The sequence below is a fragment of a genome, unplaced genomic scaffold, assembly GCF_019419815.1.
Source record: "Pyrus x bretschneideri cultivar Hongxiangsu unplaced genomic scaffold, Pyrus_bretschneideri_v1 Contig45, whole genome shotgun sequence".
NCBI lineage: Eukaryota > Viridiplantae > Streptophyta > Magnoliopsida > Rosales > Rosaceae > Pyrus > Pyrus x bretschneideri.
The window spans coordinates 3252718-3392986 of record NW_025999779.1 but is presented as its reverse complement, the minus strand read 5'-3'; the positions used below and the strand labels follow the sequence as shown (position 1 = coordinate 3392986).

Genomic DNA, 140269 nt, shown 5'->3' with positions numbered 1-140269 from the left:
ATCCTTTATCAGAAGTTATAAAAATCTTTAGAGGGAAGTCTTGAAATCCACGGAAAGAATAAAAAATAAGACTTGGTAAAAAAGTCATTGCAATTTGTAGTTAAAAAAAATTGATGATTACAATTTTTTTCAACGGTCAAATAGTTTTGAATTTGGATATTTTTTATACAGATGATTTTTAAGAAAAGGCTTAAAAAATGAATGGTTGAATCATTTAAATACAATGTGAAGTGAATCCTACAAATGACTTCTCAATTAAGCTTATTTGAGAGATCCCCTCAACAGAATGGAAGGAGCATTTTCGCAATGGAACTTTTCACGCACATACTAAGGGACGCATGCCACTTTGGTTGTCTAGGATAATACCGTGGAGGAACGTTGGACTCAATTGCCCATGCCCTGGTAGTATATGTACCTTAGGTAAGATCTCTTACTTGGGCACCATGACTAGAAACGAAGCCGACGTAGCACGAAGCTTAAAGGATTACAAAGTAAATCCTTGAAGAATCGAAAATCTGGAATCCACCAGTTTTTTAGAGAAATCCCAATGGTTTTTTATTTTATTAAAGACTGAATTGATGGAAAAGATGATTACAATGGAAACAGCTAATGGATTAGATAATTAGATTACAACTTCCTATGACAACTTAAAAGTCTTCGGTAATTAAATGACATTAACCGGAAGGCAACCGAAAAGTTTGAAATTTACTACAAACTTTATTTTGCGTTTTTGGAAGTGGCAACCAACGTTATACAGTGAGTCTTATTCTGCTCGCGATTCTCTTCAAAACCACCATATTATACGCCTAATCCTGACACAAGAATATTTTTTTGCTGCATTTTCTGTCGCCATATCAATTCAATCCAATATTTTTCAACTTTAATTCTTCTTTTCCATAATTTGAAACATTTTATTTTCTTTATATTTCTTCGTCGGAATTGACCCATATCTTGTTCTACATTAGACTCTTCTGCTTGAAAGGAACTCAGCCTCGACTTTGTCTTAAAATTAACTATGAAGCTAGATAAGCACATATAATCTCTAACATGAGGAGCCAAAACTTCTTCAAAACTAGATGGTACAACCATGTAGTTGATTCCATAAATAAGATTTGAATATGTACGTAGTTGATTCATCTTGTTGTTCGTGCTCACATGCTTGGTAGTTTATGTTCGTGGTTGATAATGGCTTGTATCCTACAACCATATCGACTACAAAAGTTTGAGTTTTATCAATACCTTATTCATCATGGATGCTTACTTGATTATCTTCTTCTATAATAGCTTTCTTCAATCATGACATCACCTTGAATTGGCGATTCAACTTCCTTTTCTTCAAAATTTTCCTCCATCTTTGTTAGGCATAAGGAATTATCAAATAATTTTTCCTTCCCTACTTTTTCTTTGAAAATAACCTTTTTCACTGTTAAAAGAGACAAATCATATTCAAACGAAAACTATAGCTTTACAATAATTTTCTTCATCCTCATCCTACGCCAAGGTTGGATATGATTCTTTCCTTCTTTCTTCCGTGCCTTTTGCAAACTATCCTACCAAAAGCAATTTTTTCCTTTAGACAAAAAACAGCTATCTTGACCATCTTCTCCACTAGAATAATTATTCCTTACAAGAATTCCTCTACAATTGAAACTTTATCAAGAAAATCCTATGCATTCACCACCCTCAAAACGAGGAATCTTCCCAACATCAAGTTGACGAGTTTGGCTTGAGGCAAATCCTCCATCGCATTCCCCATCAACAAGAGATTGTCTACAACCACCATAGAAGATCTTTGGTGTGCCTCAAATAGTCTTCCTCCCACAATCAACGTTGAAGAGACTTTTCCATCTTCCAATATCGATTGCCAATAGAATAGGGAAAATCCCTACTCTAATACCAATTGATGCAGCACGAAGCTTAAAGAATTACAAGCATAAATCCTTGAAGAACCAAAAATTTGAAATCCACCATTTTTTTTAATCCCAAAGTTTGTGCTTGATTAATTGATTGAAGATGAGATTACGATGGGAACAAACAATGGCTTAAATAAATGGATTACAACTCCCTAGAACAACCCAAAGGTTAAACGACATTAATCGGAAAGCAACCGAAAATATTGAAATTTATTAAAAACTTTATTTTGTATTTTTGGAAGCCAAAACCATTGTTTTTTGGCCTTAAACTTGACAGGCTCATGGTATATGATGAGTTTTGTTCTACTCGCAATTCTCTTCATGCAAAGCCAACATATTATACATCCAATTCTGACACTAGAAAATTTTTTGCTGCCTTTTCTGTAACTATATCAATTGAATCCAATATTTTTCAGCTTTACTTCTTCTTTTCCATAATTTAAAACATTTTATAGAGATGCTACCACATATATAGAATCATTGTAAGTTATATAGTTGCACCAACTATGAAAATCACCCCCAATTTTTCCACGAAAAGGTTTCATCTTAATCAAGTAAATTAAACAAACAAAATAAATAAATAAATAAACAGATTCATGCTGATCAAAGAAACCTGTCGCACAGATCATATAATATACCTATGGAATTGGTACGGACTCCACATATCATAGCAATTAGCACGAGTGAATATTATTAGAACCTGGGAATAGGAGCATATGTCAGTAATATATTTATAAAGTTTGAACCATAGTTATATTAAATAAGACATTGATTAGATTAATCTTCAACAGTTTATCACTTCAATTTAATTAGATTAATGCTATAAAACACCCTCATACATGTAAGATGGTCGACTGAAGTATTCGTCCTATTCTTTATAGAAAACATTATCACCACTTTGCCTGTGGAGACAAAGGAGAAATTGAACTCATAACTAGATACATAGATTGTTGAGTTGCAGTTGGATATCTTAATGGCCATGTATCTAATTCAAAGACCTAAGCGATTACTTAAACTAACTACTTATTAGATCATTCTTGCTGTAAAAATGATATTAAAATTAAACCATCTTGTTTGCATCAGAAATTCAGATATATACTATATAATCTATATATATACATACATACATACATACATATATATATGCTATGTGGATATATCACCAGAATTTCCACTGAAGTAGTGCTTCTGTTTGTTGAACTTTTGCTCTCTTATCTTCTGTAAGCCCTTTTGTGACTTGTTTTTTAGCTGTTAGGGTTTCCTACGTTGGTTGTTTGTTGGTGTTGGCTTGCAGTTAATCTCCACTATACATAAGCTCATTGATTAGGTAGTATCAATATTGAATTATGTGATTAATTAATTTTATTCAAACTTCAATATTATTTAGATATAATCTGAAATATATGCTTTTTTCAGTACTAGCAAATACAGCAGTGCGGTGGCCTTCTTTTTCTTTTGGATTTGTTCCAATTGAATGCGACCAGTGAGCAGAATCTTTAAGACATTCCCGGAAGAACGAAACAAAGCAAAGCATATCGTGTTTGTCTCTTGTTTTTTACACATCGTCCACTCAAACAAATCAGAGAAAAATATAAAAATGAAGGTTGAAGTCTACATTTCACCTTATTTCGGAAAAACTCTTAAATGTATGCTAAAATCGATAAATACCGTCGATGTTTTTGACACATTTGTTAAATATCGAAAAAATTCTTATATTTCTTCCAAACTAATGTTTGACACTACCTAAAGTTTCATTTTAAATTTTATCATTTTCATCAAAAGCAACCGAAATCGATATCAATATTCGATATATTTGTCAATATTTTCACAAATTTGCATATCGATATTTCCACCAATATTGATACGAGATGAAATTTAGATTTCACCCCCCATTTTCATATCTTTCTCTGATTCTTTGAATATTTCCATGAAAATTTCTATTGTATCAAAGAAATTTTAAACACTGGCAACAGAGGATTAGGAGGTTGTTTCTTTTCCATTTTTTTACTTCGCACTTTTGGGTACAGTTGGAGCCCAAGGGCCGAAACACAAAAATTCTAAGCAGAGTCAAACCTGGGCCCAACCCATATCCTGACTCCTCCATCTCCAAAATGTACCAACACACCAAAAAAATAAAAGCAAATATTTGTTTTTTTCCCTTAAGAACCTCTTACCGCCTGCATTTTAAAAGAAAGAGAAGTGATTTCGGCACTTTTTTTAATCTTCGCTAATTAGAGCGCACGAGATGAAAAAGAGAATGCAGAAATCACAGGTTTGTGAGTAATCTCATAATTCTCGTCCTAATGTTTTATCAATTCCGATTTTAACATAATAATTTCCATTGGTTCACGTAATCTGCGCATGTATACATTGGTAAAGAAATAGCGTTTTTCCTTTAACTACTCTACCGAAGAGAGAAATTTGAACTCAAATGCAAATGGCAGGCAAACTGCCTTGGCAAACCGGCCTGCAGTAAAGAGACATACCAGAACTCACATTATTCTGCGGTGAAAACCACCTTACCTCAAGCGAAATGTTGGCCGGCTCACGGCCTAACACCGAGAGACCAGAAGTCTAGAGAAGGAAATGAAAAAGCTTTTTTCTTTAACATGAAAACAAAAATTGCTAATTATTGGCAGGCAATAAAATAACACCAGATCAAATAAAGACACTGAAAGCATAAAGCTGATGGCCTCTCATCTAAAAGAAGCAATTTGAAATCCACGTTAATCGAATGCAGTTTCAAGGTGTGGTCTGTCTGGAGTTCTCACGTCCTACACCTCCAAATGTCTCCACACAAATATTTACGTAGCACCTTGCTTGTAAGAGTTGCAAGAAAATGTACATATGCATTTAACTGATAACAGCTCACAAGTACTCACCAAATTTCAACCCTATGTTACTGGAAGTGTCGAGTTAGATATCTGTTGTCCTGCTCATGTTCTCGCTCACTGTATGCCGCACAAACTGTCCTCGAATGCGAGGCCGTTGATCTGCCAGTTTCTTTCTGTTTTGATACCGAACCTGAAAAACCAAACGAAAATTAAATTCAACAAGCTGTCTATATTTTCTCCTATTTTCTGTTTTGATGAATTCGGCTCAAACATGCAATGCAAGAAAGGGTGAATTTAACAGATTGAAGTTAATCATTTAATATAAATGTTGCAAATATAGGAGGAAAGCGCAAATTTTTCATAAGCACTTATTAAGATCTACTATATGCAAACAACTGAATGTTAGTTACCTTTTTCCGGAAGCATCTCTCTTTTCTTTTCTCACGGAACTTGGTCAAGGCAGCTTCTCTCTGCTTCTTGTTTTCATCTACTCTATTTCCACTCTGGTTTCCGCTACCATCACCACTTCCACTTTTCCCAGCAACTCCATAATCACTTTCTAGGTTTGTACCTCCAACATTATGTCCACCACTGCCTCCGTTTTGCCCATTGCTCCCATGGTTACTGCCTGAACCACTCCCATTGATGCTGTAATTTCCAGGATTGCCCTCAACAGGCCCAGTCCCATTGGATGATCCGCAATGTGGGGCAGCTGCAGCCAATTTCTTCAAAGATGAATCATTATTGTTATGAAGCTGTTGCTCTTGCATATTGTAGACAACATGGTGATGGACCCGATGCTGATCATAATCATGATGGAGGTTCTGAATTTGCAGTTGCTTCTGGGTGTCTCTTGATTGAACTCGTATTGCTGTTTCCACATCATTAGCATTATCTACTACAACATGTTCGGTAGCACTCTTAAGGTCCTTCACAGGATGGAAAGCAGATGATGGATGCAAAAGTTGGACTGTGGATGCTGCTGCTGCTGCTGACTTGTTTGCAACTTGAGATTTCGGAACGTCGTTATTAGTAGTGGACCCCATATCGTTGATATTTCTGCCTCCGATCGAGCATTGATTGGGAAGGTTATCTCTTGAATGAGATCGAATGTCACAAAAGAATTCCATTTTTGTAACTTCTCCACTATTATCATGCGGAGAGTTGCTTCCGACATGCCCAGAAGGACCCTTGTTAGCATTTGAGGCTGCGTTATACCTGCAGAGGAAGTAATATGCTAAAGGAAAATATAGAAAGTTCAAGTGAACGCAGATTCAAACTTACGCAGATAATAATAATTTCTAAGTCTTTCTGTTCCTAATACCTTGAAAAGGCTGAAGAGTCTGAACGTCTCCATACATTGCGGTCATCTTGTACTGTTGTCTCAGTGCCTTTGACTCCTCTAAGCCTTTTCAAACTGGGCTCCACGGATGGTAGTTCATGAGTATCACTATTCGCCTTATTGTTAACATCTAAGGCGTTATAATGTCTGTTAGAAGCTTCAAATTGTGTGTTGTCCATCTGGGAATCAGTGGGATTAGTAACAACACCTGTTACAGTAGCACCATCATACTTCAGCATGCTCGAAGGACTCTCACGATTCAAATTCAGCTTGCCCTTATCAATTTTCTCGTCACGTTTACAGGAACCTGTCTCAAGCAGATTATTCTGTCTTGTTCCTGCTAGTTTTGTTGAAAAATCATTACGTTGCCCATGCTGTAAATCTTTAGTACTGGTCAGGCATATCTCCAGATCTTTTCCCATTGCAAAGTTGTCTGGAAATAGAAAATACAGCCTAATCACGAAGAAAGTAAAACAAGTACATATGCACACACTTAGGTGCGCCACGCGCACACACATCTATATATAGCAAAATTGCATAATAACATTTGAATTTAGGACACGCAGAACCACACAGGTTTCAATAATTCCAGGAATACCATTTTGTTCCTTCTGTTGCTGGCACTCCCTAGTTGCAGCTGCAGGAAGCAATTTGTTACCAAGTGATTCAGCATTTGAGTGAACTACTTGGGCACAAGTACTATCAGGATGGGGCCATGAATATGCATGTCGAGGACTGTCAACTTCTACAGCCTTTTTTGTCCAAGAACTCTACAAAATGAAACGCATTGACACAGTGAGACTGCAGTGTACATTTCTATGATTCCAGGTCATTCTATGAATTTATTGTTTGATATTTCTTTACGGAGATGATCATAAAATTGGTAATGGGATCCTGTAACAAAAAAGGTATCAAGGTACAAAAAGAATCCCTTGTCCTAAGTGTCCAAGAGGTACGTACCATCCAAGATCTTTAGTATCCAATAACAACCATACCTGAGTGCCACTTCCATTGTCACTTCCATCTCCAACATTCAAATCAGTGCTCACATTATCTTCCTCATCATTGCTTCCGATATTGTTCCCGGACTTTTCAACACTTTTTGATCTTATGGACCTTTGAGTTTGTGTGCCACTTTCACTTCCAGTACCACTGCCACTAGACTGAAAAAAAAAAAAAAAAAAAAAAAAGGTTAAGATACTAGTCATACAAAAAAAAAAAGGCAACGTAATATAAATTGCAATATCAAACAAGCATTGAATCACCATTTAGACAAACATATTAAATATCATCATACAATTATAAAGCTCTTCTCATAAAAATCTGCGCTGTTCAATACCAATCTCAAGAGAGGATATTACTCTATATTTCAGGAGAAATATTATATATCAGGAAGCGAGGTAAAAAAAACCACAAAAGAAAGAACTGAACAGCACTATACACGCTTGTGGGCAAATATTTGAATACCAGATCAGAAAATCTTAAGGACTTACACTATGGCATCTCCTCCAAATGTGCTGCCAGAGGTTCTTAAGCTCATTCTTTCGAATAGGCTTCACCAAAAAGTCAACAGCACCCCTTGACAAACATTTAAAGACGAGACCCATTGAATCATGAGATGACATCACTGCACACACATCTCAACAGAAGGCATAGTTAAGCGTCTACTTTCTAAACTGCCTCAAACTCAACATAGATGACTGCTCACTACAGCTGTTAACGAGATGGTCATGGGGAAAATAACTTACTAATCACAGGAACATTTTTCCGCGTCTTATGGCGCATAATCTTGCTTAAAAGACCAACGCCTGATACGCACGGCATGACTACCTCAGTTAAAACTAGATCAACATGATTAGTCAAATCTTCAAGAATCTTCCATGCTTGCACTCCATTTGCTACTGGAATCACTGAAATTATGAAGATTTTAAATGTCAAATCCTCAATTCAAAAAATAAATAAAATATATAAAGAAGATGTGATTAATGCACAAAAGTAGTACTTGTCTGCCGACACTGACAATGTATTTGCAATGACAAAAACTCGACTAACATTATTGATTTTCAAATGCAACAATATACACATTTATGCTATTCAGTAATAAAAGACATGGTAGCATACAGATGATAGCATCCGCATTAATCGTGAAGAAAATACTCAACTCCATAAAGTTGAAAATGCATCCGTTCAATTCTTTCATAAACAGCAGTGCCTAGACATTGTCATGCATAAGTAAGCATTAGGAGTCTCAGTAGTACGGTCACTAACCTTCATAACTGCAATTGCGAAGCAGTGCGGTGACAACATGGCGAGTGCAATCATCATATTCCACCAGCAAAACCTTAAGAGATCTTAGTGGTAGAAACCTCTCCCAGCATACCGTTGACCCTTGAGGCTGTTGTGTAACAGTCTGGGCTTGAACAGCCCCTCCTTGCCGACCTTTTACATCTCCAGCTCTTCCATTACTTTTCGACTCATCTTCCTCCACTAACCTCCTTTCCTCATCCTCCACTCCATTGTTACCCCTCTTCCCCTCACCCTCCCATGAGCGGTGGTCCAGTTCCAACAGTTGTTTGTCCTCATCACTATTAACACTCATCAGGACACTCCCTGTCAGTCACACAAAACACTAGTAGTAACACGGCCCAAGTTCAGAACGAAAAAAATATCTTCTTGAATCGGGGAAAAGAATAGCGCACAGCGCTGATTTCAAAACAAAACATCTGCAATTACAGACCCTTCTAAACCTAACACAAAGTGTATTCACCGGTTACAGAGTGATGCCGACAGCAAATTCATAACCAAATATATACACAATTGATGCGGAATTAACGCCAATCGTTGTTAGCTGGCTAAAAACGGCTTGAAACCCAACAAATTGCTTTCACCCTGTAATACCAGAACATCATATCAGTCAAAAAATCCACCGCAAAACATTGACAGCATCAATTGTTCTTAAAGAAAACAAACACTTCTCCAGAAATGAAACTTATCAGTATGCAAAAAATTTAAAAATTTCCGAAAAAGGAGAATTTGGTACTCCAAGAACTTGCAACTGTATACAACTATTAGATTAATCAACAAATTATTCAAATATACACAAAATCAACAGAAAATTGTGATTTTAGATTACTAACATCTCAATTAACAATTCTTCAACAACTGAAAATAATAAAGAGCTTCCAATTAACTAATTCAAAGTAGCTAAAAATAAATAAATAAACGGGGAAGTAAAAAATCAAAGAAGCGAAACATGGAAGAAATCACCTGCAAAGCTTCATTAATCGCCATAAGTGAGCTAGATCCAAGCTGAAATTACCAAGATAATCATTGTCACTAAAAATTAATAACAACGTCAGAGAATAATCCTGAAAATCTTAGTTTGGATCTTCAAAAATGTCTTGGTTCGATACTTGCAGATAACTTTGGGTTTCCGACAACCTTGACCGGAACAAGAAACATAAGACTCTGTCAACAGCTACAGATGAGAGAGAGAGGGACAGATAATCGCCGATCCTTTCGTCAGGGAAAGAGAAAAAAGAGGTGGGAGAGAGAGAGAGAGAGAGAGAGAGAAGGGGAGAGAGAGAGAGGGAAACATATGAGCTCCGAGATGAGCTGAACGATTGATGACGTGGACAAAACAAGGGCTGGAGATGCAGTAGAAGTAGAAAGACGCCACGCTGGATGGAAGATATTTCCAGCTTGGCGGAAAATGGGGCCGAGGGGATGCTGAGGTGGACGAAATCTAAAGCAGTGAGCGCAAGGACTCGCTTGGCGGGTCTGAAGATTTCTGAGATCGGATTTCTGACACGTGTGTGAACTGGATGGCGAGTACAGCGGAGGGGAAACGTCGTTGTCCTTAGGGATTGTGTACTCGCCAATTTATCAACCATGGTTGGTACCGATTGAAGTGGAATGGTGACGTGTTACTTTTTTGAGTTGACAAAAATGTCCCCCCACACGCGCTGTGTAAATTTTCTTCTCTTTTTTTATTTTATTATTTTATTTATTTTTAAAGAAGATAGCTTAGATTTTAGATATTAGATTAGAGAGCTGACACCTTCGAACCTACACCGAGATGTAATGATATAACTATTTTCTACCATTGTGTTAAAGGGCTACTTGCCTCTTTTGGGTTTGAATATTAACAGGTTGTAACAACACGTCCCTAATTTTAGGATTTTATAAATTTTAAAAGTGTGAATTGACCAAAATGCTCTTAGAAGAGAGATTGTTGACTTTCATTGACTATCTTTTCGTGACGCGTATGAGCTATTAAGCATAAATTCGAGAGAAATCCACTATGAATCTGCTCGCTAAGACGTTGTGAACTACATTGTTCGGTTACATGGTATGCTTGTCACTATTGTATCTCATAGTGATGCGTGTTTTGCTTCCAAGTATTGGGAAGCCTTCTGAAGGCCATGTGTATTAAGTTTTGTCACTTACCGCATTTCTTTCTCAAACTAACGCCCAGTCTGAATGAATTATCTTAATCTTAGAGAACATGTTGCTTTTGTTGTTTTACAGTTTTGGTCGGTTATGATAGACACCTATCTTTATTTATGTTGAGTACAATGATAGCTATTATTCTGGTTTGGTTATGGTACCATTTGAGTCGTGGTATAGAGATTTTACTCACGGAACATGATTAATAGAAGAGTATTGCGAACAAGTATTCAAATGATCGAGATTACGATGTAGTAAAATTGTGTGCTATTGATGTTTTCACCCGAAAGGGTAGTGCGTGAGCGCGATGCAGGCTTTCATTAGATGATTTAGGTGTATTTCCCAATGAAGGGCAAGATGGTAATATTACACCCTTAGGAATCTATTACTTACTTGTCGGGACAACAATGAGTTGTCGGTATTACAAGCTGCAAACCGTAGTATCAATAACTTATTCGTTGGATTCATTAAGTAAGTGGACAATTAGGCTTGTCTACGTTAGTATTTATATTTGTTTAGTTAATTACTTATTTATTATTTGGGCTTGACCCAAGGGTACTACACATTCTTGGAATACGTGACACCACGAGTGCGTAGGTGAAATTTTTCTAAGCTTAGTCTTGATTTCAGTACAACTAAGTTAATCCTATGTTATTGTATATATACATTTTGACGTTATGTTATTATTTATCTATTTTTGACCTCATGTTTTCATAAAGGTATTATTTTATACTATTGTACTAATGGAGAACAAAAGTCAAGTTTGGAGGCATGAAAAAGGAATCATTACAATAAAGATGGAATGACATCCTGTTTTATGCAACCACTCTAACTTGACATCTTCTTGTTATATATATTTTTCTTCTATCTTTCACTATTTTATGTATAACAAGTTATTTCAAATTTTGGGGACAAAATTTTTAAGTTGGGTAGATTGTAACAACCCGTCCCTAATTTTACGATTTTATAAATTTTAAAAGCGTGAATTAACCAAAATGCCCTTAGAAGAGAGATTGTTGACTTTCGTTGACCGTTTTTCGTGATGCGTATGAGCTATTATTTTACAGTATTCTTGAAGTACTCAACGGTACGAACGCATAAGCGTAAGCGGAATTGAATTTGGAGTTATGATGAGGATTTTACAAACTATGTAGCGTGATATGCGTTTTGGTAAATTCACGTTATGGGAGATATTTTTCTGTTTCTTCATTGGTGACTTTGAACTGTGTGCCAAGTGGGGCCCACACCACTCCTTCCTTCATTCCCGTGTCTCATCTCAGTTTCTCTTCTACTCTTTCAAACCTCTATCCCTCTAGCTCTTTCATCTTTCTCACTCTCTCATTATTTTCATTCTCTGTTCCCTATCACTCATAGACTCTCCATTCCTCTCAAACTTTCCTTTATCTGTGTACAACACTGAGAGGCCGAGATGCACACCCCCGCCATACACCACCTGCCATCAACCCAGGCGAGTTTGACATCTGCAACCTCACTCTTCATTTTTCTCTGCAAACCCTGATTAAGTGGTTCAGCAATACCATCACCACCACTAACTTTATTGCCTTGACAAGATCTACGAGCTTCTCAGCCAAAAAACTAGGACTTTAAGCTATGAACGCAACCCAAACATGGAATCTACACTGTACAGCGGCCGTATCATTGTTCATTCTTTTTCCCGACCATGGTGAACCTTAAGACCTTCACATCCTTCTTATTTCAAAGCCTTATATTGTTCTTTTAACCTTAAAATTATGATTGGGGTGATTTAGTGTAGAAAACAAGTCGGGGGAGATTTCCCTAGATTTTTGGAAGGAAGGAACTGTGGCCATCGAGCCACTTTCAGACCGTTTTTTCGGCGAACTCTGATTATGGCACAGCCTCAAATGGGTATAGATTGATTCCTATATTCCTAACTTTAAATGGGTACTTGATTCACTGAATTTGGTTGAGAATCAAGCTTGAAATGAGCTCGGGAAGTTGGCTGTTCAACCTGCAAAACACAGGTCTTCGCGAGGAAGGTGAGAACTGTGGTACTCACGATGCATGGGCGCGTATGGGTGGCGCCACTGTGCTCGGCACGTGGAGGAGCCCGAGGTCCCTCCTTAGATTTCTCGATGTGCCGAACCCGAATCAACCATCCATTTTTTGAAATTCGACCGTTTTAAAATGGTGTCTTTATTAGTCGTACTTTGTACAAAAAAACACGTTAATACATTATATATTAACGTAAGTGATTTCGTTTCTAGGTGAAACGCATTGCAAGGATCATCAATGCCCGTGAAGCGGGTTCGACCCGACAACATGATTTATGAGTGGATCTTTACTTTTAAATATTATATATTTATTTAGTTTCCACTTATATATCTTATAACGAATTTCTTATGCACATCTAGATTAGATTAACACTTATAAAAACTAATGCATCAACGGAATTCATGAAATTGTTCTACGTTTTATGGGATGCACTAGTAAGCGTACTATAATGGGATGCCTTAAATATCATGAATAGTATTATCTTGACTAGAATTATTGAATTACTATGGCATGCCTATATTTATGTTATTTGTTCATCGTGTGCTACACTGATGTCAGTATTCCCCCAAGCCAGGGCTAGGCTTTCCGTGTATGTTCACATCGCACCGTACGCTCACTTGGATCCATTGTAGGTGCCAGTCCTATCTTTGATTGCGATAGGCAATTATGACTCGTATGTGATGCGCATAGCGTCAGTCTTCACGTGACTATAGTACTAAAGCGTAACTCATTATTACACCCAGTCATGTTCATGTCAGAAAATCTCTGCATGAACTCGTGTCAATATATGTTGATGAGTACTCGATATGATATGTTTATTTCTGCGAGATATTGTGATTACCAGAAGTATTATGCTTATTTATGAATTACTATGAAGTATTGCATTTTCAAGGTATTGCTGGCCACGGTAAGTATTTTCATACTATATGTAGTATGTTATGTAGAAACTATACTTGTTTTACGGTAAGGGGTTATTATGTTTTTGAAAATGTTTCATAAAGCTTTATTTTCAGGTTCACTCACCCTTATTTGTTCACCCCTCCAGGTTTTAGTGGCTGAGCTTTCGTGTCGACGAGGATTCTTGGCAAATCTTTGTATATGTAGTTACCTTCAATGGTATAATTCTCATCCTACTTGACTGTACTTTATTTATGCTCTGACATCACTTGTGAAATGAGTTCATTCACACTCACAAGCGCACTCTTATATTTAGGCACTTTTATATTTAAATTTATTCACATTTTCCACATCACCACACTTTATGGCTTCGTCACCCTCCTGGTGTCGGTCATCACAACTCGATTTGGAGTTCAAGTGAACATCCCGGGTCGGGGTGTTTCAAGGTCAAATGACTAAAAATGCCCTGAAACATCTAAATGTTGCAGTTCTAAATTGGTTAGGAATGTGATCGTATTACCAAATAAATCTTTATAGAATTCTATAATATTATTTAGATAGGTTTGTAGTTGTAATGTATTACTTGAAAGATAAAGATTCTCACTTCCTTTCTACTACAGATAAAGGCATAATGGTGTCAAAAAACACTCAACATACTTCACCAAATTCTTTCTTTTCTCTCTTCTTGCCGCCATTCTCCATTTCTCCATAATTCTTCAGTAAAATAAACTTATAACATGTTATCAGTACGCTCTTGACGTTGCACTAAAAGAGTTTGTCTATCTTCAATTGGGGGAGTATTATGTTTCAATCATTCTTCTTATAATTAACCTTTTATTCTTCTTATAATTAACTTTTTATTTTATTGAATTATTATACTTGTTATTGATTCAATTTCTTCTTTTATGTTAAAGGAGGTAAAACACCTTAAAGATGGAAATCCAACATTGGAGAATGATCTTCTACAACTAGCATTCAAAGACTTTCTTTCGTTTCTAGCAAATTAAGTTCTTTTAAAACACGAAATCAATATTTTATAGGACTCTGTTAGCATGAAAACATTCACCATGATCCATGAACCCCCAGTCTTCCTATTATATATATATATATATATATATATATATATATTGTATATTGCATATATTATTCAATATATATAAGCATGCACACACGCAACTAATATTTTCATATTTTAATTATTCGAATTATCTTATATGATGATTGAAACATGTGAGTAAAAAAAAAAAAAAAAACAAAAGAACTAAAAACAAGGGTTAGATTGTATATTGTATATTGTTGAACTATGTCGAACTGTTGACACATTTCGTTGTTCCGAAGCTACTCACACTTGGGCTCCTGAAGTAACCTCAAATTTACTACACATGAATTGTATTATGTTTTTTTTTTTCTAGGTACCCCCTTTAGGAACTGGAAGTTCATCTAAATTGAACTTGAAGTTTTGAATTTAGTGCTTTGAAACCTAAAGTTTTCATAAAACATAAACCCATGTATTTAACCTGAAGTTTTTCATGCAAATTAACTAAACCATGTCTTAGAACCCGAATGTCCTAACTTTGATGCATATTGAGGTTTTATTTCTCATAGCACCAACTACAATCATGTTCCTTCATTCTTTGGATTGTCGAACAGTCACAAGTTCGATTTCACTGATTTGGACGTTTATGATGGAAACTACTTTAGGTGGGTACAAGACGTGAAGGTTCACTTGACTATCGAAAAGCTGAGAAACCATTAAAGTCATCAAGGGGCGTGAATAAAGCTGAATAAGCCTCCGACATGATCTTCATTCAAAGACTTATGCCTGAAGCATTACAAACGGAAGTACCTCGCTAAAGAGGATTCCATGGCTATTTGGCTAGCTCTACGGACCGTTTAATCATAATAGTTGATCTTGCGTGAAGCAAAACATGATTAAAACCTTTATGTCCATGAATAGGTACCATTTTGACGTTTATAAAATCCGATCAAATCAAAGTTGTGCTAACCAAATCATATGCTTATCTAAGGTCGTGCGCCCCTTTTATTGTGTAGAAAGGAATCCTTCATTTATAAGCTCACATAGGACAAATAAGAGAGAAAGCAGGGATGAGCATTACCAAAGATGGACACATTGTGTGGGACTTGGTCTAGGAAAAGAGAAACTTTGGGCAGTGTGCTCAAACATGAATTATTAGGCTCCTAGCCTCTACAGTGTTATACCAAAAAGGAAACTTGTAGCTATAGCCATGGAAAGATGAAGGAAAACTTAGCTGATTTAGAAAAGGAAAAGAAACCAAGAGATTCTCCAGCTGGAGTCTAGAAGGATCCCTGCTTCTATAAATACAATGCACTAGTACACTGTAAAGGGGGGGGAGAGAGAACCACGCAAGGGAAGAAGAACGACAAGGGCAAGTATGCATTACGCAGACCAAGCTTCCTCTAAGTGCAGGAAACCTAGTTCTTTAGAGATAAGCCTTCTTTTCATCCTGAGCCTTCCAATAATCTTCCTTAACTCCTGCAAAACCACCAAACCATTAGAAATCCTATATTAGCTACTTTGAAGCCACACGGCCAAGAACAACCCCTATCTCATGTTAAACTTCCACACTACACGTCATTCATGCAAGTCATAGCTTATTGTGACTACTCAGTCGTTTCCAGTGTTTGTTAGTTTAACAAATACTCCTTAAAGCTTTCAGCATTAGCGCCAAGGAAAACACTTCATCAACACTTAGGGAAACACTCCATCAACGCCCAAGGAAACACTTTATTGGCGCCTAGGGAAACACTCATCAGCACTTAGAGAAACACTCCATCAAGTAGGGCTGGAAAAAAAATTCCAAATTACCCGAACATGATCGAAAAATCCCGAAAAGTTCGGTAACCCATACCAAAAAAATTCCAATATTTCGGTACGAGAATTGGGACATGGTCGCCAAAGTGTTCAGTAATCCCCAACTAATATATATATATATATATATATGTATGTATGTATATGTGTGTGTGTGTGTGTGTATTATATTTATTAGCATAAATTGTAAGCGTTGGATTTTGTTGATTAAATCTCAACCGTTGGGGTCAAAAACTCACTCTCTCTCATCTCTTAAATCAAGCATGCACTCTCTCTCACTCATACCTCTTGAATCTCTATGCACCCACTCCTTTCCTCCTCCGCTCTGTCAACACTCAACGGACTCAACACATGATGGAAATTATGGAAATTTGCTCAAAAACATGAAAAATTAAAATTATTTTTTAGGGAATGTCATATGAAGCCACAACACATGTATGAATTAAAAATTAATGATTAGTTACTGTGTAAACAATAAGTATGTGATATGTGAGAAGAAAAACTTCCTTCTAATGACAAGTAATAAGATAAAGCATTTCACTAGAAAAAATAAATTTTACATAAGTTAATTGAAATTTTCGTCATGAAAGCAGTACAAGTTTTATTGAAGTAAACTAATACCATAAAGAAAAAAAATTTAAAAATAAAGAATACACATGCTCATGGATATTTCCTGCAAACTTTTTACAAATTATCTGGAAACATTGAATATTTCTTAAAAATATCAAGGAAATTGACTGATTTTCGAAAATATTGCAAATATGGGGTGAAGTTCCCCTCTTTCCATAACGTTCCCTAAATTTGGATATTTCCGTGGAAATATCAAGCATGTCTAGGATATTTCAAACAATGGACTCAACACATCGGCCGTCGAGTCACTGACCACCACACCTCTACGGACTACGACTCCTCCATATTCCAGATCTAGACTTCTACAGTTCCACTTCCATCTCCCACCACGATATCCAATCGAAGCTTCTTTGATCTGAACGGTACCAAGATTCATGAAATTATTGTACCATGATATCGATTTGGATTCTGAAATTGTGAATTATGGTTTTGAGCTTTCAATTTGGGGATTTAGGATTAAAGTTAGGATTTCTGTTTTGAAAACACCTAATTTCAATTACTGCTTGATGTCTTTGTATTTGGTTCAATTTTTCTACTTTTGAATTTTGATTGAGGGCTTTCTTCGAATTGTGTAAATTTGGAATTTGGGGATTGCAAACTTGTGATTTGTGGATGCATTCATACGATCTTTCTAAATTATGTTAATATATGCTTTTCCTAATCTCAAACTGAAAAATCAAAACAACTTAGAAATACCGAAATTTCGGTTTGGTTTCGAGTTTTGAAATTCCATCTCGAAAAGGATCAATTTGGGAATCGAGACTTGGGTTTTGGTTTGGGATCCTGACCTGAACAAGCCTCATCATCAGCGCGTAGGGAAACACACGTCAGCGCCCAGCGAAACACTCTGTCAGCGTCGAGGGAAACACTCCATTAGTGTCTAAGGAAACACTCCATTAGTGCTTAAGAAAACACTCCATCAGCGCCGAAGGAAACACTCCATCAGCAGTGAGGTAAGCATCTCATTAGCGCTGGAAGCACTCAACATAACACCAAACCAATCATCTAGGAGCTGCTGGAAGATCAACAAAGCATTCCCTCAAACTTGCTTTTTCTTTAAAGATGTTTTGGGTCTAGTACTTGCTAACTCAGAAATGAGAAACGTGAGAGTTTTAGCTCATCTCTTTATAACACAAGCCCATCAAAACCCTTCAACACGAAAACCCCCCAACACTCCGATTCTATTATTCTCAAATTTTTAACTCATTCTCAAATTTTTAATAATTATTATCTTGTTATCTTGGCCCCTCATGAAAATGTCATGACAAAGCCTACACATTGACTTGTGCGCTTTGGTAGGCAGCATGATCCAATTCCGTAGTGCTTACTTTTAATAAAATATATTTTTTGCAAACCTCACATATCTTCTTTTGGTAGATTTTGGGGCCCTACTACCCTTCAAGCCTTATCCAACACTGGAGAATTGAAGCTGCCAAAACCCTAAAAAAGATGAGAAATAAGAGGTGCAAGATTACGTGGAGGCAAAGAAAGCTGTTGCAGAGCTTGCTCATATTCTTCAGGAGATGCTTGTTAGTGCTAAACCATGATATGAATGATTAGGTTGAGGCGTTTCTCAGTCTTCATCGTCCCTAAACCGACCTCAGCGATTTCGGCCAGGCGGAGTAGAAGTGGATAAAGCACTCCAGAACTGGTGAGTTATTGCGTGGATTTAAGATGATGAGCAACATACTTAAGACGACTGAAAAACATAATCACAGTTAACCCTGATACAAAAACTGAAAGTCTGAAACCATCTGATGAACGAGTCAGGCGTTTGGCACCGAAATGGACGCCGGGGTTGCCAAGGTTGCAGATTTTAAGCTGTAGGCATAAAAATTAAGACTTCTACATGATATCCAGAAGGTCAGGAAAAATAAATTGGATTACGAGGGAGGGAGGGAGGCTGGAAAACATTTGGAATGAGAGGAGCAAAGACGATCTAACATCCACATCTCGTAAATAGTTCACAGATGTGACTCCAACGACATTTACAATCTTTGTCACGGACTCACGGGCACATTCGCAACGTTCAAGAACTACAACGTGCATGCGACATAGCTATCACCGCCATAACCAAAAAAAAAACAAAGAATCGAACATGAATCTTCTCTACAATCTGGTTTTCATTTTCAAAGTTTCAGCTGTGATTGAAAGAGACAGGACATGACCCACTAAATAGTTCAAAAACACACAATCATTTATGAGGCATAAAAACCCCATAAAGTCTAAGCACTAGGATTATAACTACGATCTAATTCTAAGGGAAGTGTAAAAAGATTTTTTACGTAAAATGTACGGCACATTCTATCTTGAAACCGCTTCAACTTATGCAGTCAAGAGCTGGTATTGTGCCGATTCAATATCTGCAGCTGATAACTTGATGATTGGCAGTACTAGTGCCAATCAACTCGGCCAGTGCAAGAAAAATCTGTAAAAAAAAAGGTCGAACGCAGCCATATAACAGCCAACGACCCTATCAGAATGAGCATGTATCATAACATCAGATATCTTAGCATAACTCATTCATCTGAAACTAAACTATGGCACAGAAAGTGTCATTGTCCAAAGAAGAAAATATAAACGATAAGTAAGAATATGATCACGTCCCAGAGAACAAATGGAAAACTCATAAGAACAGGTTTTACTTGAGGGTTATGAAAACCATTTATTGAGCCCCACAGGACGCAATGTCCTACATTAATCTCTTATACGTTACAAGAATACAGTATGCTCATCCTCCTTTACCGGGGCTTATTGCTGCCAAAATTGTTAGTAAATAAATCGTCCCCTCAACTAAACAATAATAATGGAAAGCTTCGCTCCCAATGCAATATAACTGAATTCTCTCCATGAGAAACACAGTCCAAAAAATTGAAATTGTCCAAAACCCTAGCTAGCACCTTAGGCGTCAAGAGAATGGCGTGTTCACCTTTTAAAGGTGCAATATAATAATTTATGCAGCAGCAGACTGCTTCTCCTTGTAATCATCGAGATTAAGAGCTTCAAGCAACTTGGGCCAAGACTCTGGGATCCCTCCTGGCAAATCAAACTCCAACAGTTTCCCTCGACTGCGGTAAAACTCCTCTACAGGCCGACTCTGGGAGAACCATTAAAAATAAAATCATCAAAATGAAGTGAAGATAACATTGAAAAGAAATGTTCTATTTTCATCCCTCATTGACTCTTTAGCATTTAAAAATGTTATTCAAATGTGCCCCTGACTAATCATCAGGAAAATAAAGCAATACCTTCTCATTGTAAACGTGAATCCGATGTTTAATCACTTCTTCGGTATCATCCGCTCGAGTAACAAGCTTTGACATACAATGTGCAGGGGGGAGAAGTGGAGCCATGCTAATTGCAGGATGTCCATTTGCGCCCTTGACATTAATGGACGCCAAATTAAAATTTCCCCCGCACTGACTACAAGTTCTCCTCCCAAGGCATTTCTCGAGCAGCACATCTTCCCGGAGCTTCAGATTGAGCACCAAATCAATCTCTGTCACCCCTTCCAATATTTCCTACACATACATTGTTACAAACAATCAATCCTCAAGCACATTGCCACCAATTCAATACAACGTAACATTCGCAATTCCAAGATATCAGCTTTCATTCAGTCAATTGCTCATCGAGATCAATCAAATTCGTTTAACTTGGATCGCGACCACATTCAATTATAAATTTAAGATCTTTTATACTACTTTGAATCACATTATACCATTCGAATGCGGAAACACTTACTGCTTGTCGAATCGTTCGAGGAAAGCCATCGAGAATAAAACCCAGTTCCCCTTTAGCTCCCCCAGCCTCCAATCTTTTCGACAACAAGTTTATTATGATCTCATCAGACACCAACTTCCCCTGGTTCACGATCTCCGATAACTGCAACCCACAATAAAACAAACACAGAAAATCAAAACCCAAAAAAAAAAAAAAAATGCAGATCTGACGAAAAAAGTAAGCAATCAGAAGAATAAAAAACCTCTTGGGAGAAAGGGCCGGAGGAAGCGAGCTCTTCGCGGACGAGATCTCCGGTGGCGATGTGAGGAACGCCGAGGAGATTCGAGAGCCGACTGGCGTACGTGCCTTTTCCGACGCCCGGCGAGCCCAGGAAGACCCACTGCACGCTGCGGTCCTTGGTGTCCTTCACCGCGAGATTGGGCGTGGACCCCAAGCGCGCGTTGTAAGACGAGGCGCCGTAAGAGGAGGTATCCGGCGCGACGCCTGAGTACAGGAACCGGCTTATGCGGGAGACGGAGGAGAGGGAGGAGAGGGAGGAGAAGGAGGGTTTTGATAGGCGGGTAAGGGCCGCCATTGAATTGGCGAAGTTTGCAGGGTGTGATGGGAGGGGACTGGGAAAGTTAGTTGGCTGTTGGGAAAGCGTTCGGTTTTATGCCCGCTCAACAGTCAACCCTAATGACTGATGTCGTTTTTTAACCAACTTGTTAGGCTAAACGACTTGTCGTTCCTACACCCATGGTAGGACGGAATGCTCAGGAATCGCCACGTGTGTTCTCATTTCCCACAAATAAAACCAACGGTCGAAAGGTCGCCACTTTCCTGGACTGCTTCTTCTCTGAGAAACTATGGCGGTTACTTTCTCTGCAACGCTCTTCTCCAGCACCCTCCAGCTTAATCGGACCACCAATCGCAGTTCTCCACGTGTATTCCCCGCGCAATCTTCGAATTTGAAGTCCGGCTTCGTCCTCAATGTCAACAGCTGCAACGGAATCGTCAAGTTCTCACCGCGCCAATCCGCCGTCGTAGCATCCGCCGTCTCTGGCTCCCCCGGCAAGTGTTCCTTTTCAATAATCTGTTTGGTTTCCAAGAAATCTAGAAGTAGAAAACTATTATAATCCTGTGCGGACGTGAGCAGGGATTGACTCTTCTTTGAGCGGTGAAGATGCGGCGAGTTTAATGGAAACGGTGAAAGTAGTTTGATTTGAACGGGAACGGGATTCCGATATCGGATTTGTGGAAGGACAGGACAGCTGTCGTCGCGTTTGCGCGCCATTTCGGGTGAGTTTCTATTACCAATTGAACTATTTCTTTTCGTACTGAGGTTTGATTAGCAATCGTTAATCTGTATTAGTTGAGAATTAAAGTGTTGTTTAATTTTCAGATGTGTCTTTTGCCGAAAGCGGGCTGACTATCTTGCATCAAAGAAGGTATTTACTCATTGATCATTATATATAATTTGCAGCTTCCTTGCCATCAAAGATTAGTACGTGTTAAATTTAATTGTTGAATGCGAACTTTGCCATTTCCACAAGGCATACACTGAAGCCTCCCTGAGGAGGAGGATGTGCGTAATTACCTTTGGGTAGCGATTTTCGCACTCCTTAGTTTTTCGTCAATTGAATATTAGACGATTGTTTCTGCACTTGCATTGAAATCTCTTTGGTCGCAACACAATTTTGACATTTCTTTTCATGTTGACAGGATATAATGGATGCATCTGGTGTGGCGCTTGTTTTAATCGGACCTGGTAGCACTGATCAGGTTTGCCCTTAGAAACTGTATTTGATTCATCTGCCATTGGTTGAGAGTTAATTTTTTCTGAGGTTTCGTTATCTATTCCTTGTTTTGATTTGTTAAGTGAAATGACCGTTTATAACCATGAGTGCTAATTCGTGTAGGCAACAGCATTTTCTGAGCAAACAAAATTCAAAGGAGGTAAATCCAAGAGAGCTTGTGTTATCTACCTTGAAGGGTTCATTTTTTCTCCTCCTTAGGGCATCTGAGTCACAAAATTTTATTTTGTTTTATTGTATTTCAGAAGTTTACGCTGATCCCACTCACTCATCGTATGAGGCGTTAAGATTTGTTTCTGGGGTCACAACTACATTCACTCCCAAAGTAAGAAACCCTTCATGTTTTTTATAAAGGTAGCTAGTGGGACTTCTCATCTAAGTTGCTTCCACCACATTCTAGGCTGGTCTTAAGATAATAGAGTTGTACATGGAAGGTTATCGACAAGACTGGAAGCTTTCATTTGAACAAGACACTGTGGCCAGAGGCGGCTGGTATATCTGTATATCCATATCTTACTACAAGTTATATATATATATATCATGGGAGGATTCACCTTTTATTACGTTCTTGTTTATCTGGCAGGCAGCAAGGTGGAATAATAGTTGCAGGCCCTGGTAAAAGTAACATTTTGTACATTCACAAGGTTAGTCTTTCCGTCCTTCTGTCTGAATGGGAGTTAATCACGTGGTAGTAATCGGTTCAGATTGAAACTTCACCAGGAAATCTGGCAGTATTTGCTGATAAAACACTCCACTTTGATTAGGAGAACAGAAACGAGGGGATTTTCAAATGTTCTTCAGAGTAAAAATGAATCAATATTTACAATTAGATCCGTTAAAAGATTTCCTCTTTCCTTTCCCTTTAAGACAGGAACTCTTGCTCATGGCATTTTCGGACTTCTAGATTCTCATGCTAGCGACTTGTGCTACTTAGGAATTTCATGTTAATAAACACCCTTTTTTCTCCTCCCCACTTGATAATATCACACTCTAGGCAAAAACACTGCAAACTCAATTGTTTAGAGAACACCAAACTTTGTAACACGAAAAGAATTTCACAATTAAGAATGAATTAGAGCATGATAATGAGCTCTTAAACGTTTTCTTATAAAAGTTATAGTTGTCAGGTCGTTTTTCCTAATTTGTTATTTCTTTTTCCGGTTGGAGTAGGATAAAGAAGCTGGGGATGATCCAGATATCAAAGATATTCTCAAAGCATGTTGTGGTTCGTGAATTCTAGTTGTCTTTACCTTTGTTGAGTGATCGTGGATCCTATGTCAAGTCATTTCAAATTCCTCATCGAATCAGTGCATTCCTAACTAATTATTCTAAATCTCGTGATACTTGCAAACCTCTTGTCCAAACATACGCTGGAAAATCGTGTTATAGCGAATATTGTAATGTTGTACCGATCAGTCCATGAAGTAGGGATCTAATTCTAGAAAGATGAAATTGTTCTTCTGGAACACAAATTAGAAAACAAAAACTTTAATGATGAACAAATAACGGAGCAATGTGGAATCAAGAACCCGGTCTCCTGATCGAAGGATTAATTTTCTTGAAGAATGCTCTTCTTTTGTTGGGAGAAAAAAGATGGGTGATACGTGTGAAGAGGAATGTTAGTTCTGAGCTTAGGTTAGGGTTTTTGGTGGGTGTAGAGCTTTTTTCACACAAATAGGTTTTATTTTTCTTCGAAGTGGGTGAATTCAATGTTTAAATAGAATTTTATGTTACATTTTTGTAAGTTTAGGTTGACCATTTAAACAAAGCTTATTAAAGGTTCGAGTTTGGGTACCTGTTAAAAATGCCAACTAGGTGAACTTTAGCACAATAATATTGAGTTTGGCTCAGCTTGTTTACAACGATATTGCTCGTTGGCCATATGATCGTCATAGTCAAAATCTGAACTTAAAAAGCATCTTCCCTGAAGATTACCTTCTCTAATGTTGACTTTGGAAAAATATGTCGTGTAATTATTGTATGTCACCGGAGCGCGGCCAAGTGCTATACTTGTATACATGTTATAATATGTGTTGATGTTCTACATTTTGAGGTAGTTATTTACAATAAAATAACAAATCACAAATTACAGGGAAGCTTCCTGGATGTTTTCTTTATAATATGGTTCGAGAAAGTTTGGTAAGCTTTGAAAAAGAATATATACAGACAAACACTGCTCCTGAGCAATGTGACATGAAAGCAATGACAAATATTGCCAGAGAAATCTATCTGCAATTATTCCAAAGTTTCTAACTTAGACTAGTTCTCTATGCATATTTTTAATTTACTACCTATTTTTATCACTGTCTATTTTCATCGTGGGTAAGGAAAAAGGTCGTGGAAAGCACCAACCTTAGCACTATAACGTGTCTCACATTAAAGAAAATAAGGGGACTCGATTCTCTGCTGGAAGGGGTGTTAAAAAACAACAAGAATCTTGCATGTTTGGAGATAGAGGATTGTCCAGAGTTATCTTGTATTGCTACGGATGTATATGGGTGTTGCGCCTCTCTTGATTCGTTGCGTATTTCTACATGTGATAATCTTAGATGTTTGCCTGATGAGCTTCACACTCTTCTATCTCTTAAGAAGATAGCTATAGAGCGTTGCGATAGTCTAGAGTTCATTCCAGTTATACACGGTCTCACTTGTCTTTGCAAATTGTCCATTGTTGACTGTCCTCAGTTATCCAGTCTACCTAATGGGCTAGATTGCTGCACCTCTCTTCAAACATTGGAAATACAAAACTGCTCCAAAATAACCACAATTCCAATCACACAAGGCCTCCCATCTCTCGGTGCGTTGCATATTAGATATTGTCCTGAATTATCAAGCCTACCCAGGGGGTTGGAATTTTGTACCTCTCTTCAAAAGCTGACAATATCGTCTTGCTATAAACTCACCTTGATTCAAATTTATAGCCTCCCATCTCTCCGGAAGTTGTCGATAAAGTATTGCAGGAGTCTAGAGTCGATTCCAAGTTCTTTACAAGGCTGCACATCCCTCCGTGAACTGCATATCAGTTGTTGTAACAGTTTGAAGCATTTTCCAGATGGGCTACAACCGTTTGCCTCTCTTGAGAATCTCACAATACGCAGTTGCTCAAATCTAGAAACTACTCCAAGTTTAGAAAGCCTCACGCACCTCCGTGAGTTGGTTATATATGATTGTGATGGACTAAAAAGTTTACCTGGTGGGTTAGCAACATCTTCACAATGCAGCCTCGCCCACTTGAATGTATTGAAAATTGGTGGGTTCGGGAAGGAGCTCGATTCATTCCCTCCTTTTCAGGTTATGTCACAACTTGAAAGATTAAGCTTGTGGGGCTGGCCTAAGCTCAAGTCTCTACCTGAACAAGTTCAACACTTCACTTCTTTAACACATTTGGTTATATATTCCTTTGACGGCTTGGAGGCTCTTCCTGAGTGGTTGGGTAACCTTGCATCTCTTAAGTTCCTGAGTACAGAGAGTTGCAAGAATCTGATGTATCTACCTGTCGCTGAAGCTAACGTCTCACCAAATTAAATGAGATACAAATTTTTGGTTGTCCCCTTCTAAAAGAGAGATGCAACAAGGAGAGCGGCCCAGAATGGCCCAAGATTTCACATATCGCAAAGATCACCGGTAGTTTTTTCTTTCCTCTTGCATTCTACTTTTTTCTCTCGCATTTCAGTTTAGTTTTCTCTTGCATTCTACGATTTACTGCCTTGTCATATTTATAAATCATATGATAACCTGATAATTAAGATATGCTCTCTTTGCTCATTTTAGTTGACTACCAACCATACTAGCCAGACACAAGACTTGTCCCCAAATACTTCAAAGTCGTGTGCATGGTTGATGTAAATCTTATTCAATTCAGCCACTCGTTTAAAGGTACGACTTCTATTTTAAACTTTCAAGCATCTCCAAAATGGACAAAACATGATCTTTTTTTCCGCCTCTGATATTGATCAAAGTTGTTTGTTGTTTCCCGAGACAGGTGCTGTTGGAGTTGAAGTACTGTTTATGGAAAATTATGTTCATTTTAATTATAAGCGTACGAGCACTTCCCAATTGCTTAAAGTTTACGGGTTTCATAGTTTATAGCTTCGCTCATAATGTCGTTTCTGCAGAGGCATCGTTTATTCTGTTAGCATAATTCGGAGGTGGCTTTCTAGGATGGATTTCACTCAACTGGAGGAACTGTTGTGCAATCGGTCCAAACAAGCTCGGATTTCAGGGGATCAGAATGTAATCTTAATTGTTGAATTTATAAGGTGGGTGATGATGCCATGTCCTCAGATTTTTTATTAGCCTATGCATTCAATCTGCCATCTGTGGACTAGCAGGGTAACTGTAAAAAATTGTTTGCCTTCTGTGACATGTAATAATTAAGGTCTGCCAAAGGAAAAGTACTGAAGAACATTTCTTATCATTTTGATTTATGTAGCTTGTACCAGATTGTGAAGTAAGCCTGGTTGATTAAGGCTCAGTAGCAAATCCCAGGCGACTCGTATGAGGCATTAAGATTTGTTTATCTGGGTCTCGACCACACTTACTCCAAAAGTATGTAAGAAACATTGTATGTTCTCTTTTATTAATTTGACAGTGCATACAGAAAGTAGGACTTCTCATATAAGTTGCTTCCACCACATCCCAGGCAGGTCTACAGATAATGCAATTTTACATGGAGGGTTATGGACAAGACTGGAAGCTTTCTTTCGAACAGGATTACAGGACACTCTGGCCAGAGGCGGCTGGTATATATTTTCGTTTAACAATCTTATAACTACGAGTATCATGTATGTACAATATTGGGATGTCCACAATTGTGACATTGTTTCTTTGGCCGGCAGCAAGGTGAAATTATAGTTGTGGGGTGCGGGAAAAGTAATATCTTGTACATTCACAAGGTAAGTCTCCTGGGTATCTGTCTGAATGGGAATTAATAACCTTGTTCCGATTGATCATCATCTAGGAATAACTAGTTCCAGTTGAAGAGAATCCATTTTGATTAGGAAAATAGAATAGAGGGAAGTACATATAGTTTTTCAAATCACAAATGACTTGATGTGTCGTAGAGAATGAAAGATTTCTTCTTTCTCAATACAAGTCAGGAACTTACTCGTGACTTAGTGCCGGCCCTGAGGAGGTGCAATAGATGCCACCGCATAAGGCCTCAAATCGGAAAGGCTCTCGATTTTTCAAATTTGCATACATTTACGTATATATAATAGTATGTGTAGAATATTACAAACTTGAGTCTTAGCACAAGTGGTATTATTGCTTCTTTACAGCAGCCTAGGAAATGCGTTCAAAACTCGTCTCCATCATCTTTTCAGTTTATTTTTATTAAATGCATAAGCTTCCACAAAATAATATAAAAATTCCACACAATAACATGAAAATTTGAACCTTGACCCTCGAAATAATTAAAAAAAAACAATACGCCACCTTTCCACTTGTTGATTTGTTAAATTTGTTTGTGTTGTTAGAATTTATAGAAGTTCAATTGAAAACTAAAATTATTTTTTTTGAACAAAAAAAATAAAATTCTTAATGTTTTTTAGGGCCTCCAATTCACTTTCGCACAGGACCCTCAAATCTCAGGGCTAGACTTGTAACATGTTGTTTTGGTTATCATTTGAAAATGACAAAGATGCCGGAGATGATCCAGGTATCGATGGCATCCTGAAAGCAGCATGGATTTTGAATTCTGTTTAGTCTTCGTTTATATAGCTAAATGTGGATTCATACGAACGCCCCGGTGCTTGTTTGAAGAGATATCCTTTTGAAGATGTGAAAAAAGGAGGGTCTGAGAACCTAGGATAATGTATACGAACACGTAACTTTTTACCAAAAAATATAAAATAAAAACATAACAAGTAGCTCTTGGAGTTTGAAGACATTTTTTTAGGGCATAGGTTTTTAATGTTTTCTTTTAACTTATTAAAGAAACCAAATGTGTTATTTTAAGAACCGAATTCGCTCAAGCAACTGATAGCATAGCATGTTTACTAAAGGGGAAATGGCGTCTTCCGGCTACCAAAATACAAAAAAAAAAAAAGAAAAATGGAATTAGCTCAAGCAACTTATAGCATAGCATGTTTACTAAAGGAGAAATGGTGTCTTCCGGCTCTCAAAATACGAAAAAAAAAGAGGTCTCGGTTCGCGGTTCCAAATTAGCGAGTTTGCTTGATTGTGGTTAGGGAGGGGCTGAAATGCCTCTGTGAGTCTTCTGGATCTCGGAATGGATGGATAACTATAGCTTGCCACCCGTTGTCTTTTTTTTTTTTAAATAAAAAAGGGGAAATGGCGTCAAATGATATATTTAACTGCTATTAATCATCGAATTACATAATCACTTAACGTTTTTTTTTTTTTTGAATAAGTGATATTATTTACATTAAGGAGGTGGGGGAGTGTAAGATTTGGTTCATTTTATGCCTTTAGTATGTCAGAACTTAAGCAATTTTCTTACTCCAAGCAATTAAACCTTGATAAACAAGAACAACGGATTTCCCTTGTAAAAGAATATTTTGAGGAGGAGAAATCACAGAGCATTTTTAATTAAAAATTACAGGGGGAAATGCTTTTTCTTTAACTTTAGCTTTAGCTTTATCTCGATTTATTTCCTTTGGCTTTAACTTTAGCTTTAGCTTTATTCATTACCCTTTCAAAGAGCATCTTTGAAATAGACAGAGTGGAATGCTTTTCCTTTAGACTTAACTTTAGCTTTAGCTTTATTTATTACCCTTTCAAAGAGCATCCTTGAATTAGGCAGAGTGGAATGCTTTTCCTTTAGACTTAACTTTAGCTTTAGCTTTTTATTTTTATTTTGGAGATTATGAACATCTTTCAATGATAAGAAAAGGAAATGATTGAGTCATCTTTAGCTTTTTCTTTTTCTGTATAGTTGATGTGCTGGTATTTATATGATTCAAAATTTTTGTGCTTGCGCTTTGAAAAAAAATATTCTACAAACCAAAAACCATTGCTTAAGGCTAAGACTCACCACAACCAAAAAATGTATCATGAGAAGGAAGGAAATATTTTTTTGCATGTATCATTGTTGGGAGATTACAAAAAATTTAGTGAAGTGGCCGAACAAGGAAAGTTTCCATCATCTCCATTTCAAGCGCGTCCGTATAACGTCGGGGATGATGATGAATCAAATGAAACCATTATAATTACGTTTAAAAAAAAATTTGGTGTCAAAATTTAAATTTTTTTTTGTCGAAATGTTTTATGTTATGACAAAGGTGTCCCGAGGGTCTAAACATATCATCTTTTTGCCAGAAACCTTCTTTGTAGGACTTTCTCACACCAAAGATAAAATCATAGCCCAACGCCTCTGAACAGCGCCTCTGCTCTCTTAGCTCGGCGCCTCTGAGCCGGGCCCTGCACCACACCGTCCTGACGTCAGCCCAGCTGACAGGCCCTGGACCTCCTGTGCTGACAACCCACGTGCTGGGGCCAACCCACAATTATTCAATGCAATAATTTCATGTTGTAATAATTCAGTGGACCAAGTACTCTAGCCTGTGGGGCCGATGAAGCATGTGAGTTCACATGGTTGGCCAAGACTCGCTCACAACCAAAAAGCAGAGACTACTGAAATTTTAAACCACCTTCATGACCATGGGACGTTCGGATTTATTTGAAACGCATGCAGTCTTTGGTTCTGGGCAGAAGGCGAACAAAGAAAAGTCTCAGATTTTCATTGGGAATGTTACATCCTCTTGCGGCAGTTTGAAGAACTACGATGGACTCAGACCAACTCTTCCTTATTCCTTTGCAGTAAGATTATGGGACAGAAGTTTTTCGTAACATGTAGATTGCTTTTAAAACTGATTTTATAAAAAATGGAGTTTAGTCTTTAATGAATATTTTCAATTTATATAATACTCTCAGGAGTTTTTTTAAAATTACATTACTTATCATTCTCCACACATTTTATCTCTTAGGAGAACAAAATAACTGTAACTACCTATCACTATATACATTAACATTACACCATCACTGCCACCATCATTGTTGCCACCACCGCTGTGAGAACAAATTTCACAGCTAATTGAATTGAAAAAAAAAAAAAAACAAAAAAAAAACGACGCTCACAAAGAAAAGAGACAAACAGAGTTAAGATGTAATAAGAGTGTCCGGAGAGTTATTGAGTGCTAAAATAAGTGTTAGAATAGTTATTGATTACAAAGCAAATTTTAGCCATCAAAAGTAAGCTATCGGATAGCAATAGTCTGTAATATCTATAGGACAATATGAGATTCGACGGATTAGGTCAGTGTTGAACGGAATCTTCAAGGTAGTCCAAGAGAATGTTTATGATTATTAACTTTTTCAAATATTTATGATTATTTTGAGTAATAAAAATAGGATTTATAATTTTTTAATAATGTTAAATTTTTTGATGGGCTAAAGGGCTGTCATGTTATTATATAACAGAGAACCTAATAGATAGGCTAATGGAAGCATGATTTTGAAAGCACATCGTAATTTTAGGTATAAAAGCAAGACAAAAAAAAATTAAAATGATAAAGTGCAAATTTTCGTTATATTTGAGAACAATAAAGTGAGAAGTACCGCAATTGTTTTGATTTTATATAAAGTAAAAGTTATCCTATATTTATCACTTTTGGGCGTGTAGTCCAAGTGGGTATGAACAGACTTGGCTTTATATATAAAGATTCTACTTACTTTGTTCTTTTTGGTTCAGCTCGTGCCTCTGAACTGCGCCCTGAGCCACAACTGCCTGACGTCAGCTCTGCCGACAGCCCCTGATAAATTTTTTCAGGTTCTCGGTACTCCACGTCATATATGTACCAACCAATAAAAATAAAACTCGTGGCTACAATTATTCAATGCAATAATTCCATGTTGTAATAATTCTGTGGACCTGGTGCTCAAGCCTGTGGGGCCGATGAAGCATGTGCGTTCACATGGTAGGCTAAGACTCGCCCGCAGATATTCAATTCAATAATTCCATGTTGTAAACAACCTTCAAGACTCAGGGGCCATACTTCTTGTTGGTTTTTCTCAACTGAGATTATTCAGTCTTCTTTGAGTTCAACAGTTTGTTAGGAAAGATGGCAGAGCTTGTTACTTTTGCTGCCGAGGGAATACTGGCTAGGGTGGCTTCACTAGCCAAGCAAGAATTCAGTCTCCTCTGGGGATTCAAAGGAGAAGTAGCAAAGCTGAAGCGATCATTGTCCGATATTCAAGCTATGCTGCGAGAGGCAGCCCAGCATTCGCAGTTTCGGGGCGAAGCGGTGCAAATGTGGGTGAAGGATCTTGAAGATGTAGCTCAAGATGCTGATGAAGTGCTGGACGAATACGGATACGAAGTTCTTCGGCGTCAGGTGGAACTTGGAAACCGAATGGAGAAAAAGGTGCTCAACTTCTTTTCACACCACAATCCCATTGCGTTTCGTCACAATATGGGACGCAAAATCAAGAAAATCAATGCATCTTTGGCGAATCTGATGACTAAGGCAGCTGGTTTTGAGCTAGTTAGGCCGACATTCTCAACACTCGTGGATGCAACGCCTCATGGTGACAGGGAAACCGTCTCCGTCTTTAATGGAGATGAGAAGTACATTGTTGGAAGGGAGGAGGCTGTGTCGGAGATAGTTACAACCCTGATAAATTCCAGCAACAATAAGGAGAATTCTATTTCGGTTATGGCGATTGTGGGAATGGGAGGCCTGGGCAAGACAACTTTGGCTAAATCAGTTTATCATCATCCCGAGATAGAAAGACGGTTCGATACAAAAATATGGATATGTGTATCTACTCCTTTCGAAGTCAAGGCGATTTTAAGCGGGATCTTAGAAAAGATTAAACCGGAAAAGGCTGGGATTAAGGGTAAAGCAACAATATGTGAAAATCTCCAAGAAGATTTGAAAGGAAAGCGATATCTTCTCATTCTCGATGATGTTTGGAATGATGATTCTGATCAATGGAATGATTTGATGAGTTGTTTGTCAAGTGTTGAAGATACCCAAGGAAGCAGCATCCTTGTCACTACCCGCAGTGCTGGTGTTGCATCAATTGTGGAAACACTTCCCGGGCGTGATTTGGAAAAATTATCGGATGACGAATGTTGGCGCATATTAAAGGATAAGGCATTTCCGAATGGGAGTGCTTCCGTGACCCAAGATCAAGAGCGAATGGGAAGGGAAATTGCCAAAAAATGTGCAGGTGTACCATTGATGGCAAAGGTATTTACGTTTATTAGTTTTTTTAAAGTTGCATGTTTTCTATTCTTATTCTAATTGTTTGTTCATGAAATGAACGAAATGAAAGCATAATACATATGAGCACTATCGAAACCAATAAAATCATTCAACCATGCTTCACTAGTCAGGATTAAACCCTAATTGATACCAGTTCGTACCTATAGAATTGAGTTCCAACTTTGGTATTCTCCTCTCTTAATATATGTTCAATTACTTGTATACCAAAATACATATACCCCAAACATAGTTTGGTCTCATTCACATTAGAAGTAGAACACTTACATGGAGCTCCCACGAATCATATCTAAGACCTCATTGGATGATATTTCTATTTGTTTTTTCAGAATATGCCAGTGATCAGTTAAAATACTTATTGCATGTCGTTAATTTTTAGCCTATGAATTCTCAGTTGATAGACATTCAAACTCGTGTTCCAATAGGTATTGGGAAATATGATGCGTTGTAAGCTGAGTGATGGATGGCAGTCAATTCAAGAAAGTACAATATGGAATTTGCCAGAAGGAGAAAAAAGAATCATTTCAGTTTTGAAGTTGAGCTTTGATGAATTGAGATCACCATCTTTGAAACAATGTTTTGCATACTGTTCAATGTTCGTCAAAGATGATATTATTGAGAAGGAGGATTTAATCCAACTTTGGATGGCTCAAGGATTGCTCCAACCTTTTCCCAACAAAAGCATGGAGGATGTAGGGTATGAATATTTTAATATTCTATTGGAGAACTCCTTTTTTCAAGATGTTGAAATGGAAGGAAATACTGTTTACGGTTGCAAGATGCACGATCTTGTGCACGATCTTGCAGAACATGTGTCAAAATCACAGAGCAAGAACTCCATTGAGAAACACATGGAAAAGCTCTCTACCTCGGCACTGCATGTAATTCCAAACGGAGGTTTGAATGGTGATATACTTGGTGGCATCTTCTCAAGATTTAAAGGTTTGCGCGTCTTAAAAATGTGCAATGTTAAAATCCCTGAGTTGCCAGTTTCAATTGAAAAGTTGAAATGCTTGAGGTATCTCGATGTTTCCCGTACAGGTATCATAAAGCTCCCCAAATCTATTTGCAAGCTTTATAATCTACAGACGTTGAAGATGTCCTCTGTCGAAAGTTTTCCAAAGAAGCTGCAAAATTTGATCAACTTGAGACATTTTGAATTTGGTTCTAAATTCGTTGGTAGTCCTCAAACATATCCAATTGGGATTGGGCGTTTGACTAATCTCCAATATTTACGTTTTTTCAATGTGGGTAAGGAGAGAGGTCGTCGAATAGAGGAGTTGGCTGGCTTAAAGCAATTGAAAGGTCGTTTAAGTATTTATTGTCTAGAGCATGTGAGAGATGGAGAGGAAGCAAAGAAAGCAAAACTAGCAGAGAAGACAAATCTGCGTGGATTAGTCTTTGGATGGGATAAATACAGGTCTATGATCAACATTAATGATGAGGATGTACTAGAAGGCCTTGGACCACCACTCCCTAAATTGGAATTTTTAGGGATTGACAACTTTATGGGTGAGAAATTTGCATCCTGGATGATGGGGAGTCCCTTTCCTTCATTAAAAAGATTACGTATCGTTGAACCTAAGAATCTAATTGAATGGGCGGAAGCAGCAGAAAACATTGTGCTCTTTCCATGCCTCGAGGAGCTGTCTCTGACCAACTGCGATCAATTAAGAAGTGCTCCCAGTCATTTTCCATCTCTGAAAAATTTAGAGATAGAATCCATGGGTAGCGGCATGCCATTAGCAAATATAAGCAGCAACCTGACCACTCTTACTTCTCTCAAAATAAGAAGTATAAAGGGACTTGATTGTCTGCCAGAAGGGGTGTTAAAAAACAACAAGAATCTTGCGTATTTGGAGATAAGAAAATGTAAGGATTTAACTTGTATTACTACGGATGATGTATTTGGTTGTTGTGCTTCTCTTCAGTCCGTGTTTATTTCCAAGTGTGTTAATCTTAGGTGCCTGCCTGATGGGCTGCAAACTCTTGTCTCTCTTGAGGAGTTGACTATAAGGCATTGCAAGAGTCTAGAGCTCATTCCAGACATGCACGGTCTCACTTCCCTTAGTAAGTTAACCATAGATTCTTGCTCCAAGCTGACGTCCATTCCATTTGAACAGGGCCTCCCATCTCTCTGTAAATTGGATATTTGCAATTGTCCCGAATTATCAATCCTATCGAGTGGGTTAGAATATTGTACCTCTCTTCAGGATTTGTCAATATCTTATTGTGAGAAGCTAACATCAACTGGGATTCACAGCCTCCCACCATCCCTCCACTCTCTAGAGATAGAAGCTTGCAAGAGTCTACAGTCCATTCCATTTGAACAGGGCCTCCCATCTCTCTGTAAATTGCATATTCGCGAGTGTCCCGAATTATCAATCCTACCGAGTGGGTTAGAATATTGCACCTCTCTTCAGGATTTGACAATATATGATTGTGAGAAGCTAACGTCAGCTGGGATTCACAGCCTCCCACCATCCCTCCACTCTCTGTTGATATGGGATTGCAAGAGTCTAGAGTCCATTCCATTTGAACAGGGCCTCCCATCTCTCTGTAAATTGGATATTCGCAATTGTCCCGAATTATCAATCCTATCGAGTGGGTTAGAATATTGTACCTCTCTTCAGCATTTGTCAATATCTTATTGTGAGAAGCTAACATCAACTGGGATTCACAGCCTCCCACCATCCCTCCACTCTCTGGAGATAGAAGCTTGCAAGAGTCTACAGTCCATTCCATTTGAACAGGGCCTCCCATCTCTCTGTAAATTGGCTATTCGCAATTGTCCCGAATTATCAATCCTACTGAGTGGGTTAGAATATTGTACCTCTCTTCAGTTTTTGACAATATCTGGTTTTGAGAAGCTAACATCAACTGGGATTCTCAGCCTCCCACCATCCCTCCACTCTCTGGAGATAGAAGCTTGCAAGAGTATACAGTCCATTCCATTTGAACAGGGCCTCCCATCTCTCTGTAAATTGGCGATTCGCAATAGTCCCGAATTATCAATCCTACCGAGTGGGTTAGAATATTGTACCTCTCTTCAGTTTTTGACAATATCTGGTTTTGAGAAGCTAACATCAACTGGGATTCTCAGCCTCCCACCATCCCTCCACTCTCTGTTGATACGGGATTGCAAGAGTCTAGAGTCCATTCCATTTGAACAGGGCCTCCCATCTCTCTGTAAATTGGATATTCGCAATTGTCGCGAATTATCAATCCTACCGAGTGGGTTAGAATATTGTACCTCTCTTCAGGATTTGACAATATCTGATTGTGAGAAGCTAACATTAACTGGGACTCACAGCCTCCCACCATCCCTCCACTCTCTGCATATAGATTTTTGCAAGAGTCTAGGATCTATTCCTGGTTTAGAAAACCTCACACACCTCCGTGAGTTGGAGATAGTTGATTGTCATGGGTACCTGCCCAGTGAGTTAAAAACCCTCACCAGCTTGAAGAAATTGGAAATTGGTGGGTTTTGGAAGGAGCTCGATTCATTCCCTCCTTTTGAGGTTACTCCACAACTTGAATCATTAAAGTTGCGGGGTTGGCCTAAGCTTCGGTCTCTGCCTGAACAAGTTCAACACTTGACTTCTGTACGTGATTTGCAAATAATAAAATTTGATGGAATGGAGGCTCTTCCGGAGTGGTTGGGGAACCTTGCAGCTCTTCAGTTCCTAAGGATACAGACCTGCAAGAATCTGAAGTATCTACCTACAGCTGAAGCTATGAAATGCCTCACCAAATTAAAAGGAGTATACATTACTCGTTGTCCCATTCTAAAAGAGAGATACAACAAGGAGAGCGGCCCAGAATGGCACAAGATTTCTCATATTCCAAATATTGGTATGTTTTTTCTTTTACGGTTCTTAAATCAATTACACACAATGTATTCTATTTTCTTCCCTTACTTTTTCATTAAAGTGAATCACTTGTTATGTGGTATGTATGTTTCTGTTTCGTTTTCCTGAAACTACAATTTAATGTACATGGTAAATTTCAATCCCCAGTACAAAATTGTGATAAGATATATTTACGTTATGATATGCATATGGTTAAGTGCCTATTCCAATCATGTTCTCACATCTCTTTTGACTGTTTTCTTCTTTGCCAACTTTAGTTAATCAGTCAGTTATTGAAATAAAGATATGATATAATTTTTTGCTCAAAAAAAAAAATTAAAAAAAATATTCGTGTATAAGTTTTGAAGTGTTCTTCATATTCATACATGTGTATTTGTAATGTTTTTCAAGGTACCGTTTGTTATAGTCAATTAGTTAGAACTATGAGCAAGTGCTGACATATTATGTTTAAATCTATAGTTTACTAAGTAATGTGAACCCCAATTCAGTAATCTTATAAAGTGTCTCTGAATGAGTTGATTGTTAAATTATTCAGCTCAAGTCAGTCATTTTTTTTTCTTCCTAAACCTTGTAAGAAAAGAACTGATCTTTCTTAACATTTTTTGTGAACTCTGGCATTCACCAAAGTTGTTATTTTTTTATTTGTCCCTTCAGACAGCATTTTGGTTTGGCGCCCATGGTGAGTAACGGCAATTCCCAATTGTTTGAAGTTGCATTGGACCAGATTCATGGTAAGCTTCTCTCTTTTGATTAGATTTATCCAGATGCATACTACTTAAGTCTAAAGTTGGGATTGAAACTCAAGTATTCATATTGCTTATGAAATTGGGATACGAATTTGCATTAATTACGGTTGTGCCATGGTGTGTGGAGAGATTTTTTAGTGTGACCGGAACACGAGATGGTACATCACGTGTCACTATTCAAATAGTGTGATATTTGTGTTAAAAAATTAATAACTTAAAAATAAAAATTTTCACCACTTATATAAAAACACGTGGTATACCACCCGTGTTCCAATCACAATGAAAAATTTCTCGTGTGTGTGGGCTGTGCTTCACCCAAAACAGGCGGGCTGCTGCATTTGGGCCTGGGATCAGCTCTCACGGGTGTTGGGCTCGGTTTTGCATTAATTCCTCTCATCTGTCTCTGTCTCATATCTGCAAAACAGGCGGGTTGGGCTGCTGCAGTCCAGCATTTTTTTTTTCAACGGATTAATGCAATCACAAATTATTTTGTTGATTTTTTACTTACATTGTGGTTTGTGGATGAAGGGTTTCGGTGCTCCGAAAATGCCCGCCCTGATTTTTTACACCAAGTGGAGATGGCAACCCAGACATTGTAACTGGCCCAGGTACTTCAATCTTTTCAGTTTTTGGTAATTTTCGATTGCTGTTTGGTTGCTGAGAAAGAGAGGGAAAATAAGAGAAATCATCAAAGTTGATATATACCATTTGCTTTTAGTCGCATTGATTTTTATTGTGAGAAATTATATGATTATAGTGTATAATTACCTGTGGAATTGAGTAGTATTATCTGAAGCTCTCTCACTACTCAGGTGTATCAATGGTAATAAATTGCTGAGTAGATGAACTACAAACCTCAAATTCCCTCTGTTTGTATATTTGCAGTTGCTTTTCCGTATAACTCTTCAAACCCAGGAACATCTCCGACGCCTGGACCTCGTTGGTAAAGTGGATTCTCCCTTCTTTATTGTTTGTCCCACTTAACTCATTATTTTCTTCCCTTGTTTGTTTGTGATTTTAAAATAATTTGGTGGGTTATGACCGAATCTGAAATTATTAAATTTTCCTGCTTTTGTTTTTGCAGAGTAGTACCCGCCAAAAGCTTGAGGGTTCAGCTGGGAAGGTTTCTGAGTTTTGCAGAGAAGGCAATGACTGATAATCTCTCTCTTCTACACCAGTTTCATGAACTCAAGTACAACACCTTTTCTTCAATTCTTCAATTCTCTAAACTACTGTTCTTTTTGGAACTGAATTTTGATTAATGTGTTATTGAATTTATGGCTCTTTAAGGCCAAATTCTGATATGCATCTGGTTAAGTACCTATTCCAATAATGTCCTCACATCTCTTTTGATTGTTCTCTTCTCTGCCCATTTTAGTTAATCTTTACATATTATGTTTGAATCTGTAGATTGGAGTCCCTGTTAATCTGATTGCTACGTTATTCAACTCAAGTCAGTCATTTTCTAAGGGTACCCTTTTTTTCTTTGTAAACATTCTAAGAACAGAACTGAGCTTTTTATTCCTATCACGTTTTCTCAACTCTGACCGAAGTTGTATTTTTTTATTAGTTCCTGGGGACAGGTGATGGCTGGGAGTCGGAACGTTTCTCTATTTTTATTAGGACAAGCAATTCCCAACTGCTTGAAGTTGCATTAAATCAGATTTTGGGTAAGCTTCTCTCTTTTGATCGGAACATTTCTCCATTACTTTTACTGTTTTACATAGGCTTCTGGTTTATCATCCCACCAACCATAAATTTTTATAACTTTTTGGAAAATACATTCAGGCCTCATATTTTTCCAAATTTTTTCTAAGGTAGCTATGTTTTTGACTGATTTTTTTTCACTTTTAATTGGAGTTTGAAATAAATTCTACGACCAAAATTTGAATGCGAAAACAAATGTGAAAGGGGAAGGAAGGCTGTGTTATTGAACATAATTAGCTCTATTAGGTATGGAACGATTGGATTTATTTTCCACATTAGCACAGCTTCATTGAATCTGTGGCTTGTGACACTTTCTAAACACAAGATGAAAAGTAATCGAGGCAGTTAATTCATTTCAAACGCAGGCAGTCTTGATTCTGCTCTGGAAGTGAACAAAGAAAAGTCTTAGATAATCGCTATGATACTTACAACTGTGGCATCAATTACATTGCATATAAGCTACCAAGCTGAAAAGGGATGCACCTATATATGTATGGCAACACAAACTGCATGCAGTTCATTAAATATGTTTTTATTAGAAAGTTAGTTTTCCACTTCCAGATTTAAGAATTGACGGGGAGCCTCGGACTAACTCTTCCTTATTCTTTTCACATCTTTTCGTGTCAGGGGATTTTGGTGGCTGTATTGAGGACTTGGTTCCGTTGTATACTACAAAGCAACTTTTAGCCATCAAGGGGAACTAATCAAATCGGATTTTAGGGGATTATGAATGGAACCTTCAAGGCAGTCCAAGCGAATGTTGAGGCAGGTAGCTCTTTTTTTTTTTCCTTTTGCAAGTGTAAAAGTTTGGAGAATTGATTACTTCACGTTCTGGGCGGGTATTAAGATGATACAGTTAGACAAGGAGGGTTATTGACAAGACTGAAACTTTCTTTTGAACAGGACACTGTTTATCCGGTTTACTACAAGTACTATATGTTGTATGTAATATGTAACATCACCAGAAATTTTACAAGTAGTAATTAAACTTCTGTTACTGTTTTTTTGTTTTAGCTACAATTATAGCGCCAATTTTACGTATGCGTGTGAAATTGTTTGTCTGACAAGCAGCACGGTGGAATTGTAATCTAGTTGCAGGTCCTTGGTGAAAGGAACATCTTATACGGTCACAAGGTATGTCTCTTATCCGCCTTAGCTAATTTTCAATCATTTTCGAGTATGGTATGTGTTAAATACCTTTTTCATATTATAACATCTGAATTCAAATTGTGACTGCCAACCACCCGATGAGAAGTACTAACTGAGGCAGCTATTTGATTTCAAGGGCATCAGCATGGTCTTAATTTGGGTCAGGAAGCAATTGAATCAAGTCTCAGATTTTCATTGCCAATGTCACAATGCACATGTCATCCTGGAGACATTCATTTGCCGCAGTTTTCCAACGAGTTTGAAGCGTTTCAATGATTTTGGTTGTCCTGAATTTCAAAGGTAAACAATGGTATTCATATATAAATTCTATTGCAGATTAAATTCGGGTTGAGCGATCGAGCTGAAAATCGTCTCCCTTCTTCTATCTATTGCAGACTTGCAGTTGATTAATGAATGGCCAGGGTAACCAATTTTTTATTTGGCCAGGAGTCTGTGGATGTAGAATGATGTGCAGAGTGATGCATTTTTTATATTGTTGGTTGAGAAGGATGCTGCTTTTATTCGATTGTCGGAGGATCAGTTTTACAATAGAATTCCATGTATTATCCTGGATGTAAAGGGGGAGCCAAATGTAGCCACCACTCTTTTTAAGCAAGGTGAAGCTGGAACTGAAGCCACCGGTGCTGGCTCTTGTGGAAAGTGATCCGTACGGGTTGAAGTGGTCGAAGAACATGTCATATGACACTGCGAATTTGACCACACCAGATATAAAATGGTTGGGATATGGCCGAGTGATTTGAACAAGTACAAAATTCCGGAGCAGTGTAGGTTGACGATGACAGATCACGATATTAAAACAGGGAAGGAAATGCTGGAGGAAGATTTTGTGGAGAAGAATCCTAAATGGGTTGAGGAGATCTCATGGTGAAAACCAAGCAAAAGGCAGAAATTCAGGCTCTGAGCGCATTCAGCTTTCAGTATCTGGCTCAGGTTTATTTGCCACTAAAACTGCAGGAGCAGGATTGGATATGAGCCCCGGGTAGCATTTGTTTTATAGCAAGTCATGAATTTACTTTGACATTAGTTTGTAACGGTGTAATATCTTTTGAATTTGTGACTTTGTTTCCCGTGGATATTTTGCTCATTTTTCTTGTGGCCGTGTTGTTGTATCTAAGTGGTTGAGTAACTATACTCTTATTAGTCAACAAGATTTCTTTAGTTCAAGGACACGAAGAAAACTAAAGGAATATAACGGAATGAAGGATAAAAAGCTTATTTCATTGCTTCTGCGGATTACATCTGCCCGTTGTGTATAATTTACATGCGATACCAGTACAATACAGGCTTATTCAGCGGTACCAGTATACACAAGTAAAAAAGAATAATTATTGGTTGTTATAGTAACATGTACAAGTTTGAATTCATAAATTGAAGCAGTCACCTTCTAGGGGCACTTCTTTTCCGCAGCCACTGTAGCAACGATCCCCTGGTTACCTTTAGCCTTTCTAGTGCAACGGGTCGTCTGGTGGAATATATCAAGTCAGTCGTTAATTCGGTCCTACTTGTCATCTCTTCTGACTCTTGATCTGAATCAGTAATGTTCTCCGGTTCTATTGTCGTATCAAGTCCCGTTTTAGGTACTGTTGCAAGAACCTTGAGCCCCAATTCATCCCGCAGAAGTTTCGTTATTGCATCTTTCACCTCTAAATTCTGTGTAGTTGAGCCTCCATCAACATCGTGGACTCCTACAACAATCAGCATGTCTTCTTTTACTGAATGCCCTGCAAATCATAAACAAGTCTTAGCATCAGCATGCTGAAAGTTCGAAACTCTGGATCCTACGTTTCTTCTTCCATTTCTCATTCGCTAATGTAATTCAAGACTGATTTTTACCCTATCCAAAATCAGAAAGAATAAATGAATGCCCAATCCTTTCATACCTGAGCTGTAGTTCTCTTTGATCATTCGTAGAACTGCAAGAAGAACAATCCGAGCTTCAACCTGTCAACAATTATTGCAGCAATTTAAGAACGTATTAGCATGAGAACAAAGAAATGAATCCTATTTAAAAAAATGCACAAACGAAATCACATAATAACATGTTCACCGAGATTGCGAAGAATATAAATTGGCTGGTACATGAGAATACCTTTGTCAGTCCTTGAAGGTCAACTGCTAAGGTTTCGGCAGTACGTTTTTGCAAGTGTTCTGCAACTTTTTCAAGCAGCAGACTTCCAGGTCTCCCTATGTCAGTTTTGTCGTGGGAACTGAACTCTCCTTGTTTGGCATTGCTGTCTTGTATAACTCCTTCACACCACTCCTCAATCAGTTGCTCTAGGAAACGATCATTAGATTTGTAACTGCAAAATAAATCATAATTAGCAAAATGTACTTGTTCATGACAACCCAAACATGTGCTGGTATACCCCGCATTCCGCATGTCCCGGTATATAGCCAGGCATTGTTGCACTTCGCTCACAGAACCGTATCTACTACGAGCCCTCAGAATTGTATTATATGTCACCTGGAAAAAAAGTGCCAAGGATTTACACGGTGGACTTGTGATCATTCTGTTTGCATTGTCATTAGAATTATACGCAGAATCATGTCAAGACATGTATGGAATTTCTTGTATTGTATAAAATAAAGCAAAAAAATGACTTTGGCAACTATGTTTCATACATGTCGGGGCAGTTCCATCCTTATGGCAGGACGAGTCGAACATAACATGCTAAAGGGAAATCCAAAAGTACACCAATGGAATTGTTTGTAAATCATGCTTATTTGTACGAAAACTTTCCTCAGAATGTGTTAGGATATATGATTGGAAATGTTCTTGGTACTCACAAAATTTGGGCGTATCTGATATTTTTTCATTTCTGCAAACAGCGACAATGCTAGCTCCAAATTTCCACTTTCCACACAGACCTATGAACCAAACAGTGACAATTACTATATGTTGTATGTAATATGTAACATCACGAGAAATTACTACAGGTACTATATGTTGTATGTAACATGTAACATCACGAGAAATTTTACAAGTAGTAATTAAACTTCTGTTACTGTTTTTATGTTTTAGCTACAATTGTAGCGCCAATTTTACGTATGCATGTGAAATTGTTTGTCTGACAAGCAGCACGGTGGAATTGTAATCTAGTTGCAGGTCCTTGGTGAAAGGAACATCTTGTATGTTCTCAAGGTATGTCTCTTATCCGCCTTATCTAATTTTCAATCATTTTCGAGTATGGTATATGCTAAATACCTTTTTCATATTATAACATCTGAATTCAAATTGTGACTGCTAACCACCCGATGAGAAGTACTAACTGAGGCAGCGATTTGATTTCAAGGGCATCATCATGGTCTTAATTTGGGTCAGGAAGCGATTGAATCAAGTCTCAGATTTTCATTGCCAATGTCACAGTGCACATGTCATCCTGGAGACATTCATTTGCCGCAGTTTTCCAACGAGTTTGAAGCGTTTCAATGATTTTCGTTGTCCTGAATTTCAAGGGTAAACAATGGTATTCATATATAAATTCTATTGCAGATTAAATTCGGGTTGAGCGATCGAGCTGAAAATCGTCTCCCTTCTTCTATCTATTGCAGACTTGCAGTTGATTAATGATCGATTAATGAATGGCCAGGGTCAATTTTTCATTTGGCCAGGATCTGTGGATGTAGAATGATGTGCAGAGTGATGCATTTTTTATATTGTTGGTTGAGAACGATGCTGCTTTTATTCGATTGTCTGAGGATCGGTTTTACAATAGAATTCCATGTTTATCCTGACTGTAAAGGGGGAGCCAGATGTAGCCACCAGACTCTTTTTAAGCAAGGTGAAGCTGGAACTGAAGCTACCGGTGCTGGCTCTTGTGGACGGTAAGGCCTGAAGTGGTCGAAGAACATGTCATATGACAGTGCGAATTTGACCACACCAGATATAAAATGGTTGGGGATACGGCCGAGTGATTTAGGCATTAGTTTGTAACAGTGTAATATCGTTTGAATTGTTTCAGTTCTAAGGAGAAGGAATGGAATGAATGAACATTCATTTAGGTAACCTTGCATCTCTTAAGTTCCTGCGCACAGAGAGTTGCAAGAATCTGATGTATCTACCTGTTGCTGAAGCTATGAAACGTCTCACCAAATTAAATGAGATACACATTTCTGGTTGTCCCCTTCTAAAAGAGAGATGCAACAAGGAGAGCGGCCCAAAATGGCCCAAGATTTCACCTATTGCAAAGATCACTGGTAGGTTTTTCTTTCCTCTTGCATTCTACTTTTTTATCTCACATTTCAGTTCAGTTAATTACTACTTATTATCCGATATCTTGTCTCTTTTGCTCAATGCCATTATATCTGATGTGCTCAACTCTGTTTTTCATAAAATTTCCTTCCCCTCTACGACTTACTGCTTTTTCATATTTTTTAAATCATATGATAACCTGATAATTAAGATACACTCTCTTTGCTCATTTTAGTTGACTATCAACCTTACTAGCCAGACACAAGACTTGTCCCCAAATACTTCAAAGTCGTGTGCATGGTTGATGTAAATCTTACTCAAGTCAGCTACTCTTTTAAAGGTACGACTTCTATTTTAAACTTTCAAGCATCTCCAAAATGAACAAAACATGATCCTTTTTCGCCTCGGATATTGGTCAAAGTTGTGTAGTTTCCTGAGACAGGTGCTGTTGGAGTTGAAATTCCCAATTGCTTGAAGTTGCATGGCATCAGGGTAATCTTTTCACCTCCTGTACCTCCTCTCCTCTAACTTCTCCCTGTTTAGGGGTTTCATAGTTTATAGCTTCACTCATGATGTCGTTTCTGCAGGGGCATCTTTTCTTCTTTTACCATAATTTGGAGGTGGCTTTCTAGGATGGATTTCACTCAACTGGAGGAACTGGAGGAATGTAATCTTAATCGTTGAATTTATAAGGTGGGTGATGATGCTATGTCCTCAGATTTTTTATTAGCCTATGCATTCAATCTGCCATCTGTGTACTAGCAGGGTAACTGTAAAAAATTGTTTGCCTTCTGTGATATGTAATAATTAAGGTCTGCCAAGGCAAAAGTACTGAAGAACATTTCTTATCATTTTGATTTATGTAGCTAGTACCAGATTGTGAAGTAAGCCTGGTTGGTTAAGGCTCAGTAGCAAATCTGAGGCAGTCACCGTATGAGGCATTAAGATTTGTGTCTCTGGGTCTCAACCACATTTACTCCAAAAGTATGTAAGAAACATTGTATGTTCTTTTTTATTAATGTGACAGTGCATACAGAAAGTAGGACTTCTCATATAAGTTGCTTCCACCACATCCCAGGCAGGTCTACAGATAATGCAATTTTACATGGAGGGTTTTCGACAAGACTGGAAGCTTTCTTTCGAACAGGATTACAGGACACTCTGGCCAGAGGCGGCTGGTATATATTTTCATTTAACCATCTTATAACTACGAGTATCATGTATGAACAATATTGAGATGTCCACAATTGTGACATTGTTTCTTTGGCAGGCAGCAAGGTAAGTCTCCTGGGCATCTGTCTGAATGGGAATTATTAACCTTGTTCCGATTGATCATCATCTAGGAATAACTAGTTCCAGTTGAAGAGAATACATTTTGATTAGGAAAATAGAATGGAGGGAAGTACATATAGTTTTTCAAATCACAAATGACTTGATGTGTCGAAGAGAATGAAAGATTTCTTCTTTCTCAATACGAGTCAGAAACTTACTCGTGACTGTTGCTAACTTGTAACATGTTGTTTTGGTTATCATTTGAAAATGACAAAGAAGCCGGAGATGATCCAGATATCAATGGCATCCTGAAAGCAGCATGGATTTTGAATTCTGTTTAGTCTTGGTTTATCTAGCTAAATGTGGATTCATACGAACACCCTGGTGCTTGTTTGAAGAGATATCCTTTTTGAAGATGTAAAAAAGGAGGGTTTGGGAACCTAGGATAATGTATACGAACATGTATCATTGTTGGGAGATTACAAAAAATTGAGTGAAGTGGCCGAACAAGGAAAGTTTCCATCATCTCTATTTCAAGCGCGTCCATATAACGTCGGGGATGATGATGAATCAAATGAAACCATTATAATTACGTTTTTATGAAGAAAAAAAAAATTTGGTGTCAAAATTAAATTTTTTTTTTTTTTCGAGATGTTTTATGTTATGACAAAGGTGTCCCGAGGGTCTAAACATATCATATTTTTGCCAGAAACCTTCTTTGTAGGACTTTCTCACACCAAAGATAAAATCACAGCCCAACGCCTCTGAACAGTGCCTCAGCTCTCTCAGCTCGGCGCCTCTGAGCCGGGCCCTGCACCACACCATCCTGACGTCAGCCCAGCTGACAGGCCCTGGACCTCCTGTGCTGACAACCCACGTGCTAGGGCCAACCCACAATTATTCAATGCAATAATTCCATGTTGTAATAATTCAGTGGACCAAGTACTCTAGCCTGTGGGGCCGATGAAGCATGTGAGTTCACATGGTTAGCCAAGACTCGCTCACAACCAAAAAGCAGAGACTACTGAAATTTTAAACCACCTTCAAGACTATGGGACGTTTGGATTTATTTGAAACGCATGCAGTCTTTGGTTCTGGGCAGAAGGCGAACAAAGAAAAGTCTCAGATTTTCATTGGGAATGTTACATCCTCTTGCCGCAGTTTGAAGAACTACGATGGACTCAGACCAACTCTTCCTTATCCTCTCCGCACCTCCACCTAAACCCCTGTGGTAAATTTCCCAATATTTCCCCCAATTCTTTTTTCTCTCTGTTTCTGAATAAGAAAGTATGATGCTCAAGTTCTTTCAATTTTTTAAATTTTTTTCTATTTAATTTGAACTGTTAAGATGTTTTACATTGTGGATTCACTTAAAGATGGTGGAGAGGTATGAATCTAGCAACCCACCTTTTTTCTTCAAGATTTGAATCGACTGAGCGATAATGGTGTGTAGAGAACTTGATTGGTACAGACTGCTCTTAGACCATCTACAAGATGTTTTTAGTTAAATGGATTTTTCATTTGAAGGTTATGGCTGAGTTGCAAAGATTAGGCAATAGATAGAACGAGAAGGATGGAGTCAACGGGGGGGATAGAGTTATGGAGTATGATATTACATACTTTTTCTTTTGTTATGATTGTAGGTTTTTGAAAAAAATTCACTTTCGGAGATTGAGTAAAAATATATAAAGGGTGTTGGTGAGGGTATTGATAAAGTGATAAAATATATAGAGGTTGGCAGTTAGTTAGGAAAGAGAGAGAGAGGGACAGAATGAGAGAGGATGAGATGTGAGGGTATTGATAAAGTGATATAATTGTGAGGTCTAAGAAAAAAAAAAATTATTTGTACAAAATTACTTTAATATCCACATCGTTTAAAAATAAAAAAAAATTAATATTTAATGAAAAACTAATTGAATTATATTATTACTAATTTATTATAAAATACTAATTATTAAAAAAAACTATATAAAAAAATTAATTATTAAAAAAATGTTAAAATAACAAAAATACTCCTGTTATATTTGATGCATTATTTTAAATTGCTTTTGAAATTTTTTATTTGAGAAGTATTTTTGTTCAATTACTTTTTGTGAAACTTGTGATATGAAAAAATCCTATTAATTAAGCCTTGGCTTTATGTATAAAGATTCTACTTATTTTGTTCTTTTTGGTTCAGCTCGCACCTTTGAGCTGCGCCCTGAGCCACACCTGCCTGACGTCAGCTCTGCCGACAGCCCCTGATAAATTTCTTCAGGTTCTCGGTACTCCACGTCATATATGTACCAACCAATAAAAATAAAACTCGTGGCTACAATTATTCAATGCAATAATTTCATGTTGTAATAATTCTGTGGACCTGGTGCTCAAGCTTGTGGGACCGCTGAAGCATGTGAGTTCACATGGTAGGCTAAGACTCGCCCGCCAATATTCAATTCAATAATTCCATGTTGTAAACAACCTTCAAGACCCAGGGCCATACTTCTTGTTGGTTTTTCTCAACTGAGATTATTCAGTCTTCTTTGAGTTCAACAGTTTGTTAGGAAATATGGAAGAACTTGTTACTTTTGCTGCCAAGGGGATACTGACTAGGGTGGCTTCACTAGTCGGGCAAGAATTCAGTCTCCTTTGGGGATTCGAAGGAGAAGTAGCACTGCTGCAGCATTCATTGTCCAATATTCAAACTATGCTGCAAGATGCGGCCCAACATTCGCAGAATCGTGGCAACGCGATGCAAATGTGGGTGAAGGATCTTGAAGATGTAGCTGAAGCTGCTGATGAAGTGCTGGAGGAATACGGATACGAAGTTCTCCGGCGTCAGGTGGAGCTTGAAAACCGAATGGTGAAAAAGGTGCTCAACTTCTTTTCACACCACAATTCCATTGCGTTTCGTTACAATATGGGACGCAAAATCAAGAAAATCAATGCATCTTTGGCGAATCTGAAGAATGAGGCAACTTTTTTGGGGCTAGTTTACACGATAACCGTGGATGCAACCCCTCATGGTGGTGTAAGAGTACTTAACAGGGAAACCGTCTCCGACTTTGATCAAGATGAGAAGTACATTGTTGGAAGGGAGGAGGCTGTGTCGGAGATAGCTACAACCCTGATAAATTCCAGCAACAATAAGGAGAATTCTATTTCGGGTATGGCGATTGTGGGAATGGGAGGCCTGGGCAAGACAACTTTGGCTAAATCAGTTTATCATCGTCCCGAGATAGAAAGACGGTTCGATAAAAGAATATGGATATGTGTATCTACCAATTTTAAAGTCACGACGGTTTTAAGCATGATCTTGGAACAGCTTGAACGAAAACAGACTGGACTGCAAACCAAGGAAGCAATACTCAAAAATCTCAAAGAAGATTTGAAAGGAAAGCGATATCTTCTCATTCTCGATGATGTCTGGAATGAGGATTCTCATGAATGGAAAAATTTGATGAGTTGTTTGTCAAGTGTTAAAGATACCCAAGGAAGCAGCATCCTTGTCACTACCCGGAGTGCATGGTGTTGCATCAATTGTGCGAACACTTCCGAGGCGTGATTTGGAAAAATTATCGGATGACGAATGTTGGCGCATATTAAAGGATAGCGCATTTCCGAATGGGAGTGCTTCCGTGACCCAAGATCAAGAGCAAATGGGAAGGGAAATTGCCAAAAAATGTGCAGGTGTACCATTGACGGCAAAGGTATATACTTTTATTAGTTTTTTTAAAGTTGCATGTTTTCTATTCTTATTCTAATTGTTTGTTCATGAAATGAACGAAATGAAAGCATATAATACATATGAGCACTATCGAAACCAATAAAATCATTCAACCATGCTTCACTAGTCAGAAAATCTAGTCAGGATTAAACCCTAATTGATACCAGTTCGTACCTATAGAATTGAGTTCCAACTTTGGTATTCTCCTCTCTTAATATATGTTCAATTACTTGTATACCAAAATACATATACCCCAAACATAGTTTGGTCTCATTCACATTAGAAGTAGAACACTTACATGGAGCTCCCACGAATCATATCTAAGACCTCATTAGATGATATTTCTATTTGTTTTTTCAGAATATGCTAGTGATCAGTTAAAATACTTATTGCATGTCGTTAATTTTTAGCCTATGAATTCTCAGTTGATAGACATTCAAACTCATGTTCCAATAGGTATTGGGAAATATGATGCGTGGTAAGCTGAGTGATGGATGGCAGTCAATTCAAGAAAGTACAATATGGAATTTGCAAGACGGAGAAGAAAAAATCATTTCAGTTTTGAAGTTGAGCTTTGATGAATTAAGATCACCATCTTTGAAACAATGTTTTGCATACTGTTCAATGTTCATCAAAGATGATATTATTGATAAGGAGGATTTAATCCAACTTTGGATGGCTCAAGGATTGCTCCAATCTTTTCCAACAAAAGCATGGAGGATGTAGGGTATGAATATTTTAAAATTCTATTGGAGAACTCCTTTTTTCAAGATGTAGAAATGGAAGGAAATACTGTTTACAGTTGCAAGATGCACGATCTTGTGCACGATCTTGCAGAACATGTGTCAAAATCACAGAGCAAGAACTCCATTGGGAAACACATGGCAAAGCTCTCTACCTCTGCACTGCATGTAATTCCAAACGGAGGTTTGAATGGTGATATACTTGGTGGCATCTTTTCAAGATTTAAAGGTTTGCGCGTCTTAAAAATGCGCAATGTTGAAATCTCTGAGTTGCCAGTTTCAATTGAAAAGTTGAAATGCTTGAGGTATCTCGATGTTTCCTATACATTGATCAAAAAGCTCCCCAAATCTATTTGCAAGCTTTATAATCTACAGACGTTGAAGATGTCCTATGTCGAAAGTTTTCCAAAGAAGCTGCAAAATTTGATCAACTTGAGACATCTTGATTTTGGTTATACATTAAAACCTAGTCGTGAAATATATCCAATTGGGATTGGGCGTTTGACTAATCTCCAATGTTTACGTTATTTCAATGTGGGTAAGGAGAGAGGTCGTCGAATAGAGGAGTTGGCTGGCTTAAAGCAATTGAAAGGTGATTTAAGTATTTATTGTCTAGAGCATGTGAGAGATGGAGAGGAAGCAAAGAAAGCAAAACTAGCAGAGAAGACAAATCTGCGTGCATTAGTCTTTGGATGGGATGAAGACAGGTCTATGATCAACATTAATGATGAGGATGTACTAGAAGGCCTTAGACCACCACACCCTAAATTGGAATTTTTAGGGATTGACAACTTTATGGGTGAGAAATTTGCATCCTGGATGATGGGGAGTCCCTTTCCTTCATTAAAAAGATTAAGTATCGCTAAACCTAAGAATCTAATTGAATGGGCGGAAGCAGCAGAAAACATTGTGCTCTTTCCATGCCTCGAGGAGCTGTCTCTGACCAACTGCGATCAATTGAGAAGTGCTCCCAGTCATTTTCCATCTCTGAAAATTTAAAGATAGAATCCATGGGTAGCGGCATGCCATTAGCAAATATAAGCAGCAACCTGACCACTCTGAGCTATTTAAAATAGATGATATAAAGGGACTTGATTGTCTGCCAGAAGGGATGTTAAAAAACAACAATAATCTTGCGTATTTGGAGATAAGAAATTGTCAGGATTTAACTTGTATTACTACGGATGATGTATTTGGTGTTGTGCTTTCTCAGTCGTGCTTCTTTTCGGTTATATTTAGTGCCGCCTGGGTATTTTTTTCGGGTGTCATTAATCTTAAGGTGCACTGCCTGTTATCCTGACTCATGGGGCTCACAAATCTCTTGTCTCTCTTAAGGAGTTTGACTCTCTATAGAATTTGTGCAAGAGTTCTAAGCTCATCGCAGACATGCAACGGTCTCACTTCCCTAGTGAGTTAACCATATATTATTGCTCAAGCTACGTCCATTCCTTGAACAGGGCCTCCACTCTCTGAAATTGATATTGGCAATGTCCCAATTTCATCCTAGTGGGTTAGAATATTGTACCTCTCTTCAGTATTTGACAATATCTGATTTTGAGAAGCTAACATCAACTGGGATTCTCAGCCTCCCACCATCCCTCCACTCTCTGGAGATACGGAATTGCAAGAGTCTAGAGTCCATTCCATTTGAACAGGGCCTCCCATCTCTCTGTAAATTGGATATTGGCGATTGTCCCGAATTATCAATCCTACCGAGTGGGTTAGAATATTGTACCTCTCTTCAGGATTTGTCAATATCTCATTGTAAGAAGCTAACATTAACTGGGACTCACAGCCTCCCACCATCCCTCCACTCTCTGCATATAGATTATTGCAAGAGTCTAGGATCTATTCCTGGTTTAGAAAACCTCACACACCTCCGTGAGTTGGAGATAGTTTATTGTCATGGGTAAAAAACCCTGCCCAGTGAGTTAAAAACCCTCACCAGCTTGAAGAAATTGGAAATTGGTGGGTTTTGGGGAGGAGCTCGATTCATTCCCTCCTTTTGAGGTTACTCCACAACTTGAATCATTAAAGTTGCGGGGTTGGCCTAAGCTTCGGTCTCTGCCTGAACAAGTTCAACACTTGACTTCTGTACGTGATTTGCAAATAAGAAAATTTCATGGAATGGAGGCTCTTCCGGAGTGGTTGGGGAACCTTGCAGCTCTTCAGTCCCTAGAGATATGGGGCTGCATGAATCTGAAGTATCTACCTACAGCTGAAGCTATGAAATGCCTCACCAAATTAAAAAATGTACTCATTGTTTTTTGTCCCGTTCTAGAAGAGAGATGCAACAAGGAGAGCGGCCCGGAATGGCACAAGATTTCTCATATTCCAAATATTGGTATGTTTTTTCTCTTCCAATTCTTAAATCAATTACGCACAATGTATTCTATTTTCTTCCCTTACTTTTTCATTAAAGTGAATCGCTTGTTATGTGGTATGTATGTTTCTGTTTTGTTTTCCTAAAACTACAATTTAATGTACATAGTAAATTTCAATCCCCAGTACAAAATTGTGACAAGATATATTTACATTATGATATGCATATGGTTAAGTACCTATTCCAATCATGTTCTCACATCTCTGTTGACTGTTTCTTCTTTGCCAACTTTAGTCAATCAGTCAGTTATTGAAATAAAGATATGATATAATTTTTTGCTCAAAAAAAAAAATTAAAAAAAATATTCGTGTATAAGTTTTGAAGTGTTCTTCATATTCATACATGTGTATTTGTAACGTTTTTCAAGGTACCGTTTGTTATAGTCCATTAGTTAGAACTATGAGCAGGTGCTGACATATTATGTTTAAATCTATAGTTTACTAAGTAATGTGAACCCCAATTCAGTAATCTTATAAAGTGTCTCTGAATGAGTTGATTGTTAAATTATTCAGCTCAAGTCAGTCACTTTTTTTCTTCCTAAACCTTGTAAGAAAAGAACTGATCTTTCTTAACATTTTTTGTGAACTCTGGCATTCACCAAAGTTGTTATTTTTTATTTGTCCCTTCAGACAGCATGTTGGGTTGGCGCTAATGGTGAGTAACGGCAATTCCCAATTGTTTGAAGTTGCATTGGACCAAATTCATGGTAAGCTTCTCTCTTTTGATTAGATTTATCCAGATGCATATTACTTAAGTCTAAAGTTGGGATTGAAACTCAAGTATTCATATTGCTTATGAAATTGGGATACGAATTTGCATTAATTACGGTTGTGCCATCGTGTGTGGAGAGATTTTTTAGTGTGTCCGGAACACGGGATGGTACATCACGTGTCACTATTCAAATAGTGTGATATTTGTGTTAAAAAATTAACAACTTAAAAATAAAAATTTTCACCACTTATATAAAAACATGTGTGTTCCAATCATAATGAAAAATTTCTCGTGTGTGTGGGCTCTGCTTCACCCAAAACAGGCGGGCTGCTGCATTTGGGCCTGGGATCAGCTCTCACGGGTGTTGGGCTGGGTTTTGCATTAATTCCTCTCATCTGTCTCTGTCTCATATCTGCAAAACAGGCGGGTTGGGCTGCTGCACTCCAGCATTTTGTTTTTCAACGGATTAATGCAATCACAAATTATTTTGTTGATTTTTTACTTACATTGTGGTTTGTGGATGAAGGTTTTCGGTGCTCCGAAAATGCCCGCCCTGATTTTTTTACACCAAGTGGAGATGGCAACCCAGACATTGTAACTGGCCCAGGTACTTCAATCTTTTCAGTTTTTGGTAATTTTCGATTGCTGTTTGGTTGCTGAGAAAGAGAGGGAAAATAAGAGAAATCATCAAAGTTGATATATACCATTTGCTTTTAGTCGCATTGATTTTTATTGTGAGAAATTATATGATTATAGTGTATAATTACCTGTGGAATTGAGTAGTATTATCTGAAGCTCTCTCACTACTCAGGTGTATCAATGGTAATAAATTGCTGAGTAGATGAACTACAAACCTCAAATTCCCTCTGTTTGTATATTTGCAGTTGCTTTTCCGTATAACTCTTCAAACCCAGGAACATCTCCGACGCCTGGACCTCGTTGGTAAAGTGGATTCTCCCCTCTTTATTGTTTGTCCCACTTAACTCATTATTTTCTTCCTTTTTTTGTTTGTGATTGTAAAATAATTTGGTGGCTTATGACCGAATCTGAAATTATTAAATTTTCCTGCTTTTGATTTTGCAGAGTAGTACCCGCCAAAAGCTTGAGGGTTCAGCTGGGAAGGTTTCTGAGTTTTGCAGAGAAGGCAATGACTGATAATCTCTCTCCTACACCAGTTTCATGAACTCAAGTACAACACCTTTTCTTCAATTCTTCAATTCTCTAAACTACTGTTCTTTTTGGAACTGAATTTTGATTAATGTGTTATTGAATTTATGGCTCTTTAAGGCCAAATTCTGATATGCATCTGGTTAAGTACCTATTCCAATAATGTCCTCACATCTCTTTTGATTGTTCTCTTCTCTGCCCATTTTAGTTAATCTGTACATATTATGTTTGAATCTGTAGATTGGAGTCCCTGTTAATCTGATTGCTACGTTATTCAACTCAAGTCAGTCATTTTCTAAGGGTACCCTTTTTTTCTTTGTAAACATTCTAAGAACAGAACTGAGCTTTTTATTCCTATCACGTTTTCTCAACTCTGACCGAAGTTGTATTTTTTTATTAGTTCCTGGGGACAGGTGATGGCTCGGAGTCAGAACGTTTCTCTATTTTTATTAGGACAAGCAATTCCCAACTGCTTGAAGTTGCATTAAATCAGATTTTGGGTAAGCTTCTCTCTTTTGATCGGAACATTTCTCCATTACTTTTACTGTTTTACATAGGCTTCTGGTTTATCATCCCACCAACCATAAATTTTTATAACTTTTTGGAAAATACATTCAGGCATCATATTTTTCCAAATTTTTTCTAAGGTAGCTATGTTTTTGACTGATTTTTTTTCACTTTTAATTGGAGTTTGAAATAAATTCTACGACCAAAATTTGAATGCGAAAACAAATGTGAAAGGGGAAGGAAGGCTGTGTTATTGAACATAATTAGCTCTATTAGGTATGGAATGATTGGATTTATTTTCCACATTAGCACAGCTTCATTGAATTTGTGGCTTGTGACACTTTCTAAACACAAGATGAAAAGTAATCGAGGCAGTTAATTCATTTCAAACGCAGGCAGTCTTGATTCTGCGTTGGAAGTGAACAAAGAAAAGTCTTAGATAATCTCTATGATACTCTTACAACTGTGGCATCAATTACATTGCATATAAGCTACCAAGCTGAAAAGGGATGCACCTATATATGTATGGCAACACAAACTGCATGCAGATCATTAAATATGTTTTTATTAGAAAGTTAGTTTTCCACTTCCAGATTTAAGAATTGACGGGGAGCCTTGGACTAACTCTTCCTTATTCTTTTCACATCTTTTCGTGTCAGGGGATTTTGGTGGCTGTATTGAGGACTTGGTTCCGTTGTATACTACAAAGCAACTTTTAGCCATCAAGGGGAACTAATCAAATCGGATTTTAGGGGATTATGAATGGAACCTTCAAGGCAGTCCAAGCGAATGTTGAGGCAGGTAGCTCTTTTTTTTTTTCCTTTTGCAAGTGTAAAAGTTTGGAGAATTGATTACTTCCACGTTCTGGGCGGGTATTAAGATGATACAGTTAGACAAGGAGGGTTATTGACAAGACTGAAACTTTCTTTTGAACAGGACACTGTTTATCCGGTTTACTACAAGTACTATATGTTGTATGTAATATGTAACATCACCAGAAATTTTACAAGTAGTAATTAAACTTCTGTTACTGTTTTTTTGTTTTAGCTACAATTATAGCGCCAATTTTACGTATGCGTGTGAAATTGTTTGTCTGACAAGCAGCACGGTGGAATTGTAATCTAGTTGCAGGTCCTTGGTGAAAGGAACATCTTATACGGTCACAAGGTATGTCTCTTATCCGCCTTAGCTAATTTTCAATCATTTTCGAGTATGGTATGTGTTAAATACCTTTTTCATATTATAACATCTGAATTCAAATTGTGACTGCCAACCACCCGATGAGAAGTACTAACTGAGGCAGCTATTTGATTTCAAGGGCATCAGCATGGTCTTAATTTGGGTCAGGAAGCGATTGAATCAAGTCTCAGATTTTCATTGCCAATGTCACAATGCACATGTCATCCTGGAGACATTCATTTGCCGCAGTTTTCCAACGAGTTTGAAGCGTTTCAATGATTTTGGTTGTCCTGAATTTCAAAGGTAAACAATGGTATTCATATATAAATTCTATTGCAGATTAAATTCGGGTTGAGCGATCGAGCTGAAAATCGTCTCCCTTCTTCTATCTATTGCAGACTTGCAGTTGATTAATGAATGGCCAGGGTAACCAATTTTTTATTTGGCCAGGAGTCTCTGGATGTAGAATGATGTGCAGAGTGATGCATTTTTTATATTGTTGGTTGAGAAGGATGCTGCTTTTATTCGATTGTCGGAGGATCAGTTTTACAATAGAATTCCATGTATTATCCTGGATGTAAAGGGGGAGCCAAATGTAGCCACCACTCTTTTTAAGCAAGGTGAAGCTGGAACTGAAGCTACCGGTGCTGGCTCTTGTGGAAAGTGATCCGTACGGGTTGAAGTGGTCGAAGAACATGTCATATGACACTGCGAATTTGACCACACCAGATATAAAATGGTTGGGATATGGCGGAGTGATTTGAACAAGTACAAAATTCCGGAGCAGTGTAGGTTGACGATGACAGATCATGATATTAAAACAGGGAAGGAAATGCTGGAGGAAGATTTTGTGAAGAAGAATCCAAAATGGGTTGAGGAGATCTCATGGTGAAAAGCAAGCAAAAGGCAGAAATTCAGGCTCTGAGCGCATTCAGCTTTCAGTATCTGGCTCAGGTTTATTTGCCACTAAAACTGCAGGAGCAGGATTGGATATGAGCCCCGGGTAGCGTTTGTTTTATAGGAAGTCATGAATTTACTTTGACATTAGTTTGTAACGGTGTAATATCTTTTGAATTGTTTCAGTTGAAAGGAGAAGGAATGGAATGGATGAACAATGATTTTGTGACTTTGTTTCCCGTGGATATTTGCTCATTTTTCTTGTGGCCTTCTTGTTGTATCTAAGTGGTTGAGTAACTATACTCTTATTAGTCAACAAGATTTCTTTAGTTCAAGGACACGAAGAAAACTAAAGGAATATAACGGAAAGAAGGATAAAAAGCTTATTTCATTGCTTCTGCGGATTACATCTGCCCGTTGTGTATAATTTACATGTGATACCAGTACAATACAGGCTTACTCTGCGGTACCAGTATACACAAGTAAAAAAGAATAATTATTGGTTGTTTTAGTAACATGTACAAGTTTGAATTCATAAATTGAAGCAGTCACCTTCTGGAGGCACTTCTTTTCCGCAGCCACTGTAGCAACGATCCCCTGGTTACCTTTAGCCGTTCTAGTGCAACGGGTCGTCTGGTGGAATATATCAAGTCAGTCGTTAATTCGGTCCTACTTGTCATCTCTTCTGACTCTTGATCTGAATCAGTAATGTTCTCCGGTTCTACTGTCGTATCAAGTCCCGTTTTAGGTCCTGTTGCAAGAACCTTGAGCCCCAATTCATCCCGCAGAAGTTTCGTTATTGCATCTTTCACCTCTAAATTCTGTGTAGTTGAGCCTCCATCAACATCGTGGACTCCTACAACAATCAGCATGTCTTCTTTTACTGAATGCCCTGCAAATCATAAACAAGTCTTAGCATCAGCATGCTGAAAGTTCGAAACTCTGGATCCTACGTTTCTTCTTCCATTTCGCATTCGCTAATGTAGTTCAAGACTGATTTTTACCCTATCCAAAATCAGAAAGAATAAATGAATGCCCAATCCTTTCATACCTGAGCTGTAGTTCTCTTTGATCATTCGTAGAACTGCAAGAAGAACAATCCGAGCTTCAACCTGTCAACAATTATTGCAGCAATTTAAGAACGTATTAGCATGGGAACAAAGAAATGAATCCTATTTAAAAAAATGGACAAACGAAATCACATAATAACATGTTCACCGAGATTGCGAAGAATATAAATTGGCTGGTACATGAAAATACCTTTGTCAGTCCTTGAAGGTCAACTGCTAAGGTTTCGGCAGTACGCTTTTGCAAGTGTTCTGCAACTTTTTCAAGCAGCAGACTTCCAGGTCTCCCTATGTCAGTTTTGTCGTGGGAACTGAACTCTCCTTGTTTGGCATTGCTGTCTTGTATAACTCCTTCACACCACTCCTCAATCAGTTGCTCTAGGAAACGATCATTAGATTTGTAACTGCAAAATAAATCATAATTAGCAAAATGTACTTGTTCATGACAACCCAAACATGTGCTGGTATACCCCGCATTCCGCATGTCCCGGTATATAGCCAGGCATTGTTGCACTTCGCTCACAGAACCGTATCTACTACGAGCCCTCAGAATTGTATTATATGTCACCTGGAAAAAAAGTGCCAAGGATTTACACGGTGGACTTGTGATCATTTTGTTTGCATTGTCATTAGAATTATACGCAGAATCATGTCAAGACATGTATGGAATTTCTTGTATGGTATAAAATAAAGCAAAAAAATGACTTTGGCAACTATGTTTCATACATGTCGGAGCAGTTCCATCCTTATGGCAGGACGAGTCGAACATAACATGCTAAAGGGAAATCCAAAACTACACCAATGAAATTATTTGTAAATCATGCTTATTTGTACGAAAACTTTCCTCAGAATGTGTTAGGATATATGATTGGAAATGTTCTTGGTACTCACAAAATTTGGGCGTATCTGATATTTTTTCATTTCTGCAAACAGCGACAATGCTAGCTCCAAATTTCCACTTTCCACACAGACCTATGAACCAAAGCACATGATGCATCAACATTTAGGGTGGAAAAAAAAAAATGCAATTTTGCATCTAATTAATTAAGCACATGTAGGAAGAATAGTGGTTATAAACAAGATAAATCGCGAGACAGGGAAAGCTTCAAACCTTAATAGCTGTTGTATATGCAACAACATCAGGTTTCATCCCACCTGCACGCATATTTGTCAAAATCTGCACTGAACCAAAAATTTGTTATATTCGTGTCCCTGACTTATTTTGTTTCATCGTGACTTTGTACACTGACAATGAAATATTTTGCCTTGAGTTTTGCTTCTAATTAAAAGGAAATTTTTGACAATGACGCAGAAAGAACTATAAAATAATTAAGTTAATCAAATTAATTTATCTATTACCTGCAAAGCACCCTTGACATTTCCTGAGCTTCCGCAGATATCAGCCAAAATCGACCAGCTTATTTGATTAGGATAAAGACCTATTGTTCTCATCTCATCCATTAGTGCTTGTGCATGGTAGTAGTCAGTACCACAGGCCTTCATCATAGTATTGTACGTCGTAGTTGTGGGTTTGAAAGAAAGCCCTTTAGAAAGTTCAGGTGAAATCAAATTAGAGGTGGAAAACCATACTCATGATGATGCAATGTAGATAACTATATGCTCCACGCAAACTGCTATACCTTTGTAGTTTTTGCTCTTCAAAGACTGGAAAAGCCGAAAAGCCCTATCGTACTGGCAAGCCTCGACGCAAGCATGTAGAAGGATGTTAAAACACTGCGAATTAGGTTCAGAGCCAGCCAGAAGCATCTCTTCAAACAATTGAATTGCCTTCTCAACAAGACCTGCATTTGCACAGGCACTGATCAATGACGACCATGTAACTGTATTAGGCGTTACACCTGCAGATAGCATGTCTTCTTTGACTTTTAGAGCCATGTGCCACAATTTTGCATCTGAAAAGACCTAAACGATTGGTCATTAGTTATGGAGATCGTAAACGCCTCTCTATGGAAAATCCATTGATACTAAGAAAAATAGTATTCGTGTACTTGTGCATATTACTATCAACAGTAAGAAAATAATATCTCATAAGCAAATTAATATTTACCTTTACAATAGTGCTGTACGTGAAGACATCCAACTTCAACACTCCCGTTGATTCCAAATGCTGTACTTCTCTGTAAATATCCTGTGCCAAATCAACTCGCCCAGCAAGACAACATATCTTTAAGAGGATATTATAACATGCCATATCTGCTCTGACGCCAAGATTCTGGATAGAGAATAATAGATTTAGATAATTGTAGCTTAATTCACAAGAAACCAATTATTTATTACATAACATTGTCAAATACAAACCAGAAGAACAATTTCTGTATTGAGTAACATTGAAAGAAAAATAGTAGATATCCGCGCTGTGTGCGTATGAAAGAGAGACAGACAGCATTACCTTCATATTCCTGTAAACATGGAATGTGTAGGTCAAATCATGTGCGTTCACATTCATGAGACTGTTGAAAACATAAATATTCGGAGTGACCTTCTGTTTGAGCAAGTCCTGCAGAAAAAAATCACGGGGATGAAGATCCTGATTTGTAATCTCACTGACTGCATTAATGTTATAGACATGTACAAGGATTCGCTTGGCAAATATGGTTATGTTTTGAATGAGATGATGATGAAGAGAAAACAGATAAAAGTATACAAAAACTACATTTTAAAATAAAAACTAAAAGCAATTCAGTAATTTTTAATATTTATTTTTGTTTATTCTCCCTTCAATCTTCATCCACTCTTCCATCCTTGTCTCTGTTCCTTTCTCTTCTTGTTATTAAGGAAAACAAACTAATAACAAACATTATCAAGATTCAAGGTGCTAATTAAACCATCAATTTTCTCAAGAAAAAAGGACCAAGTAAAGAAAATTTGATACTAAATTGTTTCACATGAAATACAAATGCTGAGAGAATTGAAGGAAACATCCCAGTTGGCACATACCACCACACCACGGCTCATAAGGAAAACATAGATATTAAAGGAAAAATCAGTTTTGAGTTATGGAATAAAAAGAGTTAAACAGTTCCAAAAGCAAAACAGTTCCAAATAACGAAGGCAATCACGGCAGTATATACCTCATAGATGTACCTAGATTTCATGTAGTCTTTGCAGAGGCCACATACATCAATTATTGTGCGATAGACATACATATTAGAACCACTCAGGTTTTCCTTGGATGCTTCATATGCTGTCAAAGCAGACTCCAACGCCCTTCTCTTTCCAAATTCATTTATAATGTTGCAGAATAAAATATGCGCATGTGGAAAAATACAAGCATACCTGCAAAATGTAAGGACCAAAGCATAATGAAGAAATAAGTGCTATTGAAAAACAAGCAAAATTTCACATCCTTGGAAAGAGTATGAAGTCTTTCTAATCTAAACTTGCTAAAAGAAAATGTATGAGCAATGCAGAAGACATATGAGAAACCCTCGGACTGACTCATAAGAGAACAGTCAATTATACCTTATTGCCAATTTCGGGCAGCGTTTATCAACACAAACTTTGATAACTTCATATGGCTCCAGCAGTTCTTTGATCGGGAAATGAAAACCTGAACCAAGTATTATCTGTTACCAACCCATACAGTCTCATGTTCTCAACCATGGCTCATCATATGCTCATTCTTCGAAGACTGAAATTCTCATGAAACATTGACTCTTCCCTTCCCATTCACATTACACTAACTCATGACAAGAATTTCAACATTTTCGACCGCCCTTTTTCTAAATCCATCATTTAGAAGCAACCAAACACATTACCAATCCTAATTACACTTCAAAAGTATATGCCAATGAATTCCAAAAGTTGGGTACTTAACCATTTCTCTAACAATTTGAAATCTTTGAACATAAAACCATGATTGGGTTAATTATAAAACCAATGCAGGTTTATACTTCAATAAATTAAACAAATTAATCAAGAAATAATTTGAAAATTACCTTGAAGAACCTCCATGAGCTCAACAAGTTCCTGCACTTGCCTACATTTCAAAAGCCGGCGACACTGTCTCCCCAGCAACTCCATAGCGTAGCCATCAAACAGCTTCAACGGCGGAACCCCGAGCTCATCAACCTTACTCAGCACATCAACAACGCCCCCCACCTTCCCCTCTTTCAAAAACCCGCGAAATGCCCTTCGACACCAGCTCAACCCTGAGCGCCGCCGTGAACTCTGATCCCCTGACGCCCGAAAGCACGACGCTTTCGACAATCATGGCGAAATCCTGGAGCCTTCCATCGCGGGCGAGTTTTGAGGCGAGGTCGGCGAAGTAGCAGAGGTGGGTTTTGTTGGGGTCCCAGCGGATGGCGGAGAGGGGAGGGGGGCGGGAATGGAGGATGGAGATTGGAGGGGAGGATTTGAAGGGAGGGAGGGATAAGTGTTTGTTGGTGTTGTCTTTGTAGGGTCTGGTGGAGTGGTGGTTGTTGGCGGCATGGGGATTCGGAAGAGTGGCAATGGAGGAAGAAGAAGAGAAGTAGCTGAGGATTACGAACTCTCTCATCCCTCTCACAGCAATACAAACCGTTGTGTTACTTTGTGTATGTTTCTAATTTATTTATTTATTTATTTATTAGTTTTTGGGTGTGAGATGTTTGGGGTTTTTATATGGGTTTTTGAGGATTGGATTTGAAAGGCCGGTATTTTCGTGGGAAATTTTATCAACTTTTAAACGGTTTCTTCAAAGATCTATGGAAGACGCTCTGCTGTACCACCTGTTATTTGTATGTTATTAGCAAAATGGTTATCGGACTGTGTTTTGGTGTCTATTTGAAGAGAAATTTTTCTATGTTACTGGAACATGTTTTTATGCTGTTACATCATGTGCCATAATATAAGTGGAGATAAAAAAAATTTTAGTTTTCCTCTGCATGTATTATAACACATGGTACACCAGACCGTATTTTAAAAATACTAAAAAATTTCTCACATTTGAAACATTTAATCATTTAGACTTTGTAAGATATTTTTATGTTTGACTTTGATGAGCGATTTTGATACTTAATTACAAATAACTTTTTTGTAAAAGATTTTATTTTCTATTATCGTGAATAACGAACTTGCAACTTAACAAAAGTCCATCCTAAAATGGACTCTGTTCAAACCATTTAACTTGCTAAGAGCATGTCTATGTGTGAGAAGGACAGTGATGCTCATCTAAGGTCCTTAATTGGAGGACCAATTAGAACCAACTCTATCTCAATCATAGAAATTTATTTAGTTGGATCTAGCGGCTCAAATTCTTTCACAAATTAAAACATTTTATTCACACTTTATTCACACCCCTCTTAATTTAATCCGCCGGTTTTGTGGAAACCCGTTTTTCTCTTGTCCTTGCAAATCTCTTCGATTGCTTCTTTGTCAATGTCCTTGCACGTCTTGTATTACAAGGTTTGCAAGATAAGAATTTTCTTTTTTATTTTGTTTGATTCACAAATATTTCTTCAATCTTTAATTGATTACAATATTCCTTTTTTCAAAACTTTGTCCATGTTTGTGATTTTTATGAGCCAAAATAGTTGTTTCATGTTATGGCGTCTGATGTAAATATTTAAATTCGAATTTAATAATATCTACTATTTGACAAAAAAAAAAAAAAATTGTCCTAAATTGCATAACACAAGAATTGTAGGGCTTATTTGATTTTCTTTTCTTTATTTTATTTTATTTTGATCATCTGGGGTTTCTTTGCAGTACTTCTGTATTTGAAAACATGACCTATTAAATCCATTTTAATAAACGAAATTGGGAAGGAAGTTCAGTGGTGGCTGATTAAACGAAGAGCATAAGATTTTTTTTTTTTGTTGGGATTAGGTTTATAAGCCAAATCCGGAGAAATGAACGACGTTGTCAAGGAATTCTTACATGTTTTTATTTTTTCTGTGAAGGTAAAATAAATGTCGGTTGGTCGAACTTAGATATGGCTGTAAATAGATTGTAAAAGAATATAAACCGTTAGATATTATTGAATAAAATCGTAGAATATGAGCCGTTAGATGTTATTGAATAAAATCATACGGCTGATATAGAGCTGGTCTTCACAATTCCTCAAAATGAGAACTTAAGGTGAGCATGTATCACCGGTCAGAGGGAAGGGGTTAGGGGCTAGAGCCGTTTTAGCCTTCTAAAATGACCATATCCATGAATTAGCATTGGCATCCAATGAGATATAAATCAACATTAAATGGAATAAAATCACTAAATAATGTGGCGTTACAATGTTTTCCCACATCATGTGGTATGAATAGCATTGTTCAATTTTTTCTTGTTTTAGAGGTGAGGAGCTCGGAGTTCAGAATTTTTAAAAGCAACCACTATGTGTCTTTTGTTGGTTGCATGGGCGACTGCAGGGGTTCCCTGGGATCCTATGAAAGTTGAGAAATATGGGGCAAGGGTCGCCGGAGGACTCTACGGCCATCTGGTATGGGTCTTGAAACTCCCCACAAATTATTTGTTGAAATGCCTCTTTGGAAAATTTTGGTAGGGCTTGAGCACTGATGCTCAACAAGCCTCGTCATCAAGCCTTGGAAGTTGTCGACAAATTTAGGCGTAATGACATGCCCGCCAATTGTTCGACTAAATAACTCGCACAGTAAATTAAGTCATTTGGGTGTACTATACATGATATATGCATCTGTGTGAGTTCTATGATGCGAAAATGTTACTGAGTATTCAACCTAATGGATAGGGTGTTAGATTTCTATCAATACGTTTAGGATTTAAAACTTTATGTTCTAAAGTAATGTAATGGTTTTGAACTACCCTCCCTTAATCATACTATTATTAAGAAAAGAGGCATCGTCAACCTTTTTCTCAAAATGACAATCGTATCTCTGTTTTTCTTCTTTTACCCTTACTTTTAACACACACTATTTATAATATGAGGACAAAAAGTAATCATATATTATGTTAAAAAAAATAAAAAATTATGCCCACATTAGAATAAACTGCCTCATCATTATCCCATTTTTCATAACTGAATTTTTCTTTTTTAGAATGTTAAAAGCTAATCAAACTCCTTAATCAAAAACAAAAAAATAAAAAATAAAATGAAATGTCTTTAAAAAATGATTTTAAGTCATAGCATTTCTATTTCTATGAAATGAAATGTTCATGAACTTCTGGACCGTTATTTTATGGTAAAAACTCATGCTTTTTGTGTATATATTATTTTTACAATTGCCTACAGATTTTTAAGATGCCTTCTTCTTCTTTTCTCCTCCAAACATTGAATTTTTTTTATTTTATTTTTTTCAAACAACCATTAAGATATTTGAGTAAACTAAAATATATTTTAAGGTACAGAAATCAAGCTCCATACGTTATTGTTTTACTAAATCTATTTTCCATCAATTTAGTTTTTTTGGATGATTCTTGCATGTAAGAAATGTGTTTTTTGAATTAGTATAAAATTCGAGACTAGTTACCTTCTTTTCCAATGATTTGATTGGTCAGAATCGAGGTGAGAATTAGTTCTAACAGTCATTAATTCAACAATGAAAAAGCCTACAACAAAAGAAACATACAGGTGGAGTCTTAACGATTGTGCTATGTCCAGTGGCGAAGCCACAACAGGGCAAGAAGGGGCGGCCACCCATCCGGTCGTCAAAAATTCACATGCAGAGCAAGGAATCCGTCCCTTCGGTCGTCGAAAAGCCACATAAAGAGCCATGGTGTCGGTGAGCTACTTGTTGCAGAGGAGGGCAACTCCTACTCGAGGAAGAAGAATAGAAAAGAAAAGAAAAGTTGTTGTAAAAAAATCTTGTATCGGACGGTGTCGTTTCAGCATTCCTTTTAAATGAAACGTTGCATTTTGTTACTTTTTTCACATAAAATAAGACTTTCAATACTAAAATTACCTTAATGTTGCTAATACAATATGGAGGAGGTTATTTCATACTCAAACTTGTATGGTTTTTTTTTTTTCCCAGCCATCACTACTTTCAATGACTTTCCGACGTGACTTTGAGGACTTGTTTCATGTTTCAAAAATAATAGGAAAACTAATAAAAAATGCTTGAAAATTTTGAGTTTTAACCAAAAGGTGAATAGTATCATGACTAACTTTTTAGAGTAAAAATGTCTTTAACGTTAAAAGTGAACAATATCATAAGTGTTTCGTTAAGACTCCCTAATTTAAATCCATCTAGGCTCCTGCCTAGATCTCGCCTAGGCACCTAGTTGCTAGGTTCTAGTCCGCTGTTTGACTAGCGCTTAACATGTTTTCTAATCCTAGCCAATATAAGCTTCTTACATTGGCTTTAGTATTATTGCTTACAACCGCCTTGGTAGAGAGACTATTTTCTGTTATGAATATTAAATCAAAATTTTGCACTCTTCAATGTGAAAGCAACCACTTCGATTGAACCTTGCACTCTTTTGAATTTCGCCTCTCCCTTCAACAAATCCTGACTTCGCCACTTACTAAGTCGTACATTTCATGGTCGGGTTCGGGAGTGGTTACGATGCCACGGTTTAGGATCCGTTTTTTTATCACACCATTCCCGTGGTTTTGGCTTTTAGCATTTTTCCAACATATTCCACAAACATTTAAGAGTTTAGAATGAAAATCATTGCTCGTAAGTTTGACTGTTTTTAGTTTCCATGAAAATAATAGTTGAACTAGATATAAACATTCTAAATGATTGAATTTTAGATCGGGAAATTATGCTGCATTGTTAAAAAATGTTTTAAAGGTTCAAATCTCATAACAAGAATTACGTTGATGTTCAGCTCTAAATTATTTAAATTACAAGAGGATAGGGGAATTCAAACTTGAGTTCAGAGGAGAAGAAACATAATAATTTAGCTAAGTTTAACTCGTCATCATTCGAACATTTGACCTCTCCTTTATAAATAAAAAAAAATACCACTAAACCATCATATAAAAGAAATATCCTAGAAATTGAACTTAATCTCATTTTCTCATAAAACATAAATATCACCGCTTACGCTCTAAAAACTCAATTTTTGCCCTACTTTGAAGATTTTCCATTTATTCCGTTAAACTTGCTGATGTGGCATGATATGGCAAAAATGCAGTGGCTATTTCGATCAAATTGTAACACTAACTATTCAATAATTAAAATTAAAAAAACTAAAAACTAAAAAGAAAATTCCCAATTCCCAACATTTATCCGCGCCCTCCCTCTTGGCTTCTCTCTCCCTCCGCATCGCCACCTCCATTTCCTACGGGACTGGCGATCGGCATAGTAATTACTGGATTTTTGTTGGGTTGCAGTTGCACGACCGAGTTTTCAACTTTAAAAATGGATAGCTGAAGACGAAGATTGGCGGGGAAGGACATGAGTTCCTCCGTGAACCAATTTCGAATTTTCTTATCTACATCTTTTAAAAATAGGCTTACTCTATTAACATCTCACATACTTAATATATTTCATATTTGCGTTTTCAATTAAAAAATTATCTTAATACACTCCACGTACTTTCTCATAAGACCCTTACACTCCACATTCTCATCCACCTAATACTTTCCACATACACCCCACATTCTTCAAATCTTATAATATTCATTTTCAATTTTTATAAATTAAATTGACTTAGGATTAAAACCCTAACATTCTCTGAAAAGAGAAGTCTACAATCCGGTATGTTAAGCTTGAATTCCATTGGATCATCACAGCCAATCTCCTTTTCTCTGTCTCTTTAAGCCTTTTGCTAACAAAAAAGGATTTCTGCTAAAAAATGGCAACTGGAAGGAACCTAACAGATCAAAAATAAAACCCAGAAGATGAATAAGAATGAAAAGGGCATTACTGGGTTGGCCTCCTATGAAATTGGGTAGTATGGAAAACAAAAGCATGCTTAAATAATCACCAATGTCTTTGAATAATAAAAACAATGACAAATGTGAAATTGTCATTGCATGGTAGATTACTTAAGCTACTTAATATTAAATTTTAATATAAGATGCATTCAACATTACATACAAAAACTTTAAAAATATTGCAAACTCGAAACTGGTTCACGATGGAACTCAAATGTACATTTGGATTTTGAACTTGCTGTGCTTCTGGGAAAAATGGAATTTAATAGCCATAACTGTGCTTTTGAGAAAAATGGAATTTCAGGCACAATCCCAATTTTCCGCTGCAAGAAAAATTCTGTGGAAATTTCAATTTTCCACTTGTAAGTGGGGATTAAGTTCAATTCCCATAAAAAAAGATAATAGTGTTTGTTAAAATTAAAAATAAAAATGCCTTGTACGCGCCGCCAATTGTGGCAAAGAACGGGAGAATTACGAGGGTAATAAGACCAACCAGCTCCACAACAATCCGCCACGTCGCGTATTTGCAGGGGCAAATCAGGAAATCCACATAGACGTCAAGCTTCTGGAGTGTCCCGTCCCGTTCATATTCCTTATCCAGATTACCAGACGGGTGGCAGCGCATCATTTCGGAAACTCGGACGGAAGATCAAAACCAATCCGGAAATCGTCCGAAATTTCGGAAATCGGAAGCTTTTGATGCCGATAAGGGATGCCGCCGAAGCAGCAATCGAAGGCCGATTTGGCGAAGAAGCAGAAGATCGTAGAGGACAAGACCTTCGGGCTCAAGAACAAGAACAAGAGCAAGAACGTGCAGAAGTATGTTCAGAGCCTCAAGCAATCCGTCGAGCCGAAAGCCGATCCTTCCAAGACTGCCGTTAAGGTCCCATTTTTCTTCATTTTTTTTTAAATTTCTTTGGTTAATCGTTGATTGATCGGTTGATTGATTAACTTATATTTTTTAGAGAAAAAGTGAGAAATTTTGATTTCTTGCACCCAACTTAGATTAGAATAAACATCGCAGACGTGGTTAGTCTAGTTGGGCCAAGACAAGTTATGAGCCCTTTCACCCCTGTTTGAATGCTACTCGTGTGCATAAAATAGTTTAGAATATCGTCTTCTGAAAAACCAAAGAATTGTCAAAAGACTAGGAAATAAAATTTAGAATTTGCATGGTTATGGAAATTTTTAATTTCACGTAGATGAGTTTGAGGAGAAGGACTTACCAACACTCCAGGACCCCACCGTCACCAATAACACGACAACGTGTTATGCTTCACATGATTGGTTTGGGATGTATCCATCTTGGCATTGCCGTTTCATGCTAGTTCTTTTGAGTTTGAGACTTTTTAGGAAATTATCATTTCATTTCTTAACTGAAATAATATCACACATTTTAATCATAGCTCACCTATTCTAACCAAAGCTAACAAACTTAGTAACAAACATAACAAACTCTAAGTATCATCCTTTACAGATACATTTACAATATTAGCCTTAATAGCCCCCCTCAAACTGATCTGAGGCACTCGAAGAGAGAGTTTGTCGCGAAGAAGCAGAAATCTGTGCTTGGATTATGCTTTGGTACAAATGTCTGCAGTCTGGTCCTGTGTGCAGACAAAGTCAACTGAAACCTCTTTAGCTAAAACCTTCTCTCTAATATAATGATAATCTATTTCAACATGCTTAGTTCTAGCACGAAAGAGAGGGGTTTTAGCCAGAGATATAGCAGAAAGGTTATCACACCATAACTGTGGAATACATGGAAGTTTGAATCCAATGTCAACTAAGACTTTGGCTTTTTCAAGTGGTTATCTGTTTGGCTTTTTCAAGTGGTTATCTGTTTGGCTTCATATGGAGCTTCCTTTATAGTAACTAAAATGATTCATATAACAGAAGAAGAAGGAGGAAGAGAAGGCCAAGGACAAGGAGCTGAATGAATTATTTAAGGTTGCTATTAGTCAACCGAAAGTACCAGTTGGTAAGTGATTAATTTCTGTTTTAGTGCCCTGTTGGTTGAAGTTTTTTATGTATATATACGGTCGAAACTTCGATATGATGTAATATTTGATATGTGTTTAGGTGTTGATCCCAAGTCTATACTATGTGAGTTCTATAAGGCAGGGCAGTGCGCAAAAGGTTTCAAGTGCAAGTTCTCACATGATTTGAATGTTCAGAGGAAGGGAGAAAAGATTGACATTTACAGTGATAAGCGTGATAATGGTACCATATAGAATTTTTAGCTTCAGTATGATGCCGATTGTCCAGAATTTTGGGTATTTTTGTGGTTGATGTTGTTCTAAGTTTGCTGTTATATCTTTTATAGAAGAAACAATGGAGGGCTGGGATCAAGAAACTTTGGAGAAGGTGGTGGAGTCAAAAAAAAATGAGTACAAGCAGAACAAACCAACTGATATTGTAAGTTTTCTCTCTCTGAGGCTTTTCGTACAATATGCATTCTAGTTCTCAACTTCTTACATGCTTATTTAATATAGATAGTTCGAACTATCGATGGGCTTGGTAGACTTCAGAATGATCTTTCCTTTGTTGTTTGGAATATATGTGCAGGTCTGTAAATACTTTTTAGAAGCAGTGGAGAAGAAACAATATGGTTGGTTTTGGGTATGTCCCAATGGCGGTAAAAATTGCCATTACAGGCATGCTCTTCCTCCAGGATATGTTTTGAAGTCTCAGATGAAGGCTCTGTTAGAGGAAGAGAGTGAAAAGATACCCATTGAAGAGGAGATTGAAAATCAGGTATTTGACAAGTCTTTACATCAAATTATAGCATTTCCAATTTGAGGATCTAAATGCCTTGAGTTTCATTTCTATCGTTTCCTGATATGTAACCTCGCCAAACATTTGCCTTTTGCTTTTAGCGTGCTAAATTGACAACTTCAACTCCTATGACTCCTGAGTTGTTCATGCAATGGAGGAAGAAAAAGATTGCAGAAAGAGATGCTGGCTTGGCTGTGCAAATGGCAGAGCGGGCTAAGAATGACCGCATGAGGTGTCTATTTTTTCCACTTTCTCCAATATATGTTCACCCCCACCCTTTTGGAGGACGAAGAGTAAATGAAAAAGAAAATGGATACGACTATTAACATTCTCATTTTAGAATGGAGGAAATGACTATATGAATTGAAGTTGTTAACATTTACTAATTGTGTTATTCTCTTCGCTCTTGCAGTGGCCGTGAACTATTTTTGTCAGATTCTAGCTTATTTGTGGATGATGCCGAGGCACACGGGAATTACCAAAGAGAGCAAGAACCTGCAGTTTCCGAAAAGAAGGTTAGTTCTGTTTTTTAATTTTCTTGGCGATGAACAGAAGGGTAGTTTCACTTATTAGCTGCACCCTTTTATATTGGCCATATAAAAACTCTCTATTTTATTGCACTGGAGGTTGGTGTTATGAGATAGAAGTGCTTATGCCTGCTAAAGCTTATGATTATTGTTCTTGCATAGTTGACCGTAGATGCCAGTGCAGGGTCTGGTTAATATGTAGGATGCTAATATTGACTTGTACAGAATTGAATGGACTATGTGTTAATTGTTTCACTCAACTTTTCTTCGGCCTAAATTCAGGCCATTGAAAACTCTAATGGACATGGACCAAGCAACTCAGCAACAGCTGGCGGTGATGCTGAAGTTACCAATTTCAATGATGATGACGAACTGGACATAGATGAGTTGAACGAGTTGGAAGCAAGCTTAGCGAAGGTGACAATTCAAGAACCGGGTGCTCGTGCTTAGTCCAAGAGAGTCAAGCTGAAGTCTGCATACTTCTTTAAGTTGCATTCATCTTACTATCCGTAAGCTCATGGCCCCTCTCAATGATGGCGACCTCTCACGGATGTTCTCCAAAAGCTTATAATGTTCACCCGTGAGTGCTCGTACCATCTTTGGGGGATCATTGTAATTTATTGCCATCTCTATAGCCAATTGTCCCTTGAGAAGGACACGGAAATAATCATTGCATTGTAATTTACCTTAAGCACCGTAAAACGCAAGTAATGTCTCTCCTTCCATTTATGCTAGTTACCAATGGTGAAGAATGTAACCAATGTTTCTCTTGTGAGTTGGAGCAAACAGCATGCGGTGTGGGCTACAATGCCTATAAAGTGACCAACATAGGGACCTATAAATCCAAATGCCCCTGACTAACATAAAAGGATGTTCAATAACCATTAAGGGAACCAACGTGCATTTCTCACTTAGTGTTCCATCGAAGCCTAGCATGGTACATCAAGATAGAGACATCCCTCATAAAAGGACATAAAAATCCAAATAAAACTGCCCAACATAAAAGGATCAATTACCATTGAGGGAACCAACCATACATTTTTTACTGTAGTGTTCCTTCAAAGCCTAGCATGTTACATCAAGATGTGGGGGGCAACTCAGCTCGCAAAACTAACCATTAACAAGATTAGTAGTTAAGTGCATAAGCAATTGTACGCTAGCGAGGACATCTTGACTTAGGCCGTGCATAAGCAAGCATGACGCCATAAAAATATGTCTAACTTGTACTTCTTAACTTCTTACGCATTCATTCTATCACTAATAATATCTTAACCTAATCACTCGAATTCAGCATAGATTGATCAGATCAGGCCTGATATTGATCCAACTTACTTGTGATGTGAAGTTTTATCTCTATCGTAGATCGTTGTCACAATTTTTCAGCGGGAAATTAAGTACATTTGTGACTTGTATCAAACCATACACCCCTATATAACTAAGCGTGGTGCGTCTAGACAGTGTATAATGACAGGCACTAATAGGCATTAATAGGATAAACCTATTTTCTATCTTGATAAGAGAAATTTTGTGTCAAACAGAGAGCTTTTTTGGATGCATGAATTTGGAAAAACCTTTTGCACCTTTGAATTATAATTGCACTCTTGCTGATACAAGTTTCAGAGTTTTGTGGCGGAGGCCATCACTGATAATTGAAGAAAAAATTTACACATCTTTATTTTCCAACATTGGAGAAACCAAAACCAACCATTTCGTGTTTAGCTTTTTAAATTAGTTTAGATTTTGTTTTTACTCATTCTTCTTTATCCTCTTTCTCCGCCCTTCTTTATCTCTCAATTAATTTTGCTCATATACTCTTTTTAAATCTCGAACATAAAAATTGAAAGTTAAAAACGAAGTATCGAACGAGCCCTTAAAAAATTGTAAAACTATGCCCTTTTTAATGATAACTCTCAAGATATATGATTATTCTTTTTTATTTTCTGGTTAAGAGCTACATGATTATTGATTAGTAACAAACCAAATTCGACAAGGAATGGTGCAGCTTCGCTCCCAACAGTTAAAACTTTTTATATTAGAATTGATCAACAACGCAATGATGGCTTTTTCGGGTTCAACTGCAACAAAATTGTCATTCTTTATGGTCACAGATGCTGTCTAGATAAAAGGGCTTCAAATTTGCACGACTGGAGCAACCTTGTTGGCCATATGATTGCACAGTTTACAACTGTACCAAAAAAATTGCAGAAACTTGTTGAGAAAATAAAAAAATGAATAAATGACAAAGAATTTAAAACTCAGGTAAAATTAAGTAAACAAGGTGTGGAGTTTTATACGAAAGGTCTACACTCAAAAGTAGAGGAACCACTCATCATAGAAGTTGTACTTTACTTGGCCTAATGGGATAAATAGTTTTGATAGTGAAAAGGTACTTGAAAAATAGATCCTTAACAAATTTAGTAAAAAATTTTACTTAAATACAAGGGTAAAAAGTATTTTTATTTCAACCATTTTTGTGGGTTTTCTATCCAAACCAAATTAGTAGAACAAAAAAAGGGAAAGTGGGTATAACTGATTTGTTTTTCGCTTCCTCAAATTCCCAGCCTTGATGCATCCAACCTTCTTTTAATATCATGAACAAGGCAAGAAATTTGTATAAATCACACCATTCACTTTCGTAACTACAACCATTAGACTCTTCGTTTTCTAGCGAACCATGAAATAAAGGCATGAAATTTGTATAAATGGTTAAGTATTTTTTGTAAGAAAGAGTGAAATTACAAATTGGAGCGTGGTTGAGATTTCATGTGTCCTGTCACCACAAGAGAGAAGAGAGTGAAATCATTTTTGAATTAAATTTGTTAACGAATTACACAACAATGCTTTAAATCCTCTTTTTTTTTAGCACATGGACTATCTTCCGAATGCCGTATCACCATGAGAACTATTTATAAGATTTACGAATGGGACCTTACATTCTTCAACAAAACTCATCCATTAAGACATCAACATTTTGATAAAGTTGGCATCAGAGAAAACATTTTGACAAATTGAAACAAGGGTCTCTTGAAACAAATTAGGTATCTCTGTTGCATGAATCCAAAAGCACGGTTGAATCTGCAACCGGATAACAGATTGCGCGAAATTCGTGTTCATTAAACACTGTTGAATTCCAAAAGCCATGCAGGACAACAAAGAGTTCATCGCCAAGAAGAACAGAACAATATCCTTCTTCATTAGAATGTAAGAGTAAGAAGAAAAAGAAATGGTTTATTACGAATTTATGATAGGATCAGTACATCAAACCAAAAGCACACCCAATTACAAATTTTCTCATGCATTCTCAAGAGCAGCTGCTCAACTCCTTATATAGATATATAATAATGCAGTACTGCTTCAACATTTGCAGCTACTTAAAGACATCAATGCTCGTATGAACCATACGTTGTTAATTTGATCGCTTTCCGGCTGCATAGGCGCCTGCGCAACCTGTGTCGCCACCTTTATAAGGTGGCTCAGCTCTCTCCCTGGCTTTCGAAACTATTCTCACCACCAACTTGACAAGTCTAGATATTATCTTAACTTTGATCTGGCCTCTCTTTGGAGGAAGCCTAGATAGAGTCATTGGTGTGGACTTTGGAGTACAAAGAAAATGGGAATGAGACCGCTTTTTATAATTTTGGTGTGGGAGCAGAGTGAGTAATGGAGATAGACTGCTAAGTGCTATAAGCTATTTATATTATTTGCTGAAGAAAAAATCATGCAGACGAGGAAAATGCACTATTTGATGGAATTATACTCTTGTGATGGCTGGTTAAAGACGCAAACCGAAGCAGTCAGTCAAGTCAATTATCTGCCAAACCAGACAAGCTCAAAAAATTCTTGAACACAATAGTTAATTGCCCAATATCTTTGAGGGACCTGAAATCTCCACTGTCCCCTTTGAAAAGGACCCGAAGAAGCTCTTGCTGGTGCAACGCAGACAAACCCTAATAGATGTCATCTTCTGGTGAAGGGAACACAAAAATGTGGAAGTACAATAGGATAGGGCAATAATAAGGACACGAGGGTTTGCCTAGGCTAGTGGAAAACTTAGTGAGGACTGCTGGGGTTTTCTGGTTCTGCCTTGGAGCTGATCCTTTAGCCATGATGATTACCAAATCTATATGGTGTACACTGTGCTAACATGAGTTTATCTCTCTCAAAGACCAAACTATCACATCGTTCTCTTCGTCGCCACCAACATTGGTTTTTTCTGTTCACCGCGTACGATATCAGTGGATTCTAACCTGTAATCCTACATGAATGTGTTTGCTAGTTTGTTTTGCACGTGTGCTCATCTCTTTCTGCTTTTTTGGCTGTAAAAACAGTCAATAGCTAAGAGGGAGGCATATTTTGATATAATAGTGACCTTAAATTCTTTTGTAATTGTGAATTACTCAAGGAGAAAATATCGGATCACTAAGCGCATAGGCCTGTGTAATGAGTGAGATACTCATATTAGGTGTGTACATTAGGTGACGAGGCAGAATCTCTCAAAAGCAAAGGTATTGATAAAGTGTTTTTGTGATCTAGTCATCTGCTCAGCGTATACGTACGTACCATATAGTCCTTTGCCTTTGATTTTGAACCGAGTCATTGAAAAACATTGTATAATTACACTGGATTTGTCTTCAATCATACATCATTATTGCAAAAATTTAGACAAATAGGAAACCATTGAGAGATTTTGGTTGCATGAAAAATAAATAAATAGATGAACACATACAATATTTCCAAAAAACACTAAAATGAAACCATTTAATTATAGTGGTTAGATGATTTTGGACTTGAGTACTTTTTCGCAACGATGATCTTTGAGGAAATACCAAAATAGACAGTTCGGATAATAAAAATACACTGCCGAGTGACTCTACATAAGTGTCCCTCTAATAAATTTATTTAAGAATCCTTGAATTGAAGCTCACTCATCAAGTACAATCTGATTCCTTACCAATATCAATGTAAAGTAATGCCAAATTGAAAAACTACACAGATGCAAACCTGAGCTGAAGAAGTAAGAACTTTCATTTATTTATAGTAATCATATTCAGAATTCCTTTTCCAACTAGCCATTTCCTCATAGGAAATCACAATCATATTTACAACATGAGCCCTGTGTTTGTTGTTTTTTTGAAGAAGTAATTACTTAAGTGGATAAAGAATGGTGTATACCAAAAGGATGGTGACAATAACAATGGCTCCTGCTAGGGTAAACCTTGGACTAGTCCATAGCATGAGATTGGACCTTTCTGTCCTCTTGATTGGATCAACCTCCTCAGACAGTGGGTAATTGGACTGCCTAGGGTTCCAGCTCACGTACTTGTTTGGAGAAGAAAACCCTGCGAAGAAGCCACCCTTCTTTTTGTTTTTGCCTTGTTTCCTTATGTTTGCCCATGCCTTGTCCCAATCTGTTGAGAATTTATCACCTGAGGAGGTATTTGGATGATCGACAATCAACCACCATATGGTCGGTTTTATGGTCAGAAGCAGCTAAATCACCTTGAGAATTCAAACTTAAGAGGACTTCTTGTTCGCTAAGAAAGGAAATAGCAACGACTAAGAGCTAGTTGGTAACCACTTAATGGTGGCTAGGAGCATGATATATTACCATTAAGATTGGGCCAAATTAAGAGGGTGGGCGGTTGTATACGCCGCTCTCTCACATCTATCCATCACATATTGCTTTTGAGTGATGAAGCGATTGTGAGAGTTGAATGTATACATACTACCCACTGATGAAACTTTCTTTTAACCCTCTCTCTCCTTTAATTACCTTTTAAAACAAGATCATTATATCATCCATATGCATAATGTTAAGACAGGAATCTCACTACCATCCCTAGTGTATTCTTTGGTTTAATTAGAATAGCATGCAACTCATTGTAACGAAACTGTGAGAATGTGAAGAATTGTCTCGGGGATTTATAACGAATTAAGTCACACTCCAATTCCTGAATTTTTTGGTCGACCTCAACTTCCTTCAGAAACCCGAAAGATGAACAATTAATTAATAAGCTAATAATCTTAATTAAAACTGGTAAATCCAACTCATCCAAATTTCCAAACAGCACCAGCAGTCAAGTGATGACCAAACCAAAACTTGATGGGAAATGCAAAATAATCAGAAGCACATCACACGTGAAGTAATTCTTACATCCAGAAACTGATCATTAACAAATACAAAAGTTAACTAATAGTAATTAAAAGCTAATCATATCAATTAGTAAAGCTGCAGTTAGTAAGCATACCATTGTTGTCACCGTTTTGTTGGGGCTCCTGAGAATCCCTTCTGGAGCACAAGGGCTTCAATGGCGAGTAGCAAGAAGATGGAGAAGAAGATGAAGAGTTATGTTTTCGAGAGGTCCGAAAGTTGTGAGAGGAGGATGATAAGCTTCCTATTCGAGCTTGAATATCCATTTGCAGCAGCACATCCCAGAAACCAAAAGAATAATCCAATCCAATGCAAACCTACTGCAGGTTGATCATCTCATGCCTTAACACTTCCGTACCGTCTTATCACACTGGGAGATTTGCCAGCCTCCACTTCTCCCTTGCCCTCTCTCCCTTTGACACGTGTCCTAATTTTACATTGCTTTAAATTTGAACTTCCCCAAACTTTGGAGCTTTCATCTCTTTGGTCCTTCAAATTTTTCTGTCTCAAATTGGTCCCTAATCCTAAATCCAATCCATACCCTTTTGAATTTGTGTTTAATAAGGACATAAAGTGAATTTTATTACAAAAGTTGACAACATAACACCTGATTACTTTTAAAAGCATTACTGTAAGAAAAAAATACACCATTCATCTATTGGCATGTGAATACTTATATCTAGGAGTAGGTAATATTGTTCGAACTAGAAAAAATATTTTTCACCTTAGGTAATAATCAATTTGATCAAATGATATTTAAATATGTTACACATATCACAATCTAAGTGATCGTTTCGGTGTTACAGGGATGTGATGCCAAAGAGTTTTTTTTTTTGTTGAAATAGTCGGCCGCTAATCTTGGCAAATTATATAATTCACGTATTGTTGACCAAGTTTGCACGGCAAGATTTTTGAGGACCAAAGTGAAATCACCACTAAAGCTTAGGGAATCAAATTAATTTGTAACGAACTCTTGCTATAAAAGTTTCTTCTATTTTGTGGTCACAATGGGTGGAAGCAAATTTTGTAACTACTCTTATCCTAACTCATCCCTCTTTCTTTATACATGCTCTATTCTCATTTCAATGTGTTTTTTTTTTCTTGATAATTTTTTTGGCGTAACTATCATCGAAATAATGTCAAATAATGTTATTAATTTACTCATATCACCGTTATATGACTTATCAATCCACTCATATTATGCGTATAATATTTGTACATTGTTATAATAAGTAAGAGGCAGTCCTACGGTCACAATAATTAAAAATGATAATGAGAATAATATAGGGATGCTTCCAATATTGATTTTTACCATCTTGTTTGGGAGTATTTGTTTGTTCACTTTTGTTGCGATTTTTAACCTAATTGTATTTGTTGTTAAACCTCTGAAATGTTGTGAATCTTGCGATGAGTGAGAGGTAAATCAAATTAAGCGTCTCATTCATAACATGACACTGAGGATAGTCAACCTTTTTCTAGTTATGAAGCTTACTTATTATCTAAATGCTATTGTTGTGGTATCTAAAGGTTAAAACGTATTGTCAGATGAAAAGTTTAAACACATAATAATATAAGATTAACTTGAAATACTTTTACAATATTATACCAAGCTGTTATATCTTTCATGAGGTAAATTTTCTAGTGGGGTTCCTTGGCCTCTCTCTCTCAAACCCCTCGCTTTATCGCAATGACTGAAAACAAATATGTTTATAGGCACTTAAATATTCTTCTCTTCAAAACAACTTGACAAATTCTGAAAAGAAAGCAAGTGGTGAGTGGCAGTCGTACCTGGTGACCTGGCGCGGCTGTCGCCACCAATGACTCTCTCGGAATCATGCAATCATAGTTGTGGACAGGAGAGAGTTGCATGTAGCATCAGCACAAAATCGGCCACGATTAATATTTTTGCTCGATTTGAGGCCAACCAAGAATTCATCTACACAGACGCTGCCAGACAATAGGTTGCCTGCTTATCCTCATCGCACCCCAGATTCAATGAGCCTGCAAGACAAGTTTTCGATTTCTTGTGTAACAAGGGATCATAGGTCCATAGTAATGTTGCACGTGTTTATTTATACTATTTGATGTAAAACAATGTACTTTGTTTGTAGCTAATGTTTTACCATCCAGTTAACTTGAACAACTCTTTCTTTAGAAGCTTTTTTATTTGTTATTTTTTATGTTTTATTACAAGCGGTAATTTACACTAATTGACACTAAAATCGAAAAGGTCATCATTTACAAAAGTATAGAAGACAAATTCCACCTAAGGGTTCTATTATATGGTACCAAAGCAAGACATCATATCAGGTATGACAACGAGCTTAGCATGAGTTATGACTTCACGATTATGGATGGTATCAAGTCTGGGCAAATGGTCAGATGGTTTGAAAACTAATAATAACCAAAGAAAATGGTAGGCTATACAGACTTAGCTTAATCAAGCTAGTTAGAGCATTGTGCTCAATTTCTTTATACTCAAATTCGAATCTTCCTCCCTGTTGATTAGTTAAATTTATTGTAGAGTATCCTTTAAGTATTATTGTACTTCTCCGATATGGAACTCTTTTCACTTCTATCTTAGCTTCTATGGAGCCAACGTTCTACACCAACAATCTTCTCATTGGAGAGAGCAAGCCAAGATAACGCCGTCATTTACAACAACCCGCACATTTCAGAAATGGTATGGTTGCAGCATCGGTCCCCGCAACTCCACCTCCTTCTACGAGCTCTACGAGCTCTTGCTCCACCTAGCTCCTGGCAGACTAAGATTTCCACGAGCCTGGCTTTACTAGCCATGCTCCACCTTTTTCTGTAGGTTCACTAAGTGTAATGAGTTGCCATCGTGTATTAGAGTATTGACCATGTGCCTTCCATTTAAATCTTTGCGCCAAAGCCGAATTCAACTAGAGAAGGGTTTCAAGAGTAGTATTGTCACCTCATTTTTTATATATAATATAACGATATTTAAACACTTAATGGTGGAAGTTTGGATTAAACCATACAATAAGCTAGCTAAAATAATTTAATATGGAACTTGCCATTTGCATGAGTAAACTTATAAGATCTCTTACTTACCACTAGATTATAGTACTAATGGCATTCATGTCAACCTGATTGGATAAAAATAAGAGTTTTGTATACAATTTCATTTGTATAACGCTTGTGGCCATCGCTTGTCGTATTTCTTATAGAAATAAAATCTCTAGTAAAGTTGGAAACTTTTAGTACGTAATTGTCACACACAATCATGCAGTATTATTAAATTTACGTATCATAAATAAAATACGTATGTTATAATGTGTATAGATTAGTAATACGATGTGACAATATTATTGTCTATCAATAGAGAACTAACACGTTATGGTGATAGAGCCGTAACAGATGCGAGGAAGTTTCAGATCAGTGCCATAGACTAGGTCCCCACAGTAAAAACTTGTAAAAGCAAAGACGCGGGACGATTAATTGAGTGGAGGAAGAAGAGAAGCCGGTGACCAAATAATTGGGCGGCCACAATTCATTCGCATGCCACCACCACGCATTTTGTATAACACACTCCCTCAGACCCCCGCGCGCCACAAACTCTCGCTCTCTCTCTCTCTCTCTCTCTCTCTCTCTCTCTCACATACACATTCATTCATTCAGTCACATGAACTCCACTGCCTCCACCAACCCCCAATCGTCAATGGGCACGGCGTCGACGCCGTCCTCAGACGGGTCGGGAAAGAAGGTCCGGAAGCCATACACCATCACCAAGTCCAGAGAAAGCTGGACCGACGAAGAGCACGACAAGTTCCTCGAAGCTCTTCAACTGTCAGTTCTTCCTTTATTCGTTGTCTTTTTACTTTCAAGCATTCAATTCTGTTTTCTTTGTTTTTTTTCAACAAACGGTTGGATAATCTCCACTAAGTTCATCAAAACTTCGGGAAAAGGAGGGTTTGAACCCGGACGCAGTGGGTTGAAGAGGAACGTCTTATCCACCACGGCAGTCCACCGCCTGCCTATTTCTGTTTCAGTTTACTTGACTGCTTATTGGCTTTAATTGCTTTTTGTGTAGCTACTGTTGTGGTGTGTTGTAATTTCTTGTTTTGGGTTGTGGGTTTTATTTGAATCTTCCAAATTTCTGAACTTTAATATTCTTGCGCTCCAATTTAGTTCTCACTTTATTTTTTAGAATCGTGAACAGAGTAATGTAATGGGAGATTTTAATGTGTAAAACTGTAGATTTTGTCATTTGATGTCAGAGTTATTGAAGTTTCGGTGGGATTTTCAGGTTTGATAGAGACTGGAAGAAAATCGAAGATTTTGTAGGTTCAAAAACGGTTATTCAGGTTTGGACCAAGTGTTTTTCTGCTTTTTAGTTTGAAGTTAGTATGAATTGGGGGTTTTTGAGAATTGGGGTTTTGCAGATTAGGAGTCACGCCCAGAAGTACTTCTTGAAAGTTCAAAAGAGCGGGACAACGGCGCACGTGCCTCCTCCACGGCCAAAGCGCAAGGCTGCTCATCCTTACCCTCAAAAGGCCTCCAAAAATGGTTCTCCATTGTTAAAAGATAGTGGCATCGTGTCTTTCTAAAGCTTAAACCTTAATTGTTTTCACTTTTAATTGTTCAATATCGGAATTGGCAGGTTTACTTCCGTTGCAAGCATCCATTGCTTATCCTTCTTCAATGAACGCAATTGCATCTACCTATTCTCCTTGGGATGAAACTTCCTTTTTGACAAACCCTGCATCGGACCAAATTCTGTTGTCACGCGAAGAATTTACTAATCTTCATGGAACTGAAGGTATACATTCTATTTTTCTAGTTGCTTTGCTTGATATGCTTACGGCAGAATAGCTTTATCGAGAACTTTCCAGCACTTATTATGGGGTTCGGCGTTACTGATTCAGCTGATATTGGATCAAAGGGGTTATCAAGGATTAACACATGCAGTCTTAGTGGCCCTCTGCCAAGTTCCGAGATACCAAATCAAGGGAAACAAGCTCCTGGGCATCATGGTGATCATCAGACTGCAAATGCTGACTATATCTGTTCTCGGACTTTGAATTTCAAGAAAATTTATGGTGGAACATTTATGATTTATGTATATGTTCTACTATTTTGCAGGTCTTCCTGATTTTGCCGAAGTTTATAGCTTCATCGGGAGTGTTTTTGATCCAGAAACAAAAGGTCATGCTCAGAAACTCAGGGAAATGAATCCCATTAATTTTGAAACTGTGAGTTGAATGAAATTACATCGCTTTTAACAATTTGTTTCTTGACGGTTTCTAAGATTAACAAGTAACAGTGGGATGAGAATAGTTACTACGAATCAATGTGCCTGTAGTTAAATTTTGTTATTTCTGCAGGTTCTGTTGTTAATGAGGAATCTCAGCATCAACTTGTCCAGTCCGGACTTTGAGCAAATGGTAATTCTTCCTATTTTGTGCTATTACAATTGTAGTGTCGTGTGATGTAACTTTTCTTCGCAGTTAGGCATATGTTTCTATTGTTTCTCAGTTATCCTTGTCAATTCCAATCTCCTTCAAGATTTGGGTATAAAAAGCAATGTGGATATTGTTTTTCTTTCACAAAAATTACCCATTTAACTAGCTGTGTTTACATTACGACTAGAAAAAAAAATCCAGTTTTGCTCGTTTACGCATTTGCTAGCTTTTGGATTGCTGATGTTTTCTCTTTTTTATCGTGACAACAGAGTTTCGATCTCCCTGAACCGGATCTCTTTTCTCATGTTTAAATTTGTCATGAGAATCAAATAGTGCTGCTATCAGCAACGAGTGTAATGACCTTAACTATAAATTTATCTTAAGAGAAAAATGATGCTTAAAATAAGGAGATTGGTGAAAGATGACTCCGAAAAAGCTCAAATTAGAAGTTTCCATAAAACTTTACATGCATGACAAAAAAAATGAAGCTTTTCGTGAGCTGTTCCTCCTGAGAAAACACTTCGAAATCTAGAGAGTTCCATTAACTCTTAATGAGCCTATCAGCATCCTCTCTTTATTTATCAAATGTCCCAACTTCTCATTTGGTTTGCCTTATTCCTTAAGATTTTAGTCTTTCTAAAACTTGTGATTTTCTTTAATTTTGACTAATTAATCATGCGTATATTGGTTCAGAGGAAGGTCCTGTTATCATATGATGTCCTACGAAAACAGTAGCTGCAGGAATTGTCACCACGAAGCTGAATAGGGATCTGTCATGATGAACTTGTTAGTAGTTACACCCGCTGACTGGTGTGTGTTTTGGAGCAAAAGTGTAACTGGTTCTAGAACAGTAAATGCCAAATCCGATGTTAGGAATGTAGTTCTGCAGACACAATGCATACAGCGTTAGAGGATGCTGAAAGGAAGAAACATTTGAACTGGTTTTCAAGCTGTGCAAAAGGATCTAAATTGTCTGGTGGCCTCAATGGATGATTCATTCGTATCCCCGATTTTGTCCAGGCCTTCCAGACAAGTATGCATATCGTGTAACATGTGTTTAGTTGTAGTTTTCGCTTCTTTCTTTCTCCCCTTTCTTTACGTTTTCTGTTAAGGAAACAACATTAGGGTTGCATCTTGTGCCATCAAACAAATTTAACTACGACAACGGAAAGGCTCTTTTTTATGTTAAGGAAACAACATTAGGTTTACTTCCTGCACTTCAGTTGATTGTCAGTTTGGGGTTAACTGTATCAAAGTTACAAAGGAAAGGCTCTTTTTTATGTGACTGTTCAAGAGCGAATTAAGGAGTGAAGTCTGCATGCATACGTGAAAGTTTTTTTTTTTTTTTTTTCACATGAATAACGAAACATTGATAGTTTAGTAACAAAAAGAAAAGATGTTACAATCTACGTTGCATAGCTCAATAATCAATCAGCAATGAGGCCAATTGTATAATTGTAAAGAGTTTGTAACTGAGTTGGTTAATAGCAATTATCAGTCTGGCGTGTTGTCTTGAGTTAAATTCTTTCCTTTCTAATATCCTTGTATGGAAGAAATTGTACCTTCTCATTCTCTTCAAAATCCCTAAAGTATTAGAGCTACTATCATATAAGTCAAAAGTAATTTCAATATTAAGAATGTTTTTGGTTAATTTTTTCAATATTAAGAACTCATCAAGAAAATATCAGGGCTCATTTTTTTAAGGGAACTTTAACGAAAAGCTTCAAGTACTATTTACTTTAACGAAAAATCACATTTTTACACTAAAAAGTCAATCATGGTACTATTTGCTTTACTCTTTATTTTGTTCTTATTGTTAAAACTCAAAGTTTTCAAGCTCTTTTCATTAGTTTTTTTTTTTTTTTTTTTTTTTTTAAATTTCAAATTGTGTTTGTTTCTATTACGATGAACTTCAATATTAAGAATGTCTTTGGTCAAATTTTTCAATATTAAGAACTCATCAATAAAATATTAGGGCTAATTTCATTTTTTTAATTTCAAATTGTGTTTGTTTCTATCATAGTTTCACAAGGCCCACAAACATTGAGGCCCAACTACCCCAGCCTACCTGATATGACCCAATATATGCTTTAACTTCAAAGAAATATTTTTTTCTTGAACAAAATTGATAAAATACTCAACAATTTTTTAGCATTTCGCAAAATAAGATGAATACGGAATTGAATGTAAGAAAATAATTTATGGACCCAAAAAAATATGTAAGAAATTAGAACAAAAAAAAAGAAAAAAGAAAAAAAAGGAAAATGGGGCGTCCAAACCTGAAAAAACCCTACGGCCCAAACAATTTAGGTATAAAATCAACTTTAAACACATTTGTCACAACCCTAAACCCTCACACCGCATCTCTCCCTCTCCATCTCTCACACTCCCCCCACTCTTAGAAATGGCCGCCGCCGCTCGCCCCCTCGTCACTGTCCAAACCCTTGACGGCGACATGGCCACCGATCAGTCCCAGACCGTCGCCTTACCCGACGTCATGAAGGTGCCGATCCGCCCCGACGTCGTCACAGCCGTCCACTCCCAAATGTCGAACAACAGCCGCCAGCCCTATGCGGTTTCCAAGAAGGCCGGTCACCAGACCTCCGCCGAGTCCTGGGGAACTGGACGCGCCGTCTCGCGTATCCCTCGTGTTCCCGGAGGCGGGACCCACCGCGCCGGGCAGGGAGCCTTCGGAAACATGTGCCGTGGCGGGCGCATGTTCGCTCCCACCAAGATCTGGCGCCGCTGGCACCGGAGGATCAACGTGAACCAGAAGCGATACGCCATCGTTTCGGCGATTGCGGCTTCTGCCGTTCCCTCTCTGGTCATGGCCCGCGGTCACAAAATCGAGACCGTTCCGGAGCTTCCTCTTGTTGTCAGCGACTCGGCTGAGGGGGTGGAGAAGACCTCGGCGGCTCTGAAGCTTCTGAAGCAGATTGGGGCTTACGCCGACGCCGAGAAGGCGAAGGACAGCCACGCGATTCGCCCTGGAAAGGGTAAGATGAGGAACAGGAGGTACATTAACCGCAAGGGACCTCTCATTGTGTACGGAACTGAAGGGGCTAAGCTGGTGAAGGCCTTCAGGAACCTTCCCGGTGTCGAGATTATCAATGTGGAGAGGCTCAACCTGCTGAAGCTCGCTCCTGGTGGGCATTTGGGTCGGTTTGTGATCTGGACCAAGTCCGCTTTCGAGAAGCTCGACTCGATTTACGGGTCGTTTGACAAGCTCTCGGAGAAGAAGAAGGGATATGTGCTGCCGAGGTCGAAGATGGTCAATGCTGACTTGGCTAGGATCATAAACTCTGATGAGGTGCAGTCAGTCGTCAGGCCTATCAAGAAGGATGCCAAGAGGGCTCCTATGAAAAAGAACCCTCTCAAAAACCTGAACACTTTGCTAAAGTTGAATCCTTATGCTAAAACTGCAAGGAGAATGTCTCTTTTGGCTGAGGAGCAGCGCGTGAAGGCTAAGAAGGAGAAGCTTGACAAGAAAAGAAAGCCCATTTCTAAGGTAATCGATCCAGCTTGTTTCTATTTGAATTGCTTTTGATGATATGTTAGTTCCTTATAAAATATGATTGTTAAAAATAATTGTTCGTTTCGTTATGAAGGATAATTATGAAATATGATTGATTGATTCACTCAGTTTTGTGTTTTAGAGGATTTTACAGGATGATTTGATTGCAAAATGATGTGCCTGCATTAGTAATTTGTTGTTATCTGGTGTCGAATTATACTTGAAATGAAAGCTAATTCTAATTTAAATAGTAAATGTAATTGTGTTGTAAAGATGTTTAAGTGTGCTACTGTAAGTACGCTGCCTTCCGGAGATGAAGGGGTCTTGGACTCCCAGTGGTGACTTTATAGTAAATGATGCCAGTTTTTTAAAACTCTGGTTCTTAGGCGAAGTGATGCTGCCTGCATTCCCTATCAAAGCTATAGTGAAGCAGAAAATAAGCTTATATTTTGAAAGCAAGTTGTAGAAATACTTGGTAACTTAAATGATCAAATTGTTTTGGTAAACCAAGATTCTGAGCATTTCATTTGGGAAGTCGATATTCTTTACAATACTTTTAGCAGGCAAAAAAGTTGATCTTACATGTTTCCGATATGCGATATTTCTTGATTCAGATTATTTTGGACATAGGAGACGCCTATCCAATGTTTTGTGTATTTGTCGCTCTTATGTGAATCCTATTTCGTAAAAGCAATGTTTGTTCATGTGTGGTTTACGTATACCAAGATTTTGTTTGATCATGTATGCTAACGTAGAATATCTGTTTATTTTGACTAATACTTGTGGGAATCTTGTTTACTTGTATACGATTGTAGGCTTGTGTGCTAATTTACTTGTTTATTTTATCCAGGAGGAGGCTACCGCCATCAAGGCAGCTGGAAAGGCTTGGTACAAAACTATGATCTCTGACAGCGATTACACCGAGTTCGATAACTTCACAAAGTGGCTCGGGGTTGCCCAGTGATTTAGTTTATTGCTTTAAACTCCTATAAGACATTGTTTTTGTTAGTCTATTTTGCTGTGGTGTTTATCCGTGTCTTTTGTTTACTTTTAGTCATGGATGAGAAGTTTATGGGAAATGAGTTTATTGAACAAGCAAGTTTTGATGTGTTATTCCTCCATTTGATCTGGTTGGAGATTTTCTATAACGTGCACTGCATTGTAATATTTTTGTTACTTTTCCGCTATGCTTCGCTCTGATCATGTTGGGGTCATTTGGTTATGTTACTGCTTGTTATGATTTGATTGCTTTTGCCTTGTTGTGATTAGTTGGTTTTGTGACTCCTGGTTGTATAGCCAGTCCGACGAGCATATTTATGGTAGAATAACCGGTTTGCGGGTTGGAACCGTTAATATCCAATGCAATTAAAGTCGCAATGTATTTTTTTATATTTTTATTTTATAAAAGTTCATTGATATTTTTACATTAAGAGAAGGGAGGGTTTAGTTAAGTTACAATGGGTAGTTTAGTTTTGTGTTGAATTTGTCATCTATGAGAATCGAACTTAAGATCTTTCATTTCTAAATGAAGAGGAATGCTATTAGATCACAGTACTGAGTGGCAAGTCACAATGTATTATGATCAAAGCACATCCAATGTGCTCCCTAAATGAGCTTAATTTAGGAGGAATTTAGTGCTCGTTTGGATGTGCTTTTAAAATAACTGGAAGCATTTTTAGTGAAAATGTTTTTAGAATCAATCCTTGGTAAAAATGCAAGTAAATTCTAGAAAAGTACTTAAAATGCGTCCTAGAAGAAACACATAACTGGTGCTTCTTGCAGAAAGTATTATAAGTACTTTTAGAAACAAAAAACATTTTTTCAAAAAGCGTTTTCAATCATTTTAAAAGTACATCTAAATGAATCCTTGAAAATTTTCATCTCCGGTCATGCTTTTGCTCTTAGGGTAGCAAAATTTGCTACGAGTTCATAATCAAGGGAGTGAGAAAGGAAGGGCTCCTCGCATTAATTACTATTGTTTTAATCTGTTAAAGAAAATACTCTATTTCTATTGATTTATATTTATTTTGCCTCACTCATTTAGAAAGTATGGTTGGAGGTGAGATGTTTTAGGGAGCTTCTAGACTTTTTAGCTAAAATTTAACTAAAACAATAGAGGGTATGATTGAAGGTTCCTAACTCTCATAGTTGGCAGAAAAACTGAAAGTTAAAACACAATCATAAAAGGCGATTTTCAAAGCATATGTTAAAGTGAGGCGTTCTTCTTTATTTAGTTTGAAGTTAAAACTTAAAACACAATCATAAACGGCAGTTGCATCCGTATTTTCTTTTATTATTGTTCTTTTTGCGATTTTGTTTTTCAATCTTTTTCAACTTCGAGCATTCCGATCTTTTCAACTTTAACGAATTAAGAGGTAGCTGTGTTATTTAGTATGAGTCACGAAGGCAAAACATTTGTACTATTACTTAAGAGAAGAGCTTTAGCCTGACAACCCGTCTTTAATTTTATATTTATATTCAAGAGAATTGATGAAAATGTCCTAGAGGCAAGGACTTTAACTTTCGTTAATCATCGTTTAGAGAAACATATGACTTATTCTTTTAGCATATTTAAGTAGTACTCGTTGGTATGAACACATAGGCGAAAGTCGTTTGCGAATTTTCATTATAACGGTATAGTTACGAACATTTGAAGTTGGTTATTTAAAGTTAGTTAATTGGTTAAGGGTGACCAATTAGATAAAAGGTAGAAAAGGGGCAGCAGCCCAATTAGAAATCAGAAAAAAAAAAATAAATAAATAAAGGGAAGAAAACTCCCAGCTTTCTCGGGCACGCCACCACCGCAACCACCCAACTTCCAAGGTTGATTCCGGCCAACTCGGGTGGAATTTCTCAACGCCGCCACTGCCATCTTGAAGCTCTTATTCCCCTCTACAAAATCCACCCAAGAACCACCTTGATTAACCTCTGCATGTGGCGGTTTGAGGCCACGAAAGTTGACGGTTCTCACAATGCTCCGGCTACCCTTTTTTATTTTTCCGACAAAATGGCAAAGCGATGGCCGATGCCACCACTTGGGCTTTGTAGCCCATCATCCCAAGAGCAAAACCCAACCAACCTTGGCCCGTTGGACCACCGTAAATGACGAATCAACACTGGGAAGCTTTAAGCACCCGCCGGCTTCGTGGGCAAAATTGACCATCTTCTATCCACTTTTGGATTTCGTGGCAGGTATGAAAGTTGTTTTGCTCATTGAGATCTTCATTTCTATAATTTTTGAAAATTTTTAGAAATAATTGAATTTTCCGGCAAGTCGGGGTGGCCGACCGCCACTCACTGGCGACGCGTGGCCAGAGGACCATCAATTTTATGTTTAGGATAAATGAGATGCCTGGAGTTCAGTCATGAGGATCGTATGACGTAGATTGATCGTCGAAACCTAAATTCTCTACAATACGTTAAAAGGTCATTATATGAATCGACAATCTGACCGTTGGATTATCATCAAACTTTAATACATTATAGTACGTAATATTTGAGAACCATAGAACCTTACGGATCGGGAATCTGATGAACGGATCTTCATGAATTGAATTTGTAAGTTCATAAAATAAAATGTTGACCGTCAATTGGTTTTAGCAATTGGCAGAGATCCGACCGTTGGATCGTAATGAAACCTTAGGACGTTGTTCTAGAAACATAATGTAAATCTTTGAAATAACGGATTGGAGATCCGTGATGCACATCTTACGAATTGTATTACGTAGGGATGTGTTTTATGTAAATTATGTATTCTATCGGTAAGAACTCTGAGACGTGATTTAATAATTGGTCACAGGCGATGATAATTCGTGATGTCTCGATATTCGTGCGAGGGAGTCGTAGAGCAGACCTAAGGTGAATGGGTCTTTTCCCTTCTATCGTGTATATATAAGATTGACATCTCCACAAACATTTATAAATTGAATATTTCATATAATTTATGTGAATGCTTTGGAGGACTAGTGCGAACTACGAATGGCTTGATCCCTATTTAGAGTACGTAGACATTCTAACAAGACGGTAGATGGAATCATACAATAAACGAGACTAATTAATTGGGACAATAGCCTTGTTTGGGGAATTGAGCAATGCAAAGGATATTGGTGGAAAATGTGAGATTTAACCTTATGATTTTGGTGGTTAAATGCTGGTCATAAATCAGTATGTGAGGAATCAAGGAAATGAAGTAAGGAAACGTAAGTATTGATGGTTAATTAAATTAGTGTCTAGTTGGGCTTATCTCCGATAATTATTCCGAAAATAAATAGTTCAAGAGTAGAGCGTTATAGATTGTGCATTTTACGCCATATTGTATATATTTATATATACTTGAAAATGCTATGGTATGGGTGAGTTTTAGATTGCATCATGGCATATCCATATGTATATTACCGGCACATAATTATTGTGAATGCTTTGAAGTGCAAAGGTGAACACAGAACGCACAGGTAAGTTCAGATGAGTATATGTTGTGAAATGTGAGATGCATGGTTATGATTACATTTTATTTGAAATGATGGGGTTATGACATGGCTACATTTATGTTTTAGGCAACTCCAATATTGTCGTACATGTTGTAATAATAGGCAACTCCGACACTATCGTACAGGTTGCCTATGAGTCGTACATGTGGTATTAGATGCATTTAGAGCTCATAACCCTGCACCCCGATGTTAGTACTCTCACCTGTGGTCAGGGCACAATCCTTCACGTGATGTTCACCTCCCGCACCTTACGCTCACCTTGAATTCAAGGTAGGTGCACAGGCCTGTCGTACAGACCACTATAGGTGGTTCCGACTCATAGGTGACCCGCGATTATTCGCACAGTCTTCACATGATCGTAGCACTTAAGCGTACTTATTTACACTCAGTCCTATCATACAGACCACTAGAGGTGGTTCCGACTCGTGTGCAGTGATTATTGATGAGCTATTGATTCAGTTGTACATGTCATTATAGGTGACTTCAATTTATGTGCTAGCATTGATTGATGAGACATGAATAAGTCGTACATGTCACTATAGGTGACTCCGACTTATGTGCTAGTATTAGTTAATGAGCTATTGATTTAGCCGTACAAGTAATGTGAGGTGAGTCCGGCTAGCATGTTGATGAGATATTGATTCAGCTGTACAGGTCACGTGATGTGACTCTGGCTAACATGTTGATGAGCTATTGGTTCAGCAATACAAACCACAATAGGTGGATCTGGTTAACATACCATTTCATATTGATTTATTTCACCTGGGTTACTTATTCTTGTTGAGATATTTGACACGGCATAATTGTGAGACTGTTATTTTGGTTATGGTTTTAAGTTATAGTCACGCCTGTTATTTTTGGGACATTATACAAGTGTTACGACGAGGGGCTACTGCCTTTGGTAATTGAAATTGGTTTGAAAAGTTTTGTTTCACTCACTCACATTTTTCATTTTTGCACCCCTCCAGGTTCTAGCAACGGAGTTTCGTATCGACGATGATTCGTGGCACTTTTCAGTACATATGTCTTCTTATGATGGTATAATCATTATTTTACCTTACTGTACTATACATATGCTCTGTATCACGAGTGAAATGGGTCTAGACCCGCTCATCGCGCACTCGTGTACTTAAGCACTTTTAGATTTTAATTTATTCACATTTTATACATTATCACACTTTATGGCTTCGTCACATTTCAGGTGTCAACCAAATGACCTCGATTCGGAGTCCTAGTGGACATTCCGGATCAGAGTGTGTCACTTAGTTAGCCTCTTTTATAAAATTCCAATTATGTACTCATTTTTCCAATTTTACCCAACAACAATTTTAATCATAAGGGATGTTGATGTACTTTAAATTAAGAGTTGTCGGTTGGTCCCATATCATATGGCTTGGTCTACTAGTTATGGCTTCAAGCAATTTTAGTTACTTCGAGAACGTGTATAAATACTGCCCTACCCAACTTGAAAATGCATAACATATCGACTAGCAAGAATATGCTACATTTATGTATTATGTTTACACCGTTCATTTTGAGTACAATTAAGGTCCGTTAAGGTTAATACTTCTAAGGAGTTTATAACTCAATCCATTCGATATTATTAATAATATTTACAAATTTATAGACGGCATATCCGCATTTAGACAAAATATAGTTAATTGATCTTTGGTGTGGTTGGTAAATAGGGGCAAAATCATTTTATCTTAACATGCTTTGCTTGGTCTGATGGGTTTATTCAATATCTTACCTGTCCTACCTAATTCCTATGTTTGATTCACTCATATGTTGTCACTTCACAAGCAAACATAAAAAAGAAAGAAAAAAGAAGAAATGTGCGATCCACTCATTTTTTTTATCTTTCACAAATTATTCGTTAATTTTTATCATTTGATATTCTTTAATTCATTTGATTTGACAATAAAAAATTAAAAATGTATGCAAAAGATATAAAAAAAAAAATGTAGATAACATCGACTAAAAAGAAAAATGCGTAAGATGTGCCCTCCCCCAATTAGTCCCAACAAATAAGGATGGAGTTTTTAATTATTGTTATATATATATATATGTATATATACAGGCCTTTTAAGAGAAGAGATTTTATTTTTCAAAAAAAAAAAAAAGAATACCCCTCTTGATTGTTAGATTTGACTTTAATGAAATTTTATGGTTGATATTAAATCATAGACCATATAATTTCAACCATAAGATTTCATTAAAATCAAATATAACGGTCAGAAAGGATGTACTTATTTATTTATTTTTTAAAACAAAGATCCATTCTCTTAAAAGCTTCTTTTATATATATATATATATATAAATAAGATGTGACAAATGAAAGGGACGTCTAATTCACGCCCACATAAATAAGATGTGACAACCGTTCCCACTCCTCTTTGAATAAATACAACATTCATCCTTATTAGTGAATGTTCTCTTGAATAATTACAAGTTAATGATTGTTCTCTAATCAAGTATCTTGTACTTGCATTTCGTAGCACAATTCGGTGAATCGTTCCAACGTTCGTAGAATTCTTAATCCTAAAGTATATTAGGTAAATTATATTAGCAGTTAAAAGTGAATGAACGATTGATTGTAGCATTCTTTTTAGCAATTCTAGTAACTTAACGGCAATGTTTCTTTACAAAACACCATTTTCGGTTTGAGCTGTGATGTAGTCAGCCATTTAAACATTATGTAATCTATTTTTAACCGTTGATGTACGTGGAACCCACGCTTCATTAACCTTGTTTCATAAGTTTACCCAAAGGCCAAAGTGTTGTGCATTGTGAAAGAAGCAAAGCTACACGCGCCAAAAATAAAAAGGAGAAAAAATAGACTAGTACACAAGATAGTACATGATATATTATTATATAAATAGTAGAATATGTGTGTAAAAAAATAATAACTTATAAAAATAAAATTTTCTACTATTTATATCACATGGTGCATCGATGTTCCGATTACAATGAAAAATTACTCGTGAGTCTCCTCTTTGTTCTTTCCTTCATCACCAAGCAGTCAATCTAATCTCCCACTCTCCTCTCTCTCTCTAACAGCTTCTTTATTAACTCCTCTGTTTCTTGTGGGTGTGCATGAATGAAAGAGAGATACTCAGTGACTCGCTCAATCACGCAGCCGGCCTCCGCCTCCATATGATCCTCCCCCGCCGGCGCCTCTTCCACAATCTCCTCCTCTAATTCTCTCTCCCTACTTTCATCAAACACGTTCAAAACAAAGCAGCTCCATGACTCCCTCCCTTCTCCTGCTCCTTCTCCTCCTCCCTCATTTTCCCCACCCCACCTCCTTCTCCTCCACCGCCTTCTGAATTAACGTCCCAATCCAAAACCACCAGCAATGCTAGATCTCAACCTCGGGTTCGTCTCCCACGACGTCGTTCCCGATTCCCACCACAAGCTTCTCTCCACCACCCCTATCGAAAGCTCCGAAAGCTTCAACTCCTCCTCCAACCTCACCCTCGCCGGCGAAGACGACGACAACTCCGCTACTCTCAACTTCCTTGCTCCGAACGACGACGTATCCGCTAATCACTACGACGGTCGGAGGACTATCCAGCTCTTTCCGCTCGCCCAATCCGTACGCTCTTCTTCGTCGTCGTCGGCTTCTAAGAAGCAGTGGCTGGGACGATCGTCCGGTTCCAGATTGGAGCCGATTTACTATGCTCCTGCGGAGCAGAGGATTGCGCCACCGCAGCAAGTGAAGAAGAGCCGGAGAGGGCCCCGGTCCCGAAGCTCGCAGTATCGGGGCGTTACGTTTTATCGAAGAACCGGGAGATGGGAATCCCATATTTGGTTAGTGTTTGGTTACGGTGATAATGTTGTCCTATTACTCTGTTTGGATACTCTGTTTCTGCACTGAATTTGACCTCTCTGGCTTTCTATTTTTGTAGGGATTGCGGGAAACAAGTGTACTTGGGTAAGAAAAATGATTCAAAACCCACCATTTAATCGTCTTTATTTTATTTATTTTTTTTGGCTGATTATTTTTAAATTTTTGAAATTTTTTAGGAGGATTTGACACTGCCCATTCTGCTGCTAGGTAAGAACTAAGAAACTGAGAAGGGTTAACAGTAAATATTTCAATGTAAAATTTGGTTCCAATTAGTAACTTGTTTGGGTAATTTTGGGTTTGTGGTAAAATGATGTTAGGGCGTATGATCGAGCTGCGATCAAATTCCGTGGAACTGAGGCTGATATTAACTTCAGTGTCAGTGATTATGAGGATGATATTAAGCAGGTTTGATTTTGGAGTGTATTATGTATGTAATGTGCAGGTTTTTACTTGTTTGTTTCATTTCTTTCGATTTGGGTTTTGATTTCGATTGTAATGCAGATGAGTAATTTTACAAAGGAACAATTTGTGCATATCCTGCGCCGCCAGAGTACCGGGTTCTCTAGAGGAAGCTCGAAATTCAGGGGAGTCACATTGCACAAATGTGGCCGCTGGGAAGCTCGTATGGGCCAGTTTCTGGGCAAGAAGTAAGAAGCCGTTCTTTTTCACTGTTCTTATTTGAAGTATCAGTTTGTCCCTTAAATTTCGTAACATGGATGTTTAGTATTCCTTTATGTATGTGGTCTTAAGTGATTATGCTACATGAACAAGGGAATGACACAAAGAATTGTGTTCATCAAGGACGAATAAATAGTTGGGGCTTGGTTTCATGTATGTTTGTATGTGTTGATAAATTGTTTTTCATTGGGTACGGTATTTCATTGGTTGCCTGCAGGTATATATACCTTGGCCTATTTGATAGCGAGATTGAAGCTGCAAGGTCTTTACGATATTATATAGGCAGCATTTTACTCGATATCTAAACTTTGAGATCTTACTGACCTTGGGATTCATTTAAGTCAGTATAGTGTTGCTCTTTGAAACCAGGGCATATGACAAGGCTGCCATTGAGTGCAATGGAAGAGAAGCAGTTACCAACTTCGATTCAAGCTCATATGATGGGGAGTTAATGTCTGAGGCCAATAACAAGGGTATTATTGTTGGTAGAGAACATCAATTCAAAAGATACCAAATCAAACTGTTCTTTTATTTTTGTCAGTAAATCATGTATCTAAAATTTTCTTGGTGCAGGCAGCCACCAAAATCTTGATCTGAACTTGGGAATTGCTCCCCCTTTCGTTTCTGAAATCCAAAAGGAGAACATCAATTTGAGCAGCTTTCCTTTTCAGCTAGGCTGTGACGGCATTCCTATTCACACAAGAGCAAGGGTAATGTTGCGATCAAATTATGATTACCCCTATCAGTTCAATTTGCCTTTCTATTGTGTAGAAATTCTTGATCTTGTATCTATGTCTACAATGCAACTTAAGCTACTCCGTTTTTAGCAGTTCGTTGTTCTTTTTACAGAATGTGAACTCTGTTCCAGCACCTATGAGGTCTCAACTTTCTCATGGCTCAATGGTGGCGTCTGAGGTGCCTCCTATAATGAGCAACATGAATTCCAGTTTCCTTCCCATTCATATGGTAATTTACCGTCACTTCTAGTCATTATAATTTTTTTTTTTTTTTTCAGATCAGAAACAAAACCTTAGTTCTTGTCGACCTTTGCAATATTTCATTTGATTATGTAACTTGTTGCAGTTAAACTTTTATGTTAAATCTTCAGTGAAATTTTACTATTCGGGTTTACATTTCTTTCTGTTGTTAAACATTATTGGTCCTTTCTACTTGTGGAAGAAGCATCGCAAGCTTCCCTACGCTAATGGGAACAAATTCTTTGAATGCAAAGAGGATTTATTTCCTGTTTAATGCCATTTACTGACAATTCTCGTTTTACTGTGTCTGTTAACAATTCAATGTCTTCGTTGTTTTCAGGAAAGAGCTATGGAGAAGAGTATGGATGTTAACTCATTTCCCAGTCGGGCTTGGCAACTCCAAGACCTGAATGGCCGGCCAACTTCCATGCCACTCTTCTCTGCTGCAGCATCATCAGGATTCCCTTCTTCAACAGCCACTTCATCGTCATCAGCTGTCACTCAACTTCATTTCCCTAACAAGGCGATTCTCCGCCACCATTTTTCACCGCATTCACCACCAACACCCCCCATTTTTATTGCAGAGGCTGAAAACCAGAAGCAGTTCACGATCGGATAGTATTTCAGGGGAGAATGTTGTCTCGGACTATTTTGGGGGCAAAGTAACAAGGAAAGATCAAAAGAAGTTTAGTTATCAACTTTATTTTGCTTGCATTGCATAAAGCTTATGAAATCGAGCATCGCAGTCTTGTGGCATGGAAAAACTGCGGTAGCTTTGCCTTAGGCCGGCGACGATCATAGATTTGCGGTCGCATTGTTCTCCATGCTTCAGTTGAGGGTATAGCAAAAATGTGCTTTCGGCAGCTTACAATAGTTCAATTTCAAATCTTGTTTTACTTATGAAGCGTTTGTACTTTGTAGTAACTTTAGCATGAATGCGAATCCTTTATATATTTTTCTGATATCCCACATTGGGGGCTTCTATTTTTTCCCGCAATATATAGAATGTTAAGCATAGATTATCACTTGTAAAAAAAATATATCGGTACATGGGTTTAATAACATTAAAATTCAAATATAAATTTTATATTAAACTAATTGAAAATAAAGGAAAGAGATTCACACTCGGGAATGAGTTTCCAATGAGAAACTCATTCGCAAGTTGCAATCAATATATAGTATTAGTCACTATTTTAAAAATTCCCGCATAGTGCCAACTAGGTGCTATGTAGCTGGTCATTTTCCTTAATTTCTAGGCGTTCGAAATTTGATACAGGGCGTCTAGATTTGCTTAGGCGTCCGTCTAGCCCGCTTAGATCCACCTAGATCACGACTCTCACTTAGACAGAAAATTGATAACTTTCATTTTCATTTTTAAAAAAATAAATGTAAGAGACTCGTTGAATATTTGGATGAACAGTTATTACAAGCTTGTTTACCATGTTTTCAATATGTTCTAACACTTCATAATCTATGTCTTTTTTTTTTTTTTTTTTTTTTTTTTTTTTTTGTAATTCATGTATTCCAATACCATTATGTATTTTTTTAGGTATAAGAAGACATTTTTTTTATACGATATAAAATAAACTTATTTAAATCGCCTAGGCGCTAGGTCCCTGCCCGTCGTCCAACTAACGCCTAATATCTTTTAAAACCTTGATATTACTACTATTAACATAGATAATTATCATGTATTTAAATCGAGTGCAATTAAATAGTTGTCACATAGTGAGAATCTCTTCTTATGATGATATGGAGGGAGAATTTTTGTTTGTTCATATTGTTTATGCTGCTAAATGAGGTAGACAACTTGGGTTTGCTCCAATCTATGCTGAAAAAATATATTACATATAACAAATTTACCGTCACAATAATATTTCATACCAATAATACAAAAATGTTATTGATATGACACACATCAATGAATTCATGTTATGCATGTTGTTTTCCTGTGCTGGGGTTTCAAAGTTAAAGTAAAAAGTGTCGTCATTCTCGGCTTTAGGGAGCAGGTACAAATCTGCCCGCAGTGCAAAAGTATCGAAGGATAGATAGGATCCTCGTCCAGTCCGTAAAAATGCAAAAAAATTAAAAATAATAATATGGCGTAATTATTTTGAGTAATTACTTTGTGCTTGTGATAAATGAGCAGTATGAAAAGCCTGTTGTTCTTTATACGTCTCAAATAGTAAAACTGTTAAAAACCGTTCATGATAGATAGAGTAGGATTCTCTTTTTTTTTTTTTTCTTTCTCATTCATTCTCCTTTTATTTAAACGATCACGGTTAAGCCACATTAACATCTTATATTATTTTTTTTATAAAAAGAAAAAGAAAAAATAAAGAATGTTAAAAAAAGGGATGAAAGGGAATAGAAAAAGAACGTGAGAAAATCCTAATCCGATTCAGATTCCCCCAAGAGACCAGTAGTCTGAAGGCACCCAGCCCTTCGACGTACCTGCCCATTATATTTATTAATACAATATAATTCACCAACAAAAAAAAATGAAAACGCATTTTATAGAATGTGGCACTCTCATTGTTGAGTGTAGAAAAATTATTAAAAGAGTCAATAATTTTATAGATGGGACGGTGCGATGTCGAACTCGCTGTTGATTTCTTTACTTAGCGGCTACATTCTAGGAACGCTCTTAGCCTAGGGTTATAGAACTTGAAGATAAGGTTACTTAAATCACTACAATGTTCAGGATTTTTTGCACCATGTTCAGCAGCTTTCACTATATTCGTAAAAATATAAGTGCGCCGAATCAATATCAAGTTAAAAGAACAAAGATACTCAAAGGAGATGAGTGTCTTTACCGTGAATTTTGTCCGGCCGTCTAAATGCCTAATTCTGAAATATACTTGTGAAAAACAAATAATAGAATACCTCACGTCGTTAGGAACATAATGAAGTGACCTCTTTTAGAGACTCTTCGCCGGCTGAGACTTAGATAGATAACCAACCGAACTAGAAGTAGTTTTGTTTAACCAAACTGAAGGTACTTCAAGGCCAACTAGTTCTATGACTCCAGTAATGTTTAGCCGAACTTAATATCTTGTCGATTTGCTAACCCAGTGATCTTCAACCGAATTGAATATGTGATGATAGAGGGGTTAGGATAATTTGTATTTTTCTCAGGGTTGACATAAGGTTTTACGCAGAGCGTTTGAGTTGTTTGTGTGTTGAGTTGAAATGGCTCTGTACATTGCAGAATCACTTATATTTACAAGGGTGAGGTTCATGAAGGACAAGTCTGCTAACTTGTAAAATTCTGATAATAGTTCAATTCTTTGAATATACTCAGAATTATTCTGAGACGAAACTCTATCACCACGTTGTCTCTGCCTCTTCCATTGCACTAGGATTCTGAACATGGTCTCATTATGCGATCAATTCATACTCTGTTGATAAACCTTGATCCTTAAACAATTAATCCCAATCATATCAGAAATCAATTTTGATCCTCGAACAGTCTTACTTTGATTAAGACTTGGCCACATCAGAAACTGATCCTTGAGTAGTCATACTCTATCAATAAATTGGCTACTTCATTAGCACGAACACAGATCGTTGCCGGATCTAAAAAAAGGGAGCCTAAGGATCAAATAATCCGAACCATTGAAATTTAATCAAACGACTACAAACAGGGAGCCCATCTACAAGTTATAATAATTGTAACTGTTTGATTAAATTTCAACAGTCCGGATCATTTAATCCTTATGCTCCCTTTTTTTAGATCCGAAGAGGATCTATGTTCCAGCAACACCACTAGGATTGGGCCAAGGACCCAAATTAGCCAAAAATGTTAATTTAGTCTCACAGTAGACTAAAAATAATATGCTTTAAATTTATCTTTATTGATAATTAAATCTAAAACTTATTAATTATAATTAAAAAAAAAATATCACTAGACAACATGTAAAGAAAGAAATAAACAAAAAAATGCGAGAAGTATTTGATACATAGCATCAAAATCTTGTCTTAAGTGGAAGTGCCAAAATTGTTACCCTTTTATACAAATATCTTTTCCTCAGTCACTTTTAAGATCTCTCTGTTTCCTCTCCAGACTGCAAACTTGTAGGGGGTTATATAAAGGGCGGACCAGGAAAGGATAGGCTGTGGGCTATGGACTGAACCTGATGTTGTGTGATAGATAGCTTTATTTGGGACTTCACAGCTGTGTCTGTGCGCGAATGCATGTCATACAAGGTTTTCTATTTATATCCAAAATGCATCACCTCGCGATTTGTGAAGAAATTGAGGTTATATTATAAAATTAATTAAAGAAGTTATCTAATTCACTTATAAATTTATGCAAGATCGATTCTTCATAATGTGATATTCATTCTTAACACGCTTCCTCATATGTGGAGAATTTTCAACCCTAACATATAGATAACATAAAAAGGTGAAGTGGAGCTCGTGTGACCTGTTAGACTTCACACGTGGAACAATCTGTTCTGATACCATGAAGAAAGTTGAGGTTTTACCATAAAATCAATTGGTAATATGAGTAGTAGCCCAACTTGTATATAAGCCCAAGTAAGGTCATTTTTTCCATCGATGTGATATTCATTCTCAACAATTTGCTGTCGCTTTTTTATTTACGTATTATATTATATTAGATTTTATGTTTATAGAATTTGTTGTGTTGCATATATATATATATATATATGGAATCCGAATTCTCATTAAATCATCTTTATGAGAATTCCAGGAATACCTGAATTCGTAAATCATATCCGTTCATTGTATATTGTGCAGTAAAAAATTATTTTAAATATTTTTATTTAAAATTAAATACAAAAAAAACCTAATAAAAACTGATTGCACAATATACGATAAGCTGACACAATTTACAGATCTTCAAGATCTTTACCAAAACAATCCGGAAAGGATCGTGTTGGATACATATGATTAGTTTCCACATCGGGTAATCAACCAAACTCCTAATTCAGTACTGTTCATTGATGTCACTGCAGCTATTTGCTAGCTAGATCTTGAACAACAACTCATCAAAGTAACCCTAGCTGGCTAGCTAGTGCCCTTCTCAATGAACTCGTCTCATCCCTTTTGTTTTGTCTATCATTTTCTGGTGAAGATAAAAAATCAGGAGTGGAGGAGGGGATTTTATGTGTGTCTAAAATCGCATAGACGTGGATGCAAAACAAGATAAAAAAACTTTGGTAATGAAATAGTTACATGGCATATCGAAGAACTTTAGACAATAATTACTTGATTTAATTCGTTAAGAAATATAGTAATGTGATGATACAGATAGAAAATAGGAAATACTGAAACGAATCCAAAAATATATAGAGAACTTTTTCTCAATAACCACTAAAAATCTGCATAAAGATGTAATCATTCTTAATAATTAAGGAATTTTTCTCAATAACTATTGCCTTATGAAAACAATAATTCATAATAATAAAATAAAAAAAAACTAACAAAAAGTTTTCAAAAACTTTAGTTTTAATCACAAAGATAAAATAAAGGTGTAAGTAAATAGTATCAGAAGTAACTTTTTAAGATTAAAATGTCCTTAAAATTTAGGGAGTTTTAACGAAAAACTTGCGGTACTGTTCACTTTAATGAAAAATCACATTTTTACATTAAAAAGTCAAACTTGGTACTATTCACTTTACCCTTGATTTTGTTCTTATTGTTAAAACACAAAATTTTCAAGTCATTTTTATTAGCTTTCCTTAAAATTTAAAGTAAACAGTACTAAAAGTATTTCATTAAGATTCTCAAAAAATAATTCTTGTAAAAAAAGGGGTGTGATATTCATACACCCTATTTTACTTCTCTCACACACCTTTTTAATTTTCAGCTGTCAAATCAGATGAATTGAATAAGAATAAAAATACATCAATTAATAAGAGGTGCGTGAGAAATAAAAATAGATGTGTGGATAACACATCTCATTAAAAAAAAAAAAAACAAAAAGTGTTGCCTAGTAAGCTACCTCTCTGTGCACTGCCCTGCACGCGAAGGGCACTCTTTGCATTTACTGCATGGGCGGTTGGGAGTATTTTACTTTCCAGTGGCACTATTTATGCACATGCATGGCTTGTGCACAACATTGAATCATTACTCAACAGTCTAAATTACATCACGATATTAAGTGCTTGTCTGGATACCCTGAATCGGAACATTTTGAAAATAATTAACTTTTTCAGATTTACAATCTAATAATACGCATTTTAGATTCTAAGATAGTCTAGCCAAACAATAAGAGATTTTCAAACAAAGAAAATGATCCAGTGACTTCAAAAAATTAAATGAAAAGTCGTATGAGGTGAAAATCTCATGTACAATTAAGGGCTAATGTTCAATCTTTTTAAAATTTTCACATAATGAGAAGCCGTATAAGATGAAAATCTTATGTACAATACATAACCTAACACGAGATTTTTTTTTAAATTTAATATTTTTCAGTGGGTAATGTTCAAAAATCCAATTCATAATTTGAAATCACTTTCTAGAAATTAAGGAACGAGAGCTAAACAAATAATTAGCCCAAATCGCCACATAATTTGTTTAGTGTAGCGTTACTTTTCTTTCCGGTCGTGAAACAACGTCACACACCGACAGAGGCACAACACCAGAAAACCCAAGTGCTGGGACGTCTGGAATGCATTAACACACTGTACTTACGTCCTTGCTACTATTTGAAACAGAGTGCGTACATGCAGTAGTAGTACAAACAAGTACTTTCACCACTCAATCTCTAAACCCTAAACCTCTACATCTAGTACGTTCTCCGGATCTCTTTTATCAAGATTATCGGATCAAGTGATTCAGATTTTTGAAATTTCATCTAACGGTCAACTTACTTTGACTCTTTAAACGCTATAATAATTTTTGATCATTAGATAAAATTTTAAAGGTCCCAATTATTTGATCCGTTGATCTTAGTAGAAGAGGGGACGTCTTCTCATATGTTTATATATGTTTGTTTGTAGATGGTGGTGTGGCAGCAGCAGAAGAAGAGATGAGTAGAGTGGTCCAGTCCAGAAGGTCTATCACTAGGGCTTGCATGCAAATAGACCTGGGTTCCTCCTAGGTTTCCTTTCACAATAATGCAAACCCAGAACACGCGACACGTCATCATCCATCTGCATTTTTTCTGCACCGCCTCAGTCCTCAACTGTATGCGATCGAATCTTGAGTGGGATGAAAACATTGACGAGTCACCGTCAGAGCAGCCTATATACCATTACCAACCTAGCATTTTATTTTAGGTAAACTACGATTTGACCATTTGAACTATTATTTTAGTTAAAATTGACCATCTGAATTTTTTTTAGTAAATTAATTTCTTAAACTATTTAAAATCAGCTCGGTAGATTCCATCTATTATTTGGTCAAATTTAAAAGAAAATTAATATTTTCTTCATTAATCTTTACTTGTTAACTATAAACATCAATAAACTTCCGACATTTGAGAACAAAATAATATGTAATGACAATTTGAAATGATCTGTTATGTAAACGTTTGGTTTTTTTATTTTTTATTTTATGTTTTCTCATCATGCTATATGTTTTTGAATTATTTTGTGTCCATGTGTCAAAATTTTATTAGTGGTTATAATTGACAAGTAACAATTGATGATGAAATGACTAATTTGCTTTTGAATTTGACGGAATTGATTCTGCAATCTAACAATAAGGAGTTAATTGGCTGATTATAAATAGTTCAAGAGGCTAATTTACCAAAAAAAACAAGTTAGGAGATCAATTTCAACTGGTGATAGTTTAAGGTCAAACCGCAATTTATCCTTTTATTTTTACTGTGGGTTTATATACCTCCCAGAAAGAATGATGACTGAGATTTATACCCGCTGATCATTCTTCTTCTGCGGATCTGCAAGAGCTTCACTTTTTAAAGGCAAACATATTAAGTCCCCAATGGCGAGTTTTTACTGCACGCCGACCCTTCTGAGTGACCGTTTGAATTATTGGAGTGGCGGTTCATGAGGACCTCCTTTGGACCTTCGAGAGGTGGGGGCTTCGAGGGTTTCAAGATAGCTTCCATGGCTATATGCTTAATTCTCCGTTATCAAGGCTTGGGTTTTCCACTAGGGTTCATTTGGTGGATAAAAATCTGATTTTTGTATCAAATCTAAAGCTTATTTGAGTTTAAATTTTAATGGTACTGTGTGAGATCATAGTTTGAAATCGCATCGCGTTAAGGAAATAGTGAATTTTGTTGTATGGACAATCATTTTCACTTCTATCATGTTAAGGCAATAGTGAGTTTTGTCCGTATAGACAATTATTTTCAACTCGATCATGCTAAGGTAATAGTGAATTTTGCCTCTATGGACAATCATTTTCACTTCGATCATGCTAAGGCAATAGTGAATTTTGTGTGTATGGACAATCATTTTCACTTCGATCATGCTAAGGCAATAGTGAATTTTGTCCGTATAGACAATTATTTTCGCCTCGATCATGCTAAGGCAATAGTGAATTTTAAAGTTGTTGAGATCTTTTGTAATGATCCAGGTGGATGTAATACCTATATATAAAAATCGGGCATTCCGAGTTTAATTTCTTTAACACTATGTCTGAGGTGCTCATGTTTCACTGGGCATCCAGACAAATCTTATGTTAGCAAAAGATGAAACACTAAACAACAATCTTATGTTAGCAAAAGATGAAACACTAAACACGTAGTTACATGAGGCTAGGTGCACGTTGAATCTTCGTTCATGTAGGGTGCCCAAGGGATCGTACCATCCTCCGATCCTCGATTCAACTTCCTTTAGTCAAAGATGACATACTGCTTTTTGTTTTATGCTTTCATTTTTCTATCCCACCCAAGACACCGAGTTAGTTGTTGATGTTAAAGCAGTTTCTTCCTTTTGAAAATTCCTCTTCTGCCTTTTGTAATGTTCATAGAAGATTTTTCTAACCTCTTCTAATTTCATTTACAAACAAATATATATAATATATAATATATATATATATATAGTATTAGTTATTAATTAGTAAAATAATTGTCCCCGATGACCTAGAAAGGCAAATGCTTTTGTACCAACCTATAAAAGCAAACCTAAATTAGATGCGTGCAAGCAAAATGCCTATAAAAAATAAAATAAATAAATAAATAAATAAACTAATGAAAAGAGATTGAAAATTTTAAATTTTAACGACAAGGACAAAATAAAAGGTAAAGTGAATAGTACCAAGTTTGACTTTTTAGTGTAAAAATATGATTTTTCGTTAAAATAAACAGTACCGCGGTCTTTTCGTTAAAATTCCAAAAAATAAAAGGAACGAGGCCTACACGAACTACAAAGAGTAAAATACCGTTTGACCCCCTGAATCACTACTTTAGTTAAATTGACCATTAAAATTATTTTTTTGATAAATTAACCTCTTGAACTATTTGAAATCAGCCAATTAACCCCTTACTATTAGATTCCGTTCACTATTATATCAAATTCAAGAGTAAATTAACCTTTTCATCGTCAATTCTTACTTGTCATCTATAACCAGCAATAAAATTACGACGTGGATGAGAGATTAGAATAAAATAAAAGTTCAAGGGTTAGAAATGGATGAGAGATTAGAAAAACAGGAGAAAAAATGAAAACAAAGATGCACACAAATGATACTTCTAGAGTACTTTACTTAATACAGAACATCTTAACCGGAATCGGGTGTACACGCTCGGGGATAGCCAAGGTTCTCCCCTACTTAACGGTCTGATAGTATATGCCATAACATTCAGCCAAATCAGTACCACCAACACAACTTTCAGTTCAGCATTCATTTGTCATAATTATACACTTGCTCACTAGCGAAAGTAATCAATCTTTAACAAAGGTCGATATTGGGTAACATCAGATTCATCCACCGAGTTGAGTAAACAAAGACGGACGGCCTTGTTTATATCAGTGCCCTCAACTCTGCCTGCAAAAACAAAACAAGACAAATAACTAATTACTATGTTGAGAAGCATTTTTCTGGACATGCCAACTTTAATTTGTTCTCCGCAAACAAAAACAAACCAAATTTACAGGAATAAGGGGAAGACATTTGGACCGTATTTATGATTTTCTCTAATATATTCGGACAGATGTCATACTTGCATACTAAATAATATACAGCCTTAGCATATGCCCGTAGTGCAGTCACTATAGTCTACACTGCAACGTATATCACTTGTCAATCACAAATCTAATTAATGTAAATCCTGAAACAGACGTTTTGATATATGTGATCTACGTGTAATCTAACTCACCTTGCTTTTAGAAGTTGCAGCGGCCCATCTGTGTTCCCTCATACCAATGATAGCATATCCATTTCCTTGCTTAGGTAACATGTGCCTTCGCTATATGGAGACTTTTCACTGCATTGACACTTACCCAGACAGACCAGGAATGTTGATACTCGAGGCCTATTACTACCAAATGAATGCATAAACCTCCTTCCCACTGTGTGTTCCATTCTGTCAATGCAGTAATCCTTAAACCCATTACTGTCTTTTCGGGAAACATCAAATTCCAACAAAAAGAAAGACAAAGGTTGATCCTTACTAGGCAATACTTATTAACTTTGGATAGAACTCAAAACATGAAGCTCCATCACATGGGAAAATTTAACATCAACCGGGTAATCCACTCAGTCACACTTGACCCCAGTCAAGCGTGAAAGAGAAACTCCAGCAACCGAAAATTTCACATTTCAAATGATCTGTTGTTTAGATGACTAAAGTAACTTGTTGGAGACTGCATATTCTCATAACAGGGAATGAGCTTGTTAAATCCCAGTCGATTGTTTCTCAGTAGATCTGATATACCAAGATCGGCAACACTATTGACCCGATTCCATTGCACCCAATCATTATTTGATAAATGCATGTCACTGAAGTGTTGACTGGTGGGTTGCACAAATGAAGAAGATGGATTGGGCTGGAATTGATCTGGCTGCTGTGGAGTAATTCTTTGTGCATCATTTAGGTAAGAGTAACTATTCATGAAGTGGTCTTGACATCCTAAGTTCTGTGGGGCAGAAGTTGTCTGCTGTCTCAGCATATGGAGCCTAGCATCTGGCTCAGAAGAGTTAAACTGAGATAAATTTGCCCTCTTACTCAACCCTCTTGCCAATAGTTCCTCACTGACTTGCAGAATTGCTGGATCATTGATCTCGACATTCCCATTAATACCAGAATAACCAGTTGGTATACATGATGGTTGCAACAAGTGATTCACTGTAAGGCAGAAGCAGGATGGTTAGAATAAATCTTGGAAAGAAAATTCACAAAACATCACAAGAACCAGCCAACCTGAACTGTCAAAAGCCTGATCCACCCTCCTAGGCCTCAAATGAGAAGAAAACCCTGGAGGTGGTGCTCTACTTGGCACTGAAAATCCTGGCGCAATTGAACGAGGAACTTCTGTGACGGTCAGATATGACAGAGAAATGGAAGAAAAAAATATTAAATTTGAATATTCATATATTCTAACATAAAAATGAGGATATTAAACAATGCTGAGGGGAGAGGAGTATTTGAATAAAGCTCCAGAAAATGCTAAGAAATTATAAATTTGAGCTAGAGATTTAAGAGAAATTACAAATCATGACCTACAAATGCAAATTATACCAGCTCTATATGAAAAAACAAATAACCAAGAGAAGGGTAAAAAAGAGTTCATCAGACAGCGCAAACATCATTATACAGAAATATATATAAGGCATATTAACAGATACAAACCTGATACTTTAGAAGACGTAAAAGAAGGAACCCCAAGAAACTTATTAGACTCTACATCTACAAAGTACTCCCTGTTGCCCATCAAACCAGATAAGGCGTAGTCCTTGGATGCGTTCCATATATCATTATCACAAGAATCCTCTTGTTGAGCAAATGAGAACCTGGACTGCTTTTTATCAAGCAGTTTTCGTGAATTTTGTACTCTGAGGAGACTGCACTCTTTATCAGTTTCACTCAACAACTTTACAAGATTGTGAAGAGGAGATAAAGAACCGTCAGGTGCATCCAAGTCCATGGTCAAAATACTTGAGATTATGCCACTCTCTCCAATATCTGGAGAAAGACTGCGGTGAATGCTGGGCTTATTGGTTTCACACCCTCTCGAGTACTTCCCTAATCCCATCTCAGGTAACACACTGGTAGGTTCATATGTTCTATACAATTCAGCAACGCTACTGCCTTGGCTATCAATGGATTTATCTGGTAAGTTTGATGATGAGCAATAACTGTTTTTGTTGCTGATCAAGTTGGTGGATGTTGCTCTGCTACCCCGCTCAATGCCATTGTTTGGTGATGGACAACATAAGTTTTTGTTGGAAGTTACACTGACCGGAGCTCTTTCTGCTAGAGCTCCAGAAGTTGTATTTGATATAGCTGCTTGACCATTTTTGGTGATAACCTGTTCGGTCATTAGCCACTCATGGCTTTCTTCAGATCTTACACTGTGGGTAGAACTTTCATTGCGTACCACTTCTGATGAAAGGGGATGAAGATCACTTGATTTCTCAGGATTTTGATAAAGAGGCCTTTCAGAACCTGGAGAACTTGTTGCTGGGGGCACACTAGGGGTGACTTGCATGACCCTGATAGAGATAACCAGACAAAATTAGTTGTCAAACACAGGATCAAAGTTAAGATGCCACAGATCATGAGATTAGATACCAAGGTGCTATTGCAGGAATAGATGTTCTGGGGTCACCATCTGCACGATAACTCTTAACCTCATTCCCAGTAATCTGTTGAAATGTGATATATCAAAGGTTAAATATAATTGAAGTGCATAACAAAGCATCCAGAACTTAAAAACTCGTAATCATGCCTTTTTTATGATTCTTACGATCCCTTATCTTGATGACATCATACATTTTTTTCACAAGCCTTCTACCTATTCTGGCACTATAATATAACTATTTACCACAAACAAATCAGCAAACCAAAACACATGCAGACTCTTTACATTTGATGGATGATTAGTAGCTGATGATCTTTCGGCTTTGCTATTCTCAGCAGTTGGGGGAGGTAAGCCTTTCACTGAATGCCGATTCAAATTATTTGTAACACCAATATTTTGGTGATCCTTACTCCTGTGAAACAATAGTGTTCGGGTTAAAATATAATATTGACCATTGAGAAAAGAACCATGAAAGCGCAAACAAGGCAAATGCATAATGCACACATTGAAATCTATTGGATATTTCAAATGTACAGAATATATGTGGGATTGCCCTCTCATATACCTTTCAAAGGCTGAAAGCAATTCATCCTTGGTAAAACTATCTTCCTGAGAACCAAAATCATGCAAATACCAACAATCTGGATTGTTGCAAGGCTGAACCAGCAAAAGAATTATTCTCAAAGAAGATAAAACAATGTTTTCCTTTTGCCAAAAAAAAGAAAAAGAAAAACTCACGCAGATGAAATAACTTAGGTAATTACCACACTTTTCAACCATGCATGGCAGTACTTTGTGGTTCCAAAAGATGCCCTGCAAATTCAAAACTCAAAAGAGTCAAACATTGCTATCTAAGCACCATAATCTTAATGCATAACAACACAGGCTTACCTCAAGCATCGACCATCTAACACAAAACTGTGTACTGATTGAATGCACCGAGCTGCTTCATATTCTTTTGAGTATGATACATACCTAGCAGAAGGAATTGAACCACTATTACAAAAGAAAGAGGTATATACCCTTGATAACCAGCCACCATGCCGAATAAAGAAACAAACTTTTACCAAAATGCAATAATTACGTAAAAAAGAGGATCATGACCTATTAATATTTGATTAGAACAAAAGAAAATTTTAACTAAATACTACATTCCACATCAAGCAGGTGAAGTTAAGACATTGAAAGTGGTATGCACACTTACACACAACAACTGTTGTTCGGAGCCTGTTGGATAGCCCCATTTGCTGTACGAGAGACAGAAACCTTCAAAACCCTTCCGTACTGGCCAAAATACTCCCTTCGCTTGAGAAGCTAGTAAAACCGAAGAAAAAAATTGAATATCAGAATTACATTTATGAAAGTACAAGATTATACAAATTCAATAAGACATCAGATTATGTCCACACTAGGTCCCTACTTAAATATTTTGAGGGCAATGAGATAATAGCTACTCACGTCTTCACTCGCTAGGTTAAGAGGTATTCCAATCACATATACTAGGGTCCGTTGGAGAACTCTAACATCAGTAAGATGCTGCTTCTTTACTTCAGATCCCTTGGGTTTCTTCTGTTTCCGCTTCACATTAATTTCAGCCACCAACCTGTTGAAGGGGGAACAGTTTCAATCCTCAACATATCAGTTGTCACATAATAACATCCATTAACCTGAAACTATACCAACTTTTGACAATTTGCCGCCACTCCAACAATTTTTTCTTTGTCATAAGGTGTACGGCATAATGGACAGCGACCCTCCTTTCCATCATTCACTGCCATTTCCATAATGTGATGCCAACACCAAACACATACCTGCGCCCGCAAATGGTGAACAATTAAGGAATTAGAGTAAGTCCACATAGAAGTGCCACATAAATCAGAACACAAAGTTATATACCATGAAAAACTAACCGAAAAATCAAATCTTTCGCCAATTATTCGAATTACAATGTCATCAAATTTACACATTCATCCATCCAGACATTTAACACTAAAAATCGACCAGTAAATAAACACATTGCAACAAGAGAGAATCAAGTTCTTATTTGCAACAAAATAAAAAAATTACAGATAAACAAAACGAGCAAGTGAACAGGGTTAGTGTTTCGTTCAGACCTCATAACCGCATTTGCACGGCTTCAGCTGCTGATCCGTCAAATCCATCTCCTCAGCGCATATCGGACACGTTTTCTCTCCCGATTTCACTCATGATTTTCCTGAGAAACGAACAATGCCTTAAACATTACAAAATCAGTACCAAACAACGCAATTGTTGCACATTGACACTGAAATGGGACTATCCAAATCCAAAACTATCCAAACGACGTCGCTCAGAGGCATTGAAGCGAAGACTTACAGACTCACAGTGTGCGACGGAGAAGGAGAAGGACGAGAAGCAGGAAATGGAGTGCAGGGGAGGAAACCCTGGATAGGATAAAGCACGGAAAAGTAGAGAGAGAGAAAGAGAGAGAGAGGAGAGAGAAGAGGTTTGAGGGTTTGGATTTGTGTTCGTGTAGGCAGAACGAGCGTTTTTTGGTGGCTTTTAGCGCGTTGAGTGACCTGTGTCACTCGATTTATGACGTGTCTTTCTAACGTTTATAAAAGGTATTACCCTAACCGCGAACAGCAAACTATTTTTTGGGCTGGGCTTTGACTGCAAGTTTTAGGATGAGCTTGGGCTTCATGGCGTTTTGGAATGGGCTTCATGGCTTTTTGGGATGGGCTTTTTCTGTAACAAAAGTTTCACTTACAAGAAATTGCACCTGTGTTATTAAAAACAAAGTGAGGACCACAAGAAAGAGGATACCACAACGATGAGAAGTTTTTGGGTAGGGAAATCGGATTCGAGTTAGTGTGAGAGGAGGTGAGGCCGAAGTGGAACACGTACACGTAATCGAGGTGTAGGACCTCAGAATTTCTCTCCAACGTGTCATTGACAGGAAGAATAGAAAAGAAGAAAGAACAAAAAAATAGAATCAGGATTTTCTACATGTTTTTATCTAAGGAAAACTAATGAAAATGACTTGAAAACTTTGAGTTTTAATCCAAAAAAGACAAAAAGGTATTATAAATGAATAGTATCAGAAGTGATTTTTTAAAGTAAAATGTCATTTTCGTTAAAAATGGATAGTACCTGAATGTTTTGATAAAACTCCATTTTATCCATGCATGATTATACAAGGGGCATTGGAGGATCTTTGTATAGAAAAAAAAAATGCAGGCAAAATAAATCAAAGAAGCACAACGACTTTCCCAACAAGTTAAAACTTTACTGAAATATACTAATTGATTTTCTTCACTCAATACTGGTACGTAGACAATTAAACTTTGCTAAAGCCTTTTATATTTTAACATATATTTATGAGTAATGTTACAGTTATCACCTAGTTGTACCATCATTTGTACCACTTCTCTAATAAAAGTAGAACATGCTAACGCATGTGAGCCTCATCTCTATTAGAGAGCTGGTTCAAATAACGATACAAATATATGATAAGAATAATATTTTTGTATATTTATCTGTTTATATATATATTTATTTATTTATTTAAACAAACGAGATGATAATTTACAAGAAACTCAATTAAACCATGAAAAAAGAGATTTTGACACGAAATTTTAGATGTAAAAATGAACGTTTTTTAATTAATTGAGTTATAAACCACTTGTGTTTATATGTTCCACTCGATAGCATGGTTAATTTACATTGTAATGGTCTCTAGAAACTGCTCAAATGATCCAATCATCCATGACTCTGCATCACAACTCAAAAAGTTCTCTCTCGAAACAACTAGTACCCCCTTGACCAACAGAACAAATCTCAGTCCACCTCCACACCACTCTCCATGCGAAAACGTGGCCCAACGAATTCCAAGTTTCTGTTTTCTTTCCCGCCGCTAGAGAACACCTCAGCACTCGCTTACTAGGCATGATCCTGGCCGTTGGTTCAGCACCCGGATACAAAAACGATCTCTAGAGCCTTCGTCCCCCCAAAATACGCTTCCTATATATGCATTTTGTTCTGTGTCTGAAACTCTCTCCTGAGACCTGCGCTGTGCTCAAAGCCTCAAAACCGTGGCAATTGCTTCTTTCTAGCTAGCTAGATACTCTTGATTGTAAGTTGTTTTTTGCTTATTTTTTTTTTATAAATTCCAATTGGTACGTAAAAGATTGTTTTTCAGTATTTGATCACTATATGATCATTATTTACTGGATATGGTTAATATTTGATAGATATATTCGAGAATATTTGATTTTGATCAGTTCGGCGATGAGATTTGGAAAATAATCGTGCTGAGTAATACGATTAGCTTTGTATAATTTTTAGGTGTGAAAAGATTGATTGACAACATGGTGAAACAATACCCGACTGTGAGCGAGGAGTACCAGAAGGCCGTAGAAAAATGCAAGAGAAAACTCCGAGGGCTCATCGCCGAGAAGCACTGTGCTCCGATAGTCCTCCGGTTGGCGTAAGTGCTAAGAAACCTCTGTCTATATTTCTCAAAATTTGACTCTCTGTCATTGGCAACGATCGAGCGGGTGTTTAATGTTGGAACTTTTGAATGATGGGCGCAGATGGCACTCAGCTGGTACGTTTGACATAAACACGAGGACTGGAGGACCGTTTGGGACCATCAGGCACCCGGAGGAGCTCGCTCATGAAGCAAACAACGGTCTTGATATCGCCGTTAGGCTTTTGGAGCCGATCAAGGAGCAGTTTCCGATCCTCTCATATGCAGACTTCTACCAGGTATATATCTATCCGTTAAGAGAATTCGTCTTACTTGTTCAAGCAATAGTCGACGCTAAATTAATCATTGAATCCTAATCTTGTTTTTAATGTGATTAGTTTTGTCGTAATAATGAAATTATGTATGTTTTGCTGTGAATTGAAGCTGGCTGGAGTTGTTGCTGTAGAAGTTACAGGAGGGCCTGAGATTCCTTTCCACCCTGGTAGACCAGTAAGTAAACCCTTGTTTTTTCTCTGCAACTTTATGATTTTTTTATTTTGTTTAATGTCCAATATTGTGAATGGAAAAAATTACATTTTGGTTTATTATAACTTATACGCTATGATTTGGTCACTAATTTTGTCACCCCTTTATAATAATCAGAAGTCTGGTAGGATTTAAGAACTTGGTCTGCTGAAGTTTGGCTCTAATGACATTAACAATGCAATATTTGGTTTACACTCTTCAGCCTCGTTTGGTAGATAGTGTTGGATTAAATTTGATAGCTTGCTAGATTTAATGTAGCAAAAAGTGGATTTGAACTCCCAAACTTTGTTAAAGTTGAGGGTAGAAGATGGATTAGATATGAATGCCTTCCACCTTGGTAGGACTGGAAGGTGAGGAAGGGAGAAGTATTCATCTTCTACCTATGGCTACTTGGATAAGATTTGGGAGTTGGCATCCATTTCTTGTTCTAGCTTAACTAATCGAGTGAGTTATCTTATCCAATCCAATGCAATCCAATCCAAACCACTAAACGAGGCCACACTTAAGGACAGAGTCAAATAATAATCATTGGTCTAACTTGTTTTTATTCCTAGAATCATCTAACCTTGTATGCTAATTTTAGGATAAACAAGAACCACCACCAGAAGGTCGTTTGCCAGATGCCACCAAAGGTTAATAGCTACTAAATCTTGCAATTTCAATTGTATGATTGTAAGATGAATGTCTCTAATTATTTCGTTATGTGTTGGTGCTCTAGGTTCGGATCATCTGAGGGATGTCTTTGGACACATGGGACTTAGTGACAAGGACATTGTTGCATTATCTGGTGGACACACCTTGGTCTGTGCATGAACGTCACATTCTTCTTTCCGTATAATTTAGCGTAGAGTTCACCATTCCTAAGATATCATACATGTACAGCTACTGAATGATTGTGTATTTGGATTTTTTTTTTGCAGGGTAGGTGTCACAAGGAGCGTTCTGGATTCGAGGGACCCTGGACAACCAACCCTCTTATTTTCGACAACTCCTATTTCAAGTAAAGATTCATTCCATTCAGTTGTACTATTATTGAATTAATAGCACTTTGCAGATTAAATGGAATCTTACACTGCAAGTCATCTAATTATCCCGTCTATACTATGTGTATGTTAATGTTGATACTACTAACTATTTGTAAATGTGATAAGGAAAAGATGGTAATCAAGAGTTAAGTAGTAATTGTCAGTCTGATTTACTATCATTTTTCCAAACAGGGAACTTCTTAGTGGAGAGAAAGAGGGTCTTCTTCAGCTGCCATCAGATAAAGCTCTTCTCGAGGATCCAGTCTTTCGCCCTCTTGTCGAGACTTATGCTGCGGTTTGTATCTAATTGTGTATTCTACTTAATATGAGTAAATTATGGCTTGCCATATGCAGTCTATGCATATGCTCTCCTGCAGTGATGATCGTTTGATCCAACTTTTGGTTTCTTTGGTTTTGCTTCAATTAGGACGAAGACGCCTTCTTTGCTGATTATGCTGAAGCACATTTGAAGCTCTCCGAGCTTGGGTGAGTACTGGAAACTTAGAACCGTACTTTCTTTTGTTTTCCATTATTATTCTGATAGTCGTTCAGGTTGTATCTTTGTTTTTCAATTTATTTATAAATCTGAAAATTTGACTCGTGTTACATCTTTCTTTTGCAGATTTGCAGATGCTGAGTAAAAGATTGTAATTTGTAAATTGGTTGGGGGTGCTGGCTTGTGCCATTATTCTAGATTAGAATTAATATTTGACTGTAAAAGATTTGGTATGTTGTTTTCCATGGAAGTTTTTCTGCTTGTGAGTGTGGTAATAATACTATGGCAGCATTTGCTGCTTATTATGCATTGTCACATGTGTACTCATAATGAACAATGCTAGGAAGATTGCATTATAATATCGCATTGTCTACATTTTTAATGGTGGTATAGTTCCCCAATTGAAGTAAGTTTAATGAGGTCTTTAACATTTTTGATACATACTTGATTCGGTTTGCATAACTCCCTTAAGTGATGCAGCAAACACAAATTAGTCATCTCATACTTGTTCATCATGTCAGTTTTGAACCCTTCCATCAATTCAACACTACTCCCATTGTAAATGATGTCAACCACATAGATTGATACTATAAGCATCCCTGCACTTTCTTTTCCCTTTGTACACAGAGTTGCTTCACTATTGCTATCACCCTATTCAAAAATGCAGATTTAACATCCAGTTGAAATAGCTGCCAATTGTTCTTTGCAGCAAGAGCATTCAGTGTCCTTATTATATCTAGCCTTGCAACAAGTGCAAATGTCTCATTATAGTCCACTCCAACCTTTTGTGCATAGCCCTTTGCCACTAATCTTGCTTTATTTTTGTGAACTGACCCATCTAGGTCCAATTTAGTCTTGCTCACCCACTTCACTCCAATTATTGGCTTGTCAAGTGGCGTATTTACCAATTCCGAGGTCTTGTTCTTCTCAATCATGTTCAACTCCTCTTGCATTGCAACTTTCTAAGCATCATCTTGCGCAACATCATCAAAGTTCTTAGGTTTAACCATGCATAAGTTGTAGTGTTTATACACCTCATTGAGATTTCTGAAGGAGTTGAATCAAATGCTTGCGTATCAACAGACCTAATTTACACACTTGCACGGCTACACTTTGAGAACAAGATCCTTCACGGCTGCACTTTGAGAACAAGATCCTTCATAAGAGGTAGGAGATACCGAGCTAGTTGAAACCTCAGGTATTACTTGTCTCACAATAGTTTCATCTTCTTCAACTTCTTCAATTTCTCCAATCTCTCTACACTCAGAAGCAATTAGAGGAACACATCTCTTTCACTTTGTTCTCCTCCCAATTCCATTTTCCATTTTCATCAATTAACACATCTCTGAACACAATCATCTTCATTGTAATGGGATTTAGAATTCTATACCCCTTCTCACATTAACTATATCCAATGAAAATTCATGTTGTACTTGACTCTTCCAGTTTGTGCCTTAGAGTTCTTGATACTAAGGATTAGGACAAAGAACCAAATATTCTGAAATATTTAATCCCAGGTTTTCCTCCACTATACACCTCAATAGATAGACAACAGTGTTAACTATCTCTGTTAAACCCCACCCTTAAAACCTAATGTAATTTCACATTTATATTTAAGTTTGATGAAATTACATGCATCCATTTTCATTGATCTCTCACGCTGAGCATATGAGCTCATACAAGACAAATATAACCGTTAGAAGAAAGAGTGTTACAACTCAAGTTTCAAACTCAGCCATCCATCCTATATTACACTGAGATTAGAACACTTGTCACTCATCAAGCCCTATGAGACTTAACAAACTAATTACATTTAATCACATAAGCTCAGCCTGTGATATGAAGCATTACACTAGTTAAACCTTGTAATCTTCCTCAAATCAGTTCTTCAATTTACACACCAACAATAATGTCGACCTAAGAATGAGGGTGGGTTAGGCTTTCGGGACCTTTATGCTTTTAACTTAGCCTCCTTGCGAAACAAGGGTGGAGGTTGATTCCTAACCTAAACTCTCTAGTTGGTAGAGTTTTGAGAGCGAAATACTTCCCAGATGGTAATTTTTGGAATGCCATTGCCCTACCTATTGCTTCCTATGCATGGAAGAGTATTGTGCAGTCATGTTTATGTTGGAGCATGGTTTAAGGTGGGCTATTGTTAATGGTGAAGTTGTTCGAGTATGGAAGGATAATGGTTACCTAGACCTCTTACGTTAAAATTCTTACACCGGCACCTCTTGCTCTTGGAGAGATGGTGAAGAATCTAATCTCCACTAAGGATATGTGTTGGAAGATCGATTTGTTGCACCAACTGTTTGCGAAGGAAAAGGTTTGTTATATTTGTTCGATCCCGCTTAGTTTTCAAAGGCTGCCTGATAGGTTGATGTGGCATTATGATAAGAAGGGGATGTTCTCTGTCAAAAGTGCTTATAAAGTGGCAATAAGAAGTGATGTTGCTCCAGTTTTATTGGCTTCTTCTTCATCGAATAATGGAGGATCTTAAGGTGGTCTGTGTCAGGCTATTTGGAAGCTAAAAGTTAAATCCTGCGGGTGGAGGGTTTGTACAGATACTCTCCCAACAAGGATCAACCTGGTAATGAAGGGAGTTAGGCTCGAAACTTCGTGCCCGAGGTGTGATGCGGCTGAAGAAATTGCACAGCATGTTCTAAGGGACCATAGCTTCTCTCGTGCGGTGTGGTTCACTGCACCAGTGGGTATGGGGACAGTCGGAAACCATGATGTCTCTTCAAAGAAGTGTGTTGAAGTAAACATCCATACATCCATGTGACTTGCGGTCACATGGCCTAGAGCCACCAAATCCTAGATATGAAGGTGGTCATCATTGTCTCAAAGTGTAAAACCGTCATCTTCCCTTAATTGAAGGGAGTTGACTGATTAGTTTCATAGCCTAGGATTTGGTGTAATTTCCTTGCTTTAAGGATTGGATTAAGCCTAGGTTTATCTGGTCACTAGGGTTTCTCTGTTGGTTGCTTGTAACCTTCCCTCTCTCATCTCTTCTCCTATTTATACTTGTTTCCTTGTACATTGTTACGTATGAAAATATACATTACAATTGAATCAGAAATTCAACAAAGTGGTTGTTCCAGATTTGCGAGAACAAACGGGTGGATTTTGAGGGAGTACTAATGATGATTTGGGCTCGGAAGGAAGGGAATGGTGTGGTATGGGATGGGCGTTTCTCCGAGCCTTTAGAGGTGGTTCAAAGAACGCTCAACTGGCTGTATGGTTTCCAGGTGGCCAACCAACCTAGCCGAGTGGAGGAACCAAAGCAGCTGTGATGGTTATTACTGAGTGATCAGTGGTTTAAACTGAACGTTGATGGCACTATGAAACTGAAGGAGGGAGTTGGTGGGCCTAGAAGGGTGATCCGCGGCGAAGGAGGAGGATTCAGGGCGGTGGGGGTGTGGAGGTTCTAGAGCATTGCATCGATCAAGCAAGTGGAACTCTTTGTTGTTAGGGAGGGCTTGCAACTCACGAAGACACTGGGGTCCACGCATATTGCGGAGGAGACGGATACAATGGAAGCGGTGGCGGCATGTATGGATAGGTATGTGGATCTTTCTAGTCCCAGCTTTATTGCCAGGGATATCCATGAGATGACGGCTCGGCTTGAAGGCCGTACTATTTCGTATGTCCCGAGAGGTTGTAATAAGATGGCCCATTGCCTCTCTAAGTCAAGTTCATATAGTCGTGATTCATTATTTTGATTCGAGGAACCCCATCACGTTATTAGGGATGTACTCAACCTAGTCTTGGTCTCTTGATGAGTTTAGTAATGAATAAAGCTATCGTTTTCCTTTAAAAATTTAATTAGACATCAGATTTTCTGATGTGTCAAAATTAGCAGTACACAATAAATATGTCCATCCACATAGGATTGGCATATCAGTTGAAATTTTTATCTATCTTCAAATTTTATCATGTGACATTTCACTTAGAATTTGACTATCTTCTTTGGAGATGGTCTAAGATACATGTACTACAACATAATGTCATAATTTTAAGAATTAGTTAAATGGGTTTTTGAATTTTAATCCTTCAAGAAGATTAAAATTAAAAAAAAAAAAAAACCTCGTGTTAGATTGATTATTGATTTTAGACCCTTAATGTGTACTTAATTCAAATTCATATTATATTTTTGTTTTTATATTTAATAGAATTTTTTTTTTGTCAAAGTGTTTATATTTAATAGATAACTTATTTAATGTTATTACATTAAAATTTAAATTTATTATTATACAATTTTATTGAACTTTCTCTAATTAGTGTACCTAAACATCCATATTATAATATATTTTACTAAATTAGTGTACCGAAATGCCCGTACCTAAATATATTATAATGAATTAGTGACAAATAAGAAAATATGTAAAAACATAAGTGTACCAAAAAATCCGTACCTAATTATATGATACTAAACTAGTGTACCGAAATGTCTGTATCTAAATATATTATACTAAACTAGTGTATCGAAATGTCCGTACCTAAACATATTATACTAACCCATTGTACCGAAATGTTCGTACCTAAATATATTTTTATGAATTAGTGGCAGATAAGAAAATATGCAAAAACATAAGTGTACCGAAAAATCTCTACGAAAATATTTTCTTATATAAGATGCCTACCATAATGAGAATTCAAATTTATAATATTTTCATAAAATTTAAATTCATAAATTTATAAATAAAAAAAAGAAACACAAAATACATATGCTGACATTAAATAGAGTCTAGAGACTAAAATTAATTTTTAATCTTGTATAAGACATTTTTCTAAACTTCATCTTATTTAGGGATTAAAATCTAGTTTTCTATTAGTTAAATCCACTAGTCTGTCTCACTTATATTTTCTCTCAGTGTATCTTAGTTCAAGTTGAAGGAGATTCAGACTATCTTAGTTCAAGTTGAAGGAGATTCAGTGACACGCCCCGACCCCGATATTCTTCGAATACCAGGATAGGCACGTGCTGGCCGACACCCGAGAGTGACGAAAGCCATTTATTGAGTGCAAATGCTGAAAACAAGGGATATATAAGGCTTATAAATATAAAAGAATAATGAATATGCAAATAAGGACCGTGTTCAGAGCACACCACTAATCTAGAACACTAAAAGAAAATAATATAAAATTGAATGAAACCAAGGAGTGGGTCATACACCAAGAGGACTCAAAGATGCCAATGCGGAAGTGCCTGGACGTCGGGATTGTATGCCTCGATTCTAAGTCCTGAAGGGGGCGCAAAACAAACATGAATGGACCAAGTTGATATATATATATATATATATATATAATAAAACAGTTATTAACATACTAACCCCCAGGTTTTATGAAAACACATATATAATGATAAACATAGGTTTTCCGAAACCTAGCATGTCGTACAATGTCTCAAATCATAACTTGTATATATAATTGAAGGAAGATTTGTGAAAAACAAGTTCATTTGAGCAACATCAACAACATGTAATTAACAATTAAAAGGCGGAATCATGTTTATATGCACTCAAAAACAAAACTTAACCCATGAACTTCAAAGCCTAGTAGATAGGTGAACCAAGACTCAACTCAAAACAAAGTGAGTTGAGAAATCAATACCTTTGTAGATTCCTCTTTGCATAAGCAAAGGCTAATCACCCAAAGAGAGGGCCTTCATTCCTTGCATCTTAGATCCATGGATTTGGATGGATGAAAAGGTTTCTCCAAGTTCCCAAAATTGAGAACCTCTAAGTCTCCACACCAAGGCATATTGTAGAAGAAATGAGTGACCTTGAGGAAGTAAGATTGCTAGATGTTTTCCTCAAGGGTGGCCGACCATTTCTAGAGAGAAAGGAGAATTTATGTTTCTCCAATTTCCCCAAAAAAACCCTTAATGAATTTTGGCTATAAAGTCACACTTATACCTTAATTCATTTGAGTGGCAAACTTGTAAATAAGTTCAAAACCCACTCTTTCTCTAAATGGCCGGCCTTAGGGTATTCATTGGGCTATTTGGGCCTTTGTGAATCATTATTCATTAAGTTGTCACACAACTTAAGCCAATGGACTTGACGTTCGAAGCCCATTGGGCCTTAAGGTCCAAAACTATCCCGAGGTCTTTTAACGAACTTATTCGTTTGATTAATAATCATATTAATTAATCCTTGCCATAAATAATTAAACCATTTAATTATTCTTACTCATCTCCGTTGAATCTTCAATCTCTACCTTACACGATGTACGATCCATTAGGTTCCTTTTAGCGAGGCAGTAGGCGATTCAAACTTTTTCAAATTGATTGTGAATTGAAACTTACTTTCAATTCTCCCGTTAGTGATAATACACTTTTAGGGCTTCCACAAACATTGGTTGACGCCTAGCAGCATGTCATGGTTACCCAAGCTAATCAGAAGAGGTGGAGAACCTATTCAGTTTTAGGATTACAAATGCAATACGGTCTTTCTCTAATACAATACTCTTGACCACATTGTTTGGTTTGATAGTTTATTCATGTCTACTATCCAATGTGAGTCTTGTGCTTATATGATTACCTTGAATGTGATTTGGAACACATTCCTAAATCTCATTCATACTTTGGCCAAAGATTCTTAATCATATCATATAGTATTCTTTCTCAAACAGTTTGAAGGTTAGAGATCCCTTGTTGCGCATTCACTTGCCTCCATGGCTAAGTGGCTTAACCCCAACGATGCCGTGGACACCCTCCTGATGGAGTGACTTTGACATAATCAAAGATTAAGGACCTAACCACAAGACAACTGTGATGCCTCAGGTCAAAAGACTAATTTGCATTATCCCAACCATGAGTTCTAATGTGACATGAATATGAGAACTCTTCGTTGATCGTGTTCAGTGAACTCATTCTCTATTGAGCACCTACGTACTTGTCTTGATGTCACACACACCAATGACTCGAGACTAGTCACTCTCCCGGAGAGAAGACATAGCACGTACTGATCTTAACGGACTGTCAATGCCCAATTGACAATCCTATGATTAGGAACGTTTAGGATGTGTCAACGAAAGAATGGTCTCATGAATCTAACTTCTTTAGATCGCATTCTTCCAATCACATATTCCTTGGACTTATCGTTTAAGCATATAACATTTATATGAGATGGCTCAAACAATAATCTTTGCCCTTTACATTTAAACTACATTAGTTTGAAATGTCCGTAAAGCATCATCATATGATTGGTTTTAGGGCACATTTCCAACAATCTCCCACTTGCACTAGAGCCAATCAGCTTAGTCATCATTGATGATACCTCTTCTGTAATTCATTTCATAAATGGCTGAGTAGTAGGCCTAAACAATGGATATCTATATGTTATCTATAGAAGCAACCTTGAGAATAACGACGTCACCATTATACATGATTCTCAATCATGTGGTTCAGTCTCTCATTTGAGTTCGGACCTTGATGAGACCTTGATTCCCTGGCTTGAGCTATCGCCCCATTAGTGTCATACACTTTCTGGTTGGAACCGAATGGAGAGTTCATGAATGAACTTTCCCATCCAAACAACAATGTTGTAAGCTTCTATATGGCAATATATTTTGCATACATGATGGAACACATTAAAGTCATTTACTTTTAACGTTTCCACCCAAATATCTCTTTAGTCATAATAAAGAGATATCTCATTATCACTTCATTCATAATGAAGAGATATTCTATGATGGATTAGATTCATAATCTAATACATTTACGCTTCCATTACGTTACTCTAATTCTTCCTCATTCTTGAGGAATCCATCCTTAGTATTTCTTAAATACCTAAGGATTCACTTGACAGTTGCCATGGTTCTGATCCTGGGCTTGCACTGATATCATCTTGTACCGTTCTAGGTACAACTTATATCAATGTTTTCATACAATATGAAATACATAAATCACCTTTCTGCGTATGCATAAAGGATTCTATTTACGCATTATTTCTTTGGGAGTCAAAGGGTACATTCCCTTTGAGAAGAACAACTTCCTAGTCTCACTAGAATTGTCATTCTAATTGAAGTTTATCATCATATGAAAAACTTCCTAGCATCTCTTGTCTATTTTAGGGATTGATATAATCCAATTATATCTTGAAATCTATCATTATAGATTTCTATCCCATGTATATAGACTATGTCTCCCATATACATTCTATCATTATAGAATGTTTAAAGTCATAACTTTAACGATGAAGAATTCCTTTCATTTTCAAAATTAATATATATCATGTATATATATTCAAATTTAGGAATATGATCAACTCCCACTAATCTTTTGTAAACCTAGTAAACAAAAGATTCATTTACATCTTTATGAGAAATCAAACAATTGATCTTTTCTCATAAGACGCTTATAGCTCCCACTAGCTTGCTAAGATCCATGATGGATGGATCTCTACAACTAACATGTCTTAGAAGTATATATCATATATATATGGGTAATTGATAATGTCCAACGAACTAAATCTTATTTATGTTCATTCTTCTCCTAATGGAGAAATTCATTATCTTACGATGCTTTCCTTGATATTTTTCAAGGAAATTAATCTAAAGTGTTACTTTTTCCTTGGATCAAATCTAAGGAGGTAAATACTTTAGACGTCTTACTCATCTACTTACATTTCTTGAATTCTTTGAAACCTTTTGCAAAGTATTCGGACTTGTGTTTATTCAAAATAAACTATAGTCCAACCGAGAGTGATCTTCGGTAAATGTCATACAACATGAGTAGTATTATGTTGTGGACAAGTGCCACTAACATCTAAGTGAATTAACCTCAACAACTTTGTGATTCTTTCTTCTTTCCAAAAGAATAAAGATTCGAACATTTCGCCTCTATACAATTTTAACAAGAAGGTATTGGATCCGGATCTAACGATCCAAAGCATCCATCTATGACCAACTCGTAACTTATGTTTTAGAGGTATCACAACTCAGTTGGGATTAGTTACTACCTTGCAACCTTTTGGATTTTAAGTATCGTTATATTCTTAAACAGTTAACACTACCACATCATCTCTACTACAGAGACAATTAATTAGATTACCATAATCTAATCATTCATTAATAAAGAACAATGTTTTGTCAAACAAAACATTCATCCATCTCTACAACTGTGACGGAATTATGTTCCTTTAAAATTGGGACGTAAAGACAATCTTTGGTTTTTCCAATTTCTTTGGTAGTTCATATGAGGAAGTAAGTACAATCCGCTTTCGCAGAGATCTATATTCGATTCACGTTTGGAATGTGAAGTACTTTCTCTTCTCTCATTAATCTTCTACTTCTTATTAGCACACTTTTACAACAATTGTAAAACATAGTTACTAATACAGAATCATGCATTCAAGTAGAAGAACCAACTGTTATGAACTTTTCAAGAACATTTTACAACACCTTCAAAAGGTGTGTTCTTGACACTTGCAAGACATTTCTTGCAAATACCCCTTCCAATGTCCATCCTTTCATAAAGAAAGTTTGTTCCCTTGGAGTTATTTTGCCTTCTTCATTTGACTTCCCTTTTGATTACAATAGTCATGGTCCCTAAACTCCCACTATCTCTCTTGAAACTTATTTCAAATGTGTTATACACATCAAACGATTTGGAGAGCGTGCAGTTATTGTTCACTATATAGTTTACAATAAACTTAGTGAACCATTAGGATAGGGACACAAAGGTGAAGTCCTTGCCTAGTTTTCGTCTCGTTAAGTGGTTTAACACTTCAATACTCAATGATTCAAAATCATCATAAGTCCATATAAATGGACTATTTTTGTCAACCAACCATTATGTTGTAAACATAATAACAAACTTTCAAGAGTTGTTCAAGGCAACTCTCATTTCTTCATACAACAATTTGTAAGTGAAGAATCATGGCACATAAAGTGTCCATGCCCTTGTGCTTACTTCTCAAGTTCCTTGTTCGTGTAACAAAGAGACAAGCACTAGAGTTTGCATTGTCCTCTTCATGGTAGACTTATCTAACATGTTCTTCCATTGATACATTATCAATAGGAAGATTGTGAGGATGAGACTACTTAGGTACTTTTACAATCCATTCAAGACAATCTATGGGATTGTGGTACCAAGTTCGGAAACTAAAGCGTTCGGTTTTTCTTTGTCAAGTTTTGGATAGCGTTTGCAAATATATTGGTAAACAAATACATAGCGAATATAAATTGATTGATTTTAAGTTATTTGATCCGGGTCTTTAAATCAAAATAGCACCACCCACTATTTTTAGCAAATTCCATATCCCTCATCGGAATTCGAGAGTTTTGGAGGAAACTCTTAGTAGGGTATGGGAGGCTCACTATTACCAAGCCCACCTCACGATGATACGATATCGGTTAGCATTAATAATAATGAGAGAGTACGCTTACTCATTTGCATCTCTTGCAAGTACCCATCTTATTTGGCCTCTAGAGAATGTTGCCTCACAATGATATGATATCGGCGCCATTGCACTTAGTTAAGTTATTCCCACCATGCTTAGTTCATGAAGGGGTTCAAGAATAGCCTCACAATGATATGATATTGGCCATCCTCGTTGCCTACACTCACCTCATCATATGCGTATAGACTCCTCCTGAGTGTAAGCATGCACTTTGTACTCCCCCATGATAGGGTGAAGCCGGTGTACAAGTCACAAACGATTGGAGCCTACCACGGTGGAAGGCCACGAAGAGATATTCAAAGCATCTCTCGCTTATCAACTTAATAATGGTTTGGTTGAGGGTTTTTAGGTCTCATCACATAAATATTCATTTTAATCTAATTAAAACAATTTTGGTCCTATAACAACTATTGGTCCATTTGATTGATTTAGTTGTATATAATACTCCCACTAAGCTTTTAAAACGGTTTTTAAAGCAAGAGTATATGATACTACTAACATAAGATTTGCATTCATTGATGGACTATATAGTTGCCTTAGGGCCTTAGGATGACTATGAACCTTTGATTAGATCCAACACGAGCCTTGTGTTGAATCTCGGTCTAGGGATGGTGATTGATTTTAGTTACGCGTTTAATCACATTAAGGTGTGTTGTCTTATTGGGCGTTGGACCCAACTACTCCAATTTCATGCATATCGAATAAAACAAGAAAGGAGTACTTCAAAGTAAATAAGAGCTTATGCTCTTTTACAACAATTGATCAAATCAAATTACTTTAAAGTAAAGAAGAGCTTATGCTCTTTTACAACAATTGATCATATCAAATTACAACCAAAATTTAATCTACACATTCCCATGGTTCAAACAAATTTGAAACGGCCATTCACATAGCTCAATTATCGTAGGCTAAGGTTCATAATCACCCTTTCTTTAATTAATTAACGCTTTAACTAATTAAACTTGAATGCAACATTTTCATTTGGTTTTTGTATCCATAGAATTGATTTAAATGGAGCTAAATGAAATGAAAATCCAATTCTCATTTAAAGAGACAAAACAATTTTGTTCTCTACCTAATTTGGGCCAAAATGCTATGACCTCAACTTTTGGGCCATTTTGCAAAACTTAAACTTTTAGGGTCACTTTGTAAAAACACAAAAGTCCACTACTTCATGTAATTACAACTAGAACCCAAAAATTTCCACAAAAGCTAAAACTTCATTAAAGGAGCAAAACAATTTGTCCTTTTAGTGATTTTGGACCTTTACGTAAAAACGTAAACTTTTGGGTCAAAGTACAAATACACAAAAGTATCAAAAATTTATGTAATTGCATAAAAGCCCCACAAGGACCCTAATTGAGTAGGGTGGCCGGCCATTGAAGCAAAGTATATAAAAAAAAATTCAAAGTTTTGTAAGTGGGGTGTGTGAAATGGAATAAATCATTACACACACCTACCCACTAAAATTTCTTTAATTTTTCAAAACAAATATCTAAGATATTTAAACATAAGAAATATTTCAAAACAAAAACTTTATGAAATAAATCAAAACTTTGAATCAAAACACCAAACCTTTTGTTCTTGGCAAGAACATATCAAGAACAATGAAGAACATCCATGAAAACCCATAAGAGCTCCATGAACATTCTTCACCCAAAAACATACCAAAACCACTCAAACTTAAGGGAAATAACATACAACCATACTAGGGTACATAGGGGTTCCAAAAGTCACTTTAAAACACTTTTAACAAGTCAAACAAGAACCCAAAAATCCACCCTTTGGATTTGGCCGAATTTCCCCAAAAACATGGCACCAAATTTTAGCTCCAAAATTCATGCTCATATGAACTACATCTACAACATTTGAGATGGCAAATTTTCTAACAAAATTTACATTCAAAGAAGCAAGAATAAAGCTTGTAACAATTACAACATTCAAATCACAAACTATGAACTACAAAACCCAAAAGGATTCACCAACTACTAGACTTAGGCTCTTGATACCAATTGAAGGAAGATTTGTGAAAAACAAGTTCATTTGAGCAACATCAACAACATGTAATTAACAATTAAAAGGCGGAATCATGTTTATATGCACTCAAAAACAAAACTTAACCCATGAACTTCAAAGCCTAGTAGATAGGTGAACCAAGACTCAACTCAAAACAAAGTGAGTTGAGAAATCAATACCTTTGTAGATTCCTCTTTGCATAAGCAAAGGCTAATCACCCAAAGAGAGGGCCTTCATTCCTTGCATCTTAGATCCATGGATTTGGATGGATAAAAAGGTTTCTCCAAGTTCCCAAAATTGAGAACCTCTAAGTCTCCACACCAAGGCATATTGTAGAAGAAATGAGTGACCTTGAGGAAGTAAGATTGCTAGATGTTTTCCTCAAGGGTGGCCGGCCATTTCTAGAGAGAAAGGAGAGTTTATGTTTCTCCAATTTCCCCAAAAAAACCCTTAATGAATTTTGGCTATAAAGTCACACTTATACCTTAATTCATTTGAGTGGCAAACTTGTAAATAAGTCCAAAACCCACTCTTTCTCTAAATGGCCGGCCTTAGGGTATTCATTGGGCTATTTGGGCCTTTGTGAATCATTATTCATTAAGTTGTCACACAACTTAAGTCAATGGACTTGACGTTCGAAGCCCATTGGGCCTTAAGGTCCAAAACTATCCCGAGGTCTTTTAACGAACTTATTCGTTTGATTAATAATCATATTAATTAATCCTTGCCATAAATAATTAAACCATTTAATTATTCTTACTCATCTCCGTTGAATCTTCAATCTCTACCTTACACGGTGTACGATCCATTAGGTTCCTTTTAGCGAGGCAGTGGGCGATTCAAACTCTTTCAAATCGATTGTGAATTGAAACTTACTTTCAATTCTCCCGTTAGTGATAATACACTTTTAGGGCTTCCACAAACCATGGTTGATGCCTAGCAGCATGTCATGGTTACCCAAGCTAATCAGAAGAGGTGGAGAACCTATTCAGTTTTAGGATTACAAATGCAATACGGTCTTTCTCTAATACAATACTCTTGACCACATTGTTTGGTTTGATAGTTTATTCATGTCTACTATCCAATGTGAGTCTTGTGCTTATATGATTACCTTGAATGTGATTTGGAACACATTCCTAAATCTCATTCATACTTTGGCCAAAGATTCTTAATCATATCATAGAGTATTCTCCCTCAAACAGTTTGAAGGTTAGAGATCCCTTGTTGCACATTCACTTGCCTCCATGGCTAAGTGGCTTAACCCCAACGATGCCATGGACACCCTCTTGATGGAGTGACTTTGACATAATCAAAGATTAAGGACCTAACCACAAGACAACTGTGATGCCTCAGGTCAAAAGACTAATTTGCATTATCCCAACCATGAGTTCTCATGTTACATGAATATGAGAACTCTTCGTTGATCGTGTTCAGTGAACTCATTCTCTATTGAGCACCTACGTACTTGTCTTGATGTCACACACACCAATGACTCGAGACTAGTCACTCTCCCGGAGAGAAGACATAGCACGTACTGATCTTAACGGACTGTCAATGCCCAATTGACAATCCTATGATCAGGAACGTTTAGGATGTGTCAACGAAAGAATGGTCTCATGAATCTAACTTCTTTAGATCGCATTCTTCCAATCACATATTCCTTGGACTTATCGTTTAAGCATATAACATTTATATGAGACGGCTCAAACAATAATCTTTGCCCTTTACATTTAAACTACATTAGTTTGAAATGTCCGTAAAGCATCATCATATGATTGGTTTTAGGGCACATTTCCAACAATAATAAACACTAGTGAATGTCCGATACAACTCTCTAGGCCCCATGCCGGCTCCCCATCTCTGAGCAGACAGTCAGAGGAAAATACACTTCAGGCTCCATGCCGGCTCCTCGTCTCTGTGCTAAAAAGCCAGAAGAAACACACTCCAGGCCCTATGCCAACACCAAACCGTCGCCCGGGACGGACCGGATCTATCCCTACATCCCGTAGCGGAAATGACCATTAGGTAAGTACAAAACCAGTTAATATACATATATTGAAAATCAACTTCATAGTATAAAGTCATGCATCATCTATACTATAAAGAGGTGTTCTAAACATGTTCTAAATATCATATCGCCATCCATCAAATATTCTATAAGAACATGGGTTATAGGAAAAATAGTAATAATTTAAACTAGCCTCAGTAAGCATGTTATCTCGTAAAACGTTTCATAAACATAATCATCAAATCATGCTTTTCATGTATGCATTTATACTATCAAAACATGCATTTTTAGAAAGGGTCCACTCACAGTACTTCGCCGTCGAAAAGCCACGTCATCTAGTGAAGAAGGAAACGCCACAGATAAATGCCTCTAAGCACATAAATGGTACATTTAGTCAAACTCTACTCAAACGACTGAATTTGGGAAAACGGACATCGGAAACGCGTTCAAGATGTCGAAATTAGCCTAGGAGGGGTCCCACACGAAAACCCAAAAAGATAACTGTCAAAGTCAACGTTGACCGGTCAAGGTCAAAGTCAAAGTCAACGCTAACCGTTGACCGGGTCTGGGTCCGGGTCAACAGGTCAAATGGGTCTGGGCTTGGATCCAGATTGGGTTAAAGGGTTTGGACTTGGGTTGGATCCGGGTTTGGGCCTAAGGGTTTGGGTCTAATGGGTTTAGGGTTAACGGGCCGAAGGCCCTAAAGGAAACGACCCAAAGACCTTTAAATTAACAAAACAAAAATGAAATAATAAAAAAGTTGGGTTGGGCTGCCCAGGGTTTTGGGCTTGGCAGGAAAGGCCCAAAGGCCTTGGGTTTGGTGGTTGGCCGGATTCCAAGGAGGAAGAAGGCCGGATTTCGGCCGGAGAATTCCCAAGCTCCGATGGAGCTCAAAACTCAACCAAAACATGTCATTCAATATACCAATTTGAAGCCCCAAAGGTAAGGAATCGAAATATACCCTTGGTTCTTGTCATCGTGGCCGGAGTTGGCCGGAAAACAGCCTGGAAGCCACGGGTGTCCGCCTGAAACTGGGTAAGATTCAAATGAGTATAACTTCTTCAATACTCAATGAAATTGGGTGAAACAAAAAGGAAAGTTGTAGTACTCAGCGAGACGAAGAGATTGATATCTTGCACGCCGGCCAACTCATTGTTATTTGGCCGGAAATTTCTTCGAAAGGTGAGGTGCTCACCGGAAAACTGGGAAATGTCTCCGAGGTGGTTTCTTTGTGATTTGACGTCCAAAACACAACCACGGGGTTAGAAAAGAGCTATAGGTGTGGGCATGGAGGTGTGTGTGTGTTCTTGTCGGAGAAAAGAGCACGGAGAGGGGGGAAAAGGAGAGAGCACAGGTAGAGAAGAGAGAGTGAGGGAGAAGAGATAGACTTTTCAGAAGAAAAAAAATAAAAGAAAAGGGAAAGGGAAAGGAACCGCGGAACAAAACAGGGGGTGGGCCCCTTGGGCTCACCAATTAAGGCTCAAAAATAATGTTAAAAGGAAAGTATTCCTCAAACTTAATGAAAATACAAAAATACTCATTTTCTTCCGTAAATCTCAGGACGGTTGTTACATTCAGACTTACTTAATTCAAGTTGAAGGATATTCAAACTAACTTAATTCAAGTTGAAGGAGATTCAGACTAACTTAACTCAAGTTGAAGGAGATTCAGACTGACTATACCTATTTTGAGTTTTTTTTTCCCGGAGACATTTTTATGGTCTCTCTCTCTCTCTCTCCCCGCTTTTCCCACCGCCATGGAGGTTTCCCCATGCTCAAAATGGCAGGTACCCTTCCCTACATTGTTTAGTTTTTCTTTACATGATTTCATTTTGGAGTATTTTTCTTCATTGAACTGATTGAATCTCATGATTTCATTTTGTAGTATTTTTCTTCATTGAACTGATTGAATCTCATCAATTCTGCTAAAAAGCATGTATTTTTTAATATTTTAGTACATTTTTAGCTTGTTTACTTGGTTCTTAGAAAAATCTTGTTCATAAATTGTATGAAAATTACTTTAGAAGTGAAAAGTCAGCTTAAGTTTTAATGAATTCAGCAATGTATCACAAGTTTCTAATTTTTAATTAAACCCATGCCTTAGTTTTACTTAATTAGTTCAAATTCCATGATGCTTTTGTAAATACTTATGTAATTTGAAGCAGGGTTTGTCAGTTTGGATTGTGGAGGTGAATTTTTAATGATGGTGTGAGTATGGAGCCTGCTACGGCGACAACTTATTGGTGATGAGATGCAGCTTGCTACGAATAACGCCGCAGTGTCTTCTTCTTCTCCGGCCCGTCAATGGAAATACGAAGTTTTTCTAAGTTTCCGAGGGCAAGACACCCGCAAGAGTTTCGTTAGCCATATGTACACTGCATTACATAATAAAGGAATTCTGACCTTCAAAGATGACAAAAGGCTTGAGCACGGAAAATCCATTTCCACAGCACTTCTGAAAGCAATTGAGGAGTCAAGGCTTGCCCTCGTCATTCTTTCACCAAACTATGCCAATTCATCGTGGTGTTTGAATGAGCTTGTCAAGATTATGCAATGCAGAAAAGATATGGGGCAAGAAGTCGTGCCAATCTTTCACAATGTGGATCCATCTGAGGTGCGCCACCAAATGGGAAGGTTCTTGCTGGCCGTGAGGAATGTAACAGAGCATGAAGAAGTTTATTCTGAGGATAGGAACAACATAAACCGGTGGAGGGCTGCTTTAAGAGAGGTGGCTGGTCTTAAGGGCTGGGATTTACAACATTGGTAAGTATTTTACACAGTTTAATATCTTAGTTTGGTATAGTATGCAGTTTTGGTAAGTGTGTTGCCTGATTTGCCATTTTAGTTTAAGATATTGGCCTAAATTATCAATTTTTGGATTTCAATTGTTGAAATGAACCAGTTTTTCAGTAGTTTGTCGATGAGTAATGCTAGGGAGACTAAATTTGTAAACTAAATGATGTGTCACCAATAGGAAATAAGCACGTTTATCAACGTTTAAGTAATAATCTAATCATCAACTTCTATGTCATTTAGTTTACAAGATTTAGTCTTTCTAGCATTACTCCTTGTCGATATCTGATTGATATATTGTTGATATCTAATTTTGACTGGTTCAGCAATTGAAATTTGGTTTCTAATCATTTTAGCCAAATTCCTTTCTAGTTTTTTAGAGGTTGGCACATATTAGTTATGAAGGTATGCCTATGTGAGTCTTCCCAACCCCCAGAAGTGGTGGATAACTGTAGCTTGTCACTTGTTGTCCCCTTTAAAAAAAAAAGTTTATATGAACATTTGCAGGAGCCAATTTCATAATGATTTGAATTTAACCTGCATGTACAATTTTTTTTTTTTAATTGATATTATTGACACTTAAGGGAGGGAGTGAGCTTTAGCCTCATAATGGGCTAGCAATAATATGGTTCAAATTCGCCTTTGACGAAAATTGAACCTAAAATCTCTCACTTACAAATGAAGAGAAATATCACTAGACCATAGTACTAAGTAGCTTAACCTGCATGATATTAATTATTTATATTGTTTTATTCTGATACTCTCATAGGGGAAAAGGGTATTTTATGGCATTATCAAGGTTTCACAAAATTGGGTTGCCCCCATGATATACAAGAAGAAGATACCTTGCATGGCATTCCCTCTGGGTATACGAATGCCTAACTTTGACCAACCAAAACAAAATCTTGCATGAGAGTTGGTCCACCCTCTATTTTCAATAGGTTTTCGTATGGAACCTCCAAATTACTTTTGTATACATACTTGACCATGCTGTTATATTTATGTTCTTTTTTCTTCATTTCAGGGTGGAGGCAGAACTTGTAGAATCCGTTGCCACATGGGTACTAAACCGTTCATTGTATGCATCTTCGACTGTCGACGAGGGCTTGGTAGGAATGGAATCTCGCATTGATAAAATACTACAAGATCACATATGTGGATGGACAACTGACTGCGTACGCATTATAAGGATACATGGGATGCGAGGAATTGGAAAAACGACAGTTGCCAGAGCTGTTTATGATCAAATCTGTCACCACTATGAACGTAGCTGCTTTCTTTCCAATGTTAGATCTGAAACTTCTAAAAACGGTCTAGTTTCTTTACAAGAAAAACTTCTCTCCAAAACCCTGGTGGAAAAAATTGGAAACATAGAGGATGAGCATATGGGAGCTGCTATGATAAAAAAACGGTTAGCGTTTATCAAGGTGCTTGTTGTTGTTGATGATGTGGATCAATTAGCACAATTAGAAAAATTGGCTGGAGGTCGCGACTGGTTTGGTCTAGGGAGTAGAATTATCATAACGAGTACAGATGAACATTTGTTGAAGGTGCATGGTGTTGATGGAATATACAAGGTCACTGCCTTAGACCATGACGAGGCTCTTAAACTTTTGAGTTCAAAAGCGTTTAAGAAGGGCGATCACCGTGAAGATTATTTGAGTCTTTGCAGCGATATAGTACAGTATGCTGGTGGTCTTCCATTAGCTATCGTTGTCGTAGGTTCCTTTCTATGTGGCAGAAGCATCCTCGAATGGAAAAGTGCCATAGATAGGCTGAGGAATACATCAGATAGAAGTATCATGGATGTTCTTCACATTAGTTTTGATGGACTAAGGGAAACAGAAAAAGAAATATTTCTACATATTGCATGCTTTTTTAAAGGGAAGGATAGGGTTCGTGTGACCGAGATACTACACTATTGTGGGCTCTACCCTGAGATTGGGTTAACTATTCTTTCTGAGAAATCTCTTATTACTTTTTCCAGCAACAAGCTGGAGATGCATGGTTTGCTACAAGAAATGGGATGGCAAATAGTTAGTCGAGAGTCGCCTACTTATCCAGGCAAACGTAGTAGGCTATGGTCTCATGAAGACATCCACAATGTGCTGACAAAAAATAAGGTAGAGCTATACTCTATTTACTTTCCTTGCATAATAATCTTCACTTTACTTATTCTTGTTTTTGTATAATTAGGGAACAAACGTAGTTCAAGGGATAGTTATAGAGTTGCCTATATTAGAAGTGGCTCATTGGAATCCAGAAGCATTCTCAAATTTGTCTCAACTTCGTTTTCTCCAAGTTCATAATGTGCATCCTTCCCAAGGCCTCACTTGTCTTCCGGAATCCTTGAGACTCCTCGAATGGACTGGGTATCCCTTAAGATCTCTCCCACAATATTTCCAACCAGATGAAGGTTCCCTTACCTGGTGAGGTCCTTAGAAGGCTCGGGGTGGTTCGTTTGAAGGTTTTGGACGTCGGGATCGTGAGTTGCAGGTTTGGCCGGATTTGGTGGAGTTTTCCTGGTGAGATTCCATTGGTTTTAGTGCTTGAAAGTGGTATGGATTTGTTCCTCTAGTTGTAAGCTTCATTTTGGTACCAATTTCGTGAAATTTTGGTGAAAAACGAGTGAGATATGAAGTTTGGAAAATTTCCCGGTTTTTTGGCGACGCGCGATGGCACCGGAGTTTGGCCGGAGAAGACGACGGAATATTCCGTCAGTTTGGACGAAATATTCCTAACAGCGTTAACGGAATCTGTCAGATTTAATAGAATATTCCTGACGGCGTTAATTGACGCCGTCAGTGTGCCAGGCACGTGCCTGCGCGTGGGTGGCGCGTGTGGCCGTGCCTTGCCCGGCGCGTGGGGGCACATGCGGCGTCGGAAAATTATTTTAAAAATATGGGGATGTTCGTGAGGTTGAGTAGATCACGTTGGTGTATTCATACACCCCATTTGAGCATTGTCTGAGAAGTTATTTCGTAATGTTGGTTTTGTGCTTTAAAATTAACGTTTTTATAATTGTTTCGCATATAGGTGAGACCTATCCCGAGGACGAGCGCAGTCACTCGAGGCAAGGGGGTTACGACCCTTCTACATACCAATGAGTGGGCTTTTGGTTTTCCGTATATACCTATATACTTGTGTTTTTCCCAGAAAATGAAATGAAGCGTCTATATGTTTTATATGCCATGCATTATGTTTGCCCGTTTAATTATGCATTATTAGTTGCATATATATATATATATATATATGTTTGGTGTTGCGGATGCACAGGTAAGTGCCAGGTAAGTTATGATTTATGTTTATGTTTAGTAGAGAATTGAGATACATAGAGAGCTCATAATCTACACCCCCGGTGTTAGTGCTCCCTCCCAAAGTAGGGCACAGTCCTTCACATGATGTTCACCTCCCGCACCACACGCTCATCTTGGATCCAAGTTAGGTGCACAGTCCTGTCGTACATACCACTTTAGGTGGTTCTGACTCGTAGGTGACCCGCGATTATTCGCCCAGTCTTCACGTGATCGTAGCACTTGAGCGTATTTATTTACACCCAGTCCTGTCATACAGACCACTTTAGGTGGTTCTGACTCGTGTGCAGGTATAATTAGTGAGTTGGGGATTTGAGCTCTAGATTCAGCCATACAGGTCACGTTAGGTGACTCCGACTGACAGATTACATGGCATTGATTGACATTACCTAAGTACTTGCATTTTGTTTAGAGACGTTCAACATGGCATATTTCTGAGCATATTTATATATATATATATATATGCATATTCTATTTTCTGGGAAACTATACAGGTTTTACGGCGAGGGGTTAGTACTTTTGATATTGAAATGATTTGAAAAGTTTTGTTTTTGCCCACTCACACTTTCTGTTTTGTGCCCCTCCAGGTTCTAGTTTAGATAGCTCTTTTGGTGGCTCTCGAGGAATTCACGGCATATCTGACAGATTATCACCAGTGTAGGACCACATTTAGGTGTGTTTATTTAGTGTTTGTTTCTCCCGGACTGCACTAGGTCTTCCGTGCTCTGAACATTGTTTTTCACACTTACGCTTGCACGTGTATGTTATTTACTTAGTGTATAGCTTGGCTTTTATTTATTCGTACTTTTATTATTATTCTTAGCTCACGCACTGTGCACATGGTTACGTCACTTCCACGTGATGGCCAGCATGCCCTGATCTCGGTCGGGGTGTATCATTAATAATATTATACCTACAACTAAAATCTTAATTCTAAAATTAAAAAATTAAACTACAATTCTAAACCTATGGTTTTAAAGGTAACAAATGAACAAGTAAACTTACAAAATATAAAATAATTCTAAACTAAAATTCTAAACCTATAATTGTAAAGTTATAAAATAATCCCTAACGCTAATATGTTAATCCTAACATTATCAAAAACAACCCTAAACTTTAAAAATTCAAACAGAAAATTATAAGGTTAACAACTTAACAAATTTAAGTAATTTAAATGAAATTTGTTAACATATTAACAAATTGAATCAATTGAAAATTAAATGAAATTTGCATAAAAATTATGAAATTTAAAATTTTAACCGTATCCAACCCCTACCTCGCACCACTCATCCCCACGCCACCCCTACCCAACCCTCAATGACTTAGGCACCGCCACCCAACCCAACTGCCACCCCCCACCCCCCACCACCCACCACCCATCCCTGACGCCCACCCGAGCCCTACTCCCTAAATCCCCAATTTCGAAATACTTGAATCCCCAAATCGAGATAAACCCTAAATCCCCAAATTGACAAAATCCCTAAATCAGTAACCCTTAATGCCTAATATGTAATCAATCCACAAAACCATACATCTAAAATAATTAACAAATGAAAAAAAAACCAAATTACCTCAGAGTTGAGAGAGAGAGAGAGAGAGTTAGCGAGAAAGAGAAAGCTCGAGGGAAAGAGAGAGAATTGCAAGGAGGGAGAGAGAGAGTTCAAGGGGGGGGGAGAGAGTTCGAGGGAGATAGAGTTCGAGTGAGAGAGATGGTTGGAGTGAGAGAGTTCGATGGGGAGATAGAGGTTCCGGAAAATGAGAGAAAGAAAGGCTCTTTGGAACTAATAATGCGAAGGACTTTGTGCGACGAACACATTTGTCGCTTAGTTTTAATGAATTTTTTAAAAAAAACCCGCCTTATTTTTTGTTAATTTGAGAACAATGCACAACAAAAGGAAAATATTTGTCGCGTATAAGTAAAAAGCGTGACAAACATAGCACATTTCATCGTGCAATATTCAATGAACATTTTTAAAAAAAGTTGCCTACATTTTAATTTGGGAATTTTTAAGGACCTGTAGCGACGAAGTTATCCCATTCATTGCGCAATACGGTATTGCGCGACGATTCACCCTCATTTGTCACCCAATGTTTAATGAACATTTAAAAAAAAAGGCGGCCATATTTTGATTTTGGGAAGTTTTGGATTGTATCTTGGGAGACTTCCAAGATCAATTGTAATTGAGTCTATAGGAATTTCAATTTAAGGACCTCCAACTACCTAAAATGGTTCTTAGACAATATTAGTATCTTGAAGTGTTTTTGCATCAATTTGTGTTGAAGTTTCGAGGAGTTGGTTGGCAAAGTTGTCGTCATCATCGTTGTCGTCAAGATCTTGGTCCGAAATATCATACACCCCTCTATGATCAATCCTTTGAACAACTTTCTATCCCTTCCCGGCCTTTGGATTATTGATGTAGAAAATTTGCTTGGTCATAGTTGCCAAAATGTACGGGTTTTCACTGTACCAACATCGGGTAGTGTTCACCGATAGTAAACCATTGTCCCGTTTACACTCCCATTCCTACTAGGGTTTCTATCGAACCAACGACACTTAAAAAGGATGACTTGGCAACGGTCTTTGTAAAGCAATTGGACCACACTTGTTAGTTTGCCATAGAAATCAATGTCTGCAATATTTCCCGCTCATGGGACATGTACACCAGTATTTTGAATACAAAGCTTGTCATCACGCTTAGCTCCCAATAATTTTATGCTATTCACATGACACCCTGAGTACAGTTCCGCGCTTAGAGGTCTGATAGTCAAGTGGTATAATTCATCAATATACGCGGGAGAATTAGTTTCCTTCAATTTTTTCACCTAATTTATACAAAAAAAAATTGACATGTTTGTTTTACCAAAATTTAAGACAACTATCAAGAAATTATATTTTAGGACAAAACCAATAAAAAAAACCTAAACAACTTACTTGTTCGTAAAACCAACTAGGAAACAAGTCGCAGTGCTTCACGGCATATAAATGCAAAGGATGTTCCCACTTCATCAACTCTTCATGCTCATCTAGGTACTCAATTGTCTCATCGCAATTGTTAGGTATGAACCAATGAGCTACTTGCATATCCCTTTCGGTGAATGAATTGCCTCGTACTAGTTCGCTAAATGGTATTGTGATTTGGGCAAACACATATAGTTTTGCCTTCTCACACCACCATCATTATTATAGTATGGTCGATTGAACGTCGTCTCAATGTCTTGTAAGTACATAGCACAAAACGTATTCGTCTCAAATGTCACCGAAGCCTCCATAATTGATCATTTAGGCTTTACCTTGTCCTTTACACTCTTCTTTAACTCACCCAGTGATATGCAAAAATAAAATTATGATGATTCAAATAAGTTAAATCGTCAATTGATCACGAATTACTTAATGACTAAGGACTTTATACCATTTAATTAGATACATTCATCGATAATTGATGAGTCCGGCAAGTAATGCCTCATCTGGCAAGTGAATCATCACGTGGATCATACTTGTGAAGAAAGAAGGAGAAAATATTTGTTCAAACTTGCATAGGACTTCGACAATGTCAGTGCGTAACTGTTGTACATCAAACTTTCGCAACGTCCTAATAGATAATTGAGAACAAAATCTCGCCAACAATATAATCGACTTCGTGAGTCTTCAACCCATAAAATTTTCCCCCATCTACGTTTGCACATCGTCCGATATTTGAAGCATACACATCTGTAAACTTTACGGAGGATAGAAACTTTAAAAACCTTTTTCTCTTTTTTTGTTTTACTGAAAAAGAAGCTAGCCCCTTTTTGGCTATCTCACCCTCCATCGTCATTCGTAAACGTGGCCTTATTCCTATTCGCTCCAAGTTGATGCGAGCTTTGATCGTGTCCTTCGTATTTCCCTCAATGTCTAATATAGTTCCAACCAGTGTATCAAACATGTTCTTCTCAACATGCATAACATCGAGGTTGCGGCGTAGTTTCAATTTGGACCAGTGCGGCAGCTCAAAAAACATACTCTTGTGTGTCAAGTTTAGATGGGTGTATAGAATGGTCTTATTGACTAATTTGCCAAACAGACCAAAATCCTAACGGTTCAAGTGCGCTAAAATATTTTCTTCGGACCATTCTCTAGGTCTTGGCTGAATCTTTGTTCTGTCGAAGAATGTTGTCTTGTTCTGACACCACTCGTGATCACACAGCAACCATCTACAATGCCCTAGGTAACAAATTTTCCTGACGTGCCAAGAAGACATTGTGTCATCCTTGCAACCTGGGCATGCTAGTACT

The 140269-nt window shown here is 37.3% G+C and overlaps 14 protein-coding genes, 1 long non-coding RNA gene and 1 pseudogene across 62 annotated transcripts; 9 read left to right on the top strand and 7 right to left on the bottom strand.

Moving 5' to 3' along the window:
• Nucleotides 1–4593: 4593 nt before the first annotated feature.
• On the bottom strand, nt 4594–9665 carry LOC103934049 (two-component response regulator-like APRR7). 3 transcript variants are annotated; one of them, XM_009343782.2, is made up of 10 exons: nt 9357–9665; nt 8358–8978; nt 7838–7999; nt 7583–7716; nt 7085–7252; nt 6688–6859; nt 6298–6522; nt 6072–6219; nt 5158–5965; nt 4594–4937 (listed from the first exon to the last, which is right to left on the bottom strand). In XM_009343782.2, the coding sequence occupies exons 2-10, from the start codon at nt 8686–8688 to the stop codon at nt 4830–4832; spliced, it is 2256 nt and encodes a 751-aa protein (XP_009342057.1). In that variant the 5' UTR covers nt 8689–8978; nt 9357–9665; the 3' UTR covers nt 4594–4829. The 3 variants fall into 3 exon arrangements, with proteins under 3 accessions (XP_009342057.1, XP_009342040.1, XP_009342034.1); XM_009343765.2 differs by having other exon boundaries at nt 6072–6522; nt 8358–8699; nt 8857–8978; nt 9357–9664; XM_009343759.2 differs by having other exon boundaries at nt 6072–6522; nt 9357–9664.
• Nucleotides 9666–19570: 9905 nt separating this feature from the next.
• LOC103934093 (adenylate kinase 1, chloroplastic) lies at nt 19571–21323 on the bottom strand. Its single transcript, XM_009343796.3, has 4 exons — nt 20936–21323; nt 20695–20835; nt 20199–20471; nt 19571–20047 (listed from the first exon to the last, which is right to left on the bottom strand). The coding sequence occupies exons 1-4, from the start codon at nt 21266–21268 to the stop codon at nt 19904–19906; spliced, it is 891 nt and encodes a 296-aa protein (XP_009342071.2). The 5' UTR covers nt 21269–21323; the 3' UTR covers nt 19571–19903.
• A 161-nt stretch (nt 21324–21484) lies between these two features.
• On the top strand, nt 21485–23838 carry LOC103934107 (thioredoxin-like protein AAED1, chloroplastic). The gene is given in 10 exon segments (XM_009343810.3): nt 21485–21744; nt 21830–21888; nt 21890–21972; nt 22076–22121; nt 22396–22455; nt 22593–22629; nt 22733–22812; nt 22888–22979; nt 23071–23131; nt 23658–23838. Coding segments are annotated over 10 exon segments (786 nt in total). The 5' UTR covers nt 21485–21539; the 3' UTR covers nt 23721–23838.
• A 7329-nt stretch (nt 23839–31167) lies between these two features.
• On the top strand, nt 31168–57218 carry LOC103942725 (putative disease resistance protein RGA3). 34 transcript variants are annotated; one of them, XM_048567605.1, is made up of 15 exons: nt 31168–32704; nt 33163–34880; nt 35301–36592; nt 37264–37340; nt 53562–53666; nt 53766–53846; nt 54124–54181; nt 54323–54428; nt 54647–54707; nt 54807–54906; nt 55313–55436; nt 55573–55714; nt 56018–56080; nt 56232–56395; nt 56491–57218. In XM_048567605.1, exons 1-4 carry the CDS (start codon nt 31571–31573, stop codon nt 37290–37292), a joined length of 4173 nt encoding a protein of 1390 aa, XP_048423562.1. In that variant the 5' UTR covers nt 31168–31570; the 3' UTR covers nt 37293–37340; nt 53562–53666; nt 53766–53846; nt 54124–54181; nt 54323–54428; nt 54647–54707; nt 54807–54906; nt 55313–55436; nt 55573–55714; nt 56018–56080; nt 56232–56395; nt 56491–57218. The 34 variants fall into 34 exon arrangements, 32 of the variants coding, with proteins under 32 accessions (XP_048423562.1, XP_048423560.1, XP_048423587.1 ...); XM_048567603.1 differs by having other exon boundaries at nt 55309–55436; XM_048567630.1 differs by lacking the exon at nt 54647–54707.
• Nucleotides 41430–43096, bottom strand: LOC125469792 (pentatricopeptide repeat-containing protein At5g02830, chloroplastic-like). 2 transcript variants are annotated; one of them, XM_048567635.1, is made up of 5 exons: nt 43020–43096; nt 42599–42696; nt 42322–42532; nt 42113–42173; nt 41430–41953 (listed from the first exon to the last, which is right to left on the bottom strand). In XM_048567635.1, exons 1-5 carry the CDS (start codon nt 43047–43049, stop codon nt 41610–41612), a joined length of 744 nt encoding a protein of 247 aa, XP_048423592.1. In that variant the 5' UTR covers nt 43050–43096; the 3' UTR covers nt 41430–41609. The 2 variants fall into 2 exon arrangements, with proteins under 2 accessions (XP_048423592.1, XP_048423591.1); XM_048567634.1 differs by having other exon boundaries at nt 42322–42696.
• LOC125468071 lies at nt 46760–50843 on the top strand (annotated as a pseudogene).
• A 141-nt stretch (nt 57219–57359) lies between the features above and the next one.
• On the bottom strand, nt 57360–62343 carry LOC103934242 (pentatricopeptide repeat-containing protein At5g02830, chloroplastic). Of its 2 annotated transcripts, XM_048567632.1 has the most exons (12): nt 62016–62343; nt 61540–61627; nt 61149–61353; nt 60467–60574; nt 60125–60289; nt 59697–59979; nt 59416–59600; nt 59168–59233; nt 58948–59028; nt 58250–58624; nt 58041–58101; nt 57360–57881 (listed from the first exon to the last, which is right to left on the bottom strand). In XM_048567632.1, exons 1-12 carry the CDS (start codon nt 62098–62100, stop codon nt 57538–57540), a joined length of 2046 nt encoding a protein of 681 aa, XP_048423589.1. In that variant the 5' UTR covers nt 62101–62343; the 3' UTR covers nt 57360–57537. The 2 variants fall into 2 exon arrangements, with proteins under 2 accessions (XP_048423589.1, XP_048423590.1); XM_048567633.1 differs by lacking the exon at nt 61540–61627.
• A 6096-nt stretch (nt 62344–68439) lies between these two features.
• LOC103934251 (zinc finger CCCH domain-containing protein 21-like) lies at nt 68440–71936 on the top strand. Its single transcript, XM_048567507.1, has 8 exons — nt 68440–68741; nt 69755–69839; nt 69941–70081; nt 70185–70276; nt 70427–70615; nt 70738–70868; nt 71049–71151; nt 71446–71936. Exons 1-8 carry the CDS (start codon nt 68571–68573, stop codon nt 71611–71613), a joined length of 1080 nt encoding a protein of 359 aa, XP_048423464.1. The 5' UTR covers nt 68440–68570; the 3' UTR covers nt 71614–71936.
• A 4234-nt stretch (nt 71937–76170) lies between these two features.
• LOC103934262 lies at nt 76171–77673 on the bottom strand. Its single transcript, XM_009344000.3, has 2 exons — nt 77412–77673; nt 76171–76589 (listed from the first exon to the last, which is right to left on the bottom strand). Exons 1-2 carry the CDS (start codon nt 77578–77580, stop codon nt 76306–76308), a joined length of 453 nt encoding a protein of 150 aa, XP_009342275.1. The 5' UTR covers nt 77581–77673; the 3' UTR covers nt 76171–76305.
• Nucleotides 77674–80829: 3156 nt separating this feature from the next.
• LOC125467868 (protein REVEILLE 8-like) lies at nt 80830–83609 on the top strand. 3 transcript variants are annotated; one of them, XM_048567567.1, is made up of 8 exons: nt 80830–81127; nt 81588–81645; nt 81724–81847; nt 81942–82100; nt 82207–82314; nt 82424–82486; nt 82666–82725; nt 83437–83596. In XM_048567567.1, the coding sequence occupies exons 1-7, from the start codon at nt 80964–80966 to the stop codon at nt 82716–82718; spliced, it is 729 nt and encodes a 242-aa protein (XP_048423524.1). In that variant the 5' UTR covers nt 80830–80963; the 3' UTR covers nt 82719–82725; nt 83437–83596. The 3 variants fall into 3 exon arrangements, with proteins under 3 accessions (XP_048423524.1, XP_048423523.1, XP_048423526.1); XM_048567566.1 differs by having other exon boundaries at nt 80838–81127; nt 82424–82533; nt 83437–83609; XM_048567569.1 differs by lacking the exon at nt 82207–82314 and having other exon boundaries at nt 80853–81127; nt 82424–82533; nt 83437–83609.
• A 1464-nt stretch (nt 83610–85073) lies between these two features.
• On the top strand, nt 85074–87502 carry LOC125469780 (60S ribosomal protein L4-like). Its single transcript, XM_048567565.1, has 2 exons — nt 85074–86251; nt 87108–87502. The coding sequence occupies exons 1-2, from the start codon at nt 85148–85150 to the stop codon at nt 87219–87221; spliced, it is 1218 nt and encodes a 405-aa protein (XP_048423522.1). The 5' UTR covers nt 85074–85147; the 3' UTR covers nt 87222–87502.
• A 6353-nt stretch (nt 87503–93855) lies between these two features.
• On the top strand, nt 93856–97221 carry LOC103934291 (APETALA2-like protein 2). 3 transcript variants are annotated; one of them, XM_048567503.1, is made up of 10 exons: nt 93856–94557; nt 94656–94681; nt 94774–94804; nt 94915–95002; nt 95099–95244; nt 95493–95537; nt 95645–95748; nt 95849–95985; nt 96125–96241; nt 96593–97221. In XM_048567503.1, the coding sequence occupies exons 1-10, from the start codon at nt 94103–94105 to the stop codon at nt 96869–96871; spliced, it is 1428 nt and encodes a 475-aa protein (XP_048423460.1). In that variant the 5' UTR covers nt 93856–94102; the 3' UTR covers nt 96872–97221. The 3 variants fall into 3 exon arrangements, with proteins under 3 accessions (XP_048423460.1, XP_048423459.1, XP_048423461.1); XM_048567502.1 differs by having other exon boundaries at nt 95645–95760; XM_048567504.1 differs by lacking the exon at nt 95493–95537 and having other exon boundaries at nt 95645–95760.
• An 8647-nt stretch (nt 97222–105868) lies between these two features.
• On the bottom strand, nt 105869–111466 carry LOC103934301. 5 transcript variants are annotated; one of them, XM_009344072.3, is made up of 15 exons: nt 111294–111466; nt 111053–111153; nt 110622–110749; nt 110397–110541; nt 110143–110252; nt 109830–109913; nt 109703–109751; nt 109504–109595; nt 109224–109350; nt 108929–109002; nt 107987–108849; nt 107558–107668; nt 106809–107482; nt 106514–106720; nt 105869–106182 (listed from the first exon to the last, which is right to left on the bottom strand). In XM_009344072.3, exons 2-13 carry the CDS (start codon nt 111098–111100, stop codon nt 106950–106952), a joined length of 2364 nt encoding a protein of 787 aa, XP_009342347.2. In that variant the 5' UTR covers nt 111101–111153; nt 111294–111466; the 3' UTR covers nt 105869–106182; nt 106514–106720; nt 106809–106949. The 5 variants fall into 5 exon arrangements, with proteins under 5 accessions (XP_009342347.2, XP_048423535.1, XP_009342332.2 ...); XM_048567578.1 differs by having other exon boundaries at nt 106514–107482; nt 111053–111171; XM_009344057.3 differs by having other exon boundaries at nt 106514–107482.
• A 1430-nt stretch (nt 111467–112896) lies between these two features.
• On the top strand, nt 112897–115837 carry LOC103934327 (L-ascorbate peroxidase 2, cytosolic). Of its 3 annotated transcripts, none has more exons than XM_048567649.1 (10): nt 112897–113044; nt 113256–113406; nt 113513–113687; nt 113833–113898; nt 114518–114566; nt 114653–114735; nt 114855–114934; nt 115152–115254; nt 115387–115445; nt 115582–115837. In XM_048567649.1, the coding sequence occupies exons 2-10, from the start codon at nt 113288–113290 to the stop codon at nt 115598–115600; spliced, it is 753 nt and encodes a 250-aa protein (XP_048423606.1). In that variant the 5' UTR covers nt 112897–113044; nt 113256–113287; the 3' UTR covers nt 115601–115837. The 3 variants fall into 3 exon arrangements, with proteins under 3 accessions (XP_048423606.1, XP_009342360.2, XP_018499752.2); XM_009344085.3 differs by having other exon boundaries at nt 112902–113052; nt 113265–113406; XM_018644236.2 differs by having other exon boundaries at nt 112937–113095; nt 113265–113406.
• A 4669-nt stretch (nt 115838–120506) lies between these two features.
• LOC125469802 lies at nt 120507–130248 on the bottom strand. Its single transcript, XR_007252071.1, has 2 exons — nt 130198–130248; nt 120507–120702 (listed from the first exon to the last, which is right to left on the bottom strand). It is a non-coding gene; the product is annotated as an uncharacterized LOC125469802 (long non-coding RNA).
• Nucleotides 130249–132095: 1847 nt separating this feature from the next.
• LOC103935100 (disease resistance protein Roq1-like) lies at nt 132096–135116 on the top strand. The gene is made up of 3 exons (XM_048567549.1): nt 132096–132653; nt 133708–134719; nt 134880–135116. Exons 1-3 carry the CDS (start codon nt 132142–132144, stop codon nt 135114–135116), a joined length of 1761 nt encoding a protein of 586 aa, XP_048423506.1. The 5' UTR covers nt 132096–132141.
• Nucleotides 135117–140269: the final 5153 nt, after the last annotated feature.

Coding starts and splice junctions, on each gene's coding strand:
- LOC103934291 (XM_048567502.1), top strand. CDS start 94,103: ATGCTAGATCTCAACCTCGGGTTCGTCTCCCACGACGTCGTTCCCGAT. Junction 94,805..94,914: donor ACTGCCCATTCTGCTGCTAG/GTAAGAACTAAG, acceptor AAATGATGTTAG/GGCGTATGATCGAGCTGCGA. Junction 95,245..95,492: donor GGCCAGTTTCTGGGCAAGAA/GTAAGAAGCCGT, acceptor GGTTGCCTGCAG/GTATATATACCTTGGCCTAT.
- LOC125469780 (XM_048567565.1), top strand. CDS start 85,148: ATGGCCGCCGCCGCTCGCCCCCTCGTCACTGTCCAAACCCTTGACGGC. Junction 86,252..87,107: donor AAAGAAAGCCCATTTCTAAG/GTAATCGATCCA, acceptor TATTTTATCCAG/GAGGAGGCTACCGCCATCAA.
- LOC125467868 (XM_048567566.1), top strand. CDS start 80,964: ATGAACTCCACTGCCTCCACCAACCCCCAATCGTCAATGGGCACGGCG. Junction 81,646..81,723: donor GTTCAAAAACGGTTATTCAG/GTTTGGACCAAG, acceptor GGGGTTTTGCAG/ATTAGGAGTCACGCCCAGAA. Junction 82,315..82,423: donor ACAAGCTCCTGGGCATCATG/GTGATCATCAGA, acceptor ACTATTTTGCAG/GTCTTCCTGATTTTGCCGAA.
- LOC103934093 (XM_009343796.3), bottom strand. CDS start 21,268: ATGGCGGCCCTTACCCGCCTATCAAAACCCTCCTTCTCCTCCCTCTCC. Junction 20,472..20,694: donor CTCGAACGATTCGACAAGCA/GTAAGTGTTTCC, acceptor ATGTATGTGTAG/GAAATATTGGAAGGGGTGAC. Junction 20,048..20,198: donor TTCACGTTTACAATGAGAAG/GTATTGCTTTAT, acceptor TGGTTCTCCCAG/AGTCGGCCTGTAGAGGAGTT.
- LOC103934251 (XM_048567507.1), top strand. CDS start 68,571: ATGCCGCCGAAGCAGCAATCGAAGGCCGATTTGGCGAAGAAGCAGAAG. Junction 70,277..70,426: donor AGAACAAACCAACTGATATT/GTAAGTTTTCTC, acceptor ATATATGTGCAG/GTCTGTAAATACTTTTTAGA. Junction 71,152..71,445: donor CTGCAGTTTCCGAAAAGAAG/GTTAGTTCTGTT, acceptor GCCTAAATTCAG/GCCATTGAAAACTCTAATGG.
- LOC103934262 (XM_009344000.3), bottom strand. CDS start 77,580: ATGGATATTCAAGCTCGAATAGGAAGCTTATCATCCTCCTCTCACAAC. Junction 76,590..77,411: donor ACAAAACGGTGACAACAATG/GTATGCTTACTA, acceptor ATACCTCCTCAG/GTGATAAATTCTCAACAGAT.
- LOC103934242 (XM_048567632.1), bottom strand. CDS start 62,100: ATGGAGTTGCTGGGGAGACAGTGTCGCCGGCTTTTGAAATGTAGGCAA. Junction 61,628..62,015: donor GCTCATGGAGGTTCTTCAAG/GTAATTTTCAAA, acceptor TACTTGGTTCAG/GTTTTCATTTCCCGATCAAA. Junction 59,029..59,167: donor CATATACAACAGCTATTAAG/GTTTGAAGCTTT, acceptor TTTGGTTCATAG/GTCTGTGTGGAAAGTGGAAA.
- LOC103934049 (XM_009343759.2), bottom strand. CDS start 8,688: ATGAGTGTTAATAGTGATGAGGACAAACAACTGTTGGAACTGGACCAC. Junction 7,253..7,582: donor TTTGGAGGAGATGCCATAGT/GTAAGTCCTTAA, acceptor TTTTTTTTTCAG/TCTAGTGGCAGTGGTACTGG. Junction 6,860..7,084: donor ACAATGGAAGTGGCACTCAG/GTATGGTTGTTA, acceptor TTCATTTTGTAG/AGTTCTTGGACAAAAAAGGC.
- LOC103942725 (XM_048567627.1), top strand. CDS start 31,571: ATGGCAGAGCTTGTTACTTTTGCTGCCGAGGGAATACTGGCTAGGGTG. Junction 32,705..33,162: donor GTGTACCATTGATGGCAAAG/GTATTTACGTTT, acceptor GTGTTCCAATAG/GTATTGGGAAATATGATGCG. Junction 34,881..35,300: donor GGCCTCCCATCTCTCTGTAA/ATTGGATATTTG, acceptor ATCTCTCTGTAA/ATTGGATATTCGCAATTGTC.
- LOC125469792 (XM_048567634.1), bottom strand. CDS start 43,049: ATGAAAAAATATCAGATACGCCCAAATTTT. Junction 42,174..42,321: donor ACCTTCAAGGACTGACAAAG/GTATTCTCATGT, acceptor AATTGTTGACAG/GTTGAAGCTCGGATTGTTCT. Junction 41,954..42,112: donor CAAAGAGAACTACAGCTCAG/GTATGAAAGGAT, acceptor TATGATTTGCAG/GGCATTCAGTAAAAGAAGAC.
- LOC103935100 (XM_048567549.1), top strand. CDS start 132,142: ATGCAGCTTGCTACGAATAACGCCGCAGTGTCTTCTTCTTCTCCGGCC. Junction 132,654..133,707: donor GGCTGGGATTTACAACATTG/GTAAGTATTTTA, acceptor TCTTCATTTCAG/GGTGGAGGCAGAACTTGTAG. Junction 134,720..134,879: donor AAGAAATGGGATGGCAAATA/GTTAGTCGAGAG, acceptor TTGTATAATTAG/GGAACAAACGTAGTTCAAGG.
- LOC103934327 (XM_048567649.1), top strand. CDS start 113,288: ATGGTGAAACAATACCCGACTGTGAGCGAGGAGTACCAGAAGGCCGTA. Junction 113,407..113,512: donor CCGATAGTCCTCCGGTTGGC/GTAAGTGCTAAG, acceptor TGATGGGCGCAG/ATGGCACTCAGCTGGTACGT. Junction 113,899..114,517: donor CTTTCCACCCTGGTAGACCA/GTAAGTAAACCC, acceptor TGCTAATTTTAG/GATAAACAAGAACCACCACC.
- LOC103934301 (XM_048567578.1), bottom strand. CDS start 111,100: ATGGATTTGACGGATCAGCAGCTGAAGCCGTGCAAATGCGGTTATGAG. Junction 110,253..110,396: donor TTAACCTAGCGAGTGAAGAC/GTGAGTAGCTAT, acceptor CGGTTTTACTAG/CTTCTCAAGCGAAGGGAGTA. Junction 107,669..107,986: donor TACGTCTTCTAAAGTATCAG/GTTTGTATCTGT, acceptor TGACCGTCACAG/AAGTTCCTCGTTCAATTGCG.